The following is a 138,257-nucleotide window of genomic DNA, read 5'->3' as shown; positions in this document are numbered from 1 at the left end:
ATGGCAGGCACCCAGAATTAAAGCCTTTTTCACAAACTGTACACGTAAATGGTTTTTCCCCTGTATGAGTCATGTGTATTTTTAATGCCACATTATGAATACAGCCCTTGCCACAAACTGTACTTTTAAAGGGCCTTTCCCCTGTATGAGTCATCATGTGTTTTTAGATTACACTTGACACTAAATCAACTGTAGATTTAGTCTACTAGAATCTTATGATATTTGGTCAACTAAAACTAGACCAACAATAAAACATTCCAGGTGACTAAAATGTGACAAACAAACTATTCAAGACACTGACTTAAAACTAAAATTTGTTGCCAAAAACACTGTAGGAGGCGCCTGTCACACCTTTCAGACAAGCGTCTTATCAATGTTTTATGGTTTCATCTGTCTTGTCGTTTGTCGCATCAATGTACCACAATGCTTTGCGTAATCTGGGCGGTGCGTGGGCGGTGCGAGGACATGCGGAAACAGATCCACGTGTTCGTGTTGCCTGTTGTTGTCCTTACGCTGTTAGCTGCGGGACACAGTAGCTATAGTAGCTTGTTGGTTGTGTCAACGTGTTTGTGGTGACAAAATGTTTTTTTGGAGGAGAAAGAGGGCTCTTGTCCTGGCGATGTTGGTGGCGAGGAGAAAGAGGGAAAGGGAGACGCGCCAGAGAGAGCTTAGCAACGACTCCATTATTTTTAATAAAGCGCATCCATTTTACCACAACACACGACTTTATTGCTACATTTCAGGCTGTTAGCCATGGGGCGCCTGGGCGCACGGCTCTCTCCTATCTGCAGTCAGACCGTTCAGCGTTACTTCAGGAGTGCTTTGGCATTGCCAGTGGACACCTCGATGTTAATGTTATTAAAAAAAATGAGAGAAAAAAAAGGGGGGGAATCATAACATTTCATGCCCAAAATGATTGTTTGCGAGCAGTAGCATTTTCAGAAATATAAGTCATGGCTACGACTCTTTCATAATCTCCAGTCCAATGCGCACTGCCCATGCGAACTGAAAACATGTTCATTCATATTAACAGTTTTATTTTATTTTAACAACCAAATCATATGATTTTGAATCATATGAATCAAAATTTCTGCTGAGACAGTATTTGAAATTTTAATATAGTCGCGTAGTTTCAGCGATGAACGATGCACACCGAACGTTAAGCAGCTCAACCCTGAAACACAGCAGCAGCTCAATGACGAAGCTCCGTCTTTTTAAGCTCTTTTTAAGCCCTGTTTTTTAACCACTGCAGACAGCATATGGATTTTAAGGTTCGGATACACAGTTTTACTGATGTGCTTTTTAACTGGATTGCCGACATTCGGACTGTCAGCCCTGGCCTGTTGCTATATTACAGCTAGCCTGTTGCTAGTTTGACAGCTGCAGCTGCTAGCTGTCACAGCCGTGGCACGTTAAACAAGCGACTTTTTCAGTTTATAAGTAGCTCCGGTCCATTCTGTCAATGCAGGGTGTGCGTGTGCGTGTGTACACGATAAATATCTAGTACATTTGTATATTCACGTACAGTCGTACAAGTAGGCTACACAGCATAGGCACTCAGATCATAACACAGGGCAGAATCATATACCGGTAAGCATTAGGAGTGAAAATGCATGCACCTTGAATTATAACGTTTGTTTTAATTTTCTGTTCGGCCACGACAGGCAGGGATTATATTTTCCTGTTGAATTGCTTACTGGAACAGACCAAACTACTTTACTTAAATTAATACGAAAGTGCATAGGCTTTCCTCTTCCGTGTCTGCACTATGCAGAAAAAAAACAACAGACTCAGAGTGTGAAAAGACCGCCCAGTGCAGCGTAACAAACGGACCTTCTCTCCTATTGGTTGGCGGGTAAACCCAACCCTTTTTGTCTTGTGTCTGGTGCCGCCTTGTTCTTCAGCATGTCGCCTACAAACTGTTTTATGCCTCGTGTCTTGCCCCCCCCCCCCCCCATGAAACACGTTTGTCTGATGAAACCACGTGACTCCCATTAGAAATGCATTGGGAGCTGTCTTGTCTGATGGTTTTCATCAGACAACCATAAGACGCTTGTCTGAAAGGTGTGACTGCGGCCTAGGAGTAGGCTATATGCACTCTACTTATACTAAAAAGGATCACATGCAAATTGTTTGGCCCATCCATTCATTCATCAATTCTATTGATGAATGAATGGAAGGAGGCTTCAGACTGGTTTGTCCCCTTCGACATCCAGAGGCCCCATGTAGTTGGACATGATGCAACAGATACTCCACAGCTGATTGACTGAACCGGTCATAGACAGAGGAACGAGTCCATCCCAGATGTGGTACTCCTTCACTCTGCGTATGGCCCTTTCTACCAAAATCCTTAGACGGGCTATCTGCTGGGTCTTACGCGTGTCCTCCGCGCTGAGCTGAGCAGATTTCTTCAGAGGAGGAATGATGAATGTTGCCCCCACATCAGAGAGCATGTTCTCTATTAGAAATCCCTTGTCTGCCATTACTGCATCTCCAGGTTCTAGTAACTGTAACAGCTGAGATTTACGAGTTATTTCGATGTCTGAGATGGAGCCTGTATACAGTTTGGAAACGAAAGTGACTACCCCACATGGAGAGATTCCAATCAGACCTTTAAAAGTTGTGTGGTTTTTGTAGTTGGAAAACATTTCTGACTGTAGTGACAGGGCGGATGGAGTTTCACAGCGTATTTCTGTGCAGTCTATTATGACTCTGACTTTAGGGCAGTAGATCTTGAACTTGTCAGGCATTGTAGCTTCTACTTGCTGTCTGGTCATCCACAATGGTAGTGAGCCCAGAACAAGAAAAAGGTAGCTAGTCCACGTTAAGATGTTGCGACTAACAGTGGATTGGCTGACCTTGAATATGTTGGACAAAGTTCTCTCATGAAGCCCGGCTGCAACACGACAGAGGAACATGAAAAACTGATCAATTAGTGGGAGTTTGCGACGAGGGCTACAGGTAGGTAGATCTTGTGCCGTTCGCTGTGCCTTGGTCCAGTACACTAGTTTTGAAGCCGAGGGCTTAATTGACTCCCAAAACACAGTGAAAACCTCCTTTGAGATGAATCTGGTGTAAAAACGGTAGTCTTCATCTGTGACACAATACTGGTAAATAAGGGGCTGCACATCAACCTTCATCTGAGCAAGCTCCATCTCCAGCATTATGACCTTGAGCTCCAAGTCTCGTATTCTTCCAGAGGCAGTGTCCAGTTTAGCTGAAGAAGGAGAAAAAAAGGACACATGATCTATGCATTTTCCAATCTAATTCACTTGTCAGATGTCCTTGACTATAATCAATAAATAAAAGATTATAGTTTTGTTTATTGAGTAAGTGAAGACGCCATGCTGTCAATACTTGTATCTTTTCTGTAAGAAGACAGTACATTTTGTATACTAACCAGGAGATGGACGGGCATCATAATCGTGATCTTTGGAGACTGCACCTGCAGTGTACTGCCTCGTTTGTACTGTCCCCAGTTCACCGTCCTCTGTCCTCTGTGATGTTGTCCTCTGTCCACCAGACTGTCCCCTGTCTGCTGGAAAGTCCCCTGTCTGCTGGTCTGTTCCTCCATGTCCTCTGTAGTCGGTGCTTCCCCCTGGGGCTAAGGGTCGGCGATATGGAAAATATATGACTATCTTTTCATTCAGTGTTATGATTAACTGTATTCTACGTATTGGACCCTCGTCTGGTTCTGGTGTGTGACGACCCGGTGGGCATTTCCATGGTTCGGCGGCGGACAGACAGACAGGCCGGCCCGGGAGAAGATTAACATGACACGAGACTTGGTCACATCAAAACGTTCACAAGGTTTATTCCACTTACAGCAGCATATATATCTTGGATACTTCATGTCCTAATGACGTCACAGACTAGACATCACAATCCCTGCCTGCCAGCAGCGGCCTTCAGCGTGCCCTAACACAGCTCCACTCTTATGTTACCATTCAGGCAGGCAGAACACCATACATACAAGTACATTGCACGTATCAGTACCGAGTATCCGAACACAGTACCAAGTATCAGACCCCTATAATACAACAGTCCACTCTTTTGTCATATAAGGACAACGTCATCTGATACTGTATTTATAACAACGTCATCTGATACTGTATTTATAATGCGGAAAAGTGTACAATCACGTATTGATACCAAAAAACCTGGTCTCCGCCAGGGAAATTGTATCAAGCTTCTCGTCATTAATGTGATCTCTTTGCTTAATCAATAATCATTGATCAATCCCTGAGCAAGCACGCGCACGCCACCTGATTGTACACTTGAAACACAGACATAGGTGTAGAGAGAGAGAGAGAGATATAAATAGGAAACACAGAAAGAAAAGAGGAGGAGAAATCAACAATAAATACAATATATAATATATACTATATAATATACAACATATACACGTGGGGATAAGAAAGGGTACATTAAAATATACACTTAATATCATCTTCAGATCCCTGATCACTTAACACTTAGCAACATTACTTTGTGTCTAATTCAACACTCCAAGATCAGCCTCTTCTGATCTGTTCTTCAGTACATCTTATCCTTCTCCGTCATATCTTATCTAGCACATGTTGTTGATCTGTCTGGGACGGAAGTACAGCCTGTCTTTACCTGGACTGGAACAAGGCAACCATCTCTGACATTTATAACTGACCATTGCCCCTACATCTAACCACTCTTTTATACCACCCCACACTTGCATTATGCCTGCCTTATCCTACAGTGGAATGTGTGGGTGTCATGTATAGGGACAGTGTGTAATGACAGCAAATAAACACATATTTGACATTGAGACACAAGAAACCAGTCATTAATCTAATAAAAAGAAAATGTTCCAAAATGTTCCATCCGTAAGAAAATGTTCCCGAACTGGCTTACTCAACAGAAAGTGTTCAAGACTTACTCCAACAGCCCAACACTTACTCCAACAGCCCACTCTTACGACCCTACTCCACTGGAACCGACATGGCACAGAGCCCAAGCTACAGTTCTCCATACCGGCGACCGCGCGCAATTGTCCTGTACCGACTCCATCCCGTACCGAATCAGATAGTGCGCCGATGCATGGACCTGGCCCTGCGTCATTTAGACCTGGCCGTGCATTGTTGATGATATAGCATCCCGCTTACTCCATAAACATCGCGCGCGCGAAACAAATCTCGCGCACATTCTGCTCCAGGATGCTTGTCTCATATAGTCTGAGCAAAATAGGTCTTCGTCACAATGTGACTACTTCCTATTTCCTTCATGAGTTTAAGACCTGGAAAATGGTCATAGGACGTTGTTCAAATGGCACACTTGCGTCACTGCGGTCTAGGCCGACACAGACCCTCCTGGCCCGTGACCCGAGTCACCCGTCAGATGCAGACCCTTGCGTCCGGTGGCTGGTCTGGCCCCCTTGCAGACCTACCGGGGGTCTGCAGTACCGTCATGCTGGTCTGCTGTAGGCCGTAGTGGCGATGTGATGGTCCTGCTGTAGGCCGTGGTCTGGCCCTGCTGTAGGCCGTGCGCAGGCCTTGCTGTGCTGTGTTGTCCGGTGTAGGCCGTGGTCTGGCCCTGTTGTGCTGTGGCGTCTGGTGTAGGCCGTGGTCTGGCCCTGCTGTCAGACCCTTGGTCGGGCCCTGGTTGCTGTTCTATGCCCGAGGCGATCTCCCTTCCCCGGCTGAACGCTTAGGCCTTCTGGACCTGGTGATACACCAGTCCTGGGGCCGGAAACCCACTCAATTTCTGTATTTTCCCGTCTGCTGTCCGTCTCCTGTGGACAAAACTGAAAAGCACTGGGTTCCCCCCCCCCCAAACAGAACAAAGATACACACGCATACTGTGTGTGTGTGCGTGGGAGCTTCATATCCCATCCTCATACTATATTGATTTTACTTCATCAATATTCCGCCAATCAATCAATCACCCATCCAAGGGGAATAATAATACAATTAACATTTCTAAATGTGTATTTTTGAGCATGTGACGTGTCTAATACTTACATGACTGACCCCTGACACTGGTGCTTTCCTGACACCTCCGTTCCGTGTCTGCCCACCTGCTCTGTGTAAACAATTTCTACAGAGCTCTCTGTGTTCTCAAAACAAGATAAGCTAACAGGGCCTTGCTTTACCACAACAAGACACCAAGCACAGACACTCAATTGTTATGGGTTAATTTGTTAATTCTTTCAGACCATTTGCGTCACACTTGCCCATGCAAATAAAATTAATATTTGCCCTCTTTGCAAGACAATTACACAGGCACATTTCATCAAAAATGGCGTTTGGGGAGATAGAAACATGAATGATAGTTATTCAGCCTGACGCAGATCCTGGTTCAGCATGACTGCATTCCTGTGTGTTTCTGTGAAAATAGAAATATATTAGGGTTAGGGGTTAGACAGTCCACTCTTAAACACGCTTGTGAAACACAACGTAGTTTTACCACAGAATATTATATTGACTACACATGGTGGACCCCCCTAAAATATCCAATGAACAATTCACACACACCAGTCCATACCTCAGACTCTTTTGACCATATTCTTTCCCTGGTCCTTTATAGCTTGACGGACCTTTCATAATTTGGCCTTTTCTATGCTGAATCACACTTCATTTAAATTTATTTATTTTAACTGAATACGCACCCTTCTCTCACTCCTCCCACAAAACATGCGTCCATGTTGTAGGTTGACAAGAAGCGCCCGTTCAGCCTACACTACAGCCTATTCTGCTGAGCATCGCTTCTGGGGTTACCCTAACAACTTGAACTTAGTGATTAATAAACTCGACTTGGGTTTTTTTCCTAACCACACTTAGTGTTTAATACAAATTATTTCAGGCCTGTTGACTAGATTAGTGCACTGAACTATCTTACTACACAAACGCTTACACACCTATTTTGTCTAACCTTACCATAACATTGTCCCAAAAAAAAATCGTCTGTCTCAAGATCGATTATCCGTGAGCATATACCCGCTCCTTCACAGGTGTATCTACTGAATGGGACCTACCGGTATATGTTATATAGGGTGTATGTGCTGTAGTCCTGTACTAATTTAATACACTGTGGTTATTATTTTAAACTTTTCTATTCTCCCTAGTCTCCACATTTGCCCTTACTTATCCGGACTTTATAGGCCTAAAGTTGAACTATCCAGATGGGATACAATTAATGTTTACTTCTCCATTGACTGGGCCTAGGATCTACAGTATTGGTTTTTTATTTTATTTACTCTTATACCGGCGGAGTTCCATTCAAAATGGATTACAGCTGAGCTTATAAATTGCACCAACACTTCTGGGCTAAAGGATGAATTAGCACTATATCTTTACGTCATGAAATACTTGGCTTATTGACCTTTAAATACAACAAAAAATGTCAAATCTACCCTGATGCACACACGTATGCGCGTACGTGCACGCACACCTCCCTTTGTACTAGACACAAATTATCTTCATAGCACTTAGGTCCTTCGGACTTCCCTGATGAAGGGCGCTGTCCAGGGCTGGACCCCTTTCCGCCTGAGGTCTCCCCCCAGGCAACCCTGGACCGAGAACTCAAGCCTCCTTGCTTCCCGGCCCCTTCTTTTCAAAGGCCGCCGATCACAAAGAGCGCTGCTCGCCTACTAACTCATTCGCTTTCAGCTCACAACGGCTTGACTGTACATCGAGCGGAGCACGGCAGCCACCAGTTCTATCTTTCAAGCAACTGGCTTGGACTTAATGCCATTGTGACCCCACCGGCCAGAGACGCAGTCGATAGCGAGCTCCTTGATCCCGTAGTGATGATTAGTCACCCAGGAGGAATCCGACGGTCTCATCCGAATCCCACGTAGCTATGGGTTATTCGAACTTTGACCGTTTTCACTGGCCTTGCCTATTCACAGAGGCCGTCTCGTACGAACCCTCTGCTAGGTGTGGGCTGTCGCCCACGTACCACGCATCGCCTGCGAGTTACTGCCGACGAGTGCGCTGACTAGAGGATACCACGGTAGGGTGTACTCACCCTTCATCAGACACGGAGGCCTTCAGTAGCTCTCCCCAGCACTATAGAAAATCTTTAACGTGCCCTCGGAACCTCACGATTCCACCGTCCCCTGTTTTGGGCTAGGTTCAGGGGAGCCCAATCCCCCTCCCTAACCCAACAATTTCTCTGTTGTCTATCTTTCTGTGTGCGTGCGTGTGCGCGTGTGCACATTAGTATGTGCCTCTGAGCCGTTCCTATGGCTCTAAATGTGAAAAATAACTTGCCACGTTTTTCCTAATTCCACATAAAACTGGTAAAATAAATATTTAATCTTCCCATTTCACATCGTTCTCCGCTGTTGCTGTAGATATGACCTCCAACCCTGCCTGTAGTCACGTGATGCAGAAGTGGCATGCAAAAACAACATTGTTCAATTTAGTGTGGTCTCAACACACAAAAACGCATGACATCAATGTGTCCCCCCGGCACAAAACACTCCCAAGTTCAGTGCAAAGAAATGTTCAGTGGTAAAACTCCACAAAATGTCATTCTGCTTCCTCTCTTAGTACAAAAAGAAAAGGTCCAGGTTCATTGTTCAGTTCAATCTCGTGTGTGCTTAACACACAAACCGTCGCATGACATCCATGTGTCCCCCGAACCCCATGTCCCCAAAGTTCAGTGCCAAAACCGCTCTCTTGGCACAAAAAGGACATGACCATATTCTCACATTGACTTTCAGCATGGAGATCACCCATCCCCGGCTGGGTGGGTGATGGCTGGGTGCATGGCTGCATGGGTTGATTCAGCTTTTAGATGTGACAAAAAATGGGAAGGCCAAACATTTTTAATACCACTTAGGCTTTCTTTTGAATGTGGCAGTTTTACTAAAATGTTTTTGAATATAAATGTTGACTAATCTTATACTTCCTTTTAGTGTGTGTGTGTGTGTGTGTGTGTGTGTGTGTGTGTGTGTGTGTGTAGTTGTATGAGAAAACTACACACATATGGTGCCTCCCGACTGCACCTACAATATGAACTGACCTACCAAGGCTGACTATTGGCTCGAATATACCGCTTAACAGTCTGAACTACACCTAAGATATGACCTGACCTCCCTGAGTCATTTCCATTATGGTCTCTACTTAGGTTCTAAAATACCTAGGCTCTATGCTTCAGGCCTGTCTGATTCATATTCATCACACCCCCCCTCCATATGGGACACTAAATCTGGGATCATGGATTTGGTGCAACCTAAAAAGCTGTCTAATGATTGTATTTTGACTGGAACTCCACCAAATTACTGCATTATATCAGAATAATGACTAATTTTGCTTCCTGTATTGGCTTATATTTCTTGATACATACTACTTAAACTTGAAGTAAATGTACTTAACCTGGCCAATTTTGAGCTATGACACTTAGTGAACGAGGCCCTACCGGCCATTACGAGCTTGTAGATCTGTTATTTTTCCGACAGTGAATGAGGCCCTACAGGCCTTTACGAGCTTCTGGAACTGCACTTTTTAGTTCTCAAACTGATACCTCAGTTGGGTCCCTATATGTTCTATCTACAATGACTTTTTATACAAATGATCAGAGTGGAACCACACAGAATAAATCTGTTCTGCTGGTATACCAAACACCAGACTAAATATGGACTAATACCATTTGCTGCGTGAAACACAACGCAGTCTTATCCAAACTCTGTCAAGTCACAAGAACTACAGAACTACGCCACTCCAACTTTCTTTAACTTTCACTGCAGATCTATTTCACTCCTGATAAATAATCAGTTTATTTGTTTGCTTCACTTATGTCCAGTGGTCAATGTCTCATCACCACGTTGTTCCTTATGCTCCTAAATGTCATGGCATTATGTTTATGGATATAATATGTTTTCATTTGTCCCATTTAATATCTTGACTGAATTCCATTCAGTCTCCTAACTTGGCATAATGAAGGGTCTATTCCATACGACCTTGGCTCGCACACACATATGCTCACTCACACCCCAACAGATTACATGTACTCCCCACGCATTCCACAGATAAGAGATAACACACTCCGTGAAGGGACCCTTTTGCTGTGTGTGGTGAGTTATAAACAGTTGGCTGCGTCAACGCTCTCCCGGCTTTTCTCTTGGCCCATTGAGAATTTCTCTTCTCACTGTGGGTCAGAGAGTGCTTGTCTCTGCTGATAAGGTCTCGACAAGTTACCATGGCTGCCCCATCTTGAGCGCCCGAGGTGCGGAACAGAAAAGATGAGTTCTATGTCTCCGCTTCTATGCTACAGCGTGCATACTGAGTTGCAAACTTTTTCTCAAAAAAAAACTTTATAGCACTTCTAATCCTTATTTTAAGGATATCTTTTATTATTATATTATTTATCTATACGCACAATACATGTGCCCAATCATACCAGGCCTATATTTGCTTTTTCAGTGATTATTAGCTCTCATACTGAGAGCTACATATTGACCTTGGGCTTCGTGAGGGAGTGATTCTCTCTAAACCGACTGTGGGGGAAGTTTTTTCCAGTGAGAAAAGAGATAGCTTCTCTCTTCTTCTGATAAGGCCTGAGTGTGCTGGCGGAAAGTATCAACAGGCTACCATGGATACGCTTCAGCGCTCTCCCGTCCATGGCACGATGTTGAACAGAAAACGATGACAACGTATCAACAGGCTACCATGGATACGCCTCAGCGCTCTCCCGTCCATGGCACGATGTTGAACAGAAAAGATGACCCTTGTCGATAACGGGCTCTACCAACCAAAAACGCTTACAGCTTTCTCAGAACTTTATATGCGCTTCTGGTCCATACTTTAAGGCCTTCCTTTTCTTTCGAGTACGTTTTGGTGTAATGACTTTTCCAGCTCACAGGGCAGGCTAAATAGACACTTTACACTAATCAAACATTAGATTACTATATTTCTGCCATACAAGGTACATTTTACACTTGATTCTCCAGCGCTTATATTTGATTTATATAAACACCAATATATATAGCAGCTTCTGCTGCCTTCTAACTAATAGGCTGGAGACCTTTCTTAACACTCAGTTTTTGGCTATTTATAGCACTGGTAGATCGGCTATTTTGCACACTCATTTAAGTGAAATGAAACAGAAATGCGGCGTTGTCTCACTGAATACTGATTAATATTTCACTTATTCAATCCATCAGCCCCCTTAGGTTAGGGGTTGTTTTAACTTTGTAATCGCCAACATTCAACTCAATACACAGAGTGTAGCTCAGCAGCATGCCAGTGTTATATGAAAACCCCAGGGATAACACGTTAAACCACTCTTATATGCCCACTTCAATATCATCATGGCATATTTGGATGAATGTGGCAACTACTGTGTATTCTTAAAGCGTGACTGGGAAACACAACGTCACGTTACTTGCACATGTCCACCCCTCTTTCTGGGGGTAGCTTAACTTTGACTTTCCATTTGCGACAAGACAAACAATACACAACACAAAAGAATGGACAACCACATGGAATGCTCAAACGATGTCTGTTCACACACCAGCCCTTATCACTGCTACCTTGAAATTGGTAGCTAAATCTAGCAGTGACTTTTGACTATGACCAGAGTGTAACTAAAGTTTGCTGTGGGAAACACACCACAGGCTTAGTACGCTTATCTCACAGACGTACCCTGTTAGACAACATCTAACAGATTTATAAAAACAACAGACTGCAGCATATACTCACAGCTGTTGTGCGGACGGAAGCTTTGTCCGGCTTTGTTAACCCTAGCATGTGATGCATCACTAGGACCACTGACCTACTACAAGGAGAGTGTAATAAACCCTGCTGGCGTACCAAACGTCAGGCTGAATATGGACTCTAACCATATTGCTGCGCGTATCTAACTACGCAGTCTTTTGCTAATGAACCTCATTAGGCTTATATATGGACTCTAACCATATTGCTGCTTGAACCCAAACAGTCTTATCTCTTAACTCTGTCACGTCACTAAAAAAACAAAAACTGTATAAGTCACTTACATGTTAAATTAAGCGGGTCTATACCAATGAAATTTGGAAGCATGTAATCTTGTGGGAACGAAAAAAAAGACAAGGTTTAACTAAGGTAAACCCTGCATCATAACCTATATAATACCAGGTAAGAGGAGAGACACTTTTCTCTAATGAAGAGTAAAATATGAAGTGACTCACCTCTTATCTGGCCCGTTTCTGACACCAACTGTTATGATTAACTGTATTCTACGTATTGGACCCTCGTCTGGTTCTGGTGTGTGACGACCCGGTGGGCATTTCCATGGTTCGGCGGCGGACAGACAGACAGGCCGGCCCGGGAGAAGATTAACATGACACGAGACTTGGTCACATCAAAACGTTCACCAGGTTTATTCCACTTACAGCAGCATATATATCTTGGATACTTCATGTCCTAATGACGTCACAGACTAGACATCACAATCCCTGCCTGCCAGCAGCGGCCTTCAGCAGCTCCACTCTTATGTTACCATTCAGGCAGGCAGTACACCATACATACAAGTACATTGCACGTATCAGTACCGAGTATCCGAACACAGTACCAAGTATCAGACCCCTATAATACAACAATCCTGTGTCCATTTTCAGTCATCTTTATGAAACCCTTCTAGTATACCATACATTTGTGAGACCAACCCCTTTCCCAAACAATCCTGTTTGGAAAACCTCTCAAGCACGGATAAAGGAGGTTGTTTTGTATTTTTGACACATAATAAAGTTTCTGATTTGCAAGTATTTAAAGAAGTGGTTTTGCGGTACATCATATCTCCTCCTCAGCCCCTCAAAAGACATTAGATTGCCATTCTCGTAAAGATCCACCACTTTCTTTAAGCCTTTATTGAACCATAATTTAAATCCCAGATCCCTTCTAGCTGGAATAAAATGTTCATTTCCCCAAATCGGTGCAAAGCAGGACAGCTCTGGGGTGTTTCCCATGAATTTATGGATTTCAAACCATATATTTATAGTATTGATGACAAAAGGGTTAGACACACTTTTCCTTAGGTTTTTAACTGGAGCTGAGTATAGCAAGGAATCCAGAGATAGATCTCTTGCGGATAGGAGTTCAATTTGGAATATCTCCAACTATAAACTTTCACGACAGCAGACAGCCTATATAGTACTAATATAATTTATGAAAAGGCTACTACAGTGAAGTCGGTTCACGGAAGTTGTTGTATAGGCTATGTGGGGATTATCTGACGAGGTACCATTTGAATGGGCAAAACCTTAAGTGCTGCTCAACCCGCTGCGTACAATTAATACAATTATGATATTTAGTTGTTATTTTCATTGCTTTGATTGAACAAGATTGTAGGTATTGTATTGTTTGTTCCATGAGAAAGTGATATGGCCTGATGCCTGCTGAGTATTAACCACTTATTTATTTATTCACCTGTGATACTCTGTTCATTATAATGCTCTCTTCACATTTTATGAATGAAGCCTCATTTTGTAACTTCATCATTAATTAATCACAATGTTTTTGTTCATGGGGTCTGTCCTTATACTTATATACTATGGGCTGTATTTTGCGTGTCTTAAGTACCAGGTCTTATTACCTAACTTGAGTAAAATAAAGACCTGGAGGCGTGATCAATGCTCTTTGGCCACTCAGAATAGCCAAATGGCATTGATCACGCCTCCAGGTCTTTAGTTGCCTGATATAAATCGACTGACATAGGATGTAGAATCTGATCTCAGGTCAAAATGGGTTAACAGATATGCATCTACCTTTATGGTTAGTTCTTGCCTTCGCTTTCTATTTAATTTTAAAGACAATTCTCTTTAAGTTGTACCAGCAGCACCATCAATAATCAGGCAGAGAGAGAGAGTGTCCAGCCCTTTGAGTCAGTGCAGTACTTTCTTTCTCTATGGGGGGTCAAGACCCTCAGGGCTCCAGGGCAGGCACCAGGAGCTGTCAACGCAGTAGTACGGGGGTGACATGAAGCCGGGCCGGGGGGGTCAGAGTGCAAGGAGGGGGCACAGAATTCAGGAGCATATAAGTGATCAATCGATCATCCTTTTTCCTCATCAATCACCATGGTTCAGAACATGTCCCGCGGGGAGGCCTGCTGGGCTGCGCATAATGCCTGTCAGTTCAAACCTGTAGAGCAGTGGTTTTCAACCAGTGGGTCCGGGGACCACCAGTGGTCCTTGACGGAGAGTTGGTAACCAAAATGGACACTTATAGATCTTTAACTCTTTTTTTTTAAATGTTTCTTTGTGGCTTTTGCCTTTATTTTATATTGTTTATAGAGGGACAGACAGTAGGCTGACAGGAAATAGGAGAGAGATGGGGGGGGGGGGGGAAGACATGCAGTAAAGGCTGTCGGGATCGGGAGTCGAACCCGCGGCACACTGCCAGACTGGATTACCAGCCAAGGTGCCTGGACCGCTGAGCCATGGCCCAGGCCTAGATCTTTAACTCTTGAGAGCTTAAATGAATCCAAACTGGTCTATTTGTTTTTATATTATGCTCCCAGGAGTTAAATGATTGTCAAACATCGGCATTATTACTTAATTTACAAGAAGTCTACACAATTCCAGAATGTAAAGGAAGAATGATGTTATTTTGATCAACTTTCGCCTGTTGTCTCTCATTGTGATACAAAATCCTATCTAAGCCTTGGGACTAAGAGGCTATGGGCTCCATTTTCGTCACTGCTAAACCCCTTATCCCTAAACTTCTTTACCTTTTTTTTTTTTTACTATTTTGCAAAACATTTTTGAATAGTTAAAATGGCCAGTCTACAAGCTCACAACGTGTCAATGTAGATTGGCTCATTGAACTATTCAAAAATGTTTTTCAAAATATTAAAAAAGGCAAAGAAGTTTAGGCATGAGGGGTTTAGCGGTGACGAAAATGAAGCCCAACATCTCATCAAATGGTGGTCCGTGGCTCAAATGCTGAATAAATGATGGTTCTTGATATGAAAAAGGATTGGAAACCACTGCCGTAGAGAGAAGCAGCCTGTCAATATCATTGCTATGGGTGCATTTGGTTCCATTTGGGGGGTTCTTGAAATGTAAAGGTTTTGAGGATCACTAACCAAATACAGTATTTTTTTGGGGGGGGGGGGGGGCTGATAAAAAGGCATTGTGATCTGATTCTGAATGACGTCACATCGTCAAAGAGTGAGTGTTTTTCTTTATCTGAGACGTGACAGAAGCCCATGAGGCTTTGTGCCTGTAAAAGGCTGAGTCATACTGTATTCATACTGTATTCTGCATAATGACTCACAGACTGCTGTGACTGCCATGATTAATGCCCCTCTTGGATAGTTCTGACAAATTCACACCACAAATGCAGAGGTTTGCCAAAAATTCTTCCCCGCCCCCCAATAACAAAGTGCCTCCTGCTATCCACGGAAAGATTTCAGATCCAGATTCAATGTATCCCCTGTGCAAGCAGGCCGGATACAGTATATTAGCTCAAAGGTAAATGGTGCATTTATATAGCGCCTTAATATCCAAGGCGCTTTACATAGATTGTGCATTACATTCACCCATTCACACACACATTCATACACATATGGCGGCGGAAACCACGCAAGGCACCAATCTGCACATCAGGAGCAATTAGGGGTTCAGAGTCTTGCTCAAGGACACTTCGACACTAACTCTGGGGGAGCCCACAGGGTTCGAACTGGCAACCTTACGGTTGCCATCCAGCCACTCTACCCCTGAGCTGAATACTTGCAGAAAACCGGATTCAAATCCAGTGTCGTGTGTCCAGTGTTTTGTTCATGTAATGTGCGATGAAAGTTTGTCCAAATGATCTGTCCATTTAAGCCCAGCAGTACAATTTTGGGGGTTTTGAATCCCAGGTATATAGGACATCAATCTTGGGCTTTCTTGAGCTTTGCACTTTTAGAGGGTCCATACTGTAGATTGTAGAATGTCTGCATATAGGGATGGGTGTTGGTCTTTCTTTCTTTCTTAATATCCACACTTGAGTATGTGATTATGCAGATAACGGTTCTATGACATCATGGCACAGATAATGTTGCAGAGCACATCATGAGAATAACACAACGTCATACTGTGGCTCGGGACCAAGTAGAATGGCTTTAGCTCCTGATGGTCTGTGAAGTGAAACTACTGTATGGATGCCAACATGGAAGAAGTCTGATTCTTTTGTACGTACAGTAGCTATGTATTTAATGTCATTATTTGTTGCCATTAGACAGCCGCATTACCACTGGTGCATGTCAGATCTTCACTTTATTTAAGTATGCTGGAGCGATGTGTGACTTAATAAATAATATAAAAAGGCTATAGGTGTAGGGTTTGCGACAGTTATGTTATGTACAAATCTGCATTATGATATGCTAATATTCCTAAAGGAACATTTACACACCTGCATATGTGCTGTCCTGCTCTACTTTCTTTTTTCAATATATGTTTATGGCAAGTTTTCCCTCAAACAAAGGCATTTTCTAGAATAAAAAGAAACATGATTTAACAGATACCACAAAACGTAAATGAAATAAAAAGAGACAAAAACAAAACAAAATGACATAGAACATAACAAAACCAGACAATAGACAAATGAGGTTTACACAAACAATACCATAAGCAATCACGTCACAGACAAACAGGTATAGACAATTGACACTAGAGGGCAGCACATCACTTAGTCTGCTCACTCATAAATGGTGACCAGAGTTTCTGGAATAGGAGGATGCAGGGGCTTCCTATTTGGCAGGGTAAATCAAGTTATATTAATCAGCTTAGCAAGGCTGCTCACTTATGGGAGTTTGCGCCCCCTAGCGTAAACACAGAAGCATTATATAAACTCACAGACAATTTTGGCTGGGACTTTGAGACGTGATGACGTTGAGAACCGCCCACCGGTGCGCTAGTATAAAAGCGCGTCAACGTCCCTTAGTCTCCATTCATTTGTTTCTTCTCATGTGTGTAACACAGCGCAAGCGAAGTCTCCCTAAGGTTTAGCATCTGAGTTATTTCCATAAGGACGAGAGAACTTCTCGGTACCGCGGAAACTGCTTTCCTAGAGGCTTCGAGAAGTAAAGAAAAACGGTAAGTCCGTTTTCCTTAACCCAGGTTAATAATAACTTGGTGGGTAATGTAACTTGTGTGGTGGCTCGAGCCCTGCTAAGTTTCTTTACCCGTGTGACGGTCTTTGACACGGCTAGCAATAGCGTGTTTTTGCTTCCACACAAACTTCGGTGACTTACGGTCCCGAACGTGTGACGGGCTAGAAACGGTCTCGACCCTTTGCTAGTTTCCACACGTGTGCCGGCATCGGTGGCTGCTACCATTAGCCTGCTATAGCCGACACAACACACGCACGTACCGCGGCCTCGAAGCCCGTGACAGCGTGGTGAGCTGCACAAAATATAGTAATATTTCTGCTTAGCTTTCACGTCTGTGTCGACGGCCTGCGTTAACAGCTAGTGTAGCCGACACAGCACACGCACGTCCCGCGGCCCCGAAGCCCGTGACGGCGTGGTGAGCTACACAAAATATAGTAATATTTCTGCTTAGCTCTCACGTCTGTGTCGACGGCCTGCTTTAACAGCTAGTGTAGCCGACACAGCACACGCACGTCCCGCGGCCCCGAAGCCCGTGACGGCGTGGTGAGCTGCACAAAATATAGTAATATTTCTGCTTAGCTTTCACGTCTGTGTCGACGGCCTGCTTTAACAGCTAGTGTAGCCGACACAGCACACGCACGTCCCGCGGCCCCGAAGCCCGTGACGGCGTGGTGAGCTGCACAAAATATAGTAATATTTCTGCTTAGCTCTCACGTCTGTGTCGACGGCCTGCTTTAACAGCTAGTGTAGCCGACACAGCACACGCACGTCCCGCGGCCCCGAAGCCCGTGACGGCGTGGTGAGCTGCACAAAATATAGTAATATTTCTGCTTAAGCTCTCACGTCTGTGTCGACGGCCTGCTTTAACAGCTAGTGTAGCCGACACAGCACACGCACGTCCCGCGGCCCCGAAGCCCGTGACGGCGTGGTGAGCTGCACAAAATATAGTAATATTTCTGCTTAGCTCTCACGTCTGTGTCGACGGCCTGCTTTAACAGCTAGTGTAGCCGACACAGCACACGCACGTCCCGCGGCCCCGAAGCCCGTGACGGCGTGGTGAGCTGCACAAAATATAGTAATATTTCTGCTTAGCTCTCACGTCTGTGTTGACGGCCTGCGTTAACAGCTAGTAATGGCTCTTTTCTCTGCCTCCACACGCAACGCCCCGCGGCCCTTCAAGCCCGTGGCGGCGTGGTATTCTGAACAGCATATAGTAATATTTCTGTTTAGCTCTCACGTTTGTGTTGACGGCCTGCATTAACAGCTAATAATAGCTCTTTTCTCGGCCTCCACATACAACGCCCCGCGGCCTTCTAGCCCGTGGCGCCGTGTATTCTAAACTGCATATAGTAATATTTCTGTTTAGCTCTCACGTTTGTGTTGACGGCCTGCGTTAACAGCTAGTAATAGCTCTTTTCTCTGCCTCCACATACAACGTCCCGCGGCCTTTCGAGCCCGCGGCAGCGTGGTGATCTGAAACGCGCAGCCTTGTGAAACTGATTGATTAAACTCGCAGTTACTGTTGTAACCAGGGTTATATGAACCAGCGAGCCTTGCCTGTAACGTGTTCGCCCACGAAGCCTCCACCTACGTGGCTGCTTGTAACTCTGCTCTTCATTTCCACGTGCTTCTAAGCCTCGTGTGATGGCAGAGTCCCCGACCACAACCCGTCGCCAACGCCGCCGCGCCCGGGCGGACGCTCACAGCCAGTGCATACAAGGGGCGTGCAAGACCTGCAAGGGCCTGCTTGCCCATGACGACTTGCATGACGAGTGTCTCTACTGCCTGGGCTATGGCAACCTCTATTGCACAGAAGGCCTACACTGCCGCTCTGAAACAAGGAGCCAGGCACTGGTCCCCTGACATGGAGGCGCCGCTCTCCGATGCCCCGATGATTCAAACAGCATATAGTGATATGCCTGTTTAGCTCTCACGCTGTGTTGACGGTCTGGGTGAACAGCTAGTGATAGCTCTTTCCCCAGCTTCCACACACGACGTCCCGCGGCCCTTCGAGCCCACGGCAGCGTGTTGGTCTGAAACTTACAGCCCTGTGAAACTGATTGATAAAACTCGAGGGTACTGTTAGTAACCCGGGTGGCATGAATCAGCGAACCATGCAGGTAGCGTGTTCGCCCACGGAGCCTCCGCCTACGTGGCTGATGGCTCGGGCTGCTGCTTCGCACCCCACTGATGTGGCGGTCTGCGACTCAGCTATCGCTGCACTTAGCTTGTAAGAGCGGCCATTGAAGCGGAGGTTACTGACGTAACTAGGGCTCCTTAATCGGCGAGCCCTGCCTGCGACCTGTCCGCCCACGCCTCTCTTGACCTTACAGGATGAGGCGGCTGCTCGCAGCGGCATGCCACTTCCTGCCTGGACCCTCACTAACTCGGTCCCCCACAAGTGGGCGACCTTGTGAAACTGCTTATTGAAACTGGGGGTTACTCTTGTGACCATAGTTCTATTAAACAGTAAGTCCGCTTTCTTTACTAAGTTAGCACTAACTCAATGGGTAATTTAGCTCTGTGTGTTGGCCTAGCAGGCTTCTTTACCAGTGTGACGGTCTGTAACGCGGCTAGCTACGGCCCGTTTTGCTTCCACACGAACCCTCGGTGACCTACAGGTCTCGAACGGGTGAAGAGCCGTGAACGGTGTACAACCTCACGTTAGCTTCCACACGGTGCCGGAATTAGCGGTAGCTACTGGTAGCCCGCTCTAGCCGAGACACACACCTACACGCCCCGTGGCTTTGGGTCTGCGACGATGGGGCGAACTGAGCAGCATATAGCAATATTCTGTTTAAGCTCCCGCGTTGTGTGACGGTACCTGCTAAACCGCTAACGATAGCCCTTTTTGCAGCCTCCACATACGCGTCCCGCAACCTTCCTAAGCGCGCGATGGCGTGTTGTTCTGGGCAGCGTTAATGATAATGCTGCCCGACCCCGCGTTGTGTGATGGTCTCTGATGGCGGCTAACAATAGCCTCTATTCTCAGCTCCCACACGCGTGTGGCGTCTTCCTCGGTGGCCTGGCAGCCCGTAAGTTGAGAGTGACTGTCCCTCGGCAACGTGCAATAGCTCGGCCCGGACCCTCACTCTAACGTGGCTGCCTGCCGACTCGGCTACTGTAGGCACCCAGCCTCGAAAGCCGCTATGAGGATTGGAGGTTACTTGCGTAACTAGAGCTCCATAAATCAGCGAGCCCGGCCTGCGGCTTGCTTGTCCACGTATTTCTTGACCTTACAAGATAAAGTGACGGTTTCGCGCGCCTCGGTTTCCCACAAGTGTGCGACCTTAGGAAACAGCCTGTTTCCATGCTGTGTGACGGTCTGTGATAACGGCCATAGATGGCCCTATTCTCAGCTTCCACATGCCTATGACACCGGCGAGCTTGGTCTACGGTTCCAGTCACGTGTTTCCTGGTCTACAGAGAAAAGTGGCTAACCCCAGCCTGACGGCTTTGCCCCGGCTTCCACCTAGACAATGCCAACTCGGTCCCCCACAAATGGGCGACCTCAGGAAACAGTTTGGTTTCCGCGCTGTGTGACGGTCTGTGATGATGGCTATAGATGGCCCAACTCTCAGCTACCACGCGCCTGACCGGAAGGGACGCCGCTCTACCACGAAAAGGTTCGGAGCTGGCTTCAACCCCTCTGGCGCTGTGTCTACAGGACTGGAATCGTTGTGGTGTTCATCCTTGGGGGTTGAACACCACCTCGAAGGGTAACAAACTACAGTTTGCCAGGAGACCTCCCACTTGTGGGAGCGTTCTGTTTTCGCAAGCGAGTGGTCAGTCAGCCGAGGTTCTCCAGGACGAGATAACGTCTCTGCTGGAGAAGAAGTCTATACGTGTGGTGTCTATGGAACAGAGCAACGCCGGGGTTTACTCCCGCTACTTTCTCGTGAAGAAGAAAGGGGGGGGCATGCGGCCCATTCTAGACCTACGTGCTCTGAACGGCTATTTGAAAGTGTTTCGCTTCAAAATGCTCACGAGCAAGGCTCTGCTGCTCATGATGCGTCGAGGGGACTGGTATACAACTCTCGATCTCAGAGACGCGTATTTCCACATTCCCATCTACCCACCACACAGAAAATTCCTGCGGTTCGGCTTCAAGGGACAGATATACAAATATCTGGTCCTTCCGTTCGGACTGTCACTAAGTCCAAGGACTTTTGTGAAGTGTACACAGACGATGTGCTATATCAACAAGCAAGGGGTCCTACGGTCCACCAAACTGCATGCGTTAGCACACAGGCTGACGCTATGGTGCGACGAGCACCTTCTTTCGGTCAGAGCCTCCCACGTTCCGGGACTCCAGAACACGGGGGCGGATCCGTTATCCAGGGGCCGATACCTCTACGCGGCTTGGTCACTGCACAAGACAGTGGCCAGGCAGATGTGGGGGAGGTTCGGCGAGCCACGGGTGGATCTGTTTTCGTCGGAAGAGAACAGCAAGTGTCCTCTGTTCTTCTTCATAGCAGGGACGGTTCCGCTAGGTCTGGATGCCTTGGCGCACCGTTGGCCCTGGGGCCTTCTTTACGCTTTCCCCCCGCTGTCTCTCATCCTTCCCACACTGGAGAGGGTGAGGACGCAGTGCCTGTCGGTGATCTTAGTGGCCCCAGGATGGGGCTCTTGGAGGTCGGACATTGTCCCTCTCCTGTACGATCGGCCCTGGCAGCTTCCAGTACGCAGGGACCTATTGACTCAGGCGGGGGGCGAGATATTCCACCCGCGGCCGGAAGATCTAGACCTCTGGGCCTGGCCCGTGAAAGGCTGAATCTTGGCGCGGAGGGTCTTCCCCAGAGCGTCATCAACACTATTCAGTGTGCGAGGACGCAGTCGACCAGGGATGCCTATGATTTGAGGTGGCGGTTGTTTGAGGACTGGTGTTCACCAGCTCAAGTGGTGCCTTTTCAAGCGCCAGTGAGGGTCGTGCTGTCGTTCCTCCGGGACCTCTTGTATAAAGGCAGAGCCTTTAGTACTGTCAAGGTGTATCTGGCTGCTGTCTCTGCCTGCCACATCGGTTTTGAGGACAGGACGGTGGGCCAGCTCCCGCTGGTACGCCAGTTCATGAAGGGAGCTAGTCGTCTCCTTCCGGTGACTAAGTCTCTGGTCCCTTCATGGGACCTTGCTTTGGTTCTGGACTCTCTGTCCCGACCACCGTTTGAGCCCTTGGAGGGGTTGAGTATGAAGCTATTGTCGCTGAAGACAGCGTTGTTAATAGCTTTGGTGACCGCTAAGAGGGTCGGTGATATCCATGCGTTGTCCACGAGTGCGGAATGCATGAGGTTTAATGGGGATGCTAGGGTGGTCATGAAGACCAATCCGGCGTTTTTACCTAAGAACCGCCTGGCTACCCCGGTACCGATGGACCTGGTGGCGTTCTGTCCGCCCCCCTTTGCCTCTGAGGAGGAGAGGAGGAGGCATAACCTCTGGGATCCCAAGACTGTGGGACTGCCTATCTCGAAGATTAGGCTTTCCCAGTGGATCGTGGAGGCTATAGAGCGGGCTTACTCTGGTAGGAATATAGTGCCTCCCATAGGGTTGAAGGCGCATTCCACGAGGGGTATGGCGTCATCCTGGGCCCTCTGTAGGGGGGTCTCTGTTCAGGATGTTTGTTCCGCTGCAAGTTGGGCATCGTCTTCCACTTTTGCCACCTTCTATAGGCTGGATGTGACAGCAGCGCCGATGGCGCATGCGGTCCTGAGCGTGGCCTCCAGTTAGTGGAGTGACTCGGCTCCCTGGGGGGACATTGGTCTTCTCCAGGGTGCTGAGCTGGTTGTTCTGTCGGCTCCTCTTAGGCGCTTATGACAGACCTGGGCCTGGTTGGCTTTCCCAAGGAGGGGCAGTAGTCCTTTTGGGGACGTACTGTGGTCCTTGCTCACAGATGGTACGGGCCCTAAGGGTCCAGACTTCGCGATGACAATAAGGGAGTTAATAAAGTCTCCCATAAGTGAGCAGCCTTGCTAAGCTGATTAATATAACTAGGGGTTACGTATGTAACCAAAGTTATATAACAGCGAGCAAGGCTGCTCACTAGGATTCCCTTCTTGTTGCTTGAGAAGAGAACAATTGTTATCGAATGGAGACTAAGGGACGTTGACGCGCTTTTATACTAGCGCACCGGTGGGCGGTTCTCAACGTCATCACGTCTCAAAGTCCCAGCCAAAATTGTCTGAGTTTATATAATGCTTCTGTGTTTACGCTAGGGGGCGCAAACTCCCATAAGTGAGCAGCCTTGCTCGCTGTTATATAACTTTGGTTACATACGTAACCCCTAGTTATTTCCAGATGCAACACACCTCCCACGTCCTTTAGCCACATATTGATTGATTGATTGATTGATTGGAGGATTTTCAGATTTTCAGGCAAAAAATGGCCTGGACTTCAAACTTATCTTGAACATATACAATAATGTATATCTCAATATCTACTGTATGTATCACTTGATCTATCTCCACTCCATCTGCCTTCTGGGTCCCCACTTGCTCTATACATCTCCACATAATCTTACTTGATAAACTAATCATTTGATCCTTAACTCTCTGTGTCGTATAAAACAAGCTCATTAGTTCATTTTGACTTGAGTTGTTTAAAAGAAAATCCTATTTGCTTCACTTTTCACTTGGTTGACATTTCTATATTATAAGCCCCCTCTTTTTCGTGGTCATTTTGAGATATGGATTATGACATAATTGTCGAAATTCAAAAAGGAAAAAAAAAAAAAGTTTGAAATCTTTTATGTGCAATGAATCTAGAATACCGGTATATGAAAGTTTAACTTTTTGAATTATATTAAGGAAGAAAGTGAACTGGTTTGAGATCGATCTGTAAGTGGTTAAAAAAAAAATACAATGCAATCGCTGTATCAATGATATCAGGTTCAGGTTCATTTCTTTGTTTGTCCCCGAGGGGCGATTTGTTGTACAGAAAAGCATCATAACAGGCAGACAACATGAATCACATAAAATACAGTAAACACACATGGGGTACACATAAAACAATAAAACAGGAAGTCAGTTCAGGTTATCAGTGTAGAATTTTTTTGTTTTACTGCCCATTATATGAATAATTAAGACATTATTTTGTAAAATGACAACCATCTGTGCTAACTTTTTCTGGTTAGAGGACTACGAAAAACTGGAATTTTGTTTTGGGAAAGGTATTTTTGCTTTAGCACGCAGACTTTTTATGCAAAGCGTGGGAAAAAAGGCAGAATGTTTTGTTTGTGTAAAAGAAAAAAGAAAACAACCCAAAAACCTGTTTCTTGTACACAATGCAATATTGAAGCAATGATTTGTATGGTGGTGTGTCCTATAAGTCCATGTGGGCTGGGCGCCTTGTGTGCATGACACAAAAATAAAGAATCTATCTATCTCATCTATGGCATTACAGATGGGGCGAACATGACGCCAGCACAAATTAGTGACTCATTGACAGCATTAACAGCAACATCGAATGTTTGATTTGGCCAGACGGTGGCCTGGCCTCACCTTATTGTGAATATGTCACTGCCGCCAGGGCAAGTGGTCAAGACTATTAAGTCTATTAAGTGGTCAAGACTATTAAGTACACCAGGCGCGGAGACTCCGGCGGTGCCTGGTAGCTGAAACACCCACGGTTAAAATAATAAGCCAATATGCACCCACGGTCCCACGTATTATGAAGACTGAATTTCCCCTCCCGGAACTTTGACCACTCACAATCATTATTGAAACATGACGCCCCTGAAGTACACAATGATACAATCTTCACACCCATGTCTCAGAAATGCTGACAAAAGGTCTGGGCCTTTTTCCTTCTCGTTATCTAAAGTTTAACTTCCTTCTTTGTAATTTCCTTATTGCTTTAGGATTAATAACTCCTGTCATAAGATAGACTGTAACTTCCTGATGACTTCATTTGCTATTTCTGGGCGTTACGGTTGGCAGTGACTATAGCGTCTCTTCGCTAGATTGTCTTGGAAGATTAAAGTAAGTAGCTGATATTTAAACATTCACACAGTTTGATTAATTTTAATTGAATCATTGAACGACAATGTTATCTGTACAGTAGCAAGGATGAATGTATTTATTGCTTTAGGATGTAGGTAAAATGTCAGTAAAGATACCAGCCACCTGCATTTGTGGACCTTGGACATTAATTAATGAATTAATGGACTGTAACTTGATTTTGACTCAGTGTAACAGTGTAAATCCGAGGTCTTACATATTGATTCTATCCATAGATGGCATATACTAGAAGGTATCTCTGCGGGCTAATTTCCACTGTCATCCTGATGATGGTGTATCTGCTTTTAATGCATAACGTCTCAGAGATGAGCTGGAATGCTAGCAACCGCAGTTCTAACTGGTTGGAATACACAGCTGCTGATGGGAGCCCTGAAGATGACGTTAAATGCTCCTCAATCCTGGAAGGAGACACAGAGACACTGCAGAAGGCCGAGCTATTGTTAATCACTAAAGACTTCAAGAGGACTGTCCAGATCTCTGATGAGTATTATATTAATGCCACCCAGGACTGCAGGTATCGTTTTGTAAACCAAACGTATCTATATTTCAATATTTGATATACCATGTTTGTACCATGTAACCCCCATCTTTCACCACATTTCAGGATGTTCAAGCTTAGAAGGAAGTATTTGACGTTCCCTCTAAGCCAGGAAGAGGAGGACTTCCCCCTAGCCTTTTCTATTGTTCTCCATCAAAAGGTATACAAAATTACGTACTTGGAACGATGCAAGTTGGAAATGAATGACCCGCCCAATTATTATGCCTGTGTCCCTTTTATGCCCATATATGTTTTTGAATTTTAAGTCGATGCGGCAAATGGTTCTTGAGTTACGTGGAATACAGACGTACACACGTACGTACGTACTGTACACACAGAGACTTGGTGCATTTATAGATCGATTTATTCAGCAAACACGATTATAGTTCCATTTCGTCAGAGTCAAAATAATTGATAGTTTATGCTAATACTCACACAAATTGGTACAGATCTTTGGAATGATGTGATCAAGATGTGCAGTGTCAGATTTGTCTTGTTCCATTTCCGAATGGCTAAAGGTCATTACACACTGGCGAATTGGCCACACGATATATTCGTGCGAATAATTCGCATTTAAAAAAACCCCAATTGAAGTCCATGCAAGCTTCCACATCAGTGGCGAATGTGCGAAAATGCGACCGTTTTCGCTCTTTATTTGTTCGCTCTGGTGTCGTATTTTGCAGAGATTCGCAGGCGAACTGCAACATGCAATATTTCGCATTTTCAGATCGCTTATTCGCATCGCGTCGCTAATTCACCAGTGTGTAATGACCTTAAGAGTGCACTTTTCAAGACTATATTGCTATCAATTAAATTCAGTTGAAATGATAGTCACCCTATTTACAAATTGTGAATATTGGTAGCCAATAGAATTAAATTAAATTCCCCCTTTCTCATATACTGTAGGTGCAGAACTTTGAGCGCCTGTTGCGAGCCATCTACGTCCCTCAGAATGTTTACTGCATCCATGTGGACAAGGAGGCAGAGGCTTCAGTCCATGCTGCTGTCTCGGGTATCTCTTCTTGTTTCCATAATGTCTTCATGGTCAGCCAGCCTGTGAGTGTGGTCTACGCTAGCTGGTCACGTGTACAGGCCGATCTCAACTGCATGGCCGATCTCTACAACGTTAGCACAACCTGGAAGTATTTTATCAACCTGTGTGGTCAAGACTTCCCCCTGAAAACCAACCTAGAAATTGTGAGGAGCCTGCAGGTACTGAAGGGTAGAAACAGCTTGGAGTCTGAACACGTTCCTGACCGGAAGAAGTGGAGGTGGCAGAAAGTTCATCAAATAGTAGATGGAGAGCTCCAGGTAATCATTCATGTCACGTGTGATGTTTGTTTTATTTATTTTCAAGTTGTGTTCCATATTGTGTTTTTGATTTTATCGTTGACATTGGTTCTTTGCCTTTCATTCTCTTTTGGAGGAGAAATTGATCCATAGTCATTAATTTATCCCCTCATTTATCTAAGGCGACGGGGGAGGCTAAGGACCCACCACCCTTCAATCTGACCATCTTCTCAGGAAACGCCTACATCGTGGTTAGCCGGGGCTATGTAAACAGTGTGTTGGAGGACAACCGTGTACAGGAACTGAAGAAATGGTTTGAAGACACCTACAGTCCTGATGAGAATCTCTGGGCCACCATTCAGCGCATCCCTAATGTTCCTGGATCAGTCTGGCCAAACGGCAAGTACGACATGACCGATGTCAACGCTATTGCACGGCTAGTGAAGTGGGAGTCCGATGAGGGATCAGAGGGTCAACTGGGGGCTGTGTACCCAATGTGCCATGGCAAACATGTTAGGACAATATGCATATATGCTGCTGGTGATCTGAAGTGGTTAATTGAGCAGCACCACCTTTTTGCCAATAAGTTTGATGTAGACATGGATGTCATTGCCATCCAATGTCTGGAGGAGTACCTCAGACACAAGGCACTGGCAGAAGAACATTAATTGTATTCAGAAGAAGACAGGGCCTACATGGGCCTTCGTCAGGGTCAACTGAGGATGACTGTTTGACACTTTACATCATCATTTAGAATGATGCAGAGATACTACAAACACCTGGGTGTGCACACCTGACTATTACAGACCAATAGTGAACTTTACATACACAAAAGATATATATATATATATAAATATAATCAAATAAAGTAATACGGTATATAAATAGAAAAAAAGTATAAATGTTGGTATGTTATACTATGTATGAGGATGGAGGGAAATGGAGAGAAGTCACTGTAGTGAGTATGAAAACTTTTACAGTAAGGGAGAGAAATCGACGTCATCATTAACTTCTCTCCCTTCCTATAAAGGTTTTTCCTATAATTCTAAATGATGATGTAGACCTCCAAAGAGACTTACTTTATTAATGGCAAAAATGCAAACGTTTCGACCCTTTAGGTCTTGCAGGAAAATCTGAAACCCCTGAACAAACACTCCATTGCTATATTGATCATTTATTTTAACAAAATGTATCTTCTAAACCTAACTACTAATTGTGCAATGTTAGTATAGAATCACTATACAATCTAACAAAAGAACATGACAACGCCTGCTTTATTATTTATCTAAGTCATTCATGGAGAAACGTTCTTGACTACATATCACTGTTTGAGGACAATGGAATGACCTACCTGTCAAGCTGTGCCTACAGCAAGCTTACTTTGTGAGCTTTAAGTTAGGCTACATATTAACCACTTATTTTAACCTTATTTTGAGCAGATCATTATAGGTGAAAACGTACACATTTTTGTGTTGGAATTAGCCTATTTCCACAAACATGACATCACATCACATGACATGCAAAGTACAAAAGTGGTTAAACGTCTGTGCCTTATCTGTGCAGAAAATATTTTCTGGAAATTACTGTTAACCAAACATTTCATCATCTAGGCAACAATACCCAAGTGCTGGACTGTCACGCTATTGTTACCATGGTTTCAAAGTACAAAGCGCCTTGAACGAGATGGGTCAAAAGAACGCATAGCCTCGGATTGTGAGTCAGTGGAAATGTCTGCAATCTGAATTCATTACTGGATATAAAATGTTGATTAGAAATGCTTTCCGGTGGCCGGGGGCTGTAAGGCATCGATTATACTATAATGCTACCCATACAGTAGTTCACCCTGCAGCAACAGAACACATTACAGATACCAAGTTACAGCAATGACACTACTGCATGGGGTCTAGTCTATCTACTTTGTTATAGTAAATGCTCCACAACAACACAGTGAAACAGTGAACAGTGAAACATTCCTTTAACAGTACTTAATTATCTGTTTTGAATCTCAGGTATGTTTCCATTGCATAGTTGTCTCATCAACCTAGAGTACACACCTTAATGAACTGACACCAACTATTTAAGCTACGTTGACAAACACAAAACTAGTTTAGCTTTAACTTAAGATATCCCAGACAGGCAACTGACCTTTAGGTAGTGCAGCAACAGAGATCATTACCCTAGCCTACAGCCTACACTGCAAGCTTCTTGAATGTTACAAATCTTGAATATAATGTTACAAATCTGTTGGGGTGATGGTGGAGGGAGAGGTATGTCGGAGCTTATGTATGTCATTGTAAGCTAAAAACAATATATAATAAACATATTGTTCAAAACAGTGGTGGTTAGTAATTATTTCTTGGGTGTGTGAAGAGCAGTGGTGTGACTTAGACATCTAGGTTGAGAGCAGTATTTAGAGGCCATAGGAGTCAGGCAGTGTTTATGGAGCCGCTGGACGCACAGGCTGACTCAATGCTGTCTAGATATGGTTATAATTAGCATTTAGCACCAGGTTGTATATTTGTGCATGCCTCAAATGTCTTTTCACGCCTGCAGTTACAAATGACCTTGCATTGTGAGGACAGTGGATAACAGTGTGTGGGCGTGCGTGCATCAGTGTTGCCAACTTAGCGGATTTGTCGCCATATTTAGCTTCTTTCCAGACCCCCCTAGCGACTGAATTAGTGAAAAGCTTCTGGCGAGAAATCTAGCTTTTTTCCCTGGTGAATTGGGGACAAATCGTGTTGACAGGCGCCAGATATGCGCCAGAGATAAAATCCAATTTTTTTTTTTTCTCAGCCTCAAATTCTCTCTAAATTGGCAAAACTAAAAGTGGTCGGCGCGTCTGGCTCACAGCAGCCCCAGTGGCTTCCTCGGCTCGGTTATGTGCACACTGCACAGACTGTCTACCAGTGCTACCTCCTTTCTTGCTCTGCCTAGGCGAGTGCGCTCCGGTGCGGTATTTCCGAACGCGCCCCTCGCTCTATGGCCCCTCGAGCTCGACAGAGCAAGAAAGGAGGAAGCACTGGCAGCTCAGTTTAGTCTGCTAGTAAAAATAAAATACACACTCGGATGCATAAAGTATTAATCTTCTAATTCTTGTATGGATCGGAACAAAATAGCGTTCTAAACGTTAGTTGAATTGAGGTATGTTTTTTTTATATTACAATGAGTTTAAACGAGCAGCGAACTTTCAGAGTTCAGACTGTCTGGAGATGCTTGCTATCAGCACAAGCTGCCTGACACTGTTTTGAGGCAGTTTGGCACATCAGCAGTGTACTCTTTCAAATCAGCTCCTCAAGCAGCCACAGCAACAACATGTATTGGGATGTATTGATGTCAGTTTGATGTCAGTTTAATGTGAAGTTTCATGGTGATATCCAACTTTGTCACGTATCATCAAGAGATGATACAAACTAACTTAAATTAAGTGCACATAAATGACAATTTTTTTTTCTGGGCTGGCTACATATTTTCGTTGCTATAGGGCGCCTAAAAGTCGCTAGGGACGCAAAAAAGTCGCTAGGGGCGGCGCGCGCTACGCGCGCGCATATCCCACCCCTGGCGACTTTTAGCTACTTTTCGAGGAGCCACTAGCTACTTCCGTTACTGGAGAGTTGGCAACACTGGCGTGCATGCGTCTTTCTACTTTTCTGTCCGTCTCAGCTGTTGAAGAGGCAGACATACCTTCCTCAGCGAGACCCTAAGGGTGCCTTGCTGATGACTGTAGAGTGTAGAGCACTGCTTCTCCATCCGTGGCCAGGGAACGGTGATGACGGGAACCATCCTGCAGGGCTCGCTGGCTGTCAACGACACCGTGGAGATCCCTGCCCTCAAGGTACGCTATGACACCGTTTCCCAAGCAGTGGGTGGGGCCCCACATGTGGGTCACGGAGTGATTTCTGTGGGTTGCGAGTAAATATTCCCTTTTGTTTGTTTATTATCTTATTTCAAAAAATCACAACTTTTCATCAATTCAATTCCCCAGAAATTCAAAAGTATTTCATGAATTGAATAAAATCGGAAAATACCAGATGTACAAGCTCACGTGGCGCAAATCAACAGGTGATGAGCTTGTAGATACTACTATTTTCACTAGTTTGGGTCCCGGGCAAACGTCTAATTTCTCTTTTGGGTCTCGACCTAAAAACATTTGGAATCACTGCGCTGTGATGAACATAGAGAATCATGGACACTGCTGACTTGCAGCAAGCAGCAACCCCCAGTGCTGGGAACTTGGGAAGCCTTTTCGGAAGAAACCATAGCGTGTCGGAAGTTCAGAAGTTGACTGGAAGAAGGGAAATGGAATGAGAGGTGGTAAATAAAAGTAGGTCTAGAGGATGTGTCAGTATATAGGGCAGGATGAAGGGATTGGGGGTTGATTGGCAGGGTAAGGGTTGGGTAATTTAGACCAAATGCAGCAGTCACGCTGTCCTGCAGTGTGGCCTGTGTGTGACCATCACATTGACCACTGGGTGGCAGCAAAGAGCTATATATTCAATTCAATTCAATTCAATTCAAAGGGCTTTATTGGCATGAGAAAACATACGTTTACATTGCCAAAGCAGAAAGAACAAAACAACAGTACAGCAATACAATCAAAACAAAAATTATGTACTTTGAAGGTCAGAATCTTCAATAGATCAACTTCTGTGTACCAAGATAACTCGATGCAGGTATAGTGCAGGAATATACACAATGATTAGTCTTTAGGGTGGTTGTGTTCCATTTGATATCCTTCTCCTATCACAGCAACTCACAAATCTTGCTGCTGTGTTTGCACATTGTTGTACTTCGCCCAGCAGATATGGGAGTTTTTTGTCATTGGTCATGTTTTCAAAATCTCCGTGTGTGGTTGTAATCTGTGGGAAGTATGTGTCTCTGATGTCTTGGTACAATGGACAGATGGTTAGGAAGTGTAGCTCGGTTTCCACTTCGTTTAGTGTGCAGTGGGTGCATAGTCTGTCTTCTCTCGGGATACAGGTCTGCCTATGACGGCCTTTCTCGATCGCGAGACTGTGCTCACTGAGTCTGTACCTAGTTAAGATTTTTCTTTGTTTTGGGTCGGTCACGGTGCTCAGGTATTCTGCCACTGTGTATTCTCTGTTTAGGGCCAGATAGTATTCTAGTTTACTCTGCTTTTGTGTTGCTTCTTTCCAATGTGTCAGATAGTTTTCCCTTTGCTGTTTTATAATTTGGTTTAGTCCAATGGGTTTTCTATCTCGTGGCTCTGTTTGTGTTTGTGCCCGGAGTTCCAGGGCCAGCTGGCTGAGGGGGCATCTCTCTAGAGTTTCACTGTGTGTGAGTGCCTTGTTATGGAGTGCATCTAGGTCGCTTTCTTTTAGGTGGTTGTAGAACTTAAGTGCTCTCTTTTTTATTTTGATTATGAGTGGGTATCGTCCTAATTCTGCCCTGCATGCATTATTTGGTGTTTTTCGCTGGGTACGGAGAATGGATTTGCAGAATTCTGTGTGTAGGGTCTCGGTTTGGTGTTTATCCCATTTTTCCAGGTCATGGTTTGCTAATGGTCCCCAGATCTCGCAACCATAGAGGGAAATTGGTTCTATCACCGAGTCCAGTATTTTAAGCCAGGTTTTAATTGGGATGTCTATTTTGATGGCATAGAATGCCCTTCTTGCCTTGTCTCTCAGGTCCTTTACAGCTTGGTTGTAGTTCCCTGTGCTGCTGATGTTTAGGCCAAGGTAGGTATAGTTTTTAGTTTGTTCTAGTGGGATTGTATTTAGGAAAAATTGGTGGTTTTGGCGGCTGGGCCTTTTTTGAAATATCATGATAGTCTTGGTTAGGTTCACTGTCAGGGCCCATGTCTGGGAGAATTTGTGTAGGAGATCAAGTTGCTGCTGTAGTCCTTCCTTGGTTGGGGACAGCAGCAGCAGGTCATCTGCGTAAAGTAAGCATTTGATTTCTGTGTTTGCCAAGGGGATGCCTGGCGCTGTAGACTGTTCTAACGTTTTTGCTAATTCGTTGATATATATGTTGAAGAGTGTTGGACTCAGGCTGCATCCCTGTCTAACACCACGGCTCTGGGGAAAAAAGTCTGTGTGCATTTCGCCTATTCTAACTGCGCATTTGTTGTTGGTGTACATTGATTTTATGATGTCATAGGTTTTTCCCCCAATGCCACTTTCCAACAGTTTGTACATCAGACCCTCATGCCAAATTGAATCGAATGCTTTTTTGAAGTCGACAAAGCAGGAGAATAATTTGCTTTTGTTTTTGTTTATTTGGTTGTCAATTAGGGTGTTGAGAGTGTAAATGTGGTCTGTTGTGCGATATTTTGGTAGAAAGCCAATTTGTGATTTGCTCAGGACGTTGCTTTCTGTGAGGAAATTTAGAATTCTGTGGTTGAGGATCATGCAGAGGATTTTTCCGAGGTTGCTGTTTACACAAATCCCGCGGTAGTTATTTGGGTCGTATTTGTCTCCAGTTTTGTGGAGTGGCGTTATCAGCCCTTGATTCCATGTGCTGGGGAAAATCCCAGAACTGAGCACGATATTTAGGAGTTTTAATATGGCCAGTTGGAATTTGAGGTCGGTGAATTTTATCATTTCATTTAGAATTCCGTCTGCCCCACAGGCCTTCTTGGTTTTACGTGTTTTTATTTTGTCTTGTAGTTCTTTTAGGTTGATTTGGGAATCTAGTGGATTCTGGTAGTCTTTTATGGCTGACTCTAGGTTTTGTAGTTTATCTTTTATTGGTTTTTGTTCTTTGTTCTTCTCGATTGGGCCGAAGAGGCTAGAAAAATGATTTACCCATACATCTCCATTTTGGATGGGTAATTCGTCCTGTTTTAGCTTATTAAGTCTGTTCCAGTTTTCCCAGAAGCTGTTTGTCTGTATGGAATCCTCAATGTCTTGCAGTTGGTTTCTAACGTGTTGATCTCTTTTTTCTCTTACTGTGTTCTTGTATTGTTTCAGTGTTTCCCCATATTGGAGACGTGTGTTGTGGTTGTCTGGGTCTCTGAGTTTTTGGTTTGATAGTTTCCTTAATTTTTTCCTGAGATTCTTGCAGTCATTATCGTACCATTTGTCATTCTCAACATTTTTTCTGGCTTTCTTGTTTGATACTTTTAGGTTTGCTAGTGAGGCTGTAAGTTCGAATATATAATTGAGGCCTTCTACTGCCCTGTTTACACTTTCACTGTTTTCTTCAAAGGTTTTTTCTAGGAACTGGTCCAGTTGTGATTGGACTTGTTTTTGTCTAATAGCATTTTGGAAGGCTTCTGCGCTATGTTCCTTCCATTTGTAGCGTTTTCTTATATTGTGTAGTTTGTTTGGCGTTTGTTCTTTGTGTCTGTGTGTTGATCTGTTTAGATAGGCTGTGGTTCTGTTGTGGTCTGACAAGGGTGTTTGCGGGCTGACTGTGAAAGCTCTGAAAGATGCCAGGTTCATGTCAGTGATAAAGTAATCTACCGTGCTGTTTCCCAGGGATGAGCTGCATGTATATCTACCGAATGAGTCCCCTCGGAGTCTACCGTTAACGATGTACAGACCCAGTGAGCGACAGAGCTGTAGTAGTTGTGACCCGTGTTTGTTTGTTGTTTTGTCGTGGTTGAATCTCGGGGGACATGTTGGGGAGCTGATGTTTTCCCCTCCTGGTAAGTGATTGTTTCCCTGTGTGTTGAGGGTGTCAGGCCCATGTCCTGTTCTGGCATTTAGGTCTCCACAAACTACAATGTGACCTTGTGCCTGGAAACGGCTGATATCCTCTTCTAATGTGGGGAAAAAGTCCTCCGTAAAGTAAGGGGATTCAATTGGGGGGATGTAGGTGGCACACAGGTAGACATTCTTTTCGGTTGTGGTAAATTCCTTGTTTATTTCTAGCCAGATGGAAGAAGTTCCAGTTTTGACTAGCTTAATGGAGTGGATTAGTTCAGCTTTGTACCATATTAGCATACCTCCAGAGTCCCTTCCCTGGGTGACTCCTGCCAGCTTTGTAGATGGTACCACAAGTTCTCTGTAGCCAGTAGGACAGCCAGTGGGGCCGTCCCCTCTGTGCCATGTCTCTTGTAGAATAATGATGTCTATGTTTGCAATCTCTTTGACAAAGTCTGGGGTTCTGCTCTTGATGCCAAGGGCAGTTGACCTCAAACCTTGTATATTCCAGGATGATACAGTGAGTGATTTGTACTCCATTGTTCACATTGTTGTTACATTCCAGGGGTTCTGCCCTGGGCCCATGCTGTGTAGAAATCCATGAACATCTGCTCGATGCTGTGTGTGCTGGGGATGGCTCTGGTCATCGCCTGTGCGTATGTGTATGGTTGGCGAGGGAGGGGGAGAGAGGGCGGTGGTGCGACTGATGCCAGGGTGTATGGGATGGTCATCAGTGGTATGGGTGAGCTGTGTATGTCGTGAGGTCTGGGTGGAGCGGTGGGGGTGGGCATCAGGGGTGTGGATGGGCTGCCCTGGAGTGTGGTATGAGGTCTGGTTGGAGCAGAGGGGTGTCTAGGAGAGGGTCTGCCTGGTGGATAGGGGTGATGTCTAGTAGAATGTCCTGTGTATGCAGTGCGTTGTCGTCTGGGTGTAGGATGTTGTCCACGTTGGTTGCGTTTGTAGGACGTTGCGTCTGTAGGATAGTCGCGGTCGAGTGCGGTGTCCTTCAGACTCTTTGCAAAAGCTGGGATTTCAGCCTTGCGGATGTGTACCGCGTCGTGTAGGCTTCCCTTGTGCAGGGTTGGGTGTTCTGCGAAGTGGACCTTATGCTTCCTTGCACAGATTTTGGAAGTCTGTGCGTTGATTGCGTCGATGTAGTTGTAGTCTGTGTCTCCTCTGTGTAGCAGTGCCGAGATGACTACTTCTGCGTTGGGAAATGTTGAGGTGGCTTTCTCTATCATTCCCTTGGTAGATGTGACCATCTGGTAGTTTTCCAGGTCCCATATGTCGTTTGTGCCGGTGTGGATTATTATGTGGCTGGGGGAGCCCAGTCGGTCCCTGGTCAGCAGCTCCATTGCACGTGCTGTGTTTCGACATCTGATGTGTTCAACTCTGTGCTTTGGGAAGAGCTTTCTTGCATCTATGTATTTCCCATTTGAGTCAGTCAGGAGTACAATTTCTGGGTTTTGTAGCTGACGGTTTTCCGGAGGTGTAGCAGTGAGGGTGGGTTGGGATGTAGCAGTGGGGGTGGGTTGGGGTGGGTCTTCTTCTTGAACGATCACTTGGCTTAGAGGTACCGTTGGATGGGGTGAGTCTTCTTCTTGAACGGTCACTTGGCTTACCGTTGGTTGGTCAACGCTGCTATGTGCTACTTCTAACCGTCCCTGCTGTCTTGCCTCCCTTTCAAGCCTTTCTATCTCTCTCCTGAGTAGTCCTATTTCACTTTCTGTCGTTCTCCTTAGCTTCTCTGTGTCTGTTCTCATACGTTCCCTAGTATCTGCTATTTCCTTTTCCTGTCTTTCCTGTCTTTCCCTTAGCTGTCTTATCTCCTTTTCCATATGCTCCCCTAGCTGTTTAAACTCCTGTCTGATATTCAGCTCACTGTCTTGTAGCTGTTCCACCTTTACTTTAAGCTCACTCTCTTCCTGTTCCTTTGTGGCCCTGTCTCTGGGAGTCTGTTCTTGCCTGTGCTCCAATAACTGTTGCTCCATCTGTACTTGCTTATATTCTAATTTATAGAATTTGTCGGCCAACTCGCTAAACAGGTTTGGCTCTATGGTGTGACCTTTTGTGGCACTGATTGGTGGGGGTGGGGTCTCTACTGTGTTTGGATGTGTTGTGTCTATGCTTGGAGTGAGCTTTCCTTTTGCCATCTCCCTGATTTTAGTGAAGTCCTTCTCTATGGGTATTCTATTCCCCTGGATTGTTACTTTTCCAGAGTTGAAAATGCTTACAGTGGTGTGACCTTCCTCTGAGTGCAATTTAAGACTACATCCCTCGGTCAGCGGTGCCTTTTTTATCTCTGTGTAGTGCTCTTGTGTGGCTTCAATCCATGCCTGAGGTCTATTTGTGAAAAAGATTAGGTTTGTTACAACCTTCTTTGTGTCACAGTCTGCATAAAGTGTCTCTATGTTGTTTGCCAGGAGTTCAGTCTTGTAATTATCTTTTGCTGTTTTGGACTTTAATGTGGTTGGGTATTCAATTGGAATTGGTGCCGTAGGAATGTGTGGTGTAGCTAAGGATTCTGTTGTCATGGTTGCCATTGTTCAGGTTCACACCTAGCTTGCCTCGTTCACCTGGCTTCACACCTAACACCCCTCCCCCGGTACTTTCCTTTGTTATGCCTTCCTTTGTTATGCTACTCTGCTACTCTCTGCTACTCTGCTACTGCTACTATACCACCATTACTCTTGGTATATGTGTTTAAATGTTTAAACTGTTCCCAGTTTACTATGATTTCTACTCTATTCTATTTTACTACAGTCTTACCACAGTCTTACTACACTTCAATGTCTCTAAAGTTCTGTAATGTATCTCAATCTGCAGGCGTACTTACTCAAGTTCTTATAACTGTGTGTGACTTACAGCAGGTTTGTTGTAGCCTGCAATCCAGGGTCCAGGCTGGTTGCTTGAAGTAGATTTAGGCTTTTCTAAGTTTTGGTAATGCATGATTATTGTTATTTATATTTAGGTTTTTAGCAAGATCCACAATTTTGTGAAGTTGACTGTGTTGTAAATACTAGTCCTTACCTGTTTGAATATATGCACACCAAATGATGTACAGTGTGCATGGGTAATGTGATTTAATAGATCATATTGTTGATGTATTGTATGTATTTTGAGGTGTAATCAGTCTGGTCTCAGAGGCACTTGCCCTTCGGGCAAGTAGTACAGGAAAGACTGCCTCTATCGCACAGACGCCTTCGGAAATATAGGCTGATTCTGCTAACCAATTACAATATCAAGTCACCCCTGTGATCATGTGTAAGTAATTTGAAGGGATTTATCCCCCAAAAAGCATGTTTTTGCAACAAATGTTTGAATGTTTCGCATTTGCGGCGCCCCTTATGATGAAAATGGAATTACTTTTGGCTCTCTGTTGATTAAACCACCCTCGACATGTGATTAGGACATTATGTTTGTGATTTGTAGCATTTTTTTGTCCCACAGTCCCACTAATTTCGGAAGCCGATTACGGCCGAACAATACAGACTATTAAAAGTCTGCCTGTGGTGTTTTAACCGGATAGGTCCAGAGATTTGTACCGTTTTTTGTGAGATTTGGACAAAAGGTAGAAAAGCAAAAAGTGTTTTGAAGAAAATTGGTGGGAAATCTTTCTAGACGCAAATGGGCGTGGCCTATATGGGGAGATGCGTCATCCGGATTTTGATTTTAAGATTTACGGTTCAAGAGTTGTAGGGCAAAAGGTAAAGTGGGCTGTTATAGCACCACCTATTGTTAAATTGGAAAATCACACCGGTGTGAAGTACTCTTATGTGATAAGCACTCTTATCATCATACTTCATCTCATTCTGGCCAATCACAATTTGTGTCCAATTTGCGTCCTCGCTTCTTTCTTCAATGTTTGTGTTTACACAAATACACAAAGTTTGTGTTTACACAAATACACAATGTTTGTGTTTACACAAATACACAATGTTTGTGTTTACAGCCCTCAAAAAAGGGCCTTGTTAAGACCGCCATAATGAAATGGTCAATGCCTGTGTGGAAATTCAGAGCGATTGGTGCAGCGAGTGAGGAGCAGCGACAGTGTTTCAGACAGACATTTTCCTTTCCTTAATTATATGTTAGATTATATAAGAAGAATTGTATTGTTCCAAAGTTTATATATAGATGTATAATCAGTGATTACGGATTACAGCAGTGATTCCGTAATCACTTCTACAGCGTGTTTGCTCTGTAACAGGGGTTACAACGCTTTATTGAACAGAAAATCCCCTCTGACATCACTGTCCTTCATGTCCCCTGACATGACATCACTGTCCTTTATGTCCCCTGACATGACATCACTGTCCTTCATATCCCCTGACATGACATCACTGTCCTTCATGTCCCCTGACATGACATCACTGTCCTTTATGTCCCCTCTGACATCATCAGGTGACCAAGAAGGTGAAGTCGGTGCAGATGTTCCGGAAGCCTGTGTCAGGCGCCATGCAGGGCGACCGTGTGGGCGTGTGTGTGACCCAGTTTGACCCCACGCTGCTGGAGCGCGGCGTGGTGTGCAGCCCAGGCTCGCTGCGGACGCTCCACGCGGTGCTCATCTCTGTGAGGAAGATGGGATATTACCGAGGGTCCCTCTCCGCGCGGGCCAAGTTCCACGTCACCGTGGGCCATGAGACCGTCATGGCCAGGCTGAGCTTCTTCGGCTTGCCGCCGCCCGCAGGCGGCCTGGAGTCCTCGAACGCCCAGCCTCACCCCTTGGACACGCCCTTCACCTTTGAGCGGGAGTACGTCCACCAGGAGGACTACGTCACGGGGGGTCAGGGAGAGGACGGGACGGCAAGGCCCGACCCCGAACAGTGGGCGCTCGCCTGTCCCTCGCTCTGCCTGGTGATTAGCTCCAAGCTGGACACGGACGTCCATGCCAACACGTGCCCGGCTGGCCTTCCAGGGACGTCTCCTGGAGGGCTTCGAGGACAAGGCCTACGTTGAGACGGCCCAGCCGCGGCCTGCGCATCTACAAGACCAAGCACAAGGAGGGCCAGGTGGAACGGGTGAGTTTTACACTACCGTGTTGTCTGTTTGTCTGTTTATCTGTTCTTCAGACCTGTCCTCTATCTTTCCATCTGTCGCTCTTCCTGTGGGCAGTAAGCCCGTCATAATAGCAATAATAATAGTTGGAATTTATCAATGTCACTTCAGTTTAACCACTTACCTTTTACACATGGTAGGCTAAAACAGACTTACAGTACACCAAGTCTCTTCATCAAAAATAGCAGCTCACAACACGCGACACGAGTAGAGCTATTTTTGGTGAATGTCCCCCCAGAATAGAGATGCTGGGGGTTTATGGGGTTAAATGCCAAGTATAAAAGTTATTTTCAATGTGTCCTAATGGAAACACATATTCTCCCCAGTTTTCCTCGTGACATACTGCATATTAGGGTGAAAGATTTACATATTTTTCATATACCATTAATATGACAAAAGGTGCTATAAAATAACAGGGGATGAAAAAGTGATTTATTGGGGTGAGAACCATCGCATCAAATATCCGTTAGAAAACGGCGAAATGCTCCGGTAATTTGCTGCCAATGCATTGTACCGTTAATCTACGGACACTTCTGTCATCCCTATAACGGATAATTCCGTACTTTCACAGGACTAAGTCTGTTCCTTTTACGGACACTTCAGTCATCCTAAAACGGAAAATTCTGTATTTTTACAGTATTTAGTCAGTTCCTTTTACGGATATTTCAGGAAAATTCTGTACTTTTACAATACTTAGTCTGGTCTTTTTACGGACAATTCTGTACTGTTATGGAACTTAGTCTGGTCTTTTTACGGACAATTCTGTACTGTTATGGAACTTAGTCTGGTCTTTTTACGGACAATTCTGTACTGTTACGGAACTTAGTCTGGTCTTTTTACGGACAATACTGTACTGTTATGGACCTTAGTCTGGTCTTTTTACGGACAATTCTGTACTGTTATGGAACTTAGTCTGGTCTTTTTACGGACAATACTGTACTGTTATGGAACTTAGTCTGGTCTTTTTACGGACAATACTGTACTGTTATGGAACTTAGTCTGGTCTTTTTATGGACAATTCTGTACTGTTATGCAACTTAGTCTGGTCTTTCTACAGACAATTCTGTACTTTTAAGGGACTTAGTCTTAGTCTGTAAAGACACTTATGTTAATCCGAAAATAGAAAATTAAGTAGATTTACATAGGATATTCTTTGTACAATTTACGGACATCAATCTGATTAAACCACAAATATACAAATAAAACATGTTTATTTGTATTCGTTCTCTTTTCAGTGAACAGTGCAATTAACATTGTGCAATTAACATAATTGCAAAATAATTTTGCAATTATTTTTGTAAACATTCCCCATAAACACTATAAAATACTCTTTCGCTTGAGGTCCTGGGCGGGTAATGTGCTTTAGTACCATATAGTTCCATTACATTTCCATCATAGAAACACAACTTTTATAGACATTTCCCTATAATAAAAATATACATTTCAACTGCAACACATTTCTTTTAAAACTTTTACAGGGATCGTTTGCCACTGCTTTCAAACTACTGACTCACCCGTCAGTGGGGAATGAGGAGTCCCCTCCAGGTGGATGTAGAAAGCGTCCTACACCTCCCACTCATCATTCCCCATTGACAGGTGTTGCCCCAGCCTGTAGGAGAAGATGCCGTGACAAATATCACCCTCCCAACCCAACCTCCCTCCCTCCCCCCGAACATGGGGGATTTGAACTACAGTTGGACAGGTACTTAACCTCTGTGCCACCTAAGTGCCATAAACATTTTAAGAGCTTTCTGAAAAATGACTTTGAAACACAATAAAATACATGTCCTTTGCCACTGCTTTCAAACTACTGACTCACCCGTCAGTGGGGAATGAGGAGTCCCCTCCAGGAGAATGTAGAAAGCGTCCTACACCTCCCACTCATCATTCCCCACTGACAGGTGTTGCCCCAGCCTGGAGAAGATGCAGTGACAAATGTCACCCTCCAATTATTTCAAAAAACAATAAAATACAAGTCATTTGCCACTGCTTTCAAACTACGGACTCACTTGTCAGTGGGGAATGAGGAGTCCCCTCCAGGAGGATGTAGAAAGCGTCCTACACCTCCCACTCATCATTCCCCACTGACAGGTGTTGCCCCAGCCTGTAGGAGAAGATGCAGGGACAAATGTCACCCTCCAATTATTTCAAAACACAATAAAATACACGTCATTTGCCACTGCTTTCAAACTACGGACTCACTTGTCAGTGGGGAATGAGGAGTCCCCTCCAGGAGGATGTAGAAAGCGTCCTACACCTCCCACTCATCATTCCCCACTGACAGGTGTTGCCCCAGCCTGTAGGAGAAGATGCAGGGACAAATGTCACCCTCCAATTATTTCAAAACACAATAAAATACACGTCATTTGCCACTGCTTTCAAACTACGGACTCACTTGTCAGTGGGGAATGAGGAGTCCCCTCCAGGAGGATGTAGAAAGCGTCCTACACCTCCCACTCATCATTCCCCACTGATAGGTGTTGCCCCAGCCTGTAGGAGAAGATGCAGTAACAAATATCACCCTCCAATGATTTCAAAACACAATAAAACACATCAATACAGCAATCTAGTGCAACAAAATAGGCATTTCTCACCTTTAGAATACTCAAACATCAAACATTCTGAGATAGATAGTTAAGTTCTGTTTTGGGGGGCAGGTACTTCACCCCTATGCCCCCTTAGTGCCATACACATTTCCATTTCAAAACTAAATAAACAGCAATGCTGTTGCATTCTCACCTTGAGAATGTTCAAAAACATTGTTACAGACTGGCAGTCTGACAGACAAGAGGTAGTGTGTGTGGTTGTGCGTGTGCGTACACGCAGTCCAAAAACCTCATGGTCCATACGAAGTCCTTCATTGAGTCACAAACTTTGACAGTCTTGCATCACAAAACATTGCTCTGTCAGACTAAGTGTCCTTTGTCAGACAGGAGGTAAGGTAGGGGGGTGTGTGTGTGTGTACAGTCCAAAACCCTCATTCCAACCTCCATTGGAAATCCTTCAGTTGAGACACAAACTTTCCCAGTCTTGCCGGAATGTGCCGTTTTTTCCCCTGCTGTTCTGCCTTGGACCCTCTGTCTGGATTGATTCCGAAGAAAACTCTAAGGAAAGAGAAGAAATCTTAGCTACACATAAAATAGATGAAACTGAAGTAAAGAGTAACAGAGGATAGATCTTTATGTAAAAAATGTACTGGTAATGAAGGGCAATTTGTTTAATTTGGACATTGGGTCAGGGGTAGAGTGGTTAGTAGAGCAGCTGGATGGGAACGGCGAGGTTCCCAGTTCGATCCCGTGGGCTCCCCCAGAGTTAGTGTCAAAGTGTCCTTGAGTAAGACTCTGATTAACCCCCAATTGCTCTCAATTGATGAGCGGGATGGTGCCTTGCATGGTTTCCTCGGCCCAGATATAAACATTACAAAACCATGTGTTGCTTACCTTTGAACGAACTCCAGCGTCAAAGCCATCTCCTTCGGGTACTCAATATTGCAGACATAGAACAGGGAGAAAGCATATGCGAGGGCCGCAACAGGGGAAGTGATGTGGTCATTTACAATGACCTGATCCACAGCCATATTGAATTGCTGGTCACCTTAAACAGATCACAAAAAAATAAATTAATTTAAGAAATCACCCACACACAAAATAAAAATAGAATTGCTGTGATTTCTGGTAATTAGTAGTTTTTGGTAAGAACAAGCAAAAAAATACTTTGAAACAGTATTCAACATTTTGTTTCTCAGACTTGTACATACCGTAATTTAAAGATGTTGCCCCTAATCTGCATATACCTTTTCATCACAACAAATTGTCATAGCAGGAACACTAAAAACAAATGGAGCATATATACCAAGCTTGCTGGGATAACTACTAACCTCTGAGTAGGATGCATGGGGTACATGGGAGGTTGCTGAGATCAACATCGTTGGTGTCCTGAGGAGAAAAATAAGATGAAATCAAGATACACGCATGCATTTGATGATTTTATGTTTCCAATGTACACAAACAGTGTCCGAGTCAGAGGAAACATAGAAATGTTACAGGGATTCTCAATATTTTCTATGATTCACACATTACAATATAATTATGTTGAGATAATTTCCTGGGGTTTACAATCATAACACTTACCTCATTTTGGAAGAAGAGGCGATCAGGGTTTTCCTTTAAGTATCTCGCAATGCCTTTGATCAGCTCCACTGGACCATCACCCAGCTTCAACCCTATGATTGATTGAATACTTTATTAACAGTTCATACCAATTATACAGAATGTTTCTATATCTGTGGTGCTCAAAAGTGTAACTGTAAAGACAAAACGGAAGTGGGGAGGAGGCTCCACTTCCGCTTTATATTTTAATCATGATAGAACTTCCGTGGCCTCCGACTGTATGATGGAAGCATTTGGAAGTTGCGAGAGGCAACAGTTTGGCAACGCGAGACTACCACATAAGTAAAGATATTAGTGAATAGGATGACATACAATAGAAAATACATATTCAACACTAGTAGCAATACATGTATATTGGGGAAACAGGGGTGGGGTGGGGGGTAATTTACCTTTGGAGTCAAGGAAGTTGTTGATGCCCGATTCTTTGCCGGAAAGTTCCTCTGCCAGCTTGTTCAGTACCGGAAAGCCAAGGAGTTGAGATGCGTGTTCAAACAGGTGAGCAGCTTCAAATAAGAATGGCCACTCTTCCTTCATGACCTTGACATAGGGGTGGGCGATATGGAAAAATACAATATCACAATATTATTTTCTAGCAGTATCACGTATAAATGAAGGTATTGCAAACATATACGATATCTGTGAATATCGTATCACGATACAATATTTATCATCATAAACAGACCCTCACCATGACACATGTTCCATCGTTTATGGCTTCACGCTGGATGGGATACGTTTCAGTCATCAATTTTCTAACAGATGACTCCTAAAAATAGAAGAAATCCAATAGATTGTTTTACACACAAACACACACACACACACACACACACACACCTCCGATCTATAAGGTCATGTTTCCCCATTGTGAACTTTATAAATTACTCCCATTAACCAAAAGGTAATCCATAGTTAAACAATAATCAGCAATTAAATAATGGATGGTTGCAGTCTAGTCTTACCTGGTGGTGATCATGGGTTCTGAAGGCACTTTTCAATTCCTCTTGTTTAGACTGCAGTGCTGCTCTACACTCTGGTCCCTCAACAGCAGGCTGCCACTCCACACATCCATAACGATCAGAATATCTGGACCTTTTCCTTCTTGGAGTGTCACCCTCGGCTGGCCTCATCCCGGAGGTTGGATCTCTCTTCATATTTTCAACTCTGTTTTCTAGCTGTTGAAAGAGAACTGAACAACCGTCTGACGCAAACGGCTTATTTCCAAATGGCTCCGTCTCTTGGAAGGAGAGAGGATATTTATCAATCATCTGCTGGGCGACATCACGCAGCTGCGATCTACTAGGTCTCTGTCCATGATGTGTACAGACGACATCATCCACAAGCAACCGAATCATGTCATGTCTTTTCTTCGTCGGTACCCATTTCTTTGAAGTGAAGGACTCCATGATCGTGGAGGGCATTTTGTGCCATGGCACAGAATATGTCTGACAGGATGGGGAGCCTGCTGGTGTCGTCTCAGGTGGTGTTGGGGGCAGGACCGGCAGGTCTCTCTGTGGCAGAGGTACAGATGTTGGGCCAGGGCTTGTGAAGGGTGTTGAAGCTTGTGAATCTATGGATAACAAAACCACCTCATCAATGTTACCATTAATATGCTGGTTCTCAGAGTCCGGTTGGGGAACACCAGGGGCACAAATGGGTCCATAACCAATTAAGACCTGAGCCCAGATTCTACAAAATGTCTTCCAAATCCTGACAGTTTTCTGAAAAACATATCAGTGGTGCTCAAACCGTTTCATGTTAAGGACCCACAGAACTATCTGTATTTGACCGTGGACCCCTATCTGAAAATGAGTTGTTCCAGGGACACCCCAAGAATCAAATAAAAACGTGAAAATAGCAGATCTACAAGCTCGCAGCGCCGCACTCAGGGCCGTGCTATGAGCTTGTAGATCTGCTATTTTCCCAAAACCTAAAGTTTAAAATAATGGTTAAAAGCTATACAGTGACAGAGACGTGTGCTCAGGTCTAAATGAGTTAAAGGTCTAAGGGTCAGAGTTAAAGGCAAAAAAGGTTAATTTGGACCAATAGTGATCCCCAGATCGGAAATTGAGATTTGCATTAAATTAAGAACACATAACCCAGAATGTGTCACAAGCCAACAAAGTGTGAATTTGCCATTTGTGTACAAATAGAACCAAATGGACCCTTTAAATATACAGACCTGTAAGGGTCCATTTGTACTCCGAGAGTGTACACATGGAACCAAATGGACCCTTACAGGTCTGTAACTGTAGGCCTACATAATATGGAACCAAATGACCTTACATGCAGGTCTGTAAATCAGTGTACATATGGAACCAAATGGACCCGCAACTCTGAATGTGTACAAATGGAATCCATTTGGTTTCATTTGGACACCGTATGCGGTTCTTAAATTAAAGTTTGCAAAATACTAGATTATACAGACATCAATTTTGTAACTTGCGTACTAATGTGTGCTGGAGAAAAACTTACCAGCTTGGAAAGCGCGGACGAGTCTTCTGCACTGAATGACAGACAGAGTGTTCTCAAGGTCCGAGGCTTGCACATCGATGAGGTCATCCACAGATGCAACTCCTAATTCCTCTAATCTGGCTAGGACTGCATCCAATTTATCACTACAAAGTGCCGGTATGGCGTTCTTAACCAACTGCTTTACAGGGTCCATGCTGGCATGTGTTTCAGAGGAATGAGCAACCTCTCGCCTCTCTGGTATGAAAAAAGTGGATAATATTCTGTAAGTTTTTCCAGATTTTCACAGATGAACAAATCAGAATCATTTTCATCAACTTCATAGACTCCAAGCTCAGGAACCCAGCTGGCCGTTTTCCCCCGTAGCAAAAGTAGGACAGTGGTTTCATTTTTTATAATAATGCTCGCTATGTGTCCCAACTGTAGTTGTCCTTTAGTATATCTCAGCACAACAAGCATACCATTTTCATATGACGTGCCTTTAACCTGGACCTTCTCTGTGACAACTGCGTTACTTGAGTTAATTCCGAATTTGTCAACTGCTGTTCTTATGCTTTGATCATAGAGCTCAGGATAGAACTTGGTGGACTCTGAAAGTTGAACCTGAGGGCTAAATAAACTACCACAAGCCTGATAAGCCTGAAACAACTGATGTCTATCAGCAAGTGACTTGGTTACATTTTTGAAGTTTTTAGATGACCTAATACACCTTTTAAAATATGAATGCTTAGATTCGAAACGCATGGTCCAAGTATGTATGAGTGGGCCAAAATGTAAACTCAAGTCAGCATAGTGAAGCAGATAGTGATGCTTCGGTCTAAGTCTTACTAGTGGGAATAACTCTTTCCTCATTTCAACATATTGTTGGATCTGCCCCTTCATATAAGCAATCTGTGGCTCTGTAAGGCGAGGTGCACAGACATATTCAACTAGCTCCCTCAGAAGAAGCACCATGCCCCATAGTGCATTGCCGGCATCTTTAATTCTGTCATGCAGTAAAATAGGCAAGAATCTCAAAAGCCACCTGTTTTGGGCTGCCTGGCCACCAAGCTTTTTTCCTGTAATGCTAATAGCATATGGCTTGTTTTTGCTTTCACCAGGAAATGATTTGAGTCGATTATTAAGGACCTCATAACTGAACCACTTTTCTTTTTTGATTAAGACTTGCAAACACATAGCTAAATCAAAGTCAACCACACCTTCAAACAGATCATGTGCAAGACAGGGTGGCAATCCTGGCTGACATACGTGAAAGTTAGACAGTTTGTTGAAAACACTGTCACCTTTAATACCGTGATGCATTGGGACCTCAGGGTGACTTTCCAGAAACTGCACTGTCTCATTATAATTAGCCGGATTTCTATGAGTGAAAACTGTGAGAGGGTTAGACCGGAATTCATCTCTTGTCGCTAGACAGTATCTACAGAAATATTCAGCAGAGCTGAAATTTTCTGTAAAACCTCCAATCATGTGGGAGCCCAGATTATCTCCCAGTATGCATGCTACAGTACCTTTATACATCTGTCCATTAAATGGTATGCCGTTTTCCTCCAGCTTAGACAAGTCTGACACAAGCTTACTGAAAATCTCATTGACTCCAAAATATTTAATGTCTTTCTCTAGGCAGAGTAGTGCCAACTGTATTTGATCAATAGTTGACCGCTGACATGGAGGGAAATTGGCCAAGGTATAGTAGACAGCTAATACTTTGTGCTTTGTCTTGGCAGATCCAAGTGGATTGGCTACCTCAAACGCATCCTGGAATAAGAGGACCTTTAAAGTGTCTGTGTCTGTTGAAAACATGGCATTTGATTTAAAGGCCCACCCATCAGTAACATCACAGAGGATATCATCTTCCAGTTCCACATGAGGATAATTATTGAATTGAGCTGCACCTTGCTGTTTCAGAATTGCTCCGAGGCTTTCCAAAATAGGAATGTAATGGTAGTGCCTCTGCTGCCCCTCTTTGTACCCAAGACTGACTTGAAGAGGCTCAACATAATTATAGTGGGTCTTGTAATATTGCAGCCTTCTGTGGTGTGTAGTTAAAGGACCATCTTCATGCAATGCCTTGTGAATAGGGCTCTGCTCATATACACTATTTCCAAGACATGTGAATGTCGCTCTTGGAACGTCATACTGTTCAAGCTCACGCGCTAACACATCCATAGTATATTCCTGATGAATAGCGTTTAATGTTTTCATCTCACTTGCTATCTCAGTAATTGTGGAGGCTGGAACTAAATACTTTGCCTGCAATCCTAAGAAAAACTGAGCTAAACTCTCTGTGTAGCCGTCTTTCACTTGATCATCCAAATTGTCAACGTGTTCTGCATCGTCAACAATTACTTCAGCCTGTACAACATTTGATCCTTCTCCTGGCAATACATGGTCTGCAACTTCACATAAATGAACAGGAGCGATCTTGGTAACATCCCACCCTCTATGATACCTCGAAATATGAGATGAAAAAGAAGACTTTTTATGACACGTTGTGGAACATCCATCAAAGGGACACGTTACAGTCAGACCCTCAGATACGTGACTACCCAAGTGAGAGAGAAGACTTTTAAGCTCTCCATATTCTGCAGAAATTAAATTAACACTTCAACTGTACTGACACATTACGGTTCCATGTTTGTCTGCTCTTTGTATCTGGATGTGTTCGTGACATATGAACAGAAAAGCTTTTGTAACTGGAGAACCTCCGTCTACAGTCCTTATGGCCACATGAAAAAAACACATTATTCATATTCCTGTGTGATCTGCAGTGTTTCAGGTAATCTGCCGAAGATACACAGTTAAAACCACAAATATTACAAGCCAACATGTTGAGGTGAAAGATGAGACAAAATCAGAAAATAATCAGAGGTGACCCCATCTGCCAGCAGACAGAACCAGTAGTTATTTCAATTCCCTTATCTTCAAAAGCAAAATTTGACCCAAATAGCTACAAAATCCCTTGGGAAAAAATAATAAAAAGGGAACTACTCTAGTACTGTATATTCTGCTGCAAACATTTAATTAGCACTTGTTGTACAGTATTTACAGTATTATTTATTTGTACAGACACTACACTACACTACTTGTGTAACATGAGCAGCAAGGCTATTGAATAATATAATATATATCTACGTTGTGGCCAGCGGGAGGTACTGCACCCTGGGTGGTTTTCGCAATTTAATTCACTAATAAATTCATTATTAATTCATAATTTGTTAAATTGGGAAAAGGGTTTAGTTAAGATCTCCATATTATTATGGTCAATGCCTGTGTGAAAAGTGAGAGCGATTGGTGCAGACAATGAGCAGTATGACGCAGTATGATGTAGCAGTATGATGATGATGAATGATGCAACCACCACCGGACACGTTCTAACGTCTAACCCATTAAATGTGCATTATAGCACGGACACACACACACACACACAGTCACACACCTGCAAATATAATACAAGCTTTAGCCCATAGAAAATTGAACGGGCAGGCAACGTATAGCTGCTACGTTTATCCTAATGTGAACACCACGAAAAGAGCTAACCAACAGCTAGCATCGAGGGGTGATGCTGTTGTCTTGGCTAGCGGCCTAGCCTAGCTAAACCACAGCCTTCTATGCCATTAAAACACACACACACACACACACACACACACACACACACACACACACACACACACACAATATAAGGTATCTAAATATAATCAAATAGTTATACCTCTGTTGGTAAGCCAAGTCTGGGTGTAGAGACTCCTTGCTAGCGCGAATTGAGGTTACAATAGCTCCGGTCGTAGCTAAAAGAGCTAACCAGTGCAACAACTAAGCTATGGGGGGGGGGAGGAAATTAAGCTAGCGCATAAGCAGAAGTAAATATGGTCATTCATGAACGGACGCGACAAACCCGAAAATATAATAAATGCTAAATATAATCTGAACCCATATTTTTTTTTTAAATAAAACACTTGTGTCCAACTTTTGACGCGGGAAAACTGGGCACTTGCCAACTGGGGCCAGAAAGAAGTTCAAGTTACACACAAGAGATAAATAAATAAATGTCATAAATTAACTAATGTAATTAACGTACCAACCAAACTTTTTACCAAAAGAAGCGAGGAGGTTCCAGTCCAAAGGTAACACACATGCAGCAGCAGCCTGACCTGTCCTATTTCTAAAAGTGCGGGCGGAGAGATTCTTTAATGGCCGACTTCAGGCTTTTTTTACACCAATGTGCGCATGTCCGCAAATTACGGGGAAAATCCCTGTACTCATAGGCCCCTCCTCGGCTATCGGGGGGAATTGGGAACGATACAATGATATAATAGGGAATATTCCCATCAAAAGACGAGCTTTTCTTACAGTGTTGTTCACCCACTTCTTGCACTCTCTCTCAGTCTCCATGTTTAATTGTTAGGATGTTTGTCATCGCCGGTGGCAGCAGAGCGTGCCTCTCTGACTGAGCACACACACACACACACACACACACACACACACACACACACACGTACAGTATGTGGCACCCTGCCTCATGAACAATGCAGGAAGCATGGGTATAGATAGATAGGTAGATTTCTTTCCATGTGGGCGCCCGGCAGCCCACATGGACTTACAGGACACACCATATCATTGCTTCAATTATTGCATTGTGTACAAGAAACAGGTTTGTTTTGTTGTTATTCCCTTTTTTCTTTTACACAAACAAAACATTCTGCCTTATTTCCCACGCCCTGCATAAAAGGTCTGCCAAAGCAAAAGTACCTTTCCTAAAACAAAATTCCAGTTTTTCATAGTCCTCCAACCAGAAAAAGTCAGCACAGATGGTTGTCATTTTACGTCTTATGTCTTAGGAGTACCAATGAATCTACCCGTTTCTAAAGCTAATGGTAAGGTCCCAGAATGCAGCTGTGCACAAAAAGATCTCTGACTTTTGGATATATTTTGTGTAACATAAGGATCAGGGCCATAATTATTTTTAATAAGACGATATGTTCTTAGTTTTGGTTTATACCATAATTCAACAGCCCAACTCTCCTTATACCCAAGGAACATACAGTTCTGTATTTCATGAATATTACAGCGTAGTCTATTTAAATAAATAAATTATGAATTATTCTTAAAGAACAAAGACTTTACTTCATTTGCCCAGGGGTAACCATTAGAAATGTCCCAGTTAAAAATCTTTTTGGTCAGTCTGTCATCGGACATATTAACAAGTCTATTCCAAAGCCTCAACATCTCCCCTTTGTGTCTGCGGGCATCCTTCCCATATCGCCGCTAATAGCCAAGATAGGCGTGAGCTTATGAACTCCAAGAAATGACCGTATGGCTCTATTTTGAATTGTGTTACAACTTGCATTGTTCGGAAAACCCCATACCCCGGAGGCATAATCCGAAATCAGCCAAATGGCACAGATTATGCAGGGCTAACGATGCCGGAGTTGAACCGCGCGTGCCAGAGGTCAGACGCGGGTCATGTGATGTCGTAACATCGGTCTCGTTCCACTTGCCAGCTTGAGAGGAAGTCACACTTTGAACTCCTCGTGTCTCTGGAGAGAGAGAGAGGGCACATATGTGACATAGTTGAGATACGGTCTGTGTGATGATGCACCGTCCAGTCATCATCATACCTCACGGAGTCTGTCAGACACGCACACACCCGACCGACCGCGTTTTATCAGTCCATCCGTCACACTCGACGGATGCCAGGGCCACATGTACACATGACTGAATGGGGGGGGGGGGTTAGGTAAGAAAGTAAAGCCCACCACACACCGGCTGTGTCCGCCGCGCGGCGCTGCGCGCCGGACACAACCGCCTCCATTATTTTCAATGAACCTATCGCACACCGGCTCCGTCCGCCGCGCCGCGCCGCCCGGCGCGCCGATAGAACACAGTTCTATTTTCCAGGCGGCGCCGCGCAGCAACGCGCCGCAGACGGTCGCAGACGGTGTGCGATGGGCTTAAGAAAGGTAGAGAAAGAATGCGTGAGCCGCAGACAGAGCGGTGCCCTCCCTTTATCAGATCAGTGGCGCGCAGGTGAGTGCAACTTGGCGATGAGGAGATAAGAGGACAACACAAATGAGCACCGCAAACCTTTGGAAGGAAGGATGGTCATTGAAGAGAGTGAGACAGACAGACGGATGATGATGGTAGGGGTTAGTCAGGTCAAGTCATCCTCCTCAGCAGACACGGTGGAAGCATGGAGACCCACAGAGTCTAGAGAGATTAGAGGATAGAACGTGAATCTCATATAGACGCACACTGAGCCCTCTATGCTGAAGGAACCTTGAACTGTTGTTGTAATGAGATGAACCCCTCGCATATTTTCTTGTATTGCTTGCATTAATGGGGGTTTTCCGTGTTTACGTGTGCACAGTTCATGAGGTTTAACAAAAACAGATATCTTCCATTTTACGTTCAGGTGACTGACGATTACACCGCCATTGGTCGAAGCCTGTTCAAGAAAGAGACCAACATGCAGCTGTTCGTTGGGTTGAAGGTCACGTTGTCGACGGGCGAGGCCGGTGTCATCGAGGGCGGCTTTGGCCAGAGCGGGAAGTTCAAGATTCGAATATCAGGTAAGGAAGACTGTTGTAACGTACTGTATAACTCAGTGGTTCTCAAGTCAAGGACCCCCACATTGAGACTTACAAGCCTGCGGACCCCCCGTAAGAGAAGATTGTTACGGCTCTAGCAGTGATTCTCAACCATTTTAATTTCAAGGACCCCCAGTTTGACATGCAATAGGCTATGAACCCCCACATTTCTATCTCTGGGACCCACACTTCTTTTTGTAAAATCTGGTTCCATTTGTAAACTCTGAGTTACGATATGGTCTTTTATTGTCAGCTTTGTACTGAAATTTGATTTGTGTCCATGACATCACCGATTCAAGATACAGACAAGACACAGACACAATACATTGCAAAACGATAGACATTACAGGACAGAAATCATAATAAGAGACAAGAACATGAACATATCCTTTGGTTTAACGATTTTTGTTTAAAATCAGGACAGACTGATGAAGAGTTCCCCGGACCCAACTTTGAAAACCGCTGGTAGAATTGATTTGTGACAGACACCTAGTAATGTCTTCGTACCGTGACAAATGAAGCCATGGATAATTGTCCGCCTCTCTCACCTTGCCGTTGCTCCCTCTCTCCACCCCAAAAACACTCTTTCTCTCTTGCCATAGTCCTGTGGATATATAGTATGGGTTCGGTCGACGGAGCGTTTTCCAGGATGTGGTGAGAGCGGTAGCAGGCATTCCCAGGGTTCTTGTGGGGATTGGGCCTGTGTTCCGTTCCGGGGGAAGTCAGTCTGCTGCTCTGTTTATTTTACCTTCTGTCGCTCCAAGCCGTGGCTCCTCCACACCGGGAGACGAGAGAAAACAGAAACATTTAGACAGAACCTCACCTACATCCTCTTAACACATGCACACATAATCCTCTCTCTCTCTCTCTCCCCGTCTCTCTCGCACGCACGCACGCACGCGTGCGCACATACAAACACACGCACCAGTGAGTGGTGGGTAAAAGTACTGACATGTTTTAAGTCTGAGTAAAAGTACGAATGTATTGGTATCAAAATGTACTATTGGCAGATTGGCTGCTTTCAAATGGCCAAAATGTATATAGGGCTGAAGTGGTTAATGTATGTTTTGTAATAACATATCTACCAAAGTAACTAGTACCTTGGAAATACTCATGTAAAACACAAATACCTCAAAATTGTACTTAAGTACAGTACTTGAGTCCATGTACGTAGTTTCTTTACGCCACTGTCTATCACACGCACGTGGACGCATGTGCAAACACGCAACCTCCGTCTTGGACATAACGCAGACATTCAGCCCAGCTCAGTGGAACTCCACTGGGTATTGATACTGTTCTCTGACTGGCCCTCTGTGATGTTACCTCTCTGAAAGTAACCTCGCATCACCAGGCTTTCCACCGCCTCGGAGGAAAGCCTGGTCTCTGTTCCAAAAGTCCGGGGCCGGATGATATGCCTACGTCACGTTGTAGGCAGCTTCCCAAACAGGATGTACCCAAAATAATTCCCCCTCCCCCGCGATCAAAATGTTAGTTCCTACCAATTAATATGCTTCTGATGCGGCGTACTTTAGTTTCGTTGAATTTTAAAATACAAAATAAATATAAATGTGAGTGCTTTTTAGAGATTGCGGCACAATGGCAACTGGCGAGTAAAGTCGGGGGGGAACTAACATTTTGATCGCGGGGGAGGGGGGATTATTTTGGGTACATCCTGTTTGGGAAGCTGCATACAACGTGACGTAGGCATATCATCCGGCTCATACCGAAATGAAATGGTGCCCAGGCTACTCTGAAAGTGTTTTAGGTCCCCCGCCCTTTCACTCTCTCACCCCCACATGCCTCTTAAGGCCACACGTACAAAGATTGAAAACCAGAATAGAATGAAGGTAGTGCGTATCGTTCGGCCGTAATCGTCTTCCGAAGTTAGTAGAAGGGGCCTATGTCACAAAAAATGCCATAAATCACAAACGGAATGTACAATCCATCCCACATTTGAATCACATGTCCGGGGTGGTTCAATCAACCAAGTTCTAAAATGTAACCGTTTGTCGCAAAAACATGAATTTTGGGGGTTAAATCCCCTCCCAATTACACATGATCTAAGGTGTGACTTGAAATTGTAATAGGCTGGCAATATTAGTGGGAGGGGTATATGTAAGCCACTGCGGCAACCACACTCTGCAATCTTTTTAAATTGCGAATTGTCTAGTTACACTATTACATTTATTACACTTATCGGATTGAGGGAACATAGGGCTGAGGGAACATAGGGTCTGTTTTGGAATGGGACAACATAGGGCTGAGGGAACATAGGGTCTGTTTTGGAATGGGACAACATAGGGCTGAGGGAACATAGGGTCTGTTTTGGAATGGGACAACATAGGGCTGAGGGAACATAGGGCTGAGGGAACATGGGGACGACCCCGAACTGGGCACCTCAGGGACGTGAAAAGGAAACTTATACTGCCACCAATCAGCCAATCAGATGAGTGGGCGGAGGATGGGGCCGTGACAGCGTGGGAACTCAGGCTCATCCTGCCACATATTATTCGCATAAAGGAATGTCTCTATCATCCATCCATTCCATTACATACTGCTTGTCTCCTACAGTGTGTGTGTCTGTCTGCACATGCCTATATCTACTATATTGGAACAGGACCATGCACATTACGTCGCTTCGCTAGAATGGTCTTGGAAGTTTACAGTAAGTATAGCCGACATTTAAACATTGACACAGTGCGATGCATTTTAAATTAATCATTGATAGCCGGGGTCGCACTTGTAAAGATTTGGCTTTTGGTGACTATTTTTTTTTTTTTTTTTGGCGTGGTGTTAGGTATGGGTATAATGATTTCAAAAAGCTGTGCAAACATATTGGGAGCGCCAAATCCCGACTACATCCCAGTAGCTACCCTCGATCAGTCCATCAGGGAATGAGCCGACCCTAACCTCAGTCTTAAACCGCCACGCATCATTCTTAACCCTCTAACACCCGCATTAATTTCTACTTGCAAAAAAATAGATTTCAACCTTACTACTACTTTGTACTACTAGGACTAAGACTAAAAAAGATGTTAAAAAAAATAAAGTTTGATGAAAGAATTATAATAATTATATAATAATATAATAAATTAATAATTTACATTTGGGGGATATCTTTCACAATAATGAATAAAACATGTTCTAGACATTCTAATGATCACAAAAAAACATATATTACAATTATTTTACTTACTTTTATTAGGGTAAAGGTCAAAAGTCTTAAATTAAAAAATGTTCAAACATTTTTTATTTGTGTGAATTTCAGCCTCTGTGGGGGGTGTTTATATGCAAATATCATGACCAATGGCATTGAAATGGCATTGCAATGAACATCACTGATGACGTTTAGTTGAAAAAATAACAGAAAAAAAAAAAATATTAGTAATTAATTAAAATAAAATTGTTGCTAAAAAGCAACGCTGGGTCTTAGAGGGTAAAACCGTCCACGTAGGTCGGACTAACGGGAGGTCGAACTTATGGGCAGTCCCCATTTGTCCATGACCATGATGAATAGCCTGACTGCCACACGTTTGAAATCTTTATTTATGTCCACATAATGAGAAGTACAGGAATACCTTGTACAAAGGACATAAACACTGCCAGTGCAGTTTGACAGTGGGAGAGCAGCCAGTTACAAGGACGGTGCATGGACGGCAAAGCATCGTTACATACAGTACAGCTGACATGTTGGACACAGGCCAGCAGACATAAATCATGGATAAAGGAAACAAAGCCGGCTCCAAATTGAGCGGCTTCCTGCCGTAACCATACCAAAACAAATAGTTTTGGTTTGATACAGTAGAACGGGGCCTATTTCACGAATCTTGGATTAACTAATCCAGGATATAGGCCAAAGCCAGGCTTTTTAAATCCTGATCTTTACAGCCTGGTTTATTCCGTTCCACTAAAGCCAAGCGAGGCTCAGAATTGGCGGATTTGGCGAGCCGGGATCAGCAAGCCTGGCTTAATAGACAGTCTGGCTTGTTATCTCTAGACCCATTCTGTGGATCAAAGATTTACTGATCCTTCTTCTTCATGGGGTATTAAGGCAGTTTGCATCCTTAATAGTTGCATTACAGCCCCCTTCTGTATATCTCATTATCTTTACTAATCTATTCAAGACCAACTGATACAAGGATTTAAGCTTCTAAAATAAATACTGCTGCTGTAATTAAAGAGAGAACATACTCTCAATAGTGGATAGACTGAATGATTAACTACCCCAAAAATATAGTTTACATTTTACCACTACTATTAACTTAAAACAGAATTCTTAATATTGTAAGCATAATGATATTGTCGCATTGTGATATTTGGCCATAACTCCCTCCTCTGAGGGAGCTATACCTTTGGGGAAGGGGGTTGTTTTCCAGACAGGGGCCAGACTGGTGAGGTTCATAGGTTCATGGGTTCATTTAGCATGCCAAAGTTTGTGCTATTGCCATTGAGAATGCATTGGGCGTTTAAGTTAAATAACTCAGAAACTACAAAACATTTCAAAGTAAAAAGTTCCAGCATGTGTTTCCACAGTAAGCTGAATTTTACAAAGTGTGAATGGAGTTTCTAGGTGAAAGTGATTTTTTGAAGTGCCACTATCTGCCTATAAATGTCTCAAATTTGAAAGCACTATATTTCTAAAACTATGAAACATTTCAAAGATTCCTTTTCAGGCACACATGTCCACCGTAGGATGAACCTAAATAGGTTTGAATGGGGTTTCTAGGTGAAAGTATGTAGGACTAGTAGTGGGTGAAACGTTACAATATGTTGTAAAACAATGAGTAATGGTAATATTTAGTGGTTTTCACTTTTACAAAGAATAATAATAATAATATAATATAATAATTATTCTTAACCGTGCACTTGCACGACAGCAAACCTATTCATGGGGAACATTCACCAAAAGCAGCTGATCTACAAGCTCACAAGCTGTCATGATGTTGTGCAGCCTATATATTTTGGTTATTTGATTTTATATAGTGCTTAAATTAGTCCTTTAATGCAGACCGATACAAATAAGGCAACATAAACCCATAATAATTGAATAAATCTGGAAAACATCATTGGTTTGTGATCAGTTTGACTGCTTAATGAACAGTAAAGACATCAGGATTAGGTTAAACCTGGCTGTTAGCCTGGTCCGGAGCAGGCTAAGTCCAAAGCATAAATTCCCATGGTAATTTATGTAGCATCCCTTTCATGAAACCGAATCAAGCCTCAACATATCCAGGTTAACTGGTTAAGTTAATCTGGCAAGATCAACCAGCTTTCATGAAACCGGTTAAGCACTGATCCAGGATATATTAAGCCAGGATATGTGTTAAAGCCCGGCTTAATCTCTAATCCAAGTTTCGTGAAATAGGCCCCTGCTGGTAGAACTAGAACAAGGCTTACGTCAGTCAGACGGCCCAGATGGAGCAAACCACAACCACATTAGCGGCCGGTGGGGGTCTCTGCTTCCCTTCAACCAATGGCAAAATCACTTTAACCCCCCTATGGACCGGGCCGGCCCAATTCTCTAATAGAGCCGGTGGCCGGTATGTGTTTTTTTTCTGGGTGCCTGCCATGCAATGGCAGAAACACAGGTTGAAATCCGAAACCAATACTTAATAATCGTATTCAAGACACGAAACTTTGACGTCTATGGCCGGCCGCACGGTTTACCAAAGCCCCACAATATATACATCGAAACGTGCGGCTCGGCCGGGAATGGTGTGCTTGTGCTTTTCTTTCCGATTCGAGTTACCGTGCCGACGTAATTCGCAATAAACGACGCGAAAAATGCCCCATGCAAAGTCAATGGGGAAACGCGGGTAAAAACAGAAAACGACACGTTACTTTGGAGCCACATTGCTCTTGCACACTGTTACGTAGACACACGATTTAAACGTCAAACAGCACAGGAGGCCATCGACTTTGTCCTGGTTGAGACGGAATTCGAATACGTTGCACGGTTTGCCCGCTATCGCAGTTCAAAGTGTGTGTGGTCTGAGCAAAAATCTCGACTTAGAGTGTCTCACGCCCAGAGAGAGACCGGGTCAGAGTGAGCAGCCAGTGTCAAAACTGTAGCGAAATTCTCCGAACAAATCGTCCTCACGGCCAAAATATTAACTTTACACACATGGGTTTCGGTAATTCTGTAGCCACACTCGTCCTCTTTCCCCCAATGTCACAACCACAGCCCAGATTCATACGGTATGTGAACTACAGCCCTGAAAGCGACAGGTGTACCATCATAATGTGTCATAAGACGCCATGTTAACTGCCTGAATGAGTCAGCAATTTTTTCATCACAAACACAATTTCTTAACTCGCTCTTATAACCACGTTTTTTATCGTACCAATACCACGATCGCACACGGCGTACCTCAATGTCTCGGGTCACTCACGGCAAAAACAAAAATCGCATTCGACTTTTACTTTTTGCGCTAGAGCAATTTGTTCGGACCGTATATCTGAACAAATTCAGCATAACAAAAAAAAGGGGTTCCCGTTCAGAATGGGTTAACTTTCAATAGTGGTGGCATTTGCATAGACTAGCCCAGCTGAAATTGATACATTGTTAATGATTCACCCTTCACACACGCGCGCACACAAACGCACACGCACGCACATGCACACATGTGCACGCACACACACACACATTGAAAGTCAATGAAGAAAATTGGGGAAACACGTAACTCTGTCATTTCTCAACCGTTTCAGATGCGGGGTGGCTCGCCGGAACCGGGCCGCCCCCCTGAGAGAAACCAAATGGACACACACACACACACACACACACACACACACACACACACACACACACACACACACACACACACACACACACCAACACACAAACCCTCTCTTCCTATTGGCTGGCCTTAACACAGCTATAACTTTTGTTTGCAACATGCTACAGTCTTGAAACTTGCTCCATGGACTTGGACCACCAATAGGAGCACGCTGTAATGGCTTAATTGCTTAAGCCCCGCCCCTCTGTATTCCTATTGGCTGGCCTTTGCACAGCTATAACTTTTGTTTGCAACATGCTACAGTCTTGAAACTTGCTCCATGGACTTGGACCACCAATAGGAGCACGCTGTAATGGCTTAATTACTTAAGCCCCGCCCCTCTGTATTCCTATTGGCTAGCCTTTAAACAGCTATAACTTTTGTTTGCAACATGCTACAGTCTTGAAACTTGCTCCATGGACTTGGACCACCAATAGGAGCACGCTGTAAATGTTTAATTGCTTAAGCCCCGCCCCTCTGTCTTCCTATTGGCTGGCCTTTACACAGCTCTAACTATTGTTTACAACATGCTACAGCCTCAAACTTTGGTACATGGACGTAGACCATCAAGAGGAACAAGCTGTAATGGCTTAATTGCTTAAGCCCCGCCCCTCTGTATTCCTATTGGCTGGCCTTTGCACAGCTATAACTTTTGTTTGCAACATGCTACAGTCTTGAAACTTGCTCCATGGACTTGGACCACCAATAGGAGCACGCTGTAAATGTTTAATTGCTTAAGCCCCGCCCCTCTGTCGTCCTATTGGCTGGCCTTTACACAGCTCTAACTATTGTTTACAACATGCTACAGCCTCAAACTTTGGTACATGGACGTAGACCATCAAGAGGAACAAGCTGTAATGGCTTAATTGCTTAAGCCCCGCCCCTCTGTATTCCTATTGGCTGGCCTTTAAACAGCTATAACTTTTGTTTGCAACATGCTACAGTCTTGAAACTTGCTCCATGTTGACCACCTCTCACACACGCGCACACACAAACGCACATGCACGCACATGCACACATGTGCACACAAACACACACACACACACACACATTGAAAGTCAATGGAGAATATCCGGGAAACATGTAACTTTGTCATTTCTCAACCGTCTCAGACGCGGGGCGGCTCGCCGAAACCGGGACGCCCCCCCCTGAACGAAACCAAATGGACCCTTACAGCTCAGACATCTTAGCATGTTAGCATTAGCATGTTAGCATATTAGCATGATAGCATGTTAGTATTAGCATGTTAGCATATTAACATGATAGCATTAGCATGCTAGCAATGCTAACATTCCCAATAAACTTAGACAAATTACCCCATTGAAAGTCAATGGAGAGACCTGGCTCACATGTAACACAATGGATCCTTCTGAGAGGCTAAATGTCATCAAATGGTGGTCCGTGGCTCAAATGCTGCACAGACTTGGCGAGCTTCAGGCACCCAGTAAAATTTCTTGAAATTTTGTTTCTAGGTTTGTTTGTTTTTTGCGAGGGATTTTATTTATCTATTTATTTCTGGGCGCTCGACCGGCCCCACCCTGCCCCGCCCCTTCTGGCTGGGCAGAATTGGCAGACCGTCCAATCCGTGCCTGCATAGGGCCACTCCTAGAACCGGCACTGTAGTTAAACAATGCTAGTTATTTTGAGTGCAATGCATTCTGGGTAATGTAGTTAATGCTAGTTATTTCCAGTCTGCTGAGCTCTGCTGTAGTAGCAGTTAAAGAAACTGTTGCACTGTTTACTTTATATATATTTCAATGTACATCATGTGTAGATATATATATTACATGTTCAAGGAGTATATATTTATAATGAAGTCTGTATCTGTAGTGAGAGGAGCTGTGAAATAATGTTTGCATTTATATTCAGCAGTTATATTGTAAAAATATATTGCAATAACATAATGTACTGTTAATTATTGCATTGTGTATTCAAAAGAATACACAATGCAATAATTGCAATACTGTTTATTCCTTAGTTTCCAGGTTTATTACCTGTTGTCAGCTTGTAGGACTAAATAAAATACAAGACATTAGACGAACACGAGTAATGACATTGTGTGCTGCCTGTCACAAATGGTAAATAGTGCATTTATATAGCGCCTTTATCCAAGGTGCTTTACATAGATGTGCATTACATTCACCCATTGACTCGCACGTTCACACACCGATGCCGGGGGAAACCATGCAAGGCACCAACCTGCACATCAGGAGCAATTAGGGGTTCAGTGTCTTGCTCAAGGACACTTCGACACTAACTCTGGGGGAGCCCGGGTTCGAACTGGGAACCTTTCGGTGACCATCTGGTCACTCTACCCCTAAGCCCCCTGTCACTAGCCCCTTCGGATGGTTTCAACCAGAAAACTCTGAATATCTATTTTATCAATTATATTGGTTTACAACCATAGCTATACGTATCTAATATTTGCACAGCTTTTTGAAAACCTTATACCCATACCCAAAACCACGCCAAAATTCAAAAACTAGTCGCCAAAAGCCAAATCGTGGTGATTTCGTACGAGTTCGTCCCCAGCTATGAATGACAATGTTATCTGTAGCAAGGATGAATGTATTTATTGCATTTTCTTTCTTACTTTCAGGACTAATAACTTCTGACATAAGAGACCAGCCACCTGCATTTGTGGACCTTAAGATGAAACATCTTCAACAGATATAGCATATATGACAAGAGAACACATGGATTTCTTATTTTATTGATTTTGATGGACTGTAACTTGATTATGACTCACTGAGCAGTGTAAATCTGAGGTCTTACATATTGATTGTTGCAAGTGAAATTCTTTCCATAGATGGCATACCAGTATACTAGAAGGTATCTCTGCGGGCTAATTTCCACTGTCATCCTGATGATGGTGTATCTGCTTTTAATGCATAACGTCTCAGAGAAGAGCTGGAATGCTAGCAACCGCAGTTCTACCTGGTTGGAATACACAGCTGCTGATGGGAGCCCTGAAGATGACGTTAAATGCTCCTCAATCCTGGAAGGAGACACAGAGACACTGCAGAAGGCTGAGCTATTGTTAATCACTAAAGACTTCAAGAGGACTGTCCAGATCCCTGATGAGTATTATATTAATGCCACCCAGGACTGCAGGTATCGTTTTGTAAACCAAACTTATCTATATTTCAATATTTGATATACCATGTTTGTACCATGTAACCCCCATCTTTCACCACATTTCAGGATGTTCAAGCTTAGAAGGAAGTATTTGACGTTCCCTCTAAGCCAGGAAGAGAAGGACTTCCCCCTAGCCTTTTCTATTGTTCTCCATCAAAAGGTATACAAAATTATACTCTTTCCAAACATACCGGTATTATAATATCTACAGTATAATATTTTTCTAAATATGTATTTATATTAAATATGTATTTATATTAAATATGTATTTATATTGCCACTGGGAAAGCTACCGGAGCACAGGGACCTAAAATACTAGAGAGGTGGCGCTGGCCTACTTGGAACGATGCAAGTTGGAAATGAATGACCCGCCCAATTATTATGCCTGTGTCCCTTTTATGCCCATATATGTTTTTGAATTTTAAGTCGATGCGGCAAATGGTTCTTGAGTTACGTGGAATACAGACGTACACACGTACGTACGTACTGTACACACAGAGACTTGGTGCATTTATAGATCGATTTATTCAGCAAACACGATTATAGTTCCATTTCGTCAGAGTCAAAATAATTGATAGTTTATGCTAATACTCACACAAATTGGTACAGATCTTTGGAATGATGTGATCAAGATGTGCAGTGTCAGGTTTGTCTTGTTCCATTTCCGAATGGCTAAGAGTGCACTTTTCAAGACTATATTGCTATCAATTAAATTCAGTTGAAATGATAGTCACCCTATTTACAAATTGTGAATATTGGTAGCCAATAGAATTTAATTAAATTCCCCCTTTCTCATATACTGTAGGTGCAGAACTTTGAGCGCCTGTTGCGAGCCATCTACGTCCCTCAGAATGTTTACTGCATCCATGTGGACAAGAAGGCAGAGGCTTCAGTCCATGCTGCTGTCTCGGGTATCTCTTCTTGTTTCCATAATGTCTTCATGGTCAGCCAGCCTGTGAGTGTGGTCTACGCTAGCTGGTCACGTGTACAGGCCGATCTCAACTGCATGGCCGATCTCTACAACGTTAGCACAACCTGGAAGTATTTTATCAACCTGTGTGGTCAAGACTTCCCCCTGAAAACCAACCTAGAAATTGTGAGGAGCCTGCAGGTACTGAAGGGTAGAAACGGCTTGGAGTCTGAACACGTTCCTGACCGGAAGAAACAGAGGTGGCAGAAAGTTCATCAAATAGTAGATGGAGAGCTCCAGGTAATCATTCATGTCACGTGTGATGTTTGTTTTATTTATTTTCTTGTTTGTTTTTCAAGTTGTGTTCCATATTGTGTTTTTGATTTTATCGTTGACATTGGTTCTTTGCCTTTCATTCTCTTTTGGAGGAGAAATTGATCCATAGTCATTAATTTATCCCCTCATTTATCTAAGGCGACGGGGGAGGCTAAGGACCCACCACCCTTCAATCTGCCCATCTTCTCAGGAAGCGCCTACATCGTGGTTAGCCGGGGCTATGTAAACAGTGTGTTGGAGGACAACCGTGTACAGGAACTGAAGAAATGGTTTGAAGACACCTACAGTCCCGATGAGAATCTCTGGGCCACCATTCAGCGCATCCCTAATGTTCCTGGATCAGTCTGGCCAAACGGCAAGTACGACATGACCGATGTCAACGCTATTGCACGGCTAGTGAAGTGGGAGTCCGATGAGGGATCAGAGGGTCAACTGGGGGCTGTGTACCCAATGTGCCATGGCAAACATGTTAGGACAATATGCATATATGCTGCTGGTGATCTGAAGTGGTTAATTGAGCAGCACCACCTTTTTGCCAATAAGTTTGATGTAGACATGGATGTCATTGCCATCCAATGTCTGGAGGAGTACCTCAGACACAAGGCACTGGCAGAAGAACATTAATTGTATTCAGAAGAAGACAGGGCCTACATGGGCCTTCGTCAGGGTCAACTGAGGATGACTGTTTGACACTTTACATCATCATTTAGAATGATGCAGAGATACTACAAACACCTGGGTGTGCACACCTGACTATTACAGACCAATAGTGAACTTTACATACACAAAAGATATATATATATATAAATATAATCAAATAAAGTAATACGGTATATAAATAGAAAAAAAGTATAAATGTTGGTATGTTATACTATGTATGAGGATGGAGGGAAATGGAGAGAAGTCACTGTAGTGAGTATGAAAACTTTTACAGTAAGGGAGAGAAATCGACGTCATCATTAACTTCTCTCCCTTCCTATAAAGGTTTTTCCTATCATTCTAAATGATGATGTAGACCTCCAAAGAGACTTACTTTATTAATGGCAAAAATGCAAACGTTTCGACCCTTTAGGTCTTACAGGAAAATCTGAAACCCCTGAACAAACACTCCATTGCTATATTGATCATTTATCTTAACAAAATTTATCTTATAAACCTAACTACTAACTGTGCAATGTTAGTATAGAATCACTATACAATCTAACAAAAGAACATGACAACGCCTGCTTTATTATTTATCTAAGTCATTCATGGAGAAACGTTCTTGACTACATATCACTGTTTGAGGACAATGGAATGACCTACCTGTCAAGCTGTGCCTACAGCAAGCTTACTTTGTGAGCTTTAAGTTAGGCTACATATTAACCACTTATTTTAACCTTATTTTGAGCAGATCATTATAGGTGAAAACGTACACATTTTACAAAAGTATTGGAATTATGACGTGCAAAGTACAAAAGTGGTTAAACCTCTCCTGTGCAGACTCCTGTCCTATTGTAATTATTGTATTTCATTGAAAATATTTTACTGGAAATGACTTAACCAAACATTTCATCATCTAGGCAACAATACCCAAGTGCTGGACTGAGTTTTCAAAGTACAAAGCGCCTTGAACGAGATGGGTCAAAAGAACGCATAGCCTCGGTTTGTGAGTCAGTGGAAATGTCTGCAATCTGAATTCATTCCTGGATATAAAATGTTGATTAGAAATGCTTTGCGGTGGCCTTGGCCGTGGCTCAGCGGTCCAGGCAAATAGCAGACAGTGGTACTGGTACATATCTGAACTAATCTTCTCCTCCTACAGTGCGTGTCAACCACATTAATCCCCATAGCAGACACTGGCATGGCCCTTCTCAGCTTCAATGATGTTTTTCATACATCTGGAACTTCCGGGGACACCCATACGGAGTTGCACCACTCACTTCACACGGGTGTGATTTTTAGAATATCACGGGCGGGGGGGGTAAACGTTCATCCTGCCCACCCAATCAAAAGTACCAGTAGGGCCTACATTTTACTGTTCTCGTCTGTTTCAATATCCCTCTTTTAAAAATCTAAATATCTTTTCCAAGCGTGACCTGGCCAAGGGAGCAGGCATCAAAACAAACGATGCAAATCCAGTTTAAAGAACCAAATAGTTCAAATGCATAAACGGGAGCTAAACCAATCCTCAATAGTAATAATTTCTTTATCTTTTAAAATACTTAAACCTAATCCGCCCATAGTAATCGGCTCTGATCATTTTAGGTCATTCTGCATGATAGATTGTTCACTAGACCGGAACTATGACGCAACCTTCACACCCCCATGTCTCAGAAATGGTGCAGACTTGTTTCCTTGTTATTTGTTTCTCGCCATCAACTAGACTTAATTTGTGGGCAAAACAAAAGCTTTGTTTTGGTTTGGCAAGAGACTGGTTTTAGCAAGGGATATTTGTATGATCGTTAAAAATATGATGGGCCTATGAACTTGGCACCTCATACCGGTACGTGAAAAGGAAACTTATACTGCCACCAATCAGCCACTGATGAGTGGGCGGAGGATGGGGCCGTGACAGCGTGGGAATAGCCACATATTATTCGCATAAAGGAATGTCTCTATCATCCATTCCCCTACGGCAGGCAAATGCTCAGGTACTGCTTGTCTCCTACAGTGTGTGTCTGTCTGCACGTACACGTACTATATTGGAACAGGACCATGCACATTACGTCGCTTCGCTAGAATGGTCTTGGAAGTTTACAGTAAGTAGCCGACATTTAAACATTGACACAGTGCGATGCATTTTAAAATTAATCATTGATAGCCGGGGTCGCACTTGTAAAGATTTGGCTTTTGGTGACTAGTTTTCTTTTATTTTGGCGTGGTGTTAGGTATGGGTATAATGATTTCAAAAAGCTGTGCAAACATATTGGGAGCGCCAAATCCCGAATTACATCCCAGTAGCTACCCTCGATCAGTCCATCAGGGAATGAGCAAGGCCACACAATCAGTCTTAACCGGCCATGTAGTTCGCTAACCCTAACCTCAGTCTTAAACCGCCACGCATCATTCTTAACCGTCCACGTAGGTCGGACTAACGGGAGGTCGAACTTATGGGCAGTCCCCATTTGTCCATGACCATGATGAATAGCCTGACTGCCACACGTTTGAAATCTTTATTTATGTCCACATAATGAGAAGTACAGGAATACCTTGTACAAAGGACATAAACACTGCCAGTGCAGTTTGACAGTGGGAGAGCAGCCAGTTACAACGTGCATGGACGGCAAAGCATGGTTACATACAGTAAAGCTGACATGTCGGACACAGGACAGCATCGTTACATACAGTACAGCTGACATGTCGGACACAGGGCAGCAGACATAAATCATGGATAAAGGAAACAACGCCTCCTCCAAATTGAGCGGCTTCCTATAATGACTGAAACTGAGCAATACCTCGCTAACTGCTTGGCTCTCCTTTTGGAAAGGCCGGCCATTTGTATAAGCCCCTCACAACCAACTTATGCACATGCCCTAGGCTGCCAAAGATAAAAACTAAAAGTTTATATCTGTAGCCTAGCTGTGAGATGGTCTGCACTAGCTGCTGATACTTCTTCCAGGCTATAGTCAAAGGTACAGCCGACCTCGAGATGCACACCTCTCTTAACGAAACTTAACGAAAAAAAGGCCACCTTTAGGTCGCTGACCTGACCCTCACAGGCGGCTTTACTGTCATCCCAGAAACTCTGCAGGGAAGGTGAGAATTTCAGCATTAACCGTAACGCTAACTCACATGGCATTAGTAGAAACGGAATACCAAGTAAGTGCATCATGTACAGTAACTATATTCACAGCACATAAAATACAACATGACATTTCCCAGTCAAATGAAGGGGTGAGATCAGACAACAGCTACTAGTCATGAACACAATAAATGCAAATACAACATGTTGCTGTGTGTGTGTGTGTGTGTGTGTGTGTGTGTGTGTGTGTGTGTGTGTGCGTGTGTGCGTGCGTGCAGGGGAGGATTAACCCTTCGTGGTGGTGCCCGGTGCTATATACGACCCGTTCTGGTGTAGTTCCCGGCCGGGACCGTTTTTGTCAGAGGGGCGTGTGTGTGTGTGTGTGTGTGGGGGGGGGGGGGGCTGGGGGGGTTGGCGGGTGCAGCAAGGAAATCTGACACTTCAACGGCGCGTTTTGGCACTCCTTCGATAGCCTTTGCTTCTAAATTTCGGCACTCTTGCGGCGACAGTCGAGTCTTTTTTTCCCACTTTCTTCTGTGCAGTGCGGTGCTTCTCAAATGTGACTCGTAGACTCGTAGTATGCCATCCACATTTATTGAACTAAGATGTTTTAACCAATTTAGGAACACCTTTTTACTCTCGGACCTATAATAATAATAATAATAATATATACGATTTATATAGCGCTTTTCTAGGTACCCAAAGTCGCTTTACAGAAAGAGTACAGACATTTTTATTAGAAAACTATTTAAAAAAGTTTAAAAGGTTAAAAACTAGAAATCAAAATCAAAATCAAAAGAGGGACAAACAAGAAGGGGTGTGTCAGTGTGTGTGTGGGGGGGTTGTAGGGAATTGGAGTATTGGCAGTTTGGAAGCGCTCGTTGACTAATCACTCAGTCAACAGTCCTGCGTAGCACCTGTTTTGAATTTGCACATAATGCATGTTAAAATAGCAAATCATTGTGACAGGCCTAGTGTAGACTGTAAAAAAATTAATCAGTCCAAGTACAGAACCAACTGAGGTCCAGTTGATCAAGTCTAGAAGGTTTAAGGGTGCAGTCACAGGGGTGTTGGTGACAGGCTGACAGCTATAGTGATAGTTAGTGTGGTTGCCCTAAAGGGGCAACCAGACTCTTGTAACTGTAACACTTTATTATTAGTGTGGTTGCCCTAAAGGGGCAACCAGACTCTTGTAACTGTAACACTTTATTGTGGGCTCGCTACAGCGAGCACACACTAGTTATTGCCAGCCTATATTTGTGGGCTCGCCACAGCGAGCACACAATAGTTGTGGGCTCGCCACAGCGAGCACACAATAGTTATCCACAGTCTATATTTGTGGGCTCGCTACAGCGAGCACACACTAGTTATTGCCAGCCTATATTTGTGGGCTCGCCACAGCGAGCACACAATAGTTATCCACAGTCTATATTTATTCTTCCGGCTTTATTCCAATTTCCGCCACTTTTTTCGGTCACCTACTACTTCCACATACTTTATGCTAGAATTTTAGTTCAAACTTCAAACTGTTCAGCTCTTTGCAGTTATGCTTGCTTGTATTTTTATTTTTACAAAGTTTTATACTTTTTATACTTTTTAACTTTTAAACTTTTTTTAACATCCTTTATAATGAGAGTCGATGGAAGAAAGGTCCCATTTTTCACAGTTAACTTTTTTGAGCTCTTATTACTCCGTCATACTTTCACTTTGAAACTTCATTCAAACTTTATAATGTTCATCTATCTTTGAACTTTCATTGGTGAAAAAGTTTTTTTGAAAAAGTTTATACTTTTTCAAATATTTAACTTTATTTATAGTTTTTTCCTGCCATTGACTTTGTATGGGATTTATCTCTAAATCAACCTCACTTTTGCAGCCTCATTACTCTGGCATACTTTGTCGTAGAAACGTGATTTAAACTTTAGAACGCTCACACGACTCTGGACTTTTTCGTGGTTCAAACCGTATTCGAATACGTTGAACGGTTTTTCCGAAATCGCAGTTCAATCGCAGGCCGTTTCGGCTAATTAGTGCCATCTTAGAGTGCGGGGCCTCTTTGACTAGAGTGTGGAAACTGAAATTCTTTCCTTGAAAATTTACCAAACAAATTGTCGTCCCGGCCAAAGTATTCATTTTACACGCATGTTCTTTTGTCATTTTGTAGCCACACATGTCCTCTTTCACACAATGTGACCACCAAAGCACAGAGACATACAGAATGTGAACTACGGCCTTTTAAGTGACACAAAAACAGTCAATCTGCTCATTGACCTCCATTGTATAATTCTTACGAGGAAATTATCGCGCTGACAATTCTTAACTCGCTCTTATAACCACATTTTCAATCGTACCAACACCACAATCGCACATGGTGTACCTCAATATCTCAGGCCACTCACAGCGAAAAATATATTTGCATTCGACTTTTACTTTTTGCGATAGAGCAATTTGTTCGGGGCATAGTTTCCCCCCATTCACGGCCATTATAATATCCCAGTCATAGTACTGGCATAGAACTTGGAAGTCTTTTACGTCCACAGCTGAGACATATAAGGGCTTAATTACAGGGCTGACATTAAAGTTACAAGATCTCAATGAGTTGCTCTGCGATACCTTGTGAGCTTGTAGGTCTGCTATTTGTGCAATTGGCTGGCCTTTACACAGCTCTCGCAAGAGCACGCACACACGCACACACACACCCTGTCTTCCTATTGGCTGGCCTTTACACAGCTCTCGCAAGCGCACGCACGCACGCACGCACGCACGCAAAAAAAAAAAAAAGTAATTTTTTGAAAAAAAGTATTTTTTTGAAAAAAAGTATTTTTTTGAAAAAAAAGTATTTTTTTGAAAAGAAAGTATTTTTTTGAAAAAGAAGTATTTTTTTGAAAAAGAAGTATTTTTTTTGAAAAAAAATGAAATTTTTTGAAAAAAATGAAATTTTTTGAAAAAAATGAAATTTTTTGAAAAAAATGAAATTTTTTGAAAAAAATGCAAACTTAAAAAAAAAAAACTTTAACCTTTTTTTTTTTTACTTATGAAAAAAATATATATTTTTTTTTTTTACTTAAGAAAAAACTTGAATTTTTTTTTTTTACTTAAGAAAAAACGTTAACTTTTTTTTTTTTTACTTATTAAGAAAAAACTTTAACTTTTTTTTTTTTTACTTATTAAGAAAAAACTTTAAAAAACACTTCTACAACTTCCACATACTTTATTCCGCTTTATGCAGTTATTTATGCTTATTCTTTTTACACATTTTTATACATTCTTTTTTTTTACTTTTCCTTCAGCTTTAATACATTTTCTACTGTACATTATATACATTGCGTCTTTTGGCGAGCCCACGCAGTTTCTGTAGGGAACTGCTTTCTAGTTGTGGGCTCGCTACAGCGAGCACACACTAGTTATTGCCAGCCTATATTTATTATGTTTCTTTATTCTGCCGCTTTTTTTGGCACCTAACTACTTCCACATACTTTATGCTAGAAATTTAGTTCAAACTTCAAACTGTTCAGCTCTTTGCAGTGATGGGTGCTTGTATTTTTATTTTTACAAAGTTTTATACTTTTTATACTTTTTAACTTTTTAACTTTTTTTAACATCCTTTATAATGAGAGTGGATGGAAGAAAGGTCCCATTTTTCACAGTTAACTTTTTTGAGCTCTTATTACTCCGTCATACTTTCACTTTGAAACTTCATTCAAACTTTATAATGTTCATCTATCTTTGAACTTTCATTGGTGAAAAAGTTGTTTTGAAAAAGTTTATACTTTTTAAAATATTTAACTTTATTTATAGTTTTTGCCTCCCATAGACAATGAATGGGATTTATCTCTAAATCAACCTCACTTTTGCAGCCTCATTACTCTGGCATACTTTGTCGTAGAAACGTGATTTAAACTTTAGAACGCTCACACGACTCTGGACTTTTTCGTGGTTGAAACCATATTCGAATACGTTAAACGGTTTTTCCGAAATCGCAGTTCAATCGCAGGCCGTTTCGTGTAATTAGTGCCATTTTAGAGTGCGGGCCTTCTTTGACTAGAGTGTGGAGACTGAAATTCTTTCCTTGAAAATTTACCAAACAAATTGTCGTCCCGGCCAAAGTATTCATTTTACACGCATGTTCTTTTGTCATTTTGTAGTCACACATGTCCTCTTTCACACAATGTGACCACCAAAGCACAGAGACATACAGAATGTGAACTACGGCCTTTTAAGTGACACAAAAACAGTCAATCTGCTCATTGACCTCCATTGTATAATTCTTACGAGGAAATTATCGCGCTGACAATTCTTAACTCGCTCTTATAACCACATTTTCAATCGTACCAACACCACAATCGCACATGGTGTACCTCAATATCTCAGGCCACTCACAGCGAAAGAAATATTTGCATTCGACTTTTACTTTTTGCGATAGAGCAATTTGTTCGGACATAGTTTTCCCCCATCCAGGACCATTGAAATCTCCCAGTCATAGTGCTGGCAAGTAGTAGAACTCTTTTTACTTCCACAGCTGAGACATATAAGGGCTTAATTGCAGGGCTGACATTAAAGTTACAAGATCTCAATGAGTTGCTCTGCGATACCTTGTGAGCTTGTAGGTCTGCTATTTGTGCAATTAGGCTAGACACATGCAAGTGCACGCACGCACGCACGCACGCACACACACACCCTGTCTTCGCACGCACGCACGCACACACACACCCTGTCTTCCTATTGGCTGGCCTTTACACAGCTCTCGCAAGCGCACGCACGCACGCACGCACGCACGCACGCACGCACGCACACACACACACACCCTGTCTTCGCTCGCACGCTCGCACACACACACCCTGTCTTCCTATTGGCTGGCCTTTACACAGCTCTCGCAAGCGCACGCACGCACGCACGCACGCACGCACGCACGCACGCACGCACGCAAAAAAAAATAAAACTTTTTTTTTTTTTTTTTGATTTTTTTTTTTTTTTTTTTAATTAAAAAAAATTGAAAAAAAATTGAAAAAAATTGAAAAAAATTGAAAAAAAATGGAAAAAAATGAAAAAAAATGAAAAAAATTGAAAAATTGAAAAAAATTGAAAAAAATGAAAAAAATGAAAAAAAATGAAAAAATTGAAAAAAATTGAAAACTTAAAAAAAAAATTACTTATTAAGAAAATACTTCAACTTTTTTTTTTTTTACTTATTAAGAAAAAACTTAAACTTTTTTTTTTTTTTAATATTTTTTTAATAGTTTTTTTTTTTTTTACTTATTAAGAAAAAACTTAAACTTTTTTTTTTTACTTATTAAGAAAAAACTTAAACTTTTTTTTTTTTTTACTATTTTTTTAATAAACTTTTTTTTTTTTACTTATTAAGAAAAAACTTAAACTTTTTTTTTTTTTACTTAAAAAGAATAAACTTGATTTTTTTTAATAAAGTTTTTTTTTTTTTTTACCTTTAAAGAAAAACTTTTTAAAACACTTCTACAACTTCCACATACTTTATTCCGCTTTATGCAGTTATTTATGCTTAAACTATAGTTTTTCCAAATGTTCATACTTTTTTAAACTTTTACTTCAGCTTTAATACATTTTCTACTTTTGTTTACAATATGCTACAGTCCCGAAATTTTGATTATGGATTTAGACCACCAATGGGAAAACTATTACTCCGGTCCCCGAGTTTCAAACTTGACACGGCAATAACTTTATACATTGCATTTTATGCGCAATGTAAGGCTCTAAACAGCCAATTTAAGGCTTTAAACAGCCTTAACTCTGTTTCCCAGCATGCTACAGGTCTCAAAGTTTGTGGGTGGTCTTACTATATGTTACAGCTGTAACATATTATGCCCCATCCACACTGTCTTCCTATTGGCTGGGCCATAACTCCAGATAATCTCTAAACATGCTACAGGTCTCAAACTTGGTGGGTCGTTACCACTTCCGAAACATTTGTAGACACAATTATAAATGTTTAATTCCAGGTTAATAACATAATCTTTAATGTGCTTAATGATGGTATGGACATTTTCTATATAACTGCTTCTATCTCATGTATACATACTTTACAAGGCATAACAAGTCCTTACTTTAGATGGGCTCTACTAGTATCTACTGTACCTTTAAAAAATCACGAGTTTGGGCATACATTTTTTACATACAAGGATTTGTATTTTGCATTTTGCATACAAGTTCATCTGTGCAAAGTTTAGATTGATAAAAACAAAATTGACATACATTTTAGACAATAATTGAGCCATGCAATGGCTAGTACTTCACTAAATAAGAAAAGTGATATAGCTTAAGTATTTATCAGATGTATTAATAGAGGACATTATTGATGCATTATAACAGTCTTAATGGTAAACTAAAGTAGCTATTTATTTTTTTAAACATATGTTTATTCATTTTCTTTATATTACACATAAGTATTTTCAACAATTGACATGTATTTCCCCCCCCCCACATCCCTCTGGCAGCACAAATACAAACAAAATCTTATCACGAAATGAATTGACAATAATAAATACAAAACAAAAATAAATAAATAATGACAAAACGAAAAATAAAACGAAAAACGAAAATAAAACACATTACATACAGTTAAAGAAAACAGATTCACAATGTCCATCACAGTTCCCTACGCCCACCCCCCAGCTAAAGTAGCTATTAGATATGTATTAATAGAGGGCATTACTGATGCATTATTATTATTATTAACAGTATTTTGCGTGATATTTTTGACATTGACATATACAAGAAAACATTTGTTCAGCATAAATTTAACAATGAGTTGTGACCTCCATGTTTAACACTTTCCATCATCCCAGTTTTTCCCTGGCACCCCCCCCCCCCCCCCCCCCCCCGACCCACAGACACACCAATTTAGGCATTTGACAGACGCTCTTAATCCAGAGCAATTTAGAGTAAGCAAGAACACATGGTAATACATCAAATTACATAATAGTCATCAAGAATCATGCGCAAGCTAAGAACTTAACATCCCTCTGACAGTGGAATATCTATAATGAAACTATGTGTATACACTGTAGAGTGCTATGTCTACATAAACTGATATCTAAAAGTTGAGCCTTTGCATACGCCTGTAAGGTTGTCGAGGCTAGGGCACGTGCACACACACACATGCATGCATGCGCGCGCGCGCACACACACACACACACACACACACACACACAAACACACACACACACACACTTGTCACCCGTTGGTGAGATGATACTCACTGTGACTTTAAGGCTGAGTAATTGTGACTGTGCCTGTCTTAGGTTGTCCCGGGGTGTTTTACCCATGTGGGATCTTACCCGTCATTGGCTAACCAGCCTGCCATACTCGCCTACTTCTGGCTCCAAACGTGGAATGTAATTATCCAGTGCTCCCCAGTGTCCAGGATCTTATGCAAAGTAAATGAAACGCAGTAAGTCGTCAGCCCAGATAAGCCTTCAGCAGGTAGCAGTAGTGCAGGAACTGTGAGACGTGGTGCAGGATTGACTGGCATTCTCTGGAAATGTGAAGCTTTTCATAGTGTGGTTGATACCTCCTGTAAAAACACACACACGAGCACACATGTATCACTAATACATATGAATTGTGCATTGTTGCAAATTGAGTAGTGAATGCTTAATCGTATTATGTAGATTGTAATACATTTTAATATACAATTAACTTACATATAACAGGTAGGGTATCTATGGAAGGGTGGATGGGCTGTCTGTGGTGTGTTCTTGTTTGTGGGAGGGGTGGGGTATCCTCCTTCCATCTGTTGCTCCTCTCAAACCAAGAGTTGTAGTGTTGTTTGCAGATAGCTGTAAATAGCATTTGGTTAGTTACAAAATAAGCATTGGATGCTTACTCACATTACAAGGATTACAATACATTATATTTGGCATGCCATGGAAACAACTTACTTGTAATGTTGCAGCTATGGAATCGGGGGCTGCAGGATGGATGGGCTGCGACTGCCACATCCAGTGGTTGGGTATTGTTATGGGGGGGGGGGGGGTCCTATTTCTGTCTCTTGGAAACCAAGTGTTGTGGTTTTGTTGTGGGGTCCTATGTCCATCCCTCTTTCTTTCTCAGCTTCAAAGAGGCTGGGGCAGCCAAGGCAGGTGGTGGAGCTTGGCTGCATGGAGGACCCCCCCCCCCTATTATATGAATTAGTTGTATTACATTATGTTCTGTTAATCTATTCAAAAGCTTAATTGCGTTACTCTATTACTCTATATACTCTATTAAACATGTTTTTTCTAAACTAAATAAAAATATACAGTAATGTCTGAATAATATAATAATGCTGAATTAGTTGTATTACATTATGTTCTGTTAATCTATGCTTAATTAAACTACATTGCATTATGTTTTGCTATATTAAACATTGTTTTTTCTAAACTACATAAAAATGTACAGTGATGTCTATTATGATTATATTGTGTTGAATTTGTTTAATTACATTATGTTCTGTTAATCTATGCTGAATTAAACTACTACATTACATTATGCTTTACTCTATTAAACAATAATTAAATATAGTGCAATGTTGTATATCAATAGTCTATTAAATGTGACTTTGTAAATCTACTTTAAATCAGATGTTGGCTGTTTGTTTATTTGAAAAACAAGGCACAATAGCCTACAGATTATTCACCTGAAATAGCTTTAAATTGATTGGTCATAATGCCAACAGTAAATTGGTGGTCAGTAGCACATAATTTGACATATAAAATGAAAGACTTTAAAATATTGCACTGTAAGATTTCACAATACGGATTTAAGATTCCACAATACAAGTTGATATCGTTTGATAATTGTTACTCTACTGAGACACGTTAGAGGTTATTACACAGTATACAGGGTTGTGGTAACTGTGATAGGTTCGTAATACACCTGACTGGACACAATGCTGTGGTCGAGAGATGAAAATGTGGTCCAACAGTGTGTTCTTTTCAGTGGTCGCAGTTGTGATTAGCTGTGCATATCCTCTGGATTCAAACAGATCAAATATTGCATGCGTTCCACTGGACAGCAAATTTTCATTGAAGTCTGCACACACAATGATTGGGTGATGATCCATGATCTCTAAAGAGTCCAAGAGGCTTTTCAGGTTTGGGAGGAATTGATTAACACCGTAGTTTGGAGGTCTGTACACAGCAGCAATCAGTGCATTCACTGGGGCTTCAACTTTGACAACCACAAACTCCAGGTCAGTTACATTATGTATGTACGGCTTCTCACGGGCTTGAATGTTGTTTTTCACATATACAGCAACTCCACCCCCGTTACTGTTGGCCATGCAAGAATTGTTAGTGTAGGAAACGTTTCTGTTTCGCTTGAACATACTGTAGCCATCCAAATGGAGACTCTCAGCAACAAATGATCCATGCAGGTGAGTTTCCGTGAGACACAACACATCTGCTAGACCCAGCTCATGATGACTCTTTATGTCACTGATATGAGGTGCCAGTCCTTCTGTGTTGTGATGGATGATGGTGAGAGTGTCAGGCGTGTTCAGTGTTTGCGTGCTGTGAGCAAGTGGCATTATGTCCTCAAAGCTGAGTTGGGTCATGCTCTCGAGGCCTGCAGTGATTTCAGGGTTGGCATAGATTTTAGTCTCATCCATATCAATGATGTGCATTCCACTGAGAGAGGTTACTCTGCTGAGAGCTACGTAAGCCATACCGGGTTGAAAAATCTTTTTTAGGGACACTACAGCAGTAGAGGTTGTCATGCCTTGCACTTTGTGTATTGTACAGGCAAATGCGAGCTTCATGGGAAACTGTCTGCGTACTACGTGCTTCAGCTTTTCCTCTATCCTCTCGATGTACACAACATTATCAGGTCCTCCGCGTGTTTTATGACGGTGCCTCTGTCCTGCATTTGTATTGTCCAGCTCAAGCCCAAGCATCTTTGTATATATAGCACCATCTTTTTCACAGGTAACTATTCGGGCAATTTTACCAAATGTGCCGTTCACAAGTCCATCGTCCACATCAATGTTTCTGGTGATCATAACGCGAGCACCCACAGCAACTTGTAGTGTGTCTGGTAAGTCGTTCTTGGTTCCACGACATGGTTTTGCTTGTCTGGCCATTCTTCCTGAAAATCTGTCCTTTCTATAGTCATCTGCATCAATGTTTGTGACATCAGAATGAAGCAGCGCTAACGTTTTTGCGTTGTGTTCATTGACCTCCTTATTAGTAGGAAAGATGTGAAGTACATCATTTGGGCAAAGTGCTGGTTCGGTGATGGCTTGTGAAAGCATATCTCTGTCTTGTTCAGACAAGGTATCTGACTTTAGTTTCACACGGATCCTGTTCAACGTCTCAGCATAAGCGATGTCATCCTTCTGACGCATGATCTCTGTCAATGTGATCATCTGAAATTGGTCGCGCCAAAGGTCTATCTGACATGATTCATAGACACAGAGAGGTTTAGTCTGTGAAATTGGTGGAATCTGATGGAAGTCTCCAACAGCGAGTACTGACATTCCTCCAAAAGGGTTTTGACTTCCTTTGATTTGTTTTAGTCTGGCATCTACATAGGCAAAGAGATTCTTTGAGACCATGGACACTTCATCAATGACAATAATTTCAGCATTTGAAAGCTCTGCTCGCACTTCATCCAGTTTGTTGCCAAGTCCTGGGAATGGAAGTTGAATGGATCTTGGTAGCTTAAAGATGGAATGCAACGTTTTGCCTAAAATGTTGAAAGCTGCCGTACCGGTGAATGCGGTTAACAGAACAGTAGGCTGCGATATGTCAGTTTCCTCACGATTTCTCTCGAGCCTGGACAATATCTTGGATGCCTCTGAATAGATGCATTTGATTAGATGTGACTTCCCTGTTCCAGCACCACCATTTATATACCAGAAAAATGGCTCTGAGGGTAGATTACAAACACGCTTCATGCACCAGTCTCTAACTGTGTAGAATATGCATGCTTGCTTCTGGTTCAGACCTTGATACATTTGGCGTAATACTACAGGGTCTATCTGAAAGGTTTGTATCATCGGTGCAGCTGTTGTAGCTTCAGACTCAACGCTATAGTCTGGGACATCTTCTTGTTCATGTTGGTCATCCAAATGTTGTGTTTCGCGTTCTGCGATACATTCCAACCTCACCAGTTCAGATTCAGGAGCCAGATTACACCATTCATCTTGCATGGGCCCGTTCTGCTCATATTCGTCGATGGCACTCTGGATCTCTTCACTGTGTTTTTCATATTTATATTTGTTTTCTTTGACAATGAGAAATACTGGCTGGAGTTGGTTTGAACCAGGTAGCTGAACACAGGCGCTATGCAAGAAGGACTGGTATGTTTGAAAGTTGTCACTTTTCAGCTGCGACTCTGAGCGGTGTGGGAGGTACAGTTTGAGTAGTGTGCCAAAATATCCCTCAGGATTCTTTTCCTCTGAGACGTGGTAATATCTGATGATGGCAGGTTTCCCCTTTGTTCTTTTCTTCACAAATCCCATCTCATTAAGTAGAGGCACAACATCTTTAGCTGTGTATTTCTGCCTGCCATAGACAATATTGCAAGTGGAAGAAAAATCAGCCAAGCACATCACCTCAAAGTCTGGACGTTCAGGTCTAGCATGGTATTTTTCAATTAACCCCGTCATCCACACATCTTCTGAGTCTGGTATAGTGTTCTCCAAGCGTGATTGGGGATAACTCATTTTCAGTCTATTGTCATCTGTTGGTATGAAACGGATACTGCGTGAAGACCTCTTCATTTTTATACCACATACACGAGTTACACACTCCTGAGCGCTGACCTCTCTCATTTTGGTGTACGCCTGCATTACTTGCATCATTTCCCCACGTTCGTCTAGGTTGGCATTGTCTTGATTTGAGTTTTCAATCATTGTTTTGAGATACTGGCTCATCCCGTGCTCAGCTTTGGTGACGTAGGCTGTGATGTACATGATACACGAGTATGCATTCAGAATGTACTGGATATCAATATTGGCATCCCAGGCATCAAGAATATAAGGATTGTATGGGTTCACCATGCATTCCTTTGGATCACGTTTCAGTATAACCTTATTGGAGCTGGTCAGTGATTCGAGATATTTTGTATACTCTTCCATGCTTAAATTACATGCAGCCAGTAGCTGTGGTAAATCCAGAGATTCAGTTTGAGGGTCGTCAAGCAACTCAACCACTGGTTTAAGCTTCGTCTTAGCTGCACTGAACTGCTTAGGATCTGTAGGTCTCGTTATCATGGTCTCACTCGCAGGGGGTTTAGGAAATCCAAATCGGCAGCCAGGTTTGTTGTTTTTGCGACATGACTTGGAGTGATTTCTGCTGTGTGTCTGAAGCTCTTTAACCTTTCTGTATAGTTCTGGCTCAGTATTTGGGTCAGGCAACCGGGCTGTAACGTACTTGTCAATAAAATTGCACACAGTCTCATCAGAGTCCTCATCATACACGGGTGCACCCTCTATCCATAACAAACAGTGAACATGAGGTGACCCACGACTCTGATACTCTAAACGATACCAGTAATCTACAAGCTTGCCAAGCGGCTGCGCGGCACTCAGAAACAGTTTGAATAATTCATCAACACGTTTATCAAACATGCGCATTGTTGTAACCGGATTGCTTCGTAATATTTCACACTTTGTTGCCCAGTCAAGTTCTTCAAAATTAACCTGTTCACCTTGTTGTTTCTTAATTGCTTCAATCACCTGAGGCCATCTCATCTCTGCAGCAGAAGCAGTACCAAACCAAGTCGGTTTTCCTAATTGTCTGATGGTAGCAAACAGATCTCTGGTTGTTTTCTCCCAATAGGCAGGGGTTCCTCTCAGTGGCTGCATGAATCTGATTGCCTCTTTGTTTCGCACCAGTTTTTGAACCTCGTGTTTGTCTTGCAGCATCCTGGAGGTTATTTTGCGTCCATCTCGTGTCTTAGGCTTTCCTTTACGCAGTTGTATTGACATACTGGAAGTAGCCAAATGTATTTCTGTTACGAATTGTGAAAAGAACAAATAATTTGTATCTCTGGCAAAACGACTATCTACAGAGGTAAGCCTTGATTTAAAATAACTGCTGGGTGTTAACCTAATGGGTCTTGCATCATCAAATGTGTTTACACTAGTGGGAAATTGCACTGGGAATGCCATAGACTCAAGCTTAGGTGTTCTGAAAAAGTTGACCGGCTTATTACCTTCAGCAGGCGCAATACAGTAAATTCCTTCACTGAACGATAATAGCTGGTCTGCAATGTCAATTGGCTGTAGACAAGATTCGAGGGCAATGCCACCAGTTGGCTGTTCACCCTCTAGTTCTGTATCGTTTGAGTGATCCTGTTGTTGATTGTCATTACGAGGCAGGATATCGATATGTTGTTCCTCACCAAGACTATCGTGTGGCTGATTCAGTGCATTTTGCTCACACCTGTCAATGTCCCTCAATGCATCATCATCATACTCATCATCTTCCATGATATCATCAATTTGATTGTCACCTTCTTCCTCGTCGTAAATTGTCGGGTCACACAATTCGGCCTCATCTCTGATAGTTATGTCCTTATACTCGGGGTGAATTTGTTTTAAAGTGTGCAATGCCTTTAAAATTTTAGACATAGTGACAGTCTGGAACAATTGATGTCCTTTGTAGTGCAATCGTCTCTTCAACTTTACTCTCATCACTTGAGAATCACTTCTAAGTCTGGGTAAAACATTGACAGTCGCCTCTACTTCAGATGGCACACATACTACATTACCGCATAGTGATCTCTGCTGGCCTTTGGGAAGAGCTATGATTTTAGCAAATGTTAGGTACTTGGATGAAATATGCCTCTCCAATATGTTAAGATCAGACAATTCAGGGGGGATTTCTACCAGCTCCAAATTATTAGCCATAGCAAGTGGTGGCATGTGCCCTCTCTTAAGATAGTCATGGCAGGTGGCACAGATCCATTCTTGCTTCCTCTCATTGGGTACTGTGCAATGTTGTGGTTCTCTGCATACATCATTGCAAACATGCACATATTTTCCTGTCAAGCAAGCAGACACCACATCTGGATTTTTTACGTAGGCTGTCCTATTGCAGTGTTTTACTCGATCTGGAAACAATGCTCTATGGCATACTGTGCAGACATTAGTGGGGCCATCTTGTATGCTTGTTCTAAAAGCAGATATGGCTTGTTGCATTACAATGTTACGTTGTTGTACACGTAGTGCATCTTCTTGTCTGTATTGTTGTATTTTTTTCCGTGTGCAACGCATCTTATGAAAGAGTCTATATGCTGCTTCACTGTGATATCTTTTATAAAAATAAGCATTACATTTCTGTAAATGAAGCCGTCTGAAATCTGGGTCATTTTTGTATCTGTGTTGATTGATTCGTTTCATGATTTCAATATGTTTGAGTTTAAATTCAAGATCATTTTTGTATCTGTGTTGAATGTTTTGTTTCTGTCTGAGTCTAAATTCATGATCATTTTTGTATCTGTGTTGAATGTTTTGTTTCTTTCTGAGTCTAAATTCATGATCATTTTTGTATCTGTGTTGAATGTTTTGTTTCTTTCTGAGTCTAAATTCATCATCATTTGTGTATCTGTGCTGACTGATTTTTTTCATTGTTTGCACATGTTTCATTTTAAATGCACTATCATTTGCCAAACGGTTCTTCATATACAACTTTTTCTGTTGTCTATAAAATTCATATTTAGCATACAAAGTCCTTTGTTTCAAGTTTTTTGTTTCCTTTCTCTGTACTGTTATTTGTTTCTTTATGCCAGTTTTTGGTAATGCAAGTTTTTCACAAGTCCTCTTAAATTTTCGTCTTTTACCTTTGGACAATTTTGACATGTGTGCTATCTGGTCCTTGCTCATTGTGAATTTGAAAGATTGTTCAGTCACAAACTTACAGGAAGTCATACTTTGAGAGGCTTCAGTGTGAGTTAAGTTAGTGTGTGGGGTTTCAAAATCTGCACTTGATAATTGATTGCAAGTGACATTACAATGTTGATGATCAACAGCAGACGTTATGTCAACCTCCGGTTCAGTCATAGGTGATAATAAAGCACTGTCATCAGTACACTCAATATTGCCGGTGTGAAAATACTGTTCTGCATTCCCATCAGACATTTCTGACGATGAATGTTTAGCCTGCCTGTTTGTGCTGTAGACATCTGTGTTTGATGTTGTTGGAATTTCTATTCCAGAGTCTGCAATAGTAACATGACTGTTATCCAGGTTGTCACTGTGAAATCCTACAGGAATGAGTTCATACATGCATGTTGGTAACGTCTCAAACACCAGTTGGCACTCAATAATCCTCTTAATCATATCTTTCAACTTTGTGAATGTAAGCATTACAGCAGTGCCTAAGTGTTGATAATAATATTGACATGGTAATCCATCAGGACTTCTAGAGTGTGGGTCAAAGAAACCAAATTGTCCTGATCTGTTCCTGAACACAGCAATTACTAAACCACTCATTACCAGCAATGCATAGTTCACGTCTTTTAGCAAACAGCTAAGTCCTGCTTCTAGATTTAGGCACTTCTCTGCATAATGAGATGGAGGGTCTCCAAAGGTTCCATACTGGGAAAGATCATGATGCTTTGTTACATGGTAGTCATGGTCGCGGGCAGACACTTTGTCCGGTAGATCATCTATAGCTAGATGATCATGAGCAATTTTATTCTTTATTTTAGGTAAAGATGCACCATCTTCACCTTCGTGAGCTTGTAGATCGGCTGTTTTTCTGACTTTTGCATCTAACTGACGCTTGACCTCTGTGTACATGGTGTCGCCCTTTTGCAATACAAGGTCCAGGTTTGCTGCTGTAATGTGTTCTTCCTCATGAAGGAATGCCAGAAATGTTAGAGAACTACAGGCACACTGCTTATTCCTGGAAAAGACACGGTATTTAGTGCTGTTTTGACTATGAGATGCTGCAACACTTGTCTCATCAGAATGGCCTTTGTGTTGAATACGGTTAGATGTCCTTGGTACTTGTCTAACTTTAGGCACATGTTTGACAGCATCAGTGGAAGACATCTTCTGTAATGGTGTTTTATTGCTGTGGGGTGCACATTGTATTTGTTGACCTGCTGTGACATTGTCAGAAACATGCTCTTTAACCCAGTGTGTTGTTGTTGGAATTTCTATTCCAGCTCGTGGTGACAGGTCGATGGAGTCGGCAATAGTAACATCACTGTTGACCAGGTTGTCACTGTGAAATCCTACAGGCATGAGTTCATACATGCATGTTGGTAACGTCTCAAACATCAGGTGGCACACAATAATCCTGTTAATCATATCTTTCAATGTTGTGAATGTAATCATTACAGCAGTGCCTAAGTGTTGAGTATCTTCATTATATGGTAATCCATCAGGCCTTCTAGAGTGTGGGTCAAAGAAACCAAATTTTCCTGATCTGTTCCTGAACACAGCAATTACTAAACCACTCATTACCAGCAATGCATAGTTCACCTCTGTTAACAAACAGCTAAGTCCTGCTTCTAGATCTAGGTACTCTTCTGCATAATTAGATGGAGGGTCTCCGAATGTACCGTACCGGCGAACATGCTGTGTTACGTGGTAGTCATGGTTGAAGGCAGAAACTTTTCCCGGCAGTTCATCTGTAGCTAGATGAGTATGAGCAATTTTATTCTTTGTAGGTAACTGTTCCCCTTCGTGAGCTTGTAGATCGGCTGTTTTTCTGACTTCTGCATCCAACTGCTGCTTGACCTCTGTGTACATGGTGTCGCCCTTTTGCAATACAAGGTCCAGGTTTTCTGCTGTAATGTGTTCTTTCTCATGAAGGAATGCCAGAAATGTTATAGAACTACAGGCACATTGCTTATTCCTGGAAAATGTAGGATATGTAATGCTGTTTTGACTATGGGATGCTGCAACACATGTCTCATCAGATTGGCCTTTGTGTTGAATACGGTTAGATGTCCCTGGCACATGTCTAACTTTAGACACCTGTTTGACAGCATCAGTGGAAGACATCTTCTGTAATGGTGTTTTACTGCTGTGGGGAGCACATTGTATTTGTTGACCTGCTGTCACGATTGTATCCTTAACACAGTATGTGATGTTGTCAGAAAAACGCTCCTTAAACTCCTGCTCACCCATGGGTCCTACACGCTTTTTAAGATAATGTGTCAAATTCTTAGATAAACAGTCTTTATGGCAATGCACTTTAGCATCCTTCTGCTCGCTCATAGGTGATACAGCACTGTCATCAATACACTTGCTTGTTTGATATTCTGTACAATGTCCTACAATCACATCAGACATTTCTGACAATGAATGTTTAGCCTGCCTGTTTGCATGATGTGTGCTGTAGACATCTGTGTTTGATGTTGTTGGAATTTCTATTCCAGCTCGTGGTGACAGGTCAATGGAGTCGGCAATAGTGACATCACTGTTATCCACGTCGTCACTGTGAAATCCTACAGGCATGAGTTCATACATGCATGTTGGTAATGTCTTAAACAACAGTTGGCACTCAATAATCCTGTCAATCATATCTTTCAATGTTGTGAATGTAATCATTACAGCAGTGCCTAAGTGTTGAGTATCTTCATTATATGGTAATCCATCAGGCCTTCTAGAGTGTGGGTCAAAGAAACCAAATTTTCCTGATCTGTTCCTGAACACAGCAATTACTAAACCAGTCATTACCAGCAATGCATAGTTCACCTCTGTTAACAAACAGCTAAGTCCTGCTTCTAGATCTAGGTACTCTTCTGCATAATTAGATGGAGGATCTCCGAATGAACCGTACTGGGAAAGATCATAATGCTTTGTTACATGGTAGTCATGGTCGCGGGCAGACACTTTGTCCGGTAGTTCATCTGTAGCTAGATGAGTATAATCAATTTTTTTCTTTGTTTTAGGTAACTGTCCCCCTTCGTGAGCTTGTAGATCGGCTGTTTTTTTTACTTTTGCATCTAACTGACACTTGACCTTTGTGTACATGCTGTCACCCTTTTGCAATACAAGGTCCAGGTTTGCTGCTGTAATGTGTTCTTCCTCATGAAGGAATGCCAGAAATGTTAGAGAACTACAGGCACACTGCTTATTCCTGGAAAATACATCGTATTTAGTGCTGTTTTGACTATGGGATGCTTTAACTCTCGTCTCGTCAGATTGGCCTTTGTGTTGAATATGAGATGTCCCCGACAGATGTCCAACTTCACTGTGACTAACCTGTTTTACAGCATCAGTGTAGTACATCGGTTTCACATCATTGCAGCTGTGGGGAACATGCATTTGTTGACCTGGTATCACATCGTCAGATAATTTCAACTTGGACCAGTGTTGTTTTTTAGCTTGACTTTTTTTCCCTTTCCTCGGCATGGTAACGTTTTGTTCTTGTAGGCTATTTGTCACACTGGTAAACCTTAAATATTGCGTATAAGTTTGTGCTTTGCAATGTTTTTATGGTAACTTAATAGGGACTACGATATTCACAAATATCTTCAGAGAATGTAGTGATTGATACAGTAGGCTACAGTTCACTAGCAACTTGTTCTATAGACACCCAGAAAAGTATGAAACAATTGTAATATAGGACCAGACGTCAACTGTAGTTTCACAGAATTCTAGGTAATATACCAGATGTGAGCTACTGAAAACCACAATGCAATCTCAATCACTGAGGGACATTCACTATAGTACCAAACAGAAGCAAGTGATTTGTCACACGTCCACTTGTATTATCTCACTTTCTAAACAATGTAGGCTACAACAGTATTAATAAGCAGTTTAGTTTAAAGAACTGTTCAAAAGAGGAAATGTGGTCAAGTTTGCAATTAATTTAAAAAAACGGGCTGCATTTAATGCAATACAGGCAATGTTAGACTAAACGATTAGTGCACCAAACAAATACCAGTCATTCATTAAATCAGTGTATCTATAAGGCAGTATAGACAGTTAATATAGATATGAACACTACCTTTGTAGATTTAGTATTTGATCAAAGATTAAACTAAATGTATAGGAATGTGGAAATGACCGTTTTGTTTTGAACCAATGAAATGTTTCTCAAATGTTAGCACAAGCAACAAACCTTCAAGTAGTGCTGATTAAATATTCAGTGATAGCTTAACAATATAGTGATGATTAGGAAAATTATCTTGGTAATGTATACACTTAATATAGCAGTTGGGCTACTTCAGTTGATGGACCGCTGTTCAATAGTGATCACAGACAGGTCCACTTGTCAGAGCTGCAAATAGTTTAACTATCAAACAGAATTCTAAACAAGCCTATTGAACCACCATACATTTATTTTTACTCAAGTATATTTTACTATACAATGTATAAAGAAGCTGAACAATAAAGAGAGGTTGGCCTTGCTAGGAGTATATACTGTACTAATGTTAAGAGTATTTCTAAACAGTTTGTGAAATGTGTTTGCTTTGATGATCCTGGTCCAGTACGCAGTCCGGTCCTGGTTCAGTATGTAGAGTGCAGACACCAAGCTGATCGAGTTGAGGCTGCGTTCGGATCCAGATAGTGGATAGCCAGAAACAAATAATTTCAAAAATGAATGTATACGGAATGTAAAAACTATCACTCAGGAATGTGGAAATGGTGTTTAGGTGGATGGATGTTTAACCAAAACAAAAGGTGAATAAACAAAGATGGCTCAAAGGTGTGGCAATACAAATGTCTCAAAAAGCTGTATCCAAGGTTTCAAGGTTTCATATCAGGGTTGCATCAAAAGTTGTATCAAGTTTCATATCAGGGTTGCATCAAGTTGCGTTTCAGGGTTGCATCAAAACTTGTATCAAGTTGCGTTTCAGGGGTTGCTTAAGGGAGCAGAGCAAGATCTCTCAGAGTTGCTCCCAACTCTGAGACTTCTCTGAGCGAGATAGAGAAAAGGTAGAGACAAAAGACAGAGAGGCAGCAGGGAGATAGAAGGGTTTGGGGTGTTGGATTAAGAGAAAAACTGTATCCAAGGTTTCATATCAGGGTTGTATCAGGTTTCATATCAGGGTTGCATCAAAACGTGTATCAAGTTGCGTATAAGGGGTTGCTTAAGGGAGCAGAGCAAGATCTCTCAGAGTTGCTCCCAACTCTGAGACTTCTCTGGGCGAGATAGAGAAAAGGTAGAGACAAAAGACAGAGAGGCAGCAGGGAGATAGAAGGGTTTGGGGTGTTGGATTAAGAGAAAAACAGGATCCACTGGAACCCAGGGTTCACTGTGCAAGGTTTACCTGAAAGAAAGAATATTCATAGTCACATTTATACAAGTATATCAGTAACATAAATGCATAATGTTGCTGTCGGGAAGAAACCTTGTGTTGTTTGCTAAAGCAACTAACTCCACCTCTCATGGAATATATAAAGTTACAACACAAACTTTGCTAGCATAAACAGTTTACAAAATCTCATTGCTTATACATGTTTCTTTGAGATTTACAATAAAAAAAATCAGATCTTTTGAAAATCATGAGATTGGAGCAGAATCTTCCCCACAGGATTAATAAGCCTTATGTAGTCAGTTACTGTACTGTATAGAATATGCAATTGCTAATTACATCAACCATAGTATTCAATATTTAAAGTATAATGTGTGTTCCATCGTACAACAGTGGTGTGTGCTGCAAATAGCAGTTCTACAAGCTCAGAATGTGGCCATTTGGTCAAAGGGTCCCTAACCAAAACATCTGCCCCTCCACCATAAACATAAGTATGTTTTTAAGCTATAAAGCTACAAATTCACAAGTCACGTTGTGAGCTTGTCGGTCTGCTATTTTTGCTAATCATACAGGGCTTAAAGGCCTATTCATAGTGTGGATTTTCGGTGGCGAGGTGACCACCGGAGCTGAAATAGCGTGGAGCGGTGGCGAGTAAAAACAGAGAGTAGGGCTGAGGCGGTGGCCGTGGTATGCTCTTCACCGCGGCTCAGTGACGTCATGTTGTAGTTCGGTGGTCACCTCACCACTGAAAGTCCATACTAGGAATAACGCCTAAGTGGTTACTATGTGTCAAAATTGTGTGTGTGTGTGTGTGTGTGTGTGTGTGACATCACTTCTTGCACCTATATTCAACTTGAATACAAATATTGTGTAAAAACATCATCAGTGTTGATAACTAATACTTACTCAAGTGTAGGTCAACAGCAACCAGCTAAGTCTGCAGAATGAAAAGGAGAAAATCAGCAATTACTTAATTGTTCAAAGAATATTTTTCTTTTGTGTTGTTAACCCATTGAGATCTGGCACCAGATTCTACAATATGTCTTCCAAAACCTTATCAGTGGTTCTCAAACCATTTCATGTCAAGGACCCCGAGAATTATCTGTATTTTGCCACAGACCCCATCTGAAAATATGTTGTAGCAGGGACCCCCCCAGAAGCAAAGATTTGAGTTAAAGAAAACAAGCTACAAGCTCGTAGCGCAGCACTCAGAGCATGTAGATCTGCCATTTTTCAGGTAAAGTTTATAGTCATGGTTAAAAGCTATAGGGTGTACAAAGAGGCTCTACGCACACCAAAGTCCTTGTGGCGGTGCCGTCGCACGGGAGAAAACTGTATAGGAGATCTTGAATGAACAAGAAGGTGGCCGCACACACCAATAGCCAGAGTACCAATATTTATTCGGACAGCAGGTAAGACAAATATCCAACGTTTCGGCGGTTAAGCCTTCATCAGGGAAAAAAAAAAGCTATAGGGTGACAGAGATGTGTCCTCAGGTCTAAATGGGTTAATCATTTCCTGGTAAAGGAGTAAAGTTCAATGCACACTGCTGCATATTTCTAACTAAATGGCTTACATTGTAACAGCTTGCATTGAATCAATCTGCTCCAATTTAAACACTTCACACAGTTTCAACCTATCGTTCAATTGGCCATCACTAACACATTGCTATCCTCTGCGACAAAGTGGGTAGGCAGGAATGGTGTCATCTTATGAGTATTAGTGATGACCACTTAAAGCTAGGTTGACAGTTGGTCATTTAAGGCAGTGGTTCTCAAAGTGGGGTCTGGGTTCGGGAAACCCCAAGGGTTCCTTGAGGGGGTTCCCAGCTAACATAGTTAATGTAGCATCTAAATCAATGCAAGCACTTCAACATACATTTATTCTTTGGCTATTTGAAAATAGCAATGAGCAAAAATAAAAACATGTTCCTGACAACATATTTTCACACTTATCTATCTATGCATGATAATTTGGGGGCACTTGAAAATCAAAAAGCATTGACCTTGTTCATCTCCTAGAGACGTAGAATACTAAATACTCATTGAAAATGCTGAAACTGGACTCAAGCTGATTGAGTCATTTATATTTGGTTGAGGTGTATTATGCAAACAAAATCCACTAGATGGCACTGTGGATTCACATACCATGCTTTACAAGTTTTTTTGCACATCAACTCAGAGATGTTACTGAACATGATCATCTAGCTTGATACAGTAAAACATAACAATGGTCAAAGAATGTTAACATGCTCTACTGAATGATTTAGATTCCTTGTTCTACATTATAAATGGTCAATGTATTATCTTAGCATCACTGCCTTTTATCACTGACAGACAATTCAGAAGTTTGGTAGAGCATGTTTATAGACAGGAATAAAATCCTACTTATAGAACCATTTCAGATTTTTTGTGATTATAATATAACAATGAATTAGAAGAAGTTGTATTTATTCATAGCAAATAGGCCTAGTAGTTTTTCGTTTAGGCTACTTTAGATTGCACATTTACCACAAAGTGACATATCTACTGTTGGTAGAGGCTTATATATTAATATAAGAATTGGTGGGTATGATTGTTGTCATTATTGCCTAAAGTTTTGACTTATTTAAATAAAACAGATTTAAATCTGGATGTGGCACAGATCTGATTCAGGCTGGATTTGCCTGCCAGTCTGAACACACAGATGGGACAGCATTAAGCCGATACAGTAAATACTTACTCAGGTGCAGGTAGGGTCATGATGTAGTTTAATCTGCAGAATGGAGGACATGCAGCAATTAATCAGTTGTTTGTGTTCAATATGAAGTAAAAAGTCTACTGGTAGTCATACTTTCACTTTAATAGGCCGTAATAGGACATTTATTGGCATTTGGTGGGAAAAAAATGAAAAAAAGTCAGAATTCGACCGATGGTCTGCGTTTGCTCGGCGCGGACCCCCGCGGAGTTCGGCGCGGGGGTCCGCGATAGTCTGCGTGGGGCGCGGACCCTAACGCAGATCATGCATCAAAACAAACTCTAGTCTAGGGACGTGCTTTGACGGTTGCCACATTTTGTGACTGAGAGAGAAACAAGCAACCAGGTCTATGAAAAGGTTAACAGGCTAGATCAAGTCAGAAAATCCGAAAAAAAATAGCAACTATAGTGCCGACTGTCAAACATAATTGTCCAATGTTGTTTTAGAGCAGTGGTTCTTAAACATTTTCATCTCAAGGACCACCAATATTTTAAAGAAACTTTACAGATAAACAAGTCGAAAGTAGCTTATAATGACTAGACTTGGCAACACTGTGAACGGTTCCACAAGCTCACAATATGAAATATAAGGTATTAATAAATTGTATTGTTAATATCCATAATTAGGGCACCTGCTCTAATGGGCCACCTGGCCTGAGAAACGCGTTCTCAGGGACTTACTCAGGCAAATAAGCCCTATCTCGGACAAAAAAGATAACAATCTTGCTACCCATCCTTCCCACGAAAGAATAAAATAAAATAAAAAAATCCCCACCTACTAAAAATGACCAGTATTATTTTGCATGGCCATACAATAGAAAAGTATTGGCATAAATATACTTATAGTATCAAAAGCAAAATTGTTTTAAAGTATGTGTATATGTAAATCGAAAATAGCCGAATTGAAAATAGCTTATCTACAAGCTCTACTTTCAACTAGCTGTGATACAAGCTATACTTTATTAATACTAATAATAATGTTTCAGCAAAGTAACGTAATTGTTAAGCTAATAAAAAGACAACATGACACCATTAAGATAATTATTAAATGATTATGTTTCAGCTCACACAAAAAATACATCGTCTTACTTTACTTACGTAAAGTTAGTAGTCACCAGGGGAGAGGGGGGAGGGAGGATAGGAAAAAGTTAGATAGATCTCAAACCACAATGTTGTTTTTAAGCATCATGCCAACAAATATCTACAAGGTCACACAGCTATCACTAATGTAATGCAACATATAGGCTTCAGTGTATGATTGAAGTAGCTTAAATTAGGCTACACTATTTCTGTACAACAAATTCATAGAAACTGACTGACGGACGCACAGTCCGTTAAAAATGCAATATTCATGATTTCACGATAGATTCCAGCTGTGTTAATAGCAAATCATAGCGGGTAGATAGCTCGATTACAAAAAACAGTAAACTTCTTCGTGTTACGGCAGTGCGGTAAGCGTTGCCGCGCTCGGGCCTCATAGCTTCCTAGCCTGTTCACTATAGCTTCATGTTAGCACATACGTTAGCCTGAACAACATAGCCCGATAGCATGATTAAAACGTAAATAAACGAACGCATAAAGGCACGTAATGGTGCCGCGGTGTGTTGTTTAACAGAGTGATTAACAGGTTTAAACGGAATTTGTGCATTTAGTTAATAAATTGAAATAACTTCTAGTGTATATGATCACAGCGCGACATACCTTGAATTTCGGAAGAGGAAGTGAGTGATGTAATTTGCGGTGTCGCAGTTAAAAGGAACCTCGGATTTATCAGCGTGGAACTATCCCATTGAGATAGATTGAGCACTTCCGAATTTCATTGTTACAATGGGAGTCACTATAGTGTCTCTTACTATATATTTATGTATCTTTGATAAAATGTAAAGATTACAGTTTAATGTTGGATGTGGGAACGTTATCCAGATCTCTGGATTCAAGATAATTACAATTATTTTATTAAGACATAATGGTTGAAAAAGTACTCACGTTTTATACTTCAATATCAATAATAATCCAAAATTACTACTGTAAAAAAAAGTCCGGAATTCAAAATATAGGCTACCTCAATAAAAGTACACACGTATTGGTATCAAAATGTACTTAACATACTGTCAAAGGTAAACAGTACTCACGGTCAAATAAATGTAGTGGGGTAAAATACAATATTGGGATCTGAGATGTACTGCAGTGGAAGTAAAAGTATAGGCCTATTTATTGGAAATAGTAAGTACAAATACCTCAAAATTGTAATAAGCCTACACCTACAGTACATTGGTAAATGTACTTAGTTATTTTCCGCCACTGTATACATTTTTGAAAAGCAAAACATCTTTGAGCTCTCATTTCTTTATTTTTATCTTTAGTACATAGCATGCTGAACTTAATGAATTCACGGTTAGATGAATTCGTATACTTTATGCTACTGGATTGTTCAAATAAACCGTACATTACCTGTTAAAACTGTGGGACATTGAGACTATAACGTGTACATAATTGCATTAAAATAGTTCAAATTACATAACCATTCTGAATATTGATGAATTGCTGCCACCTGCTGGACGTTTTATCCACAAGCAGACCTAGCACTTGGTTTTAACCAAGTTGATATTGACATCAGATACTTTCATGTTCAAAATGTGATGAATTGCCAATTTGCATTCACCCTAGAAGCTTGTGTATCAAACACTACCATACATGTTATTTATATAAATATACACACAAAATGTGTTGGGTTCAGTTCAGAGCAATGGGAAAAACCCAACAAATTATACAACCACCAAGATAATACTAGTGTGACTGTCAATACAATACAATGTTTAATTTTACCTTGATGTGTAATTATATTACCTAGATTTGAATATCCTATGCAAGATACAGAGTTTTATTAGCTGGTGCATAGCAGCAGCTAATCTTCCTGGGGTGCACACAGAACATAAAAACATGACATTCTACATGAATAACACTACAGGACAATGATATATAAACATATTTGATCATCAATTTCATCATCCACCTTCTGATTCCCCATTTTCTTGGAAGAGAAACAAACGAAAAATCATATAATTATGTCTACCTACCTACTGTACATGTACTAGGCTGTGAAAACACATCCTGTCAACATACCTGCAGATGCGCACCATACCTGGGTTACTCTTCTGAACAACCCTAATCACAAATATCATGTTTGTACAGTGAAAGATGACCCTGAGCATGTATACATGTCGGACAGAAACCATGTAGAGATCAAAACATGTGACATTGCGACACAATTTGAGCTTGCAGAAGAGGTATTTTTTCCTGGCATGGCGAGGGAAGCTGATGTTGACGTTTCCAGGGAAAAGCAGGCTCTTGTAGGATGTAGGATGTCATCTGCCTGCCAACAGCAACCATGGCTCCTAGAATAAATGTTTTTTGTCATGTCAATCTCAGGTTGCACTCTTCACACAGGCAGACGGATACAGAAATCTCCATACGGGACACAGACAGATGGTTAAAACAGGTATTGCATACTAGGTTCCCAACTAGCATCGTTCCCAGCTAGGTTGGTGGCCAACGGGCACAGGTCTAATATACAAAAAATAATGACAATGATGATTTGAAATACCAACAGGTGGCTGAACCTGTAAATAGTTTTTTCTAATTAGCCCTTCGCTAAGTCCCTCCCCAACATTTCCATAGGCTCTAAAACTTGTGCCATATTATTGTCTTTCACATCAGGATGTAATGATCATTGGAGAGAAATAATCTTCCAAACGCAGTCTCTCCCCAGTCAGTTTGAGGAGTCTGAATGAATGCAGAAGTATGTGCAGGACATAAAGAAAATAAATCAAATAAATAAATGCCCAAACCTTTAAATGTAACGAACAAACAATAATAGATACACCATTTTCCCATTACTAAAATGTTGTAACATTTTGTAGCACGTTCCTCTGTGCCTTGTACTTGCCTTGTGCAAGCTTCTGAGACTTCAAGACATCTGCTATTTTTTTTAAACATTTTGAATCTTGAATAGTTATATATTTTAAGTTTAACACAAATCTTTAATAATATACACAAATAATTATAACACAAATTTTCTCTTCTGGGGGTCCCTGTCACTAAATGTTTTCAGATTGGGTCTGCAACCAAATAAAATACATTTGGGTGTCCTTGGCATGAAAACTAATAATTTAGATGGCATTTGTCAGCCTAAGCTCTCAATGGGTTAGGGTTCCTGTCTGTCCAGCCCTTCTCAGTTTGAAACAGTGTGATCATGTGCCCATCACTTTGACATCCCTTTGCAGATCTGCTACACTGTTTGGGTAATGTTCCCCTGCGTACAGAATATGGATGCTGGGGTTTCACATTCTTTTTCAACTTCACGCATCTAGCTTTGTACATTTCAATGTATACATTCCCTGCACCAGCTCTCAATGGGGTGTTCAGGTCACACACACACCTTCTCCAAGGCCTCTTGGACCACCCGCTCTGTCTCTCTTGTCTTGCTTCATCACGTCCTTGGTGTACTTGAGCAGGGTGTGAGGCGACCCCCAACTGGCGTTCTTGGTCTGCGTCGAGGCCGACAGCTTCTCAGGCTGCTGTATTGGGTACGAGGAGACGGGCTCTCCTGGCTGGGGATCACTGCTTCCATCTCAGGCTCTGGATCCTTGGTGTGAAACACAACAGAAATGTAGTGGAAATCTGCTCCATGTGTGTGCACGTGTTTGTTCAACACATAACTTCAATTTGGAGTAAATCATTTTCTAGATCAGTCGACATCGTTTTCACATCAAGTAGTAGCATATTTCTTAACCTGTTCTGCTTAAGTAGTTTACATGAGTTTGAGCTGTAAGACACATGGTCATATTTATGAGTTATTATAGTTACCATTGTGACACTATTCCTATTTGGATTCAGCTGGTTGATTGGAACGGCTCTTCTTAGCCTTTGGTTCCTGGCTGCCTTTGAGTTGGACAACACAACACAACACACAGTGGATGGGTCTGTCTGATCCATGACAGTAAACAGTTTACAATTGATGAATATGATGGACAGCTGTCAAAGTAATTTGAAGGGATAATTCGTTTGGGGAGATTTTTCCCACTTATCCAGAATCATAAAAATGAATGGTTGCCTCTGCGTGCTGATTTGAAGTAAGTTTGGTTAACCTCATTTCTGAATCTTTATACCATCAAACGTTCAGGAATGTGTATAGGCTACCGTCAAATAGTACTATAGCTGAGGGAAACATTTTAGTGTTAGAGCTCAAATAAGTACAAAGAAGCTGGGAAAAAACACTTGAGTTAATGTTGTAGATTCATTTTAGATCTGTACATTCAGGTGTCAGTCCACAGTCATTTTCATAGAGGTACTGGAGGAGGTGTTGCGGGCTGAATACATTGATTACGAGTGGTGAATATTGCTTGCAATCTCACGATAGATATATCATGATACAGAGGCCATGATACGACATATATATATATATATATATATATAGACTCCCGCACTCTGGCTGATATTGACAATAAGCCTCTCTGACTTACGTGACTTCAAATTAATGACATTACAATTACTATATAATAGTTATATTACTATGTACCTCAATGGCCATACAGGTTGTGGAGTACAGGGCAGCGCAGTTCTCATTGATGAGGACTTCAGAACAGTCGGCTGGATTGTGGGCCAGATCTGCTCATAATGAAGGTTTGGTGAGATGACAGTTTCACCCCAGAGCAAAATGCTGTCCTCGTCTCCATTCTGTAATCAGAGAAAGATTTAAAAGAACCAATTCAACATGTTGACAAGTGCAGAACACAACACAAATCTGAAGTGAAAAGTTTAACCATCCACTTTCAAAGTTATGGAAATTAACTTAATGAAAGATAATCAATCATTGCACACATGTGTTAATCTGTACTATGTGATTTTTTTTTTAAAGCAATGTAATACAACAGTGTACATTATACCCACCAATATCATTTTAAACTCAAGATATATTTATGCTACTAGTCAGTAGTATAATGTCTATATAGTGTATATTGACAACATAATTATGATGTCCATGTATTGTTTTACTGTGATGGCTACAACATAACTTTACAATGACAAAACAATGCTAATACTACCAATAATTGAGACATTTTACAGCATTAATGCGATACATACACTTTACGTTTTTCTACCATATTAACGATAACTAGGCTTGAAACATGACAGTTATGACACAACGTGTTACATAGCCGGTATATAGCCCTGCAACATGAATACGGTAACGTGCTTTACAACATTAACGTCTACAATACATGAACGTTCATATTTCAAATATAACTGCTCACCCTATCGTCACGAATGTTACAATTGTGTTCGGGCAGGTATTAGCACCCGTATCTTGCGTGCCGTGTAACATCCGTGGTCCAAACGTGAGCAGTTATATTTGAACTATATGAACGTTTATGCAGACGTTTAACATTAAAGTTCCACATGAGATAACATGTCAGATCAGATTAACCAGATTAAGTCTAAGATGTGGTAATAATTAATCAAATTAGCGACTTTATCACACGTGTAATATGCATTTAGGTTTTACCAATCTACTACATTGTATCGTATTTATATACGATATAGTTAAAGGTGAAAAGTTAACATCGGCTTAGCTAGCCAGCATTAGCATTAGCGCTGTTACTAAGGGTGTGACTTAAGTAAAGTAACACAACTCCTAAACATTCGACAAGAGCTACGGACCACGTTAAATCATTGTATTTACCCATGATGTTACACATCTATTGATTCGTTTTGGTGGAATTTACCATACTTTGCTTGTCAAACCGGTGGACATGCATGTTATCCGCAGCCCATTGACCAGTGCGCCCATTAGAAGATTCGTTGTATGCATAGAGTATTGGTTGTATGTGTGTTTTGGTAGTCACAAGGATAACTTCCGGTTCAAGGTTCATATATTTTATATAGATGAAGTACTTTCATTGATGAAGTGCTGCCACCTGTTGGAATTTGTACTTCATTGACTGATATTCCAAAACACCTATATTTCATTTGAACGATTAAACACAGAGTAGCAGAAATGTTTAAAAATACAAGTTAAACTTTGAGCATTAGGCTATACATAATAGCGTTTCTAACCGTTTATATGAGGTTTTTATTTTATTTTGCATAAGCCTATTATATTGTAATTTTGTATGTCATTGTTCCCCATGCATTCAATATGAATATCAAATTATAATTATAAACAATTCCTTTTAGCAGAACATGTACTTTCTCGTGCTTTTTTCTGTTAGATAAAGTTATTAAAGTATTCAATGAATCAAGCAAGTCTATATTATGCTATTAAAACAGTGAAAGCTAATCATTTTAGTTGCTCATTTCATTCCTGAAACCATGTGTGAATCTTGGATGGAATAAAACAAGTATTGTATTTGAACATATATTTATTACACATTATAAACGCAGAACAATTTACAATTTAGGCATTTAGAACACGTGAAATATACAGAAAAAAATAGTAGAAAAAACGGTAGAAAAAAATGTAGAAAAAATAGCAAAAATAGCAATAAATAAAATAGCAAAAAATCTTCTCTTAGTCTTTCACCGCGGCTGCGGGCTCATCTCCTTGCCAGCTTTCAAGAAGCTGTTCCCCCCCCAGCACTTCTTCGGCGTCGCCATCGTCGAACAGAAGCTCCATTTCGAGGTGCTGACTGCAGGCCCGCACCTCCGTCCCATCAGCTGTCTGTTCGACGATGACGGTGCGTGGATAGGTGATTTCACCGGGGGGGAACAGTTTCTCGAACGCTGGCAAGGAGACCGTAACCACCTGGTCGTTGTCCAGCAGCAGCTCCATCTCTCCGCTGGCCGCCTCCATCGCCCCAAGGAGCTGATATTCTTTCGGCAGCTCCGGCTCCACAACCTGTTGAAATCAAACATTGTTTTCAGTCATTCGTTTAACATATAATGCATACATGTAGCAAAGACCTTTCACTACGGCTAATGTTAAAATATTACACATTACAATATTGCAAATGAAATTACACAATACAGTTACAAACAGTAGCCTAATTTGTATTGACAGGCTTACCTCGGTTTTTGTGAACCCGGTAGAGGCGAGGGTGCCATGCTTGACAGTAAGGTGACTCAAGCGGACCAGCTGTCCCTTTTCAAGGTTTGGCAGAAGGACGGCCTCTCGCCAGAGCTGGACCGTGGCCTCAACTCCTTTCTGCAATGACGGAATCACATGGCGTTAACAGTATGAATGAACTAACAACGTTAATGTGCATTAAACAGATCTTAATGGTATTAACTATATACACAGAGTTGGAAGTGAACATTGAAAGACCAACAGGCTATACTAAATTATAAAACGTACCTCATTTATTTTGATGTTCTGTCTGGGAACAGCCGCTGCCTTCTCCGGTTGGTGTTTGCGCACCGGCTCCATCTGTGATAGAAATGAGAAGAAATTATATCCCCATTCATATATTTATTGCATGATTATAGTATTTATACTGCATATTTGTACGGTGTAGGCTATATGCCTATATTGGAGTACATGTTAACTTATTAGTTACTCGTTTGGGTACACCATCCAACATTCCGAGTGTTATAATAATATAATAAAGGTCGACTTACATCAGTAATGTAGCCTTGCACTGTCACCAGCCGGCCTGCTGCCGCTGTGGCAATGTCGGCCAGGGACAGCGCCTTGGATGGGGGGTTGACGAGGGCCTCGCATCGCGCCTCTATGGCCTCATCTACGTGCAGAGGCGATGTGGCGTAGAAGCCGGTGTCTCCCCAGCACTGCAGACCGTGCGCAGTGACCCTGTAGCTTCTCACCATGTAGGTGGTGCCCGTCTTCACCCTGGGGGCCTGCCTTTCAAACAGCACCATTTTAGCGATGGTCACGCCGTCCGTGAACGCCACATGTAGGTTGGTGGAGGAGAGGGCATTCTTAATGCCCCCTTCACGATGCCAGTCCCACTCCCGGACACAGAGGCTCTCGCGGGCCGCCACAGCCTTCAGCTTTATGGTGGGTTGGCGCGTCAGCTGGTATGGTGAGGAGGAGGAGGATGATGCAGAAGATGCTGCTGTGTGCCCGCTTTGTAGGATGCTCTGCAAATCCATTGTGTATAGTTGCTGTTAAATCGAGCAGAACTTCGTCTTCAGGCAAGCAACAGAATGAGAGTGAAACGTGGCTTTATATAGGTTAGGTTAAAGTATAGGCAGGTCCAGAAGATAAGGTTAGGTCGACCTGACCTATGTTATTGTAGCGTCTCTTTGAACACGTTCGGAGTCCCACGGTCACAATACAACAACCATATAGAATTTGTAAATGTTATTGTAGCCTATCTGGGAACCTTTCTTAACCCTTGAGGGGGTCATGTCGATCAATGTGATCGCTTCAAAATGAAAATTATTTTAACATAAAAAATAATTTGTATAGCGCTATTGTGGAAATCGACTTTAACACGATATAACTCATAGGCCTACACCACTTAATTCACCTTACATCTATATAGCTTTCATCATAATGTGTCAAAGTGAATTGGAGTATAGGCCTATAACAAATTCATTGATAATCAAATGTTATACCAATGGATAATAAAACTTTGGGTCGGTGACACAGCAAAAACGAATTTGTATGAAATTGGCAAATAACTTCATGTGCTATCCTTGCTATGTTGCGTTTTCCAGTCTAACCAAGAGACATGAAAAAGAGGCCGCGCAAATCAACGTGTTCCCACGTTACAAAATACAACAACTGTGCAACCTAATCTATATGTTATTGTAGTCTCTCTTTGAACGCAATTGTGTTTAGAGTTTGTGTGTGTGTGCGCGCGCGCGTGCGTATTTGGGGATATTTTATCATTTGAATCCCTTAAATCTATCAGCTTTATAATCTGCAGAATTTTCTTGAAACCAGAAGGCCTAACAAATGTTTCTAGCCTTGAAAAAATAATTTGCATCTATGACATTAACATGCCAACTATAGGAAGAAAAAAATCTGCACTTCTCGTCCAAAAACACTAACATTTGCGTAATATATAGATTGTCTAATGAACTTGCAACCATATACCTATACTAATAAGTAATTCATGTCTGTGTTGGACTGCGTTTGTATAGCTGATTATTTTTGCTATTGGACGTTCACTGTGTTGCATTGCATATGCTTGCCTGCACTGACACGTTAGCCTACTTTATATATTATACTGATCTTTTATTTTATTTTATTGGGTGATATGCATGATGCTTTTTTTTAAATCATTTAAACCCTTAACATTATTAACACAAATCAAGGATTAACGAGGGATTGGTTTATACATTATATATTTTAGTTAATTAGCTGTGATTTCCCCATGCACCCACGATTTTACGTCATCTTCTCACAAATGCCAATTCAAATGCCAGTCCACCAATTTGCTGACCCACAAGTCTGCTTTCCAGTCTAATCATTAACACCTGCATTTGAAAGAGACATGATTATGAAAGAGGCCGCGAACATCAAAATGAAGAATTCATGTAAACACTTCGGGGATCCCACGACACAAAATACAACAACCATACAACCTAACCTATATGTTATTGTATAGCCTCTCTTTGAAGTTAAGTGTGTGTGTGTGTGTGTGTGTGTGTGTGTGTGTGTGTGTCGTGTCTCTCAGCGTATGGCCTCGGAGCAGCCCCTACAGATTTAATTTTATTGGCATAATGCATATGATGCATTTCATTGATAATTTAAACTCTTAACTTTATCAACACGAATCAAGGATTAACGAGGGATTGGCTTGAAAATACATTATATATTTTATAGCATCCTATCTATTTTATTTTAACCTTAATGAAATACAGAATAGCAGAAATGTTTAAATAATACAAGTTAAACCATGAGCATTAGGCTACATATAGCGTTTCTAACCGTTTATATGAGGTTTTTATTTTTATTTTGCATAGGCCTATACTGTAATTTTGTATGTCATTGTTCCCCATGCATTCAATATGAATGACTCCAAATTATAATTATAAACAATTAACTCATAGCTTTGTTGGGTTTAAAATCCTCTTAGCAGAACATGTACTTTCTTGTGCTTTTTATATCATGCTATTAAAACAGTGAAAGCTAATCATTTTAGTTGCTCATTTCATTCCTGAAACCATGTGTGAATCTTGGATGGAATAAAACAAGTAGTTGAACATATATTTATTACACAAATAAACGCAGAACACATGAAATATACAAAAACAGGAGGAACAAATGTAAAAAATTGTAGAAAAAAAATTGTCTTTCAGTCTTTCACCGCGGTGATATGCATATGATGCTTTTTTTTTGGATAATTTAAACCCTTAACATTAACACAAATCAAGGATTAACGAGGGATTGGCTTATACATTGTATTAGCTGTGATTTCCCCATGCACCCACGATTTTACGTCATCTTCAGCGCTCGCGCACACAAACACACACACACACAGTCACACACACACACACACACCCACACACTTTTCAATTCAAGACACACCTCCAGCATTCTGCACCATAACATTACGATGCCTTTTGACATAATATTAAGGGTCAGCTCAACACGAGGGATGATGTAGTAACGATCTTGTATTCAAGTATACTTTATCTGTTACAGATTGTTCAAATAAACCGTACATTACCTATTAAACTGTGAGGCATTGATAGACTATAACGTGCATATAATTACATTAAAACAAAATAGTTCAAAAGACAGCATTCTGATTATTTATGCATGCTGCCACCTGCTGGCCGTTTACCGGTAATCCACAATCAGAGCTATAACTTGACAATGGCATTAAACAAGTTGACATTAAACATCAAATATATCATTTTCAGATGAATTACAGATTAATCATTTGATGAATTTGCCATGTAGCTTGTGGAGCTGACAACCAATTTTACCCACCTCTTTACATTTGTAAACCTGATATGCTTCCAACTATGAACATAGTGGCGATGTCATGCTTTCAAGGGACACAAAACTACATACAAATATCTCTTGGCCCCATCATCTAAGTTAAACTCCAACACCTTTATTTTGTTTTACTTGTAGCTCAGGTGATACATTCAGACCATGTATGTATGGCCTCCATTCACTAGGGGCTTGTATATCAAACACTACCATACATGTTAGTTATATAAATATACACACAAAATTTGATCCCTATCAAAGTTTGAGTACATGAGACATGGATATCTGTGGGGGCTAACAGCTGTTCCAATATGCACCATACAACTATGCAGTATAAATACTATAAACATACACCTTCTCATTTCTGTCACATAGGCCTACAAATTACAGATCAGTTTTAAAATTAGTAGCCTACTTGTCTTTCAATGTTCACTTTCAACTCTGTGAAATAGTTACAGTACAATAATGTTTAATTTTACCTTTATGTGTAATTAATTATATTGCCTAGATTTGAATATCCTATGCAAGTACTAGGCTGTGAAAACACATCCTGACAACATACCCGCAGATGCGCACCATACCTGGGTTACTCTTCTGAACAACCCTAATCACAAATATCATGTTTGTACACCAGTGAAAGATGACCCTGAGCATGTATACATGTCGGACAGAAACCCTGTAGAGATCAAAACATGTGACATTGCGACACAATTTGAGCTTGCAGAAGAGGTATTTTTTCCTGGCATGGCGAGGGAAGCTGATGTTGACGTTTCCAGGGAAAAGCAGGCTCTCTCGGATGTTGGGGAGATGGTAAAAGTGATGTCATCTGGCCTGCCAACAGCAACCATGGCTCCTAGAATAAATGTTTTTTGTCATGTCAATCTCAGGTTGCACTCTTCACACAGGCAGACAGATACAGAAATCTCCATACGGGACACAGACAGATGGTTAAAACAGGTATTGCATACTAGGTTCCCAACTAGCATCGTTCCCAGCTAGGTTGGTGGCCAACGGGCACAGGTCTAATATACAAAAAATAATGACAATGATGATTTGAAATACCAACAGGTGGCTGAACTTGTAAATTGTTTTTTCTAATTAGACCTTCGCTAAGTCCCTCCCCAACATTTCCATAGGCTCTAAAACTTGTGCCATATTATTGTCTTTTGTAATATTTTCTTTGCAGATCTGCTACACTGTTTGGGTAATGTTCCCCTGCGTACAGAATATGGATGCTGGGGTTTCACATTCTTTTTCAACTTCACGCATCTAGCTTTGTACATTTCAATGTATACATTCCCTGCACCAGCTCTCAATGGGGTGTTCAGGTCACACACACACACACACACACACACACCTTCTCCAAGGCCTCTCGGACCACCCGCTCTGTCTCTCTTGTCTTGCTTCATCACGTCCTTGGTGTACTTGAGCAGGGTGTGAGGCGACCCCCAACTGGCGTTCTTGGTCTGCGTCAAGGCCGACAGCTTCTCAGGCTGCTGTATTGGGTACGAGGAGACGGGCTCTCCTGGCTGGGGATCACTGCTTCCATCTCAGGCTCTGGATCCTTGGTGTGAAACACAACAGAAATGTAGTGGAAATCTGCTCCATGTGTGTGCACGTGTTTGTTTATATCCATAACTTGGAGTAAATCATTTTCTAGATCAGTCGACATCGTTTTCACATCAAGTAGTAACATATTTCTTAACCTGTTCTGCTTAAGTAGTTTACATGAGTTTGAGCTGTAAGACACATGGTCATATTTATGAGTTATTATAGTTACCATTGTGACACTATTCCTATTTGGATTCAGCTGGTTGATTGGAACGGCTCTTCTTAGCCTTTGGTTCCTGGCTGCCTTTGAGCTGGACAACACAACACAACACACAGTGGATGGGTCCGTCTGATCCATGACAGTAAACAGTTTACAATTGATGAATATGATGGACAGCTGTCAAAGTAATTTGAAGGGATAATTCGTTTGGGGAGATTTTTCCCACTTATCCAGAATCATAAAATCGAATGGTTGCCTCTGCGTGCTGATTTGAAGTAAGTTTGGTTAACCTCATTTCTGAATCTTTATACCATCAAACGTTCAGGAATGTGTATAGGCTACCGTCAAATAGTACTATAGCTGAGGGAAACATTTTAGTGTTAGAGCTCAAATAAGTACAAAGAAGCTGGGAAAAAACACTTGTAGATTCATTTTAGATCCCCCACCCCCTTAGATAGCAATTCTGTAGACTTAGATAGCATTTGATACAGACTTATAGCATGTTATGTAGACAGCATAAGTGCATTGTATGTAGTCATAGCACGTCATAGTACATATGTGTAGCATAGTAGTATAGATGTATAGCTTATATGTATAGTTTCATTATAGATATTCCACTGTTACTTTCTTAGCTACGCATGTCTCATGATAAATGTCTTTATGTGATGTATTCCCATGCTTTTTGTTCTTGCTTAATGTAAGTCGCTCTGGATTAAGAGCGTCTGCTAAATGCCTAAATTGTAAATTGTAAATTGTAGATCTGTACATTCAGGTGTCAGTCCACTTCATTTTCATAGAGGTACTGGAGGAGGTGTTGCGGGCTGAATACATTGATTACGAGTGGTGAATATTGCTTGCAATCTCACGATAGATATATCATGATACAGAGGCCATGATACGATATATATATATATATATATATATATATACAGTTGTGATCAAAAGTTTACATACGTTTGTAAAGGACATACTGTCATGATAGTCCTGCCTTTCCAATAATTTGTTCAACTCTTATTCTTCTGTGATAGGTTGATTGGAGCAAATACTTCTTAGTCATACAAAAAAATCTTGAATTTATTTGTATTTTTATGAATGTTTAAGGGTTTTCTGAAAATGTGACCAAATCCGCTGGTTCATAAATATACATACAGCATACATATTATGTCCCATATGGTAATGTAGAAAGTTGTGTCAATCAAATTAGCTTTGTGGCATGGCCTCTTAACTTAAACTGAGTGATTATGATTGACTACTTCTGGTCTGTTCACTTCTCTGAGCCTTATTTAGGGCTCGTTTGGCCACAACCCACAAACAATAAAATGGGAAAGTCAAAGGAGCTCAGCATGGATCTGAAAAAGCGAATAATAGACTTAAACAAGTCAGGAAAGTCATTTCTAGTCAGCTACAGGTCCCAAGATCAACTGTGCAAAAAAATGTTTAATACTTTGTATGCTAGAGTTTAAAGTGAGCTCAGGCCTGGTGGTGCTAAGCGATTAACATTGGACTTTTGAACTTTTTAGGGGCCCACAGCGAGGGGCCTCTTATAGCGAGATAAATCAAAAGAAAGCCTAACTTGTCCACTTCAATTTTAAACAAAAATCATGATTTTACCATCTTCCATTCTGGAGATATTGACCTTTTTCTAACACCTGCTTTTGCCTGCACTCTGCTCGCTTGAAAAAACAGCAGAGATATGGAAGGTTGAAGTTGACAGACATTGACAGACAGATATAAAAATGAACACAAATAATATCATATACATACTACACACTGAATGAAAGCCCTGAATGTCTACTTTTAGGAGGGAAACAAATACACATTGATCCCATGTACAGTTTGTCAGTAATTGGCTATTGAATGCAGCTTGCGCTCACCAGAGAGAACTTTAGAGAAGGCATGGACCTGAAGAACTATTATTCACAAAATAAGGCCTATAGCGACATGTACATACTATATACCGTATGAAACAGAAGACTCTCTGCTTTCATAAGAAAAAAACGAATACTGTAATAATAATACAAATCACACCCCTGTGCAATTGCACTGCTCACTTCACAGGGGTGTGATTTTTTATTATTACAGTATTAGTTTTTTGCCAGAAGCTTGTGGAACAATGTGGATGGCTACCAAAAGCGTCAAATTGGGGTGAAAATGGGCAAGGGACATGCAACCAAATATTAGCATTGCTGTATGTATTCTTTTGAACCAGCAGATTTGGTCACATTTTCAGAAAACCCTTAAACATTCATAAAAATACAAATACATTCAAGATTTATTTGTATGACAAAGAAGTATTTTCTCCAATTAACCTATCACAGAAAAATAAGAGTTGAACAAATTATTGGAAAGGCAGGACTATCATGACAGTATGTCCTTTACAAACGTATGTAAACTTTTGATCACAACTGTATATAGACTCCCGCACTCTGGCTGATATTGACAATAAGCCTCTCTGACTTACGTGACTTCAAATTAATGACATTACAATTACTATATAATAGTTATATTACTATGTACCTCAATGGCCATACAGGTTGTGGAGTACAGGGCAGCGCAGTTCTCATTGATGAGGACTTCAGAACAGTCGGCTAGATTGTGGGCCAGATCTGCTCATAATGAAGGTTTGGTGAGATGACAGTTTCACCCCAGAGCAAAATGCTGTCCTCGTCTCCATTCTGTAATCAGAGAAAGATTTAAAAGAACCAATTCAACATGTTGACAAGTGCAGAACACAACACAAATCTGAAGTGAAAAGTTTAACCATCCACTTTCAAAGTTATGGAAATTAACTTAATGAAAGATAATCAATCATTGCACACATGTGTTAATCTGTACTATGTGATTTTTTTTTTTAAAGCAATGTAATACAACAGTGTACATTATACCCACCAATATCATTTTAAACTCAAGATATATTTATGCTACTAGTCAGTAGTATAATGTCTATATAGTGTATATTGACAACATAATTATGATGTCCATGTATTGTTTTACTGTGATGGCTACAACATAACTTTACAATGACAAAACAATGCTAATACTACCAATAATTGAGACATTTTACAGCATTAATGCGATACATACACTTTACGTTTTTCTACCATATTAATGTTATGATAACTAGGCTTGAAACATGACAGTTATGACACAACGTGTTACATAGCCGGTATATAGCCCTGCAACATGAATACGGTAACGTGCTTTACAACATTAACGTCTACAATACATGAACGTTCATATTTCAAATATAACTGCTCACCCTATGGTCACGAATGTTACAATTGTGTTCGGGCAGGTATTAGCACCCGTATCTTGCGTGTAACATCCGTGGTCCAAACGTGAGCAGTTATATTTGAACTATATGAACGTTTATGCAGACGTTTAACATTAAAGTTCCAACATGACACATGAACCATTAAACATCTATGCGCATGAGATAACATGTCAGATCAGATTAACCAGATTAAGTCTAAGATGTGGTAATAATTAATCAAATTAGCGACTTTATCACACGTGTAATATGCATTTAGGTTTTACCAATCTACTACATTGTATCGTATTTATATACGATATAGTTAAAGGTGAAAAGTTAACATCGGCTTAGCTAGCCAGCATTAGCATTAGCGCTGTTACTAAGGGTGTGACTTAAGTAAAGTAACACAACTCCTAAACATTCGACAAGAGCTACGGACCACGTTAAATCATTGTATTTACCCATGATGTTACACATCTATTGATTCGTTTTGGTGGAATTTACCATACTTTGCTTGTCAAACCGGTGGACATGCATGTTATCCGCAGCCCATTGACCAGTGCGCCCATTAGAAGATTCGTTGTATGCATAGAGTATTGGTTGTATGTGTGTTTTGGTAGTCACAAGGATAACTTCCGGTTCAAGGTTCATATATTTTATATAGATGAAGTACTTTCATTGATGAAGTGCTGCCACCTGTTGGAATTTGTACTTCATTGACTGATATTCCAAAACACCTATATTTCATTTGAACGATTAAACACAGAGTAGCAGAAATGTTTAAAAATACAAGTTAAACTTTGAGCATTAGGCTATACATAATAGCGTTTCTAACCGTTTATATGAGGTTTTTATTTTATTTTGCATAAGCCTATTATATTGTAATTTTGTATGTCATTGTTCCCCATGCATTCAATATGAATATCAAATTATAATTATAAACAATTCCTTTTAGCAGAACATGTACTTTCTCGTGCTTTTTTCTGTTAGATAAAGTTATTAAAGTATTCAATGAATCAAGCAAGTCTATATTATGCTATTAAAACAGTGAAAGCTAATCATTTTAGTTGCTCATTTCATTCCTGAAACCATGTGTGAATCTTGGATGGAATAAAACAAGTATTGTATTTGAACATATATTTATTACACATTATAAACGCAGAACAATTTACAATTTAGGCATTTAGAACACGTGAAATATACAGAAAAAAATAGTAGAAAAAACGGTAGAAAAAAATGTAGAAAAAATAGCAAAAATAGCAATAAATAAAATAGCAAAAAATCTTCTCTTAGTCTTTCACCGCGGCTGCGGGCTCATCTCCTTGCCAGCTTTCAAGAAGCTGTTCCCCCCCCAGCACTTCTTCGGCGTCGCCATCGTCGAACAGAAGCTCCATTTCGAGGTGCTGACTGCAGGCCCGCACCTCCGTCCCATCAGCTGTCTGTTCGACGATGACGGTGCGTGGATAGGTGATTTCACCGGGGGGGAACAGTTTCTCGAACGCTGGCAAGGAGACCGTAACCACCTGGTCGTTGTCCAGCAGCAGCTCCATCTCTCCGCTGGCCGCCTCCATCGCCCCAAGGAGCTGATATTCTTTCGGCAGCTCCGGCTCCACAACCTGTTGAAATCAAACATTGTTTTCAGTCATTCGTTTAACATATAATGCATACATGTAGCAAAGACCTTTCACTACGGCTAATGTTAAAATATTACACATTACAATATTGCAAATGAAATTACACAATACAGTTACAAACAGTAGCCTAATTTGTATTGACAGGCTTACCTCGGTTTTTGTGAACCCGGTAGAGGCGAGGGTGCCATGCTTGACAGTAAGGTGACTCAAGCGGACCAGCTGTCCCTTTTCAAGGTTTGGCAGAAGGACGGCCTCTCGCCAGAGCTGGACCGTGGCCTCAACTCCTTTCTGCAATGACGGAATCACATGGCGTTAACAGTATGAATGAACTAACAACGTTAATGTGCATTAAACAGATCTTAATGGTATTAACTATATACACAGAGTTGGAAGTGAACATTGAAAGACCAACAGGCTATACTAAATTATAAAACGTACCTCATTTATTTTGATGTTCTGTCTGGGAACAGCCGCTGCCTTCTCCGGTTGGTGTTTGCGCACCGGCTCCATCTGTGATAGAAATGAGAAGAAATTATATCCCCATTCATATATTTATTGCATGATTATAGTATTTATACTGCATATTTGTACGGTGTAGGCTATATGCCTATATTGGAGTACATGTTAACTTATTAGTTACTCGTTTGGGTACACCATCCAACATTCCGAGTGTTATAATAATATAATAAAGGTCGACTTACATCAGTAATGTAGCCTTGCACTGTCACCAGCCGGCCTGCTGCCGCTGTGGCAATGTCGGCCAGGGACAGCGCCTTGGATGGGGGGTTGACGAGGGCCTCGCATCGCGCCTCTATGGCCTCATCTACGTGCAGAGGCGATGTGGCGTAGAAGCCGGTGTCTCCCCAGCACTGCAGACCGTGCGCAGTGACCCTGTAGCTTCTCACCATGTAGGTGGTGCCCGTCTTCACCCTGGGGGCCTGCCTTTCAAACAGCACCATTTTAGCGATGGTCACGCCGTCCGTGAACGCCACATGTAGGTTGGTGGAGGAGAGGGCATTCTTAATGCCCCCTTCACGATGCCAGTCCCACTCCCGGACACAGAGGCTCTCGCGGGCCGCCACAGCCTTCAGCTTTATGGTGGGTTGGCGCGTCAGCTGGTATGGTGAGGAGGAGGAGGATGATGCAGAAGATGCTGCTGTGTGCCCGCTTTGTAGGATGCTCTGCAAATCCATTGTGTATAGTTGCTGTTAAATCGAGCAGAACTTCGTCTTCAGGCAAGCAACAGAATGAGAGTGAAACGTGGCTTTATATAGGTTAGGTTAAAGTATAGGCAGGTCCAGAAGATAAGGTTAGGTCGACCTGACCTATGTTATTGTAGCGTCTCTTTGAACACGTTCGGAGTCCCACGGTCACAATACAACAACCATATAGAATTTGTAAATGTTATTGTAGCCTATCTGGGAACCTTTCTTAACCCTTGAGGGGGTCATGTCGATCAATGTGATCGCTTCAAAATGAAAATTATTTTAACATAAAAAATAATTTGTATAGCGCTATTGTGGAAATCGACTTTAACACGATATAACTCATAGGCCTACACCACTTAATTCACCTTACATCTATATAGCTTTCATCATAATGTGTCAAAGTGAATTGGAGTATAGGCCTATAACAAATTCATTGATAATCAAATGTTATACCAATGGATAATAAAACTTTGGGTCGGTGACACAGCAAAAACGAATTTGTATGAAATTGGCAAATAACTTCATGTGCTATCCTTGCTATGTTGCGTTTTCCAGTCTAACCAAGAGACATGAAAAAGAGGCCGCGCAAATCAACGTGTTCCCACGTTACAAAATACAACAACTGTGCAACCTAATCTATATGTTATTGTAGTCTCTCTTTGAACGCAATTGTGTTTAGAGTTTGTGTGTGTGTGCGCGCGCGCGTGCGTATTTGGGGATATTTTATCATTTGAATCCCTTAAATCTATCAGCTTTATAATCTGCAGAATTTTCTTGAAACCAGAAGGCCTAACAAATGTTTCTAGCCTTGAAAAAATAATTTGCATCTATGACATTAACATGCCAACTATAGGAAGAAAAAAATCTGCACTTCTCGTCCAAAAACACTAACATTTGCGTAATATATAGATTGTCTAATGAACTTGCAACCATATACCTATACTAATAAGTAATTCATGTCTGTGTTGGACTGCGTTTGTATAGCTGATTATTTTTGCTATTGGACGTTCACTGTGTTGCATTGCATATGCTTGCCTGCACTGACACGTTAGCCTACTTTATATATTATACTGATCTTTTATTTTATTTTATTGGGTGATATGCATGATGCTTTTTTTTAAATCATTTAAACCCTTAACATTATTAACACAAATCAAGGATTAACGAGGGATTGGTTTATACATTATATATTTTAGTTAATTAGCTGTGATTTCCCCATGCACCCACGATTTTACGTCATCTTCTCACAAATGCCAATTCAAATGCCAGTCCACCAATTTGCTGACCCACAAGTCTGCTTTCCAGTCTAATCATTAACACCTGCATTTGAAAGAGACATGATTATGAAAGAGGCCGCGAACATCAAAATGAAGAATTCATGTAAACACTTCGGGGATCCCACGACACAAAATACAACAACCATACAACCTAACCTATATGTTATTGTATAGCCTCTCTTTGAAGTTAAGTGTGTGTGTGTGTGTGTGTGTGTGTCGTGTCTCTCAGCGTATGGCCTCGGAGCAGCCCCTACAGATTTAATTTTATTGGCATAATGCATATGATGCATTTCATTGATAATTTAAACTCTTAACTTTATCAACACGAATCAAGGATTAACGAGGGATTGGCTTGAAAATACATTATATATTTTATAGCATCCTATCTATTTTATTTTAACCTTAATGAAATACAGAATAGCAGAAATGTTTAAATAATACAAGTTAAACCATGAGCATTAGGCTACATATAGCGTTTCTAACCGTTTATATGAGGTTTTTATTTTTATTTTGCATAGGCCTATACTGTAATTTTGTATGTCATTGTTCCCCATGCATTCAATATGAATGACTCCAAATTATAATTATAAACAATTAACTCATAGCTTTGTTGGGTTTAAAATCCTCTTAGCAGAACATGTACTTTCTTGTGCTTTTTATATCATGCTATTAAAACAGTGAAAGCTAATCATTTTAGTTGCTCATTTCATTCCTGAAACCATGTGTGAATCTTGGATGGAATAAAACAAGTAGTTGAACATATATTTATTACACAAATAAACGCAGAACACATGAAATATACAAAAACAGGAGGAACAAATGTAAAAAATTGTAGAAAAAAAATTGTCTTTCAGTCTTTCACCGCGGTGATATGCATATGATGCTTTTTTTTTGGATAATTTAAACCCTTAACATTAACACAAATCAAGGATTAACGAGGGATTGGCTTATACATTGTATTAGCTGTGATTTCCCCATGCACCCACGATTTTACGTCATCTTCAGCGCTCGCGCACACAAACACACACACACACAGTCACACACACACACACACACACACCCACACACTTTTCAATTCAAGACACACCTCCAGCATTCTGCACCATAACATTACGATGCCTTTTGACATAATATTAAGGGTCAGCTCAACACGAGGGATGATGTAGTAACGATCTTGTATTCAAGTATACTTTATCTGTTACAGATTGTTCAAATAAACCGTACATTACCTATTAAACTGTGAGGCATTGATAGACTATAACGTGCATATAATTACATTAAAACAAAATAGTTCAAAAGACAGCATTCTGATTATTTATGCATGCTGCCACCTGCTGGCCGTTTACCGGTAATCCACAATCAGAGCTATAACTTGACAATGGCATTAAACAAGTTGACATTAAACATCAAATATATCATTTTCAGATGAATTACAGATTAATCATTTGATGAATTTGCCATGTAGCTTGTGGAGCTGACAACCAATTTTACCCACCTCTTTACATTTGTAAACCTGATATGCTTCCAACTATGAACATAGTGGCGATGTCATGCTTTCAAGGGACACAAAACTACATACAAATATCTCTTGGCCCCATCATCTAAGTTAAACTCCAACACCTTTATTTTGTTTTACTTGTAGCTCAGGTGATACATTCAGACCATGTATGTATGGCCTCCATTCACTAGGGGCTTGTATATCAAACACTACCATACATGTTAGTTATATAAATATACACACAAAATTTGATCCCTATCAAAGTTTGAGTACATGAGACATGGATATCTGTGGGGGCTAACAGCTGTTCCAATATGCACCATACAACTATGCAGTATAAATACTATAAACATACACCTTCTCATTTCTGTCACATAGGCCTACAAATTACAGATCAGTTTTAAAATTAGTAGCCTACTTGTCTTTCAATGTTCACTTTCAACTCTGTGAAATAGTTACAGTACAATAATGTTTAATTTTACCTTTATGTGTAATTAATTATATTGCCTAGATTTGAATATCCTATGCAAGTACTAGGCTGTGAAAACACATCCTGACAACATACCCGCAGATGCGCACCATACCTGGGTTACTCTTCTGAACAACCCTAATCACAAATATCATGTTTGTACACCAGTGAAAGATGACCCTGAGCATGTATACATGTCGGACAGAAACCCTGTAGAGATCAAAACATGTGACATTGCGACACAATTTGAGCTTGCAGAAGAGGTATTTTTTCCTGGCATGGCGAGGGAAGCTGATGTTGACGTTTCCAGGGAAAAGCAGGCTCTCTCGGATGTTGGGGAGATGGTAAAAGTGATGTCATCTGGCCTGCCAACAGCAACCATGGCTCCTAGAATAAATGTTTTTTGTCATGTCAATCTCAGGTTGCACTCTTCACACAGGCAGACAGATACAGAAATCTCCATACGGGACACAGACAGATGGTTAAAACAGGTATTGCATACTAGGTTCCCAACTAGCATCGTTCCCAGCTAGGTTGGTGGCCAACGGGCACAGGTCTAATATACAAAAAATAATGACAATGATGATTTGAAATACCAACAGGTGGCTGAACTTGTAAATTGTTTTTTCTAATTAGACCTTCGCTAAGTCCCTCCCCAACATTTCCATAGGCTCTAAAACTTGTGCCATATTATTGTCTTTTGTAATATTTTCTTTGCAGATCTGCTACACTGTTTGGGTAATGTTCCCCTGCGTACAGAATATGGATGCTGGGGTTTCACATTCTTTTTCAACTTCACGCATCTAGCTTTGTACATTTCAATGTATACATTCCCTGCACCAGCTCTCAATGGGGTGTTCAGGTCACACACACACACACACACACACACACCTTCTCCAAGGCCTCTCGGACCACCCGCTCTGTCTCTCTTGTCTTGCTTCATCACGTCCTTGGTGTACTTGAGCAGGGTGTGAGGCGACCCCCAACTGGCGTTCTTGGTCTGCGTCAAGGCCGACAGCTTCTCAGGCTGCTGTATTGGGTACGAGGAGACGGGCTCTCCTGGCTGGGGATCACTGCTTCCATCTCAGGCTCTGGATCCTTGGTGTGAAACACAACAGAAATGTAGTGGAAATCTGCTCCATGTGTGTGCACGTGTTTGTTTATATCCATAACTTGGAGTAAATCATTTTCTAGATCAGTCGACATCGTTTTCACATCAAGTAGTAACATATTTCTTAACCTGTTCTGCTTAAGTAGTTTACATGAGTTTGAGCTGTAAGACACATGGTCATATTTATGAGTTATTATAGTTACCATTGTGACACTATTCCTATTTGGATTCAGCTGGTTGATTGGAACGGCTCTTCTTAGCCTTTGGTTCCTGGCTGCCTTTGAGCTGGACAACACAACACAACACACAGTGGATGGGTCCGTCTGATCCATGACAGTAAACAGTTTACAATTGATGAATATGATGGACAGCTGTCAAAGTAATTTGAAGGGATAATTCGTTTGGGGAGATTTTTCCCACTTATCCAGAATCATAAAATCGAATGGTTGCCTCTGCGTGCTGATTTGAAGTAAGTTTGGTTAACCTCATTTCTGAATCTTTATACCATCAAACGTTCAGGAATGTGTATAGGCTACCGTCAAATAGTACTATAGCTGAGGGAAACATTTTAGTGTTAGAGCTCAAATAAGTACAAAGAAGCTGGGAAAAAACACTTGTAGATTCATTTTAGATCCCCCACCCCCTTAGATAGCAATTCTGTAGACTTAGATAGCATTTGATACAGACTTATAGCATGTTATGTAGACAGCATAAGTGCATTGTATGTAGTCATAGCACGTCATAGTACATATGTGTAGCATAGTAGTATAGATGTATAGCTTATATGTATAGTTTCATTATAGATATTCCACTGTTACTTTCTTAGCTACGCATGTCTCATGATAAATGTCTTTATGTGATGTATTCCCATGCTTTTTGTTCTTGCTTAATGTAAGTCGCTCTGGATTAAGAGCGTCTGCTAAATGCCTAAATTGTAAATTGTAAATTGTAGATCTGTACATTCAGGTGTCAGTCCACTTCATTTTCATAGAGGTACTGGAGGAGGTGTTGCGGGCTGAATACATTGATTACGAGTGGTGAATATTGCTTGCAATCTCACGATAGATATATCATGATACAGAGGCCATGATACGATATATATATATATATATATATATATATACAGTTGTGATCAAAAGTTTACATACGTTTGTAAAGGACATACTGTCATGATAGTCCTGCCTTTCCAATAATTTGTTCAACTCTTATTCTTCTGTGATAGGTTGATTGGAGCAAATACTTCTTAGTCATACAAAAAAATCTTGAATTTATTTGTATTTTTATGAATGTTTAAGGGTTTTCTGAAAATGTGACCAAATCCGCTGGTTCATAAATATACATACAGCATACATATTATGTCCCATATGGTAATGTAGAAAGTTGTGTCAATCAAATTAGCTTTGTGGCATGGCCTCTTAACTTAAACTGAGTGATTATGATTGACTACTTCTGGTCTGTTCACTTCTCTGAGCCTTATTTAGGGCTCGTTTGGCCACAACCCACAAACAATAAAATGGGAAAGTCAAAGGAGCTCAGCATGGATCTGAAAAAGCGAATAATAGACTTAAACAAGTCAGGAAAGTCATTTCTAGTCAGCTACAGGTCCCAAGATCAACTGTGCAAAAAAATGTTTAATACTTTGTATGCTAGAGTTTAAAGTGAGCTCAGGCCTGGTGGTGCTAAGCGATTAACATTGGACTTTTGAACTTTTTAGGGGCCCACAGCGAGGGGCCTCTTATAGCGAGATAAATCAAAAGAAAGCCTAACTTGTCCACTTCAATTTTAAACAAAAATCATGATTTTACCATCTTCCATTCTGGAGATATTGACCTTTTTCTAACACCTGCTTTTGCCTGCACTCTGCTCGCTTGAAAAAACAGCAGAGATATGGAAGGTTGAAGTTGACAGACATTGACAGACAGATATAAAAATGAACACAAATAATATCATATACATACTACACACTGAATGAAAGCCCTGAATGTCTACTTTTAGGAGGGAAACAAATACACATTGATCCCATGTACAGTTTGTCAGTAATTGGCTATTGAATGCAGCTTGCGCTCACCAGAGAGAACTTTAGAGAAGGCATGGACCTGAAGAACTATTATTCACAAAATAAGGCCTATAGCGACATGTACATACTATATACCGTATGAAACAGAAGACTCTCTGCTTTCATAAGAAAAAAACGAATACTGTAATAATAATACAAATCACACCCCTGTGCAATTGCACTGCTCACTTCACAGGGGTGTGATTTTTTATTATTACAGTATTAGTTTTTTGCCAGAAGCTTGTGGAACAATGTGGATGGCTACCAAAAGCGTCAAATTGGGGTGAAAATGGGCAAGGGACATGCAACCAAATATTAGCATTGCTGTATGTATTCTTTTGAACCAGCAGATTTGGTCACATTTTCAGAAAACCCTTAAACATTCATAAAAATACAAATACATTCAAGATTTATTTGTATGACAAAGAAGTATTTTCTCCAATTAACCTATCACAGAAAAATAAGAGTTGAACAAATTATTGGAAAGGCAGGACTATCATGACAGTATGTCCTTTACAAACGTATGTAAACTTTTGATCACAACTGTATATAGACTCCCGCACTCTGGCTGATATTGACAATAAGCCTCTCTGACTTACGTGACTTCAAATTAATGACATTACAATTACTATATAATAGTTATATTACTATGTACCTCAATGGCCATACAGGTTGTGGAGTACAGGGCAGCGCAGTTCTCATTGATGAGGACTTCAGAACAGTCGGCTAGATTGTGGGCCAGATCTGCTCATAATGAAGGTTTGGTGAGATGACAGTTTCACCCCAGAGCAAAATGCTGTCCTCGTCTCCATTCTGTAATCAGAGAAAGATTTAAAAGAACCAATTCAACATGTTGACAAGTGCAGAACACAACACAAATCTGAAGTGAAAAGTTTAACCATCCACTTTCAAAGTTATGGAAATTAACTTAATGAAAGATAATCAATCATTGCACACATGTGTTAATCTGTACTATGTGATTTTTTTTTTTAAAGCAATGTAATACAACAGTGTACATTATACCCACCAATATCATTTTAAACTCAAGATATATTTATGCTACTAGTCAGTAGTATAATGTCTATATAGTGTATATTGACAACATAATTATGATGTCCATGTATTGTTTTACTGTGATGGCTACAACATAACTTTACAATGACAAAACAATGCTAATACTACCAATAATTGAGACATTTTACAGCATTAATGCGATACATACACTTTACGTTTTTCTACCATATTAATGTTATGATAACTAGGCTTGAAACATGACAGTTATGACACAACGTGTTACATAGCCGGTATATAGCCCTGCAACATGAATACGGTAACGTGCTTTACAACATTAACGTCTACAATACATGAACGTTCATATTTCAAATATAACTGCTCACCCTATGGTCACGAATGTTACAATTGTGTTCGGGCAGGTATTAGCACCCGTATCTTGCGTGTAACATCCGTGGTCCAAACGTGAGCAGTTATATTTGAACTATATGAACGTTTATGCAGACGTTTAACATTAAAGTTCCAACATGACACATGAACCATTAAACATCTATGCGCATGAGATAACATGTCAGATCAGATTAACCAGATTAAGTCTAAGATGTGGTAATAATTAATCAAATTAGCGACTTTATCACACGTGTAATATGCATTTAGGTTTTACCAATCTACTACATTGTATCGTATTTATATACGATATAGTTAAAGGTGAAAAGTTAACATCGGCTTAGCTAGCCAGCATTAGCATTAGCGCTGTTACTAAGGGTGTGACTTAAGTAAAGTAACACAACTCCTAAACATTCGACAAGAGCTACGGACCACGTTAAATCATTGTATTTACCCATGATGTTACACATCTATTGATTCGTTTTGGTGGAATTTACCATACTTTGCTTGTCAAACCGGTGGACATGCATGTTATCCGCAGCCCATTGACCAGTGCGCCCATTAGAAGATTCGTTGTATGCATAGAGTATTGGTTGTATGTGTGTTTTGGTAGTCACAAGGATAACTTCCGGTTCAAGGTTCATATATTTTATATAGATGAAGTACTTTCATTGATGAAGTGCTGCCACCTGTTGGAATTTGTACTTCATTGACTGATATTCCAAAACACCTATATTTCATTTGAACGATTAAACACAGAGTAGCAGAAATGTTTAAAAATACAAGTTAAACTTTGAGCATTAGGCTATACATAATAGCGTTTCTAACCGTTTATATGAGGTTTTTATTTTATTTTGCATAAGCCTATTATATTGTAATTTTGTATGTCATTGTTCCCCATGCATTCAATATGAATATCAAATTATAATTATAAACAATTCCTTTTAGCAGAACATGTACTTTCTCGTGCTTTTTTCTGTTAGATAAAGTTATTAAAGTATTCAATGAATCAAGCAAGTCTATATTATGCTATTAAAACAGTGAAAGCTAATCATTTTAGTTGCTCATTTCATTCCTGAAACCATGTGTGAATCTTGGATGGAATAAAACAAGTATTGTATTTGAACATATATTTATTACACATTATAAACGCAGAACAATTTACAATTTAGGCATTTAGAACACGTGAAATATACAGAAAAAAATAGTAGAAAAAACGGTAGAAAAAAATGTAGAAAAAATAGCAAAAATAGCAATAAATAAAATAGCAAAAAATCTTCTCTTAGTCTTTCACCGCGGCTGCGGGCTCATCTCCTTGCCAGCTTTCAAGAAGCTGTTCCCCCCCCAGCACTTCTTCGGCGTCGCCATCGTCGAACAGAAGCTCCATTTCGAGGTGCTGACTGCAGGCCCGCACCTCCGTCCCATCAGCTGTCTGTTCGACGATGACGGTGCGTGGATAGGTGATTTCACCGGGGGGGAACAGTTTCTCGAACGCTGGCAAGGAGACCGTAACCACCTGGTCGTTGTCCAGCAGCAGCTCCATCTCTCCGCTGGCCGCCTCCATCGCCCCAAGGAGCTGATATTCTTTCGGCAGCTCCGGCTCCACAACCTGTTGAAATCAAACATTGTTTTCAGTCATTCGTTTAACATATAATGCATACATGTAGCAAAGACCTTTCACTACGGCTAATGTTAAAATATTACACAATACAATATTGCAAATGAAATTACACAATACAGTTACAAACAGTAGCCTAATTTGTATTGACAGGCTTACCTCGGTTTTTGTGAACCCGGTAGAGGCGAGGGTGCCATGCTTGACAGTAAGGTGACTCAAGCGGACCAGCTGTCCCTTTTCAAGGTTTGGCAGAAGGACGGCCTCTCGCCAGAGCTGGACCGTGGCCTCAACTCCTTTCTGCAATGACGGAATCACATGGCGTTAACAGTATGAATGAACTAACAACGTTAATGTGCATTAAACAGATCTTAATGGTATTAACTATATACACAGAGTTGGAAGTGAACATTGAAAGACCAACAGGCTATACTAAATTATAAAACGTACCTCATTTATTTTGATGTTCTGTCTGGGAACAGCCGCTGCCTTCTCCGGTTGGTGTTTGCGCACCGGCTCCATCTGTGATAGAAATGAGAAGAAATTATATCCCCATTCATATATTTATTGCATGATTATAGTATTTATACTGCATATTTGTACGGTGTAGGCTATATGCCTATATTGGAGTACATGTTAACTTATTAGTTACTCGTTTGGGTACACCATCCAACATTCCGAGTGTTATAATAATATAATAAAGGTCGACTTACATCAGTAATGTAGCCTTGCACTGTCACCAGCCGGCCTGCTGCCGCTGTGGCAATGTCGGCCAGGGACAGCGCCTTGGATGGGGGGTTGACGAGGGCCTCGCATCGCGCCTCTATGGCCTCATCTACGTGCAGAGGCGATGTGGCGTAGAAGCCGGTGTCTCCCCAGCACTGCAGACCGTGCGCAGTGACCCTGTAGCTTCTCACCATGTAGGTGGTGCCCGTCTTCACCCTGGGGGCCTGCCTTTCAAACAGCACCATTTTAGCGATGGTCACGCCGTCCGTGAACGCCACATGTAGGTTGGTGGAGGAGAGGGCATTCTTAATGCCCCCTTCACGATGCCAGTCCCACTCCCGGACACAGAGGCTCTCGCGGGCCGCCACAGCCTTCAGCTTTATGGTGGGTTGGCGCGTCAGCTGGTATGGTGAGGAGGAGGAGGATGATGCAGAAGATGCTGCTGTGTGCCCGCTTTGTAGGATGCTCTGCAAATCCATTGTGTATAGTTGCTGTTAAATCGAGCAGAACTTCGTCTTCAGGCAAGCAACAGAATGAGAGTGAAACGTGGCTTTATATAGGTTAGGTTAAAGTATAGGCAGGTCCAGAAGATAAGGTTAGGTCGACCTGACCTATGTTATTGTAGCGTCTCTTTGAACACGTTCGGAGTCCCACGGTCACAATACAACAACCATATAGAATTTGTAAATGTTATTGTAGCCTATCTGGGAACCTTTCTTAACCCTTGAGGGGGTCATGTCGATCAATGTGATCGCTTCAAAATGAAAATTATTTTAACATAAAAAATAATTTGTATAGCGCTATTGTGGAAATCGACTTTAACACGATATAACTCATAGGCCTACACCACTTAATTCACCTTACATCTATATAGCTTTCATCATAATGTGTCAAAGTGAATTGGAGTATAGGCCTATAACAAATTCATTGATAATCAAATGTTATACCAATGGATAATAAAACTTTGGGTCGGTGACACAGCAAAAACGAATTTGTATGAAATTGGCAAATAACTTCATGTGCTATCCTTGCTATGTTGCGTTTTCCAGTCTAACCAAGAGACATGAAAAAGAGGCCGCGCAAATCAACGTGTTCCCACGTTACAAAATACAACAACTGTGCAACCTAATCTATATGTTATTGTAGTCTCTCTTTGAACGCAATTGTGTTTAGAGTTTGTGTGTGTGTGCGCGCGCGCGTGCGTATTTGGGGATATTTTATCATTTGAATCCCTTAAATCTATCAGCTTTATAATCTGCAGAATTTTCTTGAAACCAGAAGGCCTAACAAATGTTTCTAGCCTTGAAAAAATAATTTGCATCTATGACATTAACATGCCAACTATAGGAAGAAAAAAATCTGCACTTCTCGTCCAAAAACACTAACATTTGCGTAATATATAGATTGTCTAATGAACTTGCAACCATATACCTATACTAATAAGTAATTCATGTCTGTGTTGGACTGCGTTTGTAGGCCTATAGCTGATTATTTTTGCTATTGGACGTTCACTGTGTTGCATTGCATATGCTTGCCTGCACTGACACGTTAGCCTACTTTATATATTATACTGATCTTTTATTTTATTTTATTGGGTGATATGCATGATGCTTTTTTTTAAATCATTTAAACCCTTAACATTATTAACACAAATCAAGGATTAACGAGGGATTGGTTTATACATTATATATTTTAGTTAATTAGCTGTGATTTCCCCATGCACCCACGATTTTACGTCATCTTCTCACAAATGCCAATTCAAATGCCAGTCCACCAATTTGCTGACCCACAAGTCTGCTTTCCAGTCTAATCATTAACACCTGCATTTGAAAGAGACATGATTATGAAAGAGGCCGCGAACATCAAAATGAAGAATTCATGTAAACACTTCGGGGATCCCACGACACAAAATACAACAACCATACAACCTAACCTATATGTTATTGTATAGCCTCTCTTTGAAGTTAAGTGTGTGTGTGTGTGTGTGTGTGTGTGTGTGTGTGTGTCGTGTCTCTCAGCGTATGGCCTCGGAGCAGCCCCTACAGATTTAATTTTATTGGCATAATGCATATGATGCATTTCATTGATAATTTAAACTCTTAACTTTATCAACACGAATCAAGGATTAACGAGGGATTGGCTTGAAAATACATTATATATTTTATAGCATCCTATCTATTTTATTTTAACCTTAATGAAATACAGAATAGCAGAAATGTTTAAATAATACAAGTTAAACCATGAGCATTAGGCTACATATAGCGTTTCTAACCGTTTATATGAGGTTTTTATTTTTATTTTGCATAGGCCTATACTGTAATTTTGTATGTCATTGTTCCCCATGCATTCAATATGAATGACTCCAAATTATAATTATAAACAATTAACTCATAGCTTTGTTGGGTTTAAAATCCTCTTAGCAGAACATGTACTTTCTTGTGCTTTTTATATCATGCTATTAAAACAGTGAAAGCTAATCATTTTAGTTGCTCATTTCATTCCTGAAACCATGTGTGAATCTTGGATGGAATAAAACAAGTAGTTGAACATATATTTATTACACAAATAAACGCAGAACACATGAAATATACAAAAACAGGAGGAACAAATGTAAAAAATTGTAGAAAAAAAATTGTCTTTCAGTCTTTCACCGCGGTGATATGCATATGATGCTTTTTTTTTGGATAATTTAAACCCTTAACATTAACACAAATCAAGGATTAACGAGGGATTGGCTTATACATTGTATTAGCTGTGATTTCCCCATGCACCCACGATTTTACGTCATCTTCAGCGCTCGCGCACACAAACACACACACACACACAGTCACACACACACACACACACACCCACACACTTTTCAATTCAAGACACACCTCCAGCATTCTGCACCATAACATTACGATGCCTTTTGACATAATATTAAGGGTCAGCTCAACACGAGGGATGATGTAGTAACGATCTTGTATTCAAGTATACTTTATCTGTTACAGATTGTTCAAATAAACCGTACATTACCTATTAAACTGTGAGGCATTGATAGACTATAACGTGCATATAATTACATTAAAACAAAATAGTTCAAAAGACAGCATTCTGATTATTTATGCATGCTGCCACCTGCTGGCCGTTTACCGGTAATCCACAATCAGAGCTATAACTTGACAATGGCATTAAACAAGTTGACATTAAACATCAAATATATCATTTTCAGATGAATTACAGATTAATCATTTGATGAATTTGCCATGTAGCTTGTGGAGCTGACAACCAATTTTACCCACCTCTTTACATTTGTAAACCTGATATGCTTCCAACTATGAACATAGTGGCGATGTCATGCTTTCAAGGGACACAAAACTACATACAAATATCTCTTGGCCCCATCATCTAAGTTAAACTCCAACACCTTTATTTTGTTTTACTTGTAGCTCAGGTGATACATTCAGACCATGTATGTATGGCCTCCATTCACTAGGGGCTTGTATATCAAACACTACCATACATGTTAGTTATATAAATATACACACAAAATTTGATCCCTATCAAAGTTTGAGTACATGAGACATGGATATCTGTGGGGGCTAACAGCTGTTCCAATATGCACCATACAACTATGCAGTATAAATACTATAAACATACACCTTCTCATTTCTGTCACATAGGCCTACAAATTACAGATCAGTTTTAAAATTAGTAGCCTACTTGTCTTTCAATGTTCACTTTCAACTCTGTGAAATAGTTACAGTACAATAATGTTTAATTTTACCTTTATGTGTAATTAATTATATTGCCTAGATTTGAATATCCTATGCAAGTACTAGGCTGTGAAAACACATCCTGACAACATACCCGCAGATGCGCACCATACCTGGGTTACTCTTCTGAACAACCCTAATCACAAATATCATGTTTGTACACCAGTGAAAGATGACCCTGAGCATGTATACATGTCGGACAGAAACCCTGTAGAGATCAAAACATGTGACATTGCGACACAATTTGAGCTTGCAGAAGAGGTATTTTTTCCTGGCATGGCGAGGGAAGCTGATGTTGACGTTTCCAGGGAAAAGCAGGCTCTCTCGGATGTTGGGGAGATGGTAAAAGTGATGTCATCTGGCCTGCCAACAGCAACCATGGCTCCTAGAATAAATGTTTTTTGTCATGTCAATCTCAGGTTGCACTCTTCACACAGGCAGACAGATACAGAAATCTCCATACGGGACACAGACAGATGGTTAAAACAGGTATTGCATACTAGGTTCCCAACTAGCATCGTTCCCAGCTAGGTTGGTGGCCAACGGGCACAGGTCTAATATACAAAAAATAATGACAATGATGATTTGAAATACCAACAGGTGGCTGAACTTGTAAATTGTTTTTTCTAATTAGACCTTCGCTAAGTCCCTCCCCAACATTTCCATAGGCTCTAAAACTTGTGCCATATTATTGTCTTTTGTAATATTTTCTTTGCAGATCTGCTACACTGTTTGGGTAATGTTCCCCTGCGTACAGAATATGGATGCTGGGGTTTCACATTCTTTTTCAACTTCACGCATCTAGCTTTGTACATTTCAATGTATACATTCCCTGCACCAGCTCTCAATGGGGTGTTCAGGTCACACACACACACACACACACACACACCTTCTCCAAGGCCTCTCGGACCACCCGCTCTGTCTCTCTTGTCTTGCTTCATCACGTCCTTGGTGTACTTGAGCAGGGTGTGAGGCGACCCCCAACTGGCGTTCTTGGTCTGCGTCAAGGCCGACAGCTTCTCAGGCTGCTGTATTGGGTACGAGGAGACGGGCTCTCCTGGCTGGGGATCACTGCTTCCATCTCAGGCTCTGGATCCTTGGTGTGAAACACAACAGAAATGTAGTGGAAATCTGCTCCATGTGTGTGCACGTGTTTGTTTATATCCATAACTTGGAGTAAATCATTTTCTAGATCAGTCGACATCGTTTTCACATCAAGTAGTAACATATTTCTTAACCTGTTCTGCTTAAGTAGTTTACATGAGTTTGAGCTGTAAGACACATGGTCATATTTATGAGTTATTATAGTTACCATTGTGACACTATTCCTATTTGGATTCAGCTGGTTGATTGGAACGGCTCTTCTTAGCCTTTGGTTCCTGGCTGCCTTTGAGCTGGACAACACAACACAACACACAGTGGATGGGTCCGTCTGATCCATGACAGTAAACAGTTTACAATTGATGAATATGATGGACAGCTGTCAAAGTAATTTGAAGGGATAATTCGTTTGGGGAGATTTTTCCCACTTATCCAGAATCATAAAATCGAATGGTTGCCTCTGCGTGCTGATTTGAAGTAAGTTTGGTTAACCTCATTTCTGAATCTTTATACCATCAAACGTTCAGGAATGTGTATAGGCTACCGTCAAATAGTACTATAGCTGAGGGAAACATTTTAGTGTTAGAGCTCAAATAAGTACAAAGAAGCTGGGAAAAAACACTTGTAGATTCATTTTAGATCCCCCACCCCCTTAGATAGCAATTCTGTAGACAGCATAAGTGCATTGTATGTAGTCATAGCACGTCATAGTACATATGTGTAGCATAGTAGTATAGATGTATAGCTTATATGTATAGTTTCATTATAGATATTCCACTGTTACTTTCTTAGCTACGCATGTCTCATGATAAATGTCTTTATGTGATGTATTCCCATGCTTTTTGTTCTTGCTTAATGTAAGTCGCTCTGGATTAAGAGCGTCTGCTAAATGCCTAAATTGTAAATTGTAAATTGTAGATCTGTACATTCAGGTGTCAGTCCACTTCATTTTCAAAGAGGTACTGGAGGAGGTGTTGCGGGCTGAATACATTGATTACGAGTGGTGAATATTGCTTGCAATCTCACGATAGATATATCATGATACAGAGGCCATGATACGATATATATATATATATATATATATATATATATAGACTCCCGCACTCTGGCTGATATTGACAATAAGCCTCTCTGACTTACGTGACTTCAAATTAATGACATTACAATTACTATATAATAGTTATATTACTATGTACCTCAATGGCCATACAGGTTGTGGAGTACAGGGCAGCGCAGTTCTCATTGATGAGGACTTCAGAACAGTCGGCTGGATTGTGGGCCAGATCTGCTCATAATGAAGGTTTGGTGAGATGACAGTTTCACCCCAGAGCAAAATGCTGTCCTCGTCTCCATTCTGTAATCAGAGAAAGATTTAAAAGAACCAATTCAACATGTTGACAAGTGCAGAACACAACACAAATCTTAAATGAAAAGTTTAACCATCCTTCTAAAAAGGTATGGAAAGTAATAGTGATGCACAATATATCAGTAGCATATCAAAATATCCCTATCAGATCTTTCTCAAAATAATCCAGATAAATTAAGATATTGATGGCAATAATAATGTGACTGACTGACCGTCAATCTTTGTACTCACAGAACAGCCATTCTGCCTGTCTCTGTCGCTTTTGTTTTGTGTATTTCTAATGTTTGAAAGCAGCAGATTAATGATTCAAGTGTCTAGTACCTCTAGACACTAACAAATATAGTAAAATCTTTAGTAAAAATAAACTTTTGATATTTCTACATTAAATGTGTGTACTCATCTCATTCAGTAGACATTCAGTAGTGAAAACACACTTAAACAGACACAAAAGAGTATAGGCTATTTATTGATTGATGTAATACTTTATGAACAGGTCTTCTGTATAATATCGTAATCGGTCAGAATCTGTATTGGCAGATATAGCCTGCAAAATAATCAGAGATATCGCGGTCTTCATAATGTGCACCCCTAGAAATTAATTTAATGGTAGATAATCAAGCATTGTACACATGTTATGTGTTAATTAGATGTTCTGTGTATATTTATATGATGCCACCCTATGGTCACGAATGTTAGAATTGTGCTCCGACAGGTATTAGCAATCATTTTAATCTGAACGGTGGCCATTTTATCTGTTTTCATTGTGCTTTCAATTAATCGACACACATTGTAGGCCTATCGTATTTATAGTTGAAAAGTTAACGTGGCGTTAGGTAGCCAGCATTAGCGCTGCTACGCCACGGTGTGACTTAAGTCTCAACACTCATAAATACATTCGACAAGAGCTACGGACCACGTTAAATCATTGTATTTACCCATGATGTTACACATCTATTGATTATTCTGTGTTTAATTGTGGGCTCGCTACAGCGAGCACACACTAGTTATTGCCAGCCTATGTTTATTTATTTATTCTTTATTCCGCCGTTTTTTTGACACCCTACTACTTCCACATACTTTATGCTAGAAATTTAGTTCAAACTTCAAACTGTTCAGCTCTTTGAAGTGATTGTGGCTTGTATTTTTATTTTTACAAAGTTTTATACTTTTTATACTTTTTAACTTTTTAACTTTTTTTTACATTCTTTATAATGAGAGTCGATGGAAGAAAGGTCCCATTTTTCACAGTTAACTTTTTTGAGCTCTTATTACTCCGTCATACTTTCACTTTGAAACTTCATTCAAACTTTATAATGTTCATCTATCTTTGAACTTTCATTGGTGAAAAAGTTGTTTTGAAAAAGTTTATACTTTTTAAAATATTTAACTTTATTTATAGTTTTTCCCTCCCATTGACAATGTATGGGATTTATCTCTAAATCAAGCTCACTTTTGCAGCCTCATTACTCTGGCATACTTTGTCGTAGAAACGTGATTTAAACTTTAGAACGCTCACACGACTCTGGACTTTTTCGTGGTTCAAACCGTATTCGAATACGTTAAACGGTTTTTCCGAAATCGCAGTTCAATCGCAGGCCGTTTCGCGTAATTAGTGCCATTTTAGAGTGCGGGCCTTCTTTGACTAGAGTGTGGAGACTGAAATTCTTTCCTTGAAAATTTACCAAACAAATTGTCGTCCCGGCCAAAGTATTCATTTTACACGCATGTTCTTTTGTCATTTTGTAGCCACACATGTCCTCTTTCACACAATGTGACCACCAAAGCACAGAGACATACAGAATGTGAACTACGGCCTTTTAAGTGACACAAAAACAGTCAATCTGCTCATTGACCTCCATTGTATAATTCTTACGAGGAAATTATCGCGCTGACAATTCTTAACTCGCTCTTATAACCACATTTTCAATCGTACCAACACCACAATCGCACATGGTGTACCTCAATATCTCAGGCCACTCACAGCGAAAAAAATATTTGCATTCGACTTTTACTTTTTGCGATAGAGCAATTTGTTCGGGGCATAGTTTCCTCCATCCAGGACCATTGAAATCTCCCAGTCATAGTGCTGGCAAGTAGTAGAACTCTTTTTACTTCCACAGCTGAGACATATAAGGGCTTAATTACAGGGCTTGACATTAAAGTTACAAGATCTCAATGAGTTGCTCTGCGATACCTTGTGAGCTTGTAGGTCTGCTATTTGTGCAATTAGGCTAGACACATGCAAGTGCACGCACGCACGCACACACACACCCTGTCTTCGCACGCACGCACGCACACACACACCCTGTCTTCCTATTGGCTGGCCTTTACACAGCTCTCGCAAGCGCGCGCACGCACACACGCACACGCACACACACACACACACCCTGTCTTCGCACGCACGCACACACACACCCTGTCTTCCTATTGGCTGGCCTTTACACAGCTCTCGCAAGAGCACGCACGCACACACGCACACACACACCCTGTCTTCCTATTGGCTGGCCTTTACACAGCTCTCGCAAGCGCACGCACGCACGCACGTACGCACGCACGCACGCACGCACGCACGCAAAAAAAATGAAAACTTTTTTTTTTTTTTTTTTTTTTTTTTTTAATAAAAATTGAAAAAAATTGAAAAAAATTGAAAAAAATTGAAAAAAATTGAAAAAAATTGAAAAAATTGAAAAAAAATAAAACATTGAAAAAAATTGAAAAAATTGAAAACTTAAAAAAAATTACTTATTAAGAAAATACTTCAACTTTTGTTTTTTTTTTACTTAAGAAAAAACTTAAACTTTTTTTTTTTTTTACTTAAAAAGAATACACTTGAATTTTTTTTAATAGTTTTTTTTTTTTTTACCTTTTTTACCTTTTAAAAACACTTCTACAACTTCCACATACTTTATTCCGCTTTATGCAGTTATTTATGCTTAAACTATAGTTTTTCCAAATGTTCATACTTTTTTAAACTTTTACTTCAGCTTTAATACATTTTCTACTTTTGTTTACAATATGCTACAGTCCCGAAATTTTGATTATGGATTTAGACCACCAATGGGAACACTATTACTCCGGTCCCCGAGTTTCAAACTTGACACGGCAAAAACTTTATACATTGCAATTTATGCGAGCCCACGCAGTTTCTACAGGAACTGCCTTTCTAGTTATACTTCTTTATTCTTTATTCCGCCGCTTTTTTTGACACCCTACTACTTCCACATACTTTATGCTAGAATTTTAGTTCAAACTTCAAACTGTTCAGCTCTTTGCAGTTATGCTTGCTTGTAGGTGAATTTTTACAAAGTTTTATACTTTTTATACTTTTTAACTTTTAAACTTTTTTTTACATCCTTTATAATGAGAGTCGATGGAAGAAAGGTCCCATTTTTCACAGTTAACTTTTTTGAGCTCTTATTACTCCGTCATACTTTCACTTTGAAACTTCATTCAAACTTTATAATGTTCATCTATCTTTGAACTTTCATTGGTGAAAAAGTTGTTTTGAAAAAGTTTATACTTTTTAAAATATTTAACTTTATTTATAGTTTTTTCCTGCCATTGACTTTGTATGGGATTTATCTCTAAATCAACCTCACTTTTGCAGCCTCATTACTCTGGCATACTTTGTCGTAGAAACGTGATTTAAAGTTTAGAACGCTCACACGACTCTGGACTTTTTCGTGGTTCAAACCGTATTCGAATACGTTAAACGGTTTTTCCGAAATCGCAGTTCAATCGCAGGCCGTTTCGCGTAATTAGTGCCATTTTAGAGTGCGGCTCTTCTTTGACTAGAGTGTGGAAACTGAAATTCTTTCCTTGAAAATTTACCAAACAAATTGTCGTCCCGGCCAAAGTATTCATTTTACACGCATGTTCTTTGGTCATTTTGTAGCCACACATGTCCTCTTTCACACAATGTGACCACCAAAGCACAGAGACATACAGAATGTGAACTACGGCCTTTTAAGTGACACAAAAACAGCAAATCTGCTCATTGACCTCCATTGTATAATTCTTACGAGGATATTATCGCGCAGACAATTCTTAACTCGCTCTTATAACCACATTTTCAATCGTACCAACACCACAATCGCACATGGTGTACGTCAATATCTCAGGCCACTCACAGCGAAAAAAATATTTGCATTCGACTTTTACTTTTTGCGATAGAGCAATTTGTTCGGGCATAGTTTTCCCCCATTCAGAACCATTCTAATCTCCCAGTCATAGTACTGGCATAGAACTTGGAAGTCTTTTACTTCCACAGCTGAGACATATAAGGGCTTAATTACAGGGCTGACATTAAAGTTACAAGATCTCAATGAGTTGCTCTGCGATACCTTGTGAGCTTGTAGGTCTGCTATTTGTGCAATTGGCTGGCCTTTACACAGCTCTCGCAAGAGCACGCACGCACGTACACACGCACACACACACCCTGTCTTCCTATTGGCTGGCCTTTACACAGCTCTCGCAAGTGCACGCACGCACGCACGCACGCAAAAAAATGAAAAAAAGTATTTTTTCCAAAAAAAAGTATTTTTTCCAAAAAAAAGTATTTTTTCCAAAAAAAGTATTTTTTCCAAAAAAAGTATTTTTTTGAAAAAAAGTATTATTTTGAAAAAAAAGTATTATTTTGAAAGAAAAGTATTATTTTGAAAAAAAAGTAATTTTTTGAAAAAAAAGTAATTTTTTGAAAAAAATGAAAACTTAAAAAAAAAAAAACTTTAACCTCTTTTTTTTTTTTTTACTTAAAAGAAAAAGCTTGAATTTTTTTAATAAAGATTTTTTTTTTTTCATTTAAAGAAAAACTTTTAAAAACACTTCTACAACTTCCACATACTTTATTCCGCTTTTTGCAGTTATTTATGCTTATTCTTTTTACACATTTTTATACATTCTTTTTTTTTACTTTTCCTTCAGCTTTAATACATTTTCTACTGTACATTATATACATTGCGTCTTTTGGCGAGCCCACACAGTTTCCGTAGGGAACTGCTTTCTAGTTGTGGGCTCGCTACAGCGAGCACACACTAGTTATTGCCAGCCTATATTTGTGGGCTCGCTACAGCGAGCACACACTAGTTATTGCCAGCCTATATTTATTCCGCTTCTTTATTCCGCCGCTTTTTTTTGACACACTACTACTTCCACATACTTTATGCTAGAAATTTAGTTCAAACTTCAAACTGTTCAGCTCTTTGAAGTGATTGTGGCTTGCATACAACTTTTTACAAAGTTTTATACTTTTTATACTTTTTAACTTTTATACTTTTTTTTACATCCTTTATAATGAGAGTCGATGGAAGAAAGGTCCCATTTTTCACAGTTAACTTTTTTGAGCTCTTATTACTCCGTCATACTTTCACTTTGAAACTTCATTCAAACTTTATAATGTTCATCTATCTTTGAACTTTCATTGGTGAAAAAGTTGTTTTGAAAAAGTTTATACTTTTTAAAATATTTAACTTTATTTATAGTTTTTGCCTCCCATAGACAATGAATGGGATTTATCTCTAAATCAACCTCACTTTTGCAGCCTCATTACTCTGGCATACTTTGTCGTAGAAACGTGATTTAAACTTTAGAACGCTCACACGACTCTGGACTCTGGACGGTTCAAACCGTGTTCGAATACGTTGAACGGTTTTTCCGAAATCGCAGTTCAATCGCAGGCCGTTTCGGCTAATTAGTGCCATCTTAGAGTGCGGGGCCTCTTTGACTAGAGTGTGGAAACTGAAATTCTTTCCTTGAAAATTTACCAAACAAATTGTCGTCCCGGCCAAAGTATTCATTTTACACGCATGTTCTTTGGTCATTTTGTAGCCACACATGTCCTCTTTCACACAATGTGACCACCAAAGCACAGAGACATACAGAATGTGAACTACGGCCTTTTAAGTGACACAAAAACAGTCAATCTGCTCATTGACCTCCATTGTATAATTCTTACGAGGAAATTATCGCGCTGACAATTCTTAACTCGCTCTTATAACCACATTTTCAATCGTACCAACACCACAATCGCACATGGTGTACCTCAATATCTCAGGCCACTCACAGCGAAAAAAATATTTGCATTCGACTTTTACTTTTTGCGATAGAGCAATTTGTTCGGGGCATAGTTTCCCCCCATTCACGGCCATTATAATCTCCCAGTCATAGTACTGGCATAGAACTTGGAAGTCTTTTACGTCCACAGCTGAGACATATAAGGGCTTAATTACAGGGCTGACATTAAAGTTACAAGATCTCAATGAGTTGCTCTGCGATACCTTGTGAGCTTGTAGGTCTGCTATTTGTGCAATTGGCTGGCCTTTACACAGCTCTCGCAAGAGCACGCACACACGCACACACACACCCTGTCTTCCTATTGGCTGGCCTTTACACAGCTCTCGCAAGCGCACGCACGCACGCACGCACGCACGCACGCAAGCACGCACGCAAAAAAATAAAAATAAAAGTAATTTTTTGAAAAAAAGTATTTTTTGAAAAAAAGTATTTTTTTAAAAAAAGTATTTTTTTGAAAAAAAGTATTTTTTTGAAAATAAAGTATTTTTTTGAAAAAAGTATTTTTTTGAAAAAAAAGTATTTTTTTGAAAAAAAAATACTTTTTTAAAAAAAAATGATTTTTTTTGAAAAAAACTTTAACCTTTTTTTTTTTTTACTTATGAAAAAAAAAAAAATATATATATTTTACTTAAAAAGAAAAAACTTGAATTTTTTTAATAAAGATTATTTTTTTTACATTTAAAGAAAAACTTTTAAAAACACTTCTACAGCTTCCACATACTTTATTCCGCTTTATGCAGTTATTTATGCTTAAACTAGTTTTTCCAAATGTTCATACTTTTTTTTTACTTTTACTTCAGCTTTAATACATTTTCTACTTTTGTTTACAATATGCTACAGTCCCGAAATTTTGATTATGGATTTAGACCACCAATGGGAACACTATTACTCCGGTCCCCGAGTTTCAAACTTGACACGGCAAAAACTTTATACATTGCAATTTATGCGAGCCCACGCAGTTTCTACAGGAACTGCCTTTCTAGTTATACTTCTTTATTCTTTATTCCGCCGTCTTTTTTGACACCCTACTACTTCCACATACTTTATGCTAGAAATGTAGTTCAAACTTCAAACTGTTCAGCTCTTTGCAGTGATGGGTGCTTGTAGGTGAATTTTTACAAAGTTTTATACTTTTTATACTTTTTAACTTTTAAACTTTTTTTTACATCCTTTATAATGAGAGTCGATGGAAGAAAGGTCCCATTTTTCACAGTTAACTTTTTTGAGCTCTTATTACTCCGTCATACTTTCACTTTGAAACTTCATTCAAACTTTATAATGTTCATCTATCTTTGAACTTTCATTGGTGAAAAAGTTGTTTTGAAAAAGTTTATACTTTTTAATATATTTAACTTTATTTATAGTTTTTCCCTCCCATTGACAATGTATGGGATTTATCTCTAAATCAACCTCACTTTTGCAGCCTCATTACTCTGGCATACTTTGTCGTAGAAAATGATTTAAACTTTAGAACGCTCACACGACTCTGGACTTTTTCGTGGTTCAAACCGTATTCGAATACGTTAAACGGTTTTTCCGAAATCGCAGTTCAATCGCAGGCCGTTTCGCGTAATTAGTGCCATTTTAGAGTGCGGCTCTTCTTTGACTAGAGTGTGGAAACTGAAATTCTTTCCTTGAAAATTTACCAAACAAATTGTCGTCCCGGCCAAAGTATTCATTTTACACGCATGTTCTTTGGTCATTGTAGCCACACATGTCCTCTTTCACACAATGTGACCACCAAAGCACAGAGACATACAGAATGTGAACTACGGCCTTTTAAGTGACACAAAAACAGCAAATCTGCTCATTGACCTCCATTGTATAATTCTTACGAGGATATTATCGCGCAGACAATTCTTAACTCGCTCTTATAACCACATTTTCAATCGTACCAACACCACAATCGCACATGGTGTACGTCAATATCTCAGGCCACTCACAGCGAAAAAAATATTTGCATTCGACTTTTACTTTTTGCGATAGAGCAATTTGTTCGGGCATAGTTTTCCCCCCTTCAGAACCATTGTAATCTCCCAGTCATAGTACTGGCATAGAACTTGGAAGTCTTTTACTTCCACAGCTGAGACATATAAGTGCTTAATTACAGGGCTGACATTAAAGTTACAAGATCTCAATGAGTTGCTCTGCGATACCTTGTGAGCTTGTAGGTCTGCTATTTGTGCAATTGGCTGGCCTTTACACAGCTCTCGCAAGAGCACGCACGCACGCACACACGCACACACACACCCTGTCTTCCTATTGGCTGGCCTTTACACAGCTCTCGCAAGCGCACGCACGCACGCAAAAAAATGAAAAAAAGTATTTTTTCCAAAAAAAAGTATTTTTTCCCAAAAAAAGTATTTTTTCAAAAAAAAAGTATTTTTTCCCAAAAAAAGTATTTTTTCCAAAAAAAAGTATTTTTTCAAAAAAAAGTATTTTTTCCAAAAAAAGTATTTTGTTGAAAAAAAAGTATTATTTTGAAAAAAAAGTATTATTTTGAAAAAAAAGTATTATTTTGAAAAAAAAGTAATTTTTTGAAAAAAAAGTAATTTTTTGAAAAAAATGAAAACTTAAAAAAAAAAAAACTTTAACCTCTTTTTTTTTTTTACTTAAAAGAAAAAACTTGAATTTTTTTAATAAAGATTTTTTTTTTTCATTTAAAGAAAAACTTTTAAAAACACTTCTACAGCTTCCACATACTTTATTCCGCTTTATGCAGTTATTTATGCTTAAACTATAGTTTTTCCAAAAGTTCATACTTTTTTTTTACTTTTACTTCAGCTTTAATACATTTTCTACTTTTGTTTACAATATGCTACTGTCCCGAAATATTGATTATGGATTTAGACCACCAATGGGAACACTATTACTCCGGTCCCCGAGTTTCAAACTTGACACGGCAAAAACTTTATACATTGCAATTTATGCGAGCCCACGCAGTTTCTACAGGAACTGCCTTTCTAGTTATTCGTTATTCCAATTTCCGCCACTTTTTTCGGTCTCCTACTACTTCCACATACTTTATGCTAGAATTTTAGTTCAAACTTCAAACTGTTCAGCTCTTTGCAGTTATGCTTGCTTGCATACAACTTTTTACAAAGTTTTATACTTTTTATACTTTTTAACTTTTAAACTTTTTTTTACATCCTTTATAATGAGAGTCGATGGAAGAAAGGTCCCATTTTTCACAGTTAACTTTTTTGAGCTCTTATTACTCCGTCATACTTTCACTTTGAAACTTCATTCAAACTTTATAATGTTCATCTATCTTTGAACTTTCATTGGTGAGAAAGTTGTTTTGAAAAAGTTTATACTTTTTAATATATTTAACTTTATTTATAGTTTTTCCCTCCCATTGACAATGTATGGGATTTATCTCTAAATCAACCTCACTTTTGCAGCCTCATTACTCTGGCATACTTTGTCGTAGAAACGTGATTTAAACTTTAGAACGCTCACACGACTCTGGACTTTTTCGTGGTTCAAACCGTATTCGAATACGTTAAACGGTTTTTCCGAAATCGCAGTTCAATCGCAGGCCGTTTCGCGTAATTAGTGCCAACTTAGAGTGCGGCGCTTCTTTGACTAGAGTGTGGAGACTGAAATTCTTTCCTTGAAAATTTACCAAACAAATTGTCGTCCCGGCCAAAGTATTCATTTTACACGCATGTTCTTTGGTCATTTTGTAGCCACACATGTCCTCTTTCACACAATGTGACCACCAAAGCACAGAGACATACAGAATGTGAACTACGGCCTTTTAAGTGACACAAAAACAGTAAATCTGCTCATTGACCTCCATTGTATAATTCTTACGAGGATATTATCGCGCAGACAATTCTTAACTCGCTCTTATAACCACATTTTCAATCGTACCAACACCACAATCGCACATGGTGTACGTCAATATCTCAGGCCACTCACAGCGAAAAAAATATTTGCATTCGACTTTTACTTTTTGCGATAGAGCAATTTGTTCGGGCATAGTTTTCCCCCATTCAGAACCATTCTAATCTCCCAGTCATAGTACTGGCATAGAACTTGGAAGTCTTTTACTTCCACAGCTGAGACATATAAGGGCTTAATTACAGGGCTGACATTAAAGTTACAAGATCTCAATGAGTTGCTCTGCGATACCTTGTGAGCTTGTAGGTCTGCTATTTGTGCAATTGGCTGGCCTTTACACAGCTCTCGCAAGAGCACGCACGCACACACACACACCATGTCTTCCTATTGGCTGGCCTTTACACAGCTCTCGCAAGCGCACGCACGCACGCACGCACGCACGCAAAAAAAAAAAAAAAAATGAAAAAAAAAATGGAAAAATGAAAAAAAAGTGAAAAAAATTAAAAAAAACTTAAAAAAAAGAAAAAAAATTAACTTTTTTTTTTTACTTATTAAGAAAAAACTTTAACTTTTTTTTTTTTACTTATTAAGAAAAAACTTTAACTTTTTTTTTTTTACTTATTATTAACTTTTTTTTTTTTACTTAAGAAAAAACTTTAACTTTTTTTTTTTACTTATTAAGAAAAAACTTTTAAAAACACTTCTACAACTTCCACATACTTTATTCCGCTTTATGCAGTTATTTATGCTTATTCTTTTTACACATTTTTATACATTCTTTTTTTTTACTTTTCCTTCAGCTTTAATACATTTTCTACTTTTGTTTACAATATGCTACAGTCCCGAAATGTTGATTATGGAGTTAGACCACCAATGGGAACACTATTACTCCAGTCCCCAAGTTTCAAACTTGACACAGCAATAACTTTATACATTGCGTTTTATGCGCAATGTAAGGCTTTAAACAGCCAATTTAAGGCTTTAAACAGCCATAACTCTGTTTCCCAGCATGCTACAGGTCTCAGAGTTTGTGGGTGGTCTTACTATATGTTACAGCTGTAACATATTATGCCCCATCCACACTGTCTTCCTATTGGCTGGGTCATAACTCCAGATAATCTCTAAACATGCTACAGGTCTCAAACTTGGTGGGTCATCCCACAGATTTCATAAGAAAATTACCACTTCCGAAACATTTGTAGACACAATTATAAATGTTTAATTCCAGGTTAATAACATAATCTTTAATGTGCTTAATGATGGTATGGACATTTTCTATATAACTACTTTTTCATGTATACATACTTTACAAGGCATAACAAGTCCTTACTTTAGATAGGCTCTACTAGTATCTACTGTACCTTTAAAAAATCACGAGTTTGGGCATACATTTTTTACATACAAGGATTTGTATTTTTGCATTTTGCATACAAGTTCATCTGTGCAAAGATTGATAAAAACAAAATTGACATACATTTTAGACAATAATTGAGCCATGCAATGGCTAGTACTTCACTAAATAAGAAAAATGATATAGTTAAGTATTTATCAGATGTATTAATAGAGGACATTATTGATGCATTATAACAGTCTTAGTGGTAA

The 138,257-nt window shown here is 40.8% G+C and overlaps 3 protein-coding genes, 5 long non-coding RNA genes and 1 pseudogene across 9 annotated transcripts; 3 read left to right on the top strand and 6 right to left on the bottom strand.

The window, feature by feature from the left end:
- Nucleotides 1-25,349: 25,349 nt before the first annotated feature.
- LOC308316630 (beta-1,3-galactosyl-O-glycosyl-glycoprotein beta-1,6-N-acetylglucosaminyltransferase-like) lies at nucleotides 25,350-27,621 on the top strand. The gene is made up of 4 exons (XM_080765325.1): nucleotides 25,350-25,575; nucleotides 25,666-25,759; nucleotides 26,506-26,910; nucleotides 27,072-27,621. The coding sequence occupies exons 1-4, from the start codon at nucleotides 25,367-25,369 to the stop codon at nucleotides 27,555-27,557; spliced, it is 1,194 nt and encodes a 397-aa protein (XP_080621451.1). The 5' UTR covers nucleotides 25,350-25,366; the 3' UTR covers nucleotides 27,558-27,621.
- A 1,520-nt stretch (nucleotides 27,622-29,141) lies between these two features.
- Nucleotides 29,142-53,248, top strand: LOC308316839 (selenocysteine-specific elongation factor-like; annotated as a pseudogene). The gene is made up of 5 exons: nucleotides 29,142-29,156; nucleotides 30,553-30,724; nucleotides 38,901-39,517; nucleotides 52,605-52,761; nucleotides 53,199-53,248. The product of its transcript is annotated as a selenocysteine-specific elongation factor-like (transcript).
- Nucleotides 42,522-47,234, bottom strand: LOC308317532 (uncharacterized protein). Its single transcript, XM_080766614.1, has 8 exons — nucleotides 46,196-47,234; nucleotides 44,683-45,290; nucleotides 44,412-44,489; nucleotides 44,113-44,260; nucleotides 43,685-43,776; nucleotides 43,432-43,489; nucleotides 42,995-43,148; nucleotides 42,522-42,658 (listed from the first exon to the last, which is right to left on the bottom strand). The coding sequence occupies exons 1-8, from the start codon at nucleotides 46,386-46,388 to the stop codon at nucleotides 42,532-42,534; spliced, it is 1,458 nt and encodes a 485-aa protein (XP_080622740.1). The 5' UTR covers nucleotides 46,389-47,234; the 3' UTR covers nucleotides 42,522-42,531.
- Nucleotides 53,249-55,337: 2,089 nt separating the features above from the next.
- On the top strand, nucleotides 55,338-64,627 carry LOC308317533 (beta-1,3-galactosyl-O-glycosyl-glycoprotein beta-1,6-N-acetylglucosaminyltransferase-like). The gene is made up of 5 exons (XM_080766615.1): nucleotides 55,338-55,444; nucleotides 62,510-62,669; nucleotides 62,760-62,853; nucleotides 63,499-63,903; nucleotides 64,078-64,627. The coding sequence occupies exons 1-5, from the start codon at nucleotides 55,426-55,428 to the stop codon at nucleotides 64,561-64,563; spliced, it is 1,164 nt and encodes a 387-aa protein (XP_080622741.1). The 5' UTR covers nucleotides 55,338-55,425; the 3' UTR covers nucleotides 64,564-64,627.
- A 21,825-nt stretch (nucleotides 64,628-86,452) lies between these two features.
- LOC308316692 lies at nucleotides 86,453-90,746 on the bottom strand. The gene is made up of 3 exons (XR_013964192.1): nucleotides 90,569-90,746; nucleotides 88,754-88,784; nucleotides 86,453-87,862 (listed from the first exon to the last, which is right to left on the bottom strand). It is a non-coding gene; the product is annotated as an uncharacterized lncRNA (long non-coding RNA).
- A 1,891-nt stretch (nucleotides 90,747-92,637) lies between these two features.
- On the bottom strand, nucleotides 92,638-97,443 carry LOC308317251. The gene is made up of 5 exons (XR_013964241.1): nucleotides 97,325-97,443; nucleotides 96,161-96,318; nucleotides 95,449-95,523; nucleotides 95,021-95,227; nucleotides 92,638-93,977 (listed from the first exon to the last, which is right to left on the bottom strand). It is a non-coding gene; the product is annotated as an uncharacterized lncRNA (long non-coding RNA).
- A 4,707-nt stretch (nucleotides 97,444-102,150) lies between these two features.
- LOC308316804 lies at nucleotides 102,151-108,097 on the bottom strand. Its single transcript, XR_013964215.1, has 5 exons — nucleotides 107,979-108,097; nucleotides 106,782-106,939; nucleotides 104,274-104,355; nucleotides 103,851-104,057; nucleotides 102,151-103,346 (listed from the first exon to the last, which is right to left on the bottom strand). It is a non-coding gene; the product is annotated as an uncharacterized lncRNA (long non-coding RNA).
- A 3,427-nt stretch (nucleotides 108,098-111,524) lies between these two features.
- On the bottom strand, nucleotides 111,525-118,741 carry LOC308316491. Its single transcript, XR_013964164.1, has 6 exons — nucleotides 118,623-118,741; nucleotides 117,426-117,583; nucleotides 114,918-114,999; nucleotides 114,495-114,701; nucleotides 112,663-113,990; nucleotides 111,525-111,602 (listed from the first exon to the last, which is right to left on the bottom strand). It is a non-coding gene; the product is annotated as an uncharacterized lncRNA (long non-coding RNA).
- A 3,432-nt stretch (nucleotides 118,742-122,173) lies between these two features.
- LOC308316493 lies at nucleotides 122,174-127,683 on the bottom strand. Its single transcript, XR_013964165.1, has 6 exons — nucleotides 127,670-127,683; nucleotides 126,565-126,722; nucleotides 125,580-125,661; nucleotides 125,157-125,363; nucleotides 123,325-124,652; nucleotides 122,174-122,252 (listed from the first exon to the last, which is right to left on the bottom strand). It is a non-coding gene; the product is annotated as an uncharacterized lncRNA (long non-coding RNA).
- Between the last annotated feature and the right edge of the window lie 10,574 nt (nucleotides 127,684-138,257).

Source organism: Protomyctophum bolini (genome assembly GCF_963924005.1).
Source record: "Protomyctophum bolini genome assembly, chromosome: 6".
Classification (NCBI taxonomy): domain Eukaryota; kingdom Metazoa; phylum Chordata; class Actinopteri; order Myctophiformes; family Myctophidae; genus Protomyctophum; species Protomyctophum bolini.
The sequence above is the reverse complement of the archived record's forward strand: the minus strand, read 5'-3'. Positions and strand labels throughout refer to the sequence as shown.

Bases quoted from the DNA above. Each gene is read 5' to 3' on its own strand.
- LOC308316630 (XM_080765325.1), top strand. From the start codon at position 25,367: ATGAGCTGGAATGCTAGCAACCGCAGTTCTAACTGGTTGGAATACACA. The intron at 25,760-26,505 runs GTATACAAAATT...CATATACTGTAG, and splicing joins CTATTGTTCTCCATCAAAAG to GTGCAGAACTTTGAGCGCCT. The intron at 26,911-27,071 runs GTAATCATTCAT...CATTTATCTAAG, and splicing joins TAGTAGATGGAGAGCTCCAG to GCGACGGGGGAGGCTAAGGA.
- LOC308317532 (XM_080766614.1), bottom strand. From the start codon at position 46,388: ATGGACCCTGTAAAGCAGTTGGTTAAGAACGCCATACCGGCACTTTGT. The intron at 45,291-46,195 runs GTAAGTTTTTCT...TGTTATCCATAG, and splicing joins CGTCCGCGCTTTCCAAGCTG to ATTCACAAGCTTCAACACCC. The intron at 44,490-44,682 runs GTAAGACTAGAC...TTCTATTTTTAG, and splicing joins GAACCCATGATCACCACCAG to GAGTCATCTGTTAGAAAATT.
- LOC308317533 (XM_080766615.1), top strand. The intron at 62,670-62,759 runs GTATCGTTTTGT...ACCACATTTCAG, and splicing joins AATGCCACCCAGGACTGCAG to GATGTTCAAGCTTAGAAGGA. The intron at 62,854-63,498 runs GTATACAAAATT...CATATACTGTAG, and splicing joins CTATTGTTCTCCATCAAAAG to GTGCAGAACTTTGAGCGCCT.